This window comes from Schistocerca serialis, chromosome 11 (genome assembly GCF_023864345.2).
Source record: "Schistocerca serialis cubense isolate TAMUIC-IGC-003099 chromosome 11, iqSchSeri2.2, whole genome shotgun sequence".
In the NCBI taxonomy this organism is placed as follows: Eukaryota; Metazoa; Arthropoda; class Insecta; order Orthoptera; family Acrididae; genus Schistocerca; species Schistocerca serialis.
In genome coordinates this window covers 20741742-20885920 of record NC_064648.1, presented here as the reverse complement: position 1 = coordinate 20885920, position 144179 = coordinate 20741742, and positions in this window count along the sequence as shown.

Genomic DNA, 144179 nt, shown 5'->3' with positions numbered 1-144179 from the left:
TTCAAAAGGACACAATGCCGACTTCAGTACAAGAGGACTGACACTCTAACTTTCTATGATTTGAACCTCTCCCGTGAGGTCAGATTGAGATTCCGATCCTTCACTTCAGGTTTACTGTATCCCTTGGACCTTCTTATAGACGATAAAACACAGAAATTGCATCCGAATTTAATACAAATGGCACAATGCCGACTTAAGTGCAAGAGGACTGACACTATGACTTTCTATGATTTGAATCTCTCTATGAGTCCAGTTTTAGATTCCGATGCTTCACTTCAGGTTAACTGTAAGCCTTGGACCTTCTTATAGACGATAAAACACAGAAATTGCATCCGAATTTAATACAAATGGCACAATGCCGACTTAAGTACAAGAGGACTGACATTCTAACTTTCTATGATTTGAATCTCTCCTGTGAGTCCAGTTTTAGATTCCGATGCTTCACTTCAGGTTTACTGTATCCCTTGGATGTTCTTATTGGCGATGAAACACAGACATTGCATCGGAATTAAATTCAAAAGGCACAATGCCGACTAAGTAGAAGAGGACTAACACTCTCACTTTCTATGATTTGAACCTCTTCTGTGAGTCCAGTTTTAGATTCCGATGCTTCACTTCCGGTTTACTGTATACCTTGCACCTTCTTATAGACGATGAAACACAGAAATTGCATCGGAATTAAATTCAAAAGGCACAATGCAGACCTAAGTACAAGAGGACTGACACTCTCACTTTCTATGATTTGAACCTCTCCTGTGGGTCCAGTTTTAGAATCCGATGCTTCACTTCAGGTTTACTGTATCCCTTGGACCTTCCAATTGACGATGAAACACAGAGTTTGTATCCGAATTTAATACAAAAGGTACAATGCTGACTTAAGTACAAGAGGACTGACACTCTAACTTTCTATGATTTGAACCTCTCCTGTGAGTCCAGGTTTAGATTCCGCTGCTTCACTTTACGTTTACTGTATCCCTTGGACCTTCTTATTGACGATGAAACTCAGATATTGCATCCGAATTTAATACAAAAATCACAATGGCGATTTAAGTACAAGAGGACTGACACTCTCATTGTCTATGATATGAACCTCTCCTGTGAGTCCAGTTTTAGATTCCGATGCTTCACTTCAGGTTTACTGTATCCCTTGGACTTTCTTGTTGACGATGAACCACCGAAATTGCATCGGAATTAAATTCAAAAGGCACAATGCCGACTTCAGTACAAGAGGACTGACACTCTAACTTTCTATGATTTGAACCTCTCCTGTGAGGTCAGATTTAGATTCCGATGCTTCACTTCAGGTTTACTGTATCTTTTGGGTCTTCTTATAGACGATAAAACACAGAAATTGCATCCTAATTTAATACAAATGGCACAATGCCGACTTAAGTACAAGAGGACTGACACTCTCACTTTCTATGATTTGAACCTCTCCTGTGAGTCCAGTTTTAGATTCCGATGCTTCACTTCAGGTTGACTGTATCCCTTGGACCTTCTTATTGACGATGAAACACAGAAAATGCATCCGAATTTAATACAAACGGCACAATGCCGACTTAAGTACAAGAGGGCTGACACTCTCACTTTCTATGATTCGAACCTCTCCTGTGAAGTCAGTTTTAGATTCCGATGCTTCACTTCAGGTTTACCGTATCCATTGGACCTTCTTATTGACGATAAAACACAGTAATCGCATCGGAAATAAATTCAAAATGTACAATGCCGACCTAAGTAGAAGAGGACTTACACTCTCACTTTCTATGATTTGAACCTCTCCTGTGAGTCCAGTTTTAGATTCCGATGCTTCACTTCAGGTTTACTGTATCCCTTGGACCTTCTTATTGACGATGAAACACAGAGTTTGCATCCGAATTTAATACAAAAATCACAATGCCGACTCAAGTACAAGAGGACTGACACTCTAACCTTCTATGATTTGAACCTCTCCTGTGAGTCCAGTTTTAGATTCCGATACTTTACTTCAGGTATACTGTGTCCCTTGGACCTTCTTATTAACGATGAAACACAGAAATTGCATCCGAATTTAATGCAAATGGCACAATGCCGACTTTAGTACAAGAGGACTGATACTCTAACTTTCTATGATTTGAACCTCTCCTGTGAGTCCAGCTTTAGATTCCGATGCTTCACTTACGGTTTCCTGTATACATTGCACCTTCTTATTGACGATGAAACACAGAAATTGTATCCGAATATAATACAAAAGGCACAATGCCGACTTAAGTACAAGAGGACTGACATTCTCACTTTCTATGATTTGAACCTCTCCTGAGAGTCCAGTTTTAGATTCTGATGCTTCACTTCTGGTTTACTGTATCCCTTGGACTTTCTTATTGTCGAAGAAACACAGAAATTGCATCCGAGTTTAATACAAATGGCACAATACCGACTTAAGTACAAGAGGAGTGACACTCTAACATTCTATGATTTGAACCTCTCCTGTGAGTCCAGTTTTAGATTCCGATGCTTCACTTCAGGTTTACTGTATATCTTGGACCTTCTTACTGACGATGAAACCCAGAAATTGCATCCGAATTTAATACAAATGGCACAATGCCGACTTAAGTACAAGAGGACTGTCAGTCTCACTTTCTTTGATTTGAATCCCTCCTGTGTGTCCAGTTTTAGATTCAGATGCTTCACTTCGGGTTTATTGTATACCTTGCAACTTCTGATTGACGATGAAACACAGAAATTGCATCGGAATTTAATACAAAAGGCACAATGCCGACTTAAGTAAAAGAGGACCGACCCTCTTACTTTCTATGATTTTTGCCTCTCCTGTGAGTCCAGTTTTAGATTCTGATGCTTCACTTCAGGTTTACTGTATCCCTTCGACCTTCTTATTGACGATGAAACACAGAAATTGCATCCGAATTTAATACAATAGGCACAATACCGACTTAAGTACAAGAAGAGTCACACTCTAACTTTCTATGATTTGAATCTCTTCTGTGAGTCCAGTTTTAGATTCCGATGCTTCACTTCAGGTTTACTTTATCCCTTGGACGTTCTTATTGGCGATGAAAGACAGACATTGCATCGGAATTAAATTCAAAAGGCACAATGCCGACTAAGTAGAAGAGGACTAAAACTCTCACTTTCTATGATATGAACCTCTTCTGTGAGTCCAGTTTTAGATTCCGATGCATCACTTCAGGTTTACTGTATACCTCGCACCTTCTTATAGACGATGAAACACAGAAATTGCATCGGAATTAAATTCAAAAGGCACAATGCCGACTTAAGTACAGGAGGACTGACACTCTAACTTTCTATGATTTGAACCTCTCCTTTGAGGTCAGAATTAGATTCCGATGCTTCACTTCAGGTTGACTGTATCCCTTGGACCTTCTTATTGACGATGAAACACAGAAAATGCATCCGAATTTAATACAAACGGCACAATGCCGACTTAAGTACAAGAGGGCTGACACTCTCACTTTCTATGATTCGAACCTCTCCTGTAAGGTCAGTTTTAGATTCAGATGCTTCACTTCAGGTTTACTGCATCCTTTGGACCTTCTTATTGACGATAAAACACAGTAATCGCATCGGAATTAAATTCAAAATGTACAATGCCGATCTAAGTAGAAGAGGACTGACACTCTCTCTTCCTATGATTTGAATCTCTCCTGTGAGTCCAGTTTCAGATTCCGATGCTTCACTTCAGGGTTACTGTATCCCTTGGACCTCCTTATTGACGATGAAACACTGAGTTTGCATCCGAATTTAATACAAAAATGACAATGCCGACTTAAGTACAAGAGGACCGAGACTATATCTTTCTATGATTTGAATCTATCCTGTGAGTCCAGTTTTAGATTCCGATGCTTCACTTCAGGTTTACTGTATCCCTTGGACCTTCTTATAGACGATAAAACACAGAAATTGCATCCAAATTTAATACAAATGGCACAATGCCGACTTAAGTACAAGAGGACTGACATTCTAACTTTCTATGATTTGAACCTCTTTTGAGAGTCCAGTTTTAGATTCCGATGCTTCACTTCAATTTTACTGTATCCCTTGGACTTTCTTGTTGACGATGAACCACCGAAATTGCATCGGAATTAAATTCAAATGGCACAATGCCGACTTAAGTACAAGAGGACTGCCACTCTCACTTTCTATGATTTTACCCTCTCCTGTGAGTCGAGTTTTAAATTCCGATGCTTCACTTCAGGTTTACTGTATCCCTTGGACCTTCTTATTGACGATGAAACACCGAAATTTTCATCCGAATTTAATACAAATGGCACAATGCCGTCTAAAGTAAAAGAGGACTGCCACTCTAACATTCTATCATTTGAACCTCTCCTGCGAGTCCAGTTTTAGATTCCGATGCTTCACTTAAGGTTTACTGTATCCCTTGGACCTTCTTATTGACGATGAAACATAGAAATTGCATCCGAATTTAATCCATAATTCACAATACCGACTTAAGTACAAGAGGAGTGACACTCTAACTTTCTATGATTTGAATCTCTCCTGTGGGTCCAGTTTTAGATTCCGATGCTTTACTTCAGGTTTACTGTATCCCTTGGACGTTCTTATTGACGATGAAACACGTAAATTGCATCGGAATTAAATTAAAAAGGCACAATGCCGACCTAAGTAGAAGAGGACTAACACTCTCACTTTCTATGATTTGAACCTCTCCTGTAAGTCCAGTTTTAGATTCCGATGCTACACTTCAGGTTTACTGTATACCTCGCACCTTCTTATTGACGATGAAACACAGAAAATGCATCCGAAATTAATACAAACGGCACAATGCCGACTTAAGTACAATAGGGCTGACACTCTGACTTTCTATGATTCGAACCTCTCCTGTGAGGTCAGTTTTAGATTCCGATGCTTCACTTCAGGTTTACCGTATCCCTTGGACCTTCTTATTGACGATAAAACACAGTAATCGCATCGGAATTAAATTCAAAATGTACAATGCCGATCTAAGTAGAAGAGGACTGACACTCTCACTCTCTATGATTTAAACCTCTCCTGTGAGTACAGTTTTAGATTCCGATGCTTCGCTTCAGGTTTAATGTATCCCTTTGACCTTCATATTGACGATGAAACACAGAGTTTGCATCTGAATATAATACAAAAATCACTATGCCGACTTAAGTACAAGAGGACTGACACTATAACTTTGTATGATTTGAATCTCTCCTGTGAGTCCAGTTTTAGATTCCGATGCCTCACTTCAGTTTTACTGTATCCCTTGGGCCTTGTTATTGAAGATGAAACACGTCAATTGCATCGGAATGAAATTCAAAGGGCACAATTCCGACCTAAGTAGATGAGGACTGACACTCTCACTTTCTATGATTTGAACCCCTCCTGTGAGTCCAGTTTTAGATTCCGATGCTTCACTTCAGGTTTACTGTATACCTTGGACCTTCTTATTTACGATGAGACACAGAAATTGCATCCGTATTTAATACAAATGGCACAATACCGACTTAAGTACAAGAGGACTGACACTCTCACTTTCTATGATTCGAAGCACTCCTGTGACGTCAGTTTTAGATTCTGATGCTTCACTTCAGGTTAACTGTATCCATTGGACCTTCTTATTGACGAGAAAACGCAGAAATTGCATCCGAATTTAATACAAAAGGCACAATACCGACTTAAGTACAAGAGGAGTGACACTCTAACTTTCTATGATTTGAACCTCTCCTGTGAGTCCAGTTTTAGTTTCCGATGTTTCACTTCAGGTTTAGTGTATCCCTTGGACCTTCTTATTGATTATGAGACACAGGAATTGCATCCGAATTTAATACAAATGGCACAATGCTGACTTAAGTACAAGAGGACTGACACTCTCACTTTCTATGATTTGAACCTCTCCTGTGAGTCCACTTTTAGATTCCGATGCTTCACTTCAGGTTTACTGTATCATTTGGACCTTCTTATTGACGATAAAACACAGAAATTGCATCCGAATTTAATACAAAAGCCACAATACCGACTTAAGTACAAGAGGAGTGACACTCTAACTTTCTATGATTTGAACCTCTCCTGTGAGTCCAGTTTTAGATTCCGATGTTTCACTTCAGGTTTAGTGTATCCCTTGGACCTTTTTATTGATTATGAGACACAGGAATTGCCTCGGAATTTAATACAAATGGCATAATGCCGACTTAAGTACAAGAGGACTGACACTCTCACTTTCTATGATTTGAACCTCTCCTGTGAGTCCAGTTTAAGATTCCAATGCTCCACTTCGGGTTTACTGTATACCTTGCACCTTCTGATTGACGATGATACACGGAAATTGCATCGGAATTTAATACAAAAGGCACAATGCCGACTTAAGTAAAAGAGGACAGACAGTCTAACTTCCTATGATTTGAACCTCTCCTGTGAGTCCAGTTTTAGATTCTTATGCTTCACTTCAGGTTTACTGTATCCCTTAGACCTTCTTATTGACGATGAAACACAGAAATTTGCATCCGAATTTAATACAAATGGCACAATGCCGTCTTAAGTAAAAGAGGACTGCCACTCTAACATTCTATGATTTGAATCTCTCCTGTGAGTCCAGTTTGCGATTCCGATGCTTCACTTCAGGTTTACTGTATCCCTTGGACCTTCTTATTGACGATGAAACACAGAAATAGCATCCGAATGTAATACAAATGGCACAATGTCGACTTAAGTACAAGAGGACTGACATTCTCAATTTCTATGGTTTGAACCTCTCCTGTGAGTCCAGTTTTAGATTCCGATGCTTCACTTCAGGTTTACTGTATCCCTTGGACCTTCTTATTGACGATGAAACACAGAAATTGCATCGGAATTAAATTCAAAACGCAATATCCCGACATAAGTAAAAGAGGACTGACACTCTCACTTTCTATGATTTGAATCTCTCCTGTGAGTCCAGTTTTAAATTCCGATGCTTCACTTCATGTTTACTGTATCCCTTGGACCTTCTTATTGACGATGAAACACAGAAATTGCATCCGAATTTAATACAAATGACACAATGCCGACTTAAGTACAATAGGACTGACACTCTCACTTTCTATGATTTGAACCTCTCCTGTAAAGTCAGTTTTAGATTCCGATGCTTCACTTCAGGTTTACTGTATCCCTTGGACCTTCTTATTGACGATAAAATACAAAACTGCATCGGAATTTAATACAAAACGCACAATACCGACTTGAGTACAAGAGGAGTGACACTCTATCTTTCTATGATTTGAACCTCTCCTGTAAGTCCAGTTTTAGATTCCGATGCTTCACTTCAGGTTTACTGTATACCTTGGACCTTCTTATTGACGATGAAACACAGAAATTGCATCCGAATTTAATACAAAACTCACAATAACGACTTAAGTACAAGAGGAGTGTCACTCTAACTTTCTATGGTTTGAACCTCTCCTGTGAGTCCAGTTTTAGATTCCGATGCTTCACTTCAGGTTTACCGTATCCCTTGGACCTTCTTATTGACAATAAAACACAGTAATCGCATCGGAATTAAATTCAAAATGTACAATGCCGATCTAAGTAGAAGAGGACTGACACTCTCACTCTCTATTATTTGAACCTCTCCTGTGAGTACAGTTTTAGATTCCGATGCCTCACTTCAGGTTTACTGCATACCTTGCACCTTCTTATTGACGATGAAACATAGAAATTGCCTCGGAATTTAATACAAATGGCACAATGCCGACTTAAGTACAAGAGGACTGACATTCTAACTTTCTATGATTTGAACCTCTTTTGAGAGTCCAGTTTTAGATTCCGATGCTTCACTTCAATTTTACTGTATCCCTTGGACTTTCTTGTTGACGATGAACCACCGAAATTGCATCGGAATTTAATACAAAAGGCACAATGCCGACTTAAGTAAAAGAGGACAGACAGTCTAACTTCCTATGATTTGAACCTCTCCTGTGAGTCCAGTTTTAGATTCTGATGCTTCACTTCAGGTTTATTGTATCCCTTGGACCTTCTTATTGACGATGAAACACAGAAATTTGCATCCGAATTTAATACAAATGGCACAATGCCGTCTTAAGTAAAAGAGGACTGCCACTCTAACATTCTATGATTTGAATCTCTCCTGTGAGTCCAGTTTGCGATTCCGATGCCTCACTTCAGGTTTACTGTATCCCTTGGGCCTTCTTATTGAAGATGAAACACAGAAATTGCATCGGAATGAAATTCAAAGGGCACAATTCCGACCTAAGTAGAAGAGGACTGACACTCTCACTTTCTATGATTTGAACCCCTCCTGTGAGTCCAGTTTTAGATTCCGATGCTTCACTTCAGGTTTACTGTATACCTTGGACCTTCTTATTTACGAAGAGACACAGAAATTGCATCGGTATTTAATACAAATGGCACAATACCGACTTAAGTACAAGAGGACTGACACTCTCACTTTCTATGATTCGAACCACTCCTGTGACGTCAGTTTTAGATTCCGATGCTCCACTTCAGGTTAACTGTATCCATTGGACCTTCTTATTGACGATAAAACACAGAAATTGCATCCGAATTTAATACAAAAGGCACAATACCGACTCAAGTACAAGAGGAGTGACACTCTAACTTTCTATGATTTGAACCTCTCCTGTGAGTCCAGTTTTAGTTTCCGATGTTTCACTTCAGGTTTAGTGTATCCCTTGGACCTTCTTATTGATTATGAGACACAGGAATTGCATCCGAATTTAATACAAATGGCACAATGCCGACTTAAGTACAAGAGGACTGACACTCTCACTTTCTATGATTCGACCACTCCTGTGACGTCAGTTTTAGATTCCGATGCTCCACTTCAGGTTAACTGTATCCATTGGACCTTCTTATTGACGATAAAACACAGGAATTGCATCCGACATTTAATACAAATGGCACAATGCCGACTTAAGTACAAGAGGACTGACACTCTCACTTTCTATGATTTGAACCTCTACGGTGAGTCCAGTTTTAAATTCCGATGCTTCACTTCAGGTTTACTGCATACCTTGCACCTTCTTATTGACGATGAAACATAGAAATTGCCTCGGAATTTAATACAAATGGCACAATGCCGACTTAAGTACAAGAGGACTGACACTCTCACTTTCTATGATTTGAACCTCTCCTGTGAGTCCAGTTTTAGATTCCAATCCTCCACATTCGGGTTTACTGTATACCTTGCACCTTCTGATTGACGATGAAACACGGAAATTGCATCGGAATTTAATACAAAAGGCACAATGCCGACTTAAGTAAAAGAGGACAGACAGTCTAACTTCCTATGATTTGAACCTCTCCTGTGAGTCCAGTTTTAGATTCTGATGCTTCACTTCAGGTTTATTGTATCCCTTGGACCTTCTTATTGACGATGAAACACAGAAATTTGCATCCGAATTTAATACAAATGGCACAATGCCGTCTTAAGTAAAAGAGGACTGCCACTCTAACATTCTATGATTTGAATCTCTCCTGTGAGTCCAGTTTGCGATTCCGATGCTTCACTTCAGGTTTACTGTATCCCTTGGACCTTCTTATTGACCATGAAACACAGAAATAGCATCCGAATTTAATACAAATGGCACAATGTCGACTTAAGTACAAGAGGACTGACATTCTCACTTTCTATGGTTTGAACCTCTCCTGTGAGTCCAGTTTTAGATTCCGATGCTTTACTTCAGGTTTACTGTATCCCTTGGACGTTCTTATTGACGATGAAACACGTAAATTGCATCGGAATTAAATTAGAAAGGCACAATGCCGATCTAAGTAGAAGAGGACTAACACTCTCACTTTCTATGATTTGAACCTCTCCTGTAAGTCCAGTTTTAGATTCCGATGCTACACTTCAGGTTTACTGTATACCTTGCACCTTCTTATTGACGATAAAACACAGAAAATGCATCCGTATTTAATACAAACGGCACAATGCCGACTTAAGTACAATAGGGCTGACACTCTGACTTTCTATGATTCGAACCTCTCCTGTGAGGTCAGTTTTAGATTCCGATGCTTCACTTCAGGTTTACCGTATCCCTTGGACCTTCTTATTGACGATAAAACACAGTGATCGCATCGGAATTAAATTCAAAATGTACAATGCCGATCTAAGTAGAAGAGGACTGACACTCTCACTCTCTATGATTTGAACATCTCCTGTGAGTACAGTTTTAGATTCCGATGCTTCGCTTCAGGTTTAATGTATCCCTTTGACCTTCATATTGACGATGAAACACAGAGTTTGCATCCGAATTTAATACAAAAATCACTATGCCGACTTAAGTACAAGAGGACTCACACTATAACTTTCTATGATTTGAATCTCTCCTGTGAGTCCAGTTTTAGATTCCGATGCCTCACTTCAGGTTTACCGTATCCCTTGGGCCTTCTTATTGAAGATGAAACACAGAAATTACATCGGAATGAAATTCAAAGGGCACAATTCCGACCTAAGTAGAAGAGGACTGACACTCTCACTTTCTATGATTTGAACCCCTCCTGTGAGTCCAGTTTTAGATTCCGATGCTTCACTTCAGGTTTACTGTATACCTTGGACCTTCTTATTTACGATGAGACACAGAAATTGCATCCGTATTTAATACAAATGGCACAACACCGACTTAAGTACAAGAGGACTGACACTCTCACTTTCTATGATTCGAACCACTCCTGTGACGTCAGTTTTAGATTCCGATGCTTCACTTCAGGTTAACTGTATCCATTGGACCTTCTTATTGACGATAAAACACAGAAATTGCATCCGAATTTAATACAAAAGGTACAATACCGACTTAAGTACAAGAGGAGTGACACTCTAACTTTCTATGATTTGAACCTCTCCTGTGAGTCCAGTTTTAGTTTCCGATGTTTCACTTCAGGTTTAGTGTATCCCTTGGACCTTCTTATTGATTATGAGACACAGGAATTGCATCCGAATTTAATACAAATGGCACAATGCCGACTTAAGTACAAGAGGACTGACACTCTCACTTTCTATGATTTGAACCTCTCCTGTGAGTCCTCTTTTAGATTCCGATGCTTCACTTCAGGTTTACTGTATCATTTGGACCTTCTTATTGACGATAAAACACTTAAATTGCATCCGAATTTAATACAAAAGGCACAATACCGACTTAAGTACAAGAGGAGTGACACTCTAACTTTCTATGATTTGAACCTCTCCTGTGAGTCCAGTTTTAGATTCCGATGTTTCACTTCAGGTTTAGTGTATCTCTTGGACCTTCTTATTGATTATGAGACACAGGAATTGCATCCGACAATTAATACAAATGGCACAATGCCGACTTAAGTACAAGAGGACTGACACTCTCACTTTCTATGATTTGAACCTCTCCGGTGAGTCCAGTTTTAAATTCCGATGCTTCACTTCAGGTTTACTGCATACCTTGCACTTTCTTATTGACGATGAAACATAGAAATTGCCTCGGAATTTAATACAAATGGCACAATGCCGACTTAAGTACAATAGGACTGACACTCTCACTTTCTATGATTTGAACCTCTCCTGTGAGTCCAGTTTTAGATTCCAATGCTCCACTTCGGGTTTACTGTATACCTTGCACCTTCTGATTGACGATGAAACACGGAAATTGCATCGGAATTTAATACAAAAGGCACAATGCCGACTTAAGTAAAAGAGGACAGACAGTCTAACTTCCTATGATTTGAACCTCTCCTGTGAGTCCAGTTTTAGATTCTGATGCTTCACTTCAGGTTTACTGTATCCCTTGGACCTTCTTATTGACGATGAAACACAGAAATTTGCATCCGAATTTAATACAAATGGCACAATGCCGTCTTAAGTAAAAGAGGACTGCCACTCTAACATTCTATGATTTGAATCTCTCCTGTGAGTCCAGTTTGCGATTCCGATGCTTCACTTCAGGTTTACTGTATCCCTTGGACCTTCTTATTGACGATGAAACACAGAAATAGCATCCGAATGTAATACAAATGGCACAATGTCGACTTAAGTACAAGAGGACTGACATTCTCAATTTCTATGGTTTGAACCTCTCCTGTGAGTCCAGTTTTAGATTCCGATGCTTCACTTCAGGTTTACTGTATCCCTTGGACCTTCTTATTGACGATGAAACACAGAAATTGCATCGGAATTAAATTCAAAACGCAATATCCCGACATAAGTAAAAGAGGACTGACACTCTCACTTTCTATGATTAGAATCTCTCCTATGAGTCCAGTTTTAAATTCCGATGCTTCACTTCAGGTTTACTGTATCCCTTGGACCTTCTTATTGACGATGAAACACAGAAATTGCATCCGAATTTAATACAAATGGCACAATGCCGACTTAAGTACAATAGGACTGACACTCTCACTTTCTATGATTTGAACCTCTCCTGTAAAGTCAGTTTTAGATTCCGATGCTTCACTTCAGGTTTACTGTATCCCTTGGACCTTCTTATTGACGATAAAATACAAAACTGCATCGGAATTTAATACAAAACGCACAATACCGACTTGAGTACAAGAGGAGTGACACTCTATCTTTCTATGATTTGAACCTCTCCTGTGAGTCCAGTTTTAGATTCCGATGCTTCTCTTCAGGTTTACTGTATACCTTGGACCTTCGTATTGACGATGAAACACAGAAATTGCATCCGAATTTAATACAAAACTCACAATACCGACTTAAGTACAAGAGGAGTGTCACTCTAACTTTCTATGGTTTGAACCTCTCCTGTGAGTCCAGTTTTAGATTCCGATGCTTCACTTCAGATTTACTGTATCCCTTGGACCTTCTTATTGACGATGAAACACGTCAATTGCATCGGAATTAAATTAAAAAGGCACAATGCCGACCTAAGTAGAAGAGGACTATCACTCTCACTTTCTATGATTTGAACCTCTCCTGTAAGTCCAGTTTTAGATTCCGATGCTACACTTCAGGTTTACTGTATACCTTGCACCTTCTTATTGACGATGAAACACAGAAAATGCATCCGAATTTAATACAAACGGCACAATGCCGACTTAAGTACTATAGGTCTGACACTCTGACTTTCTATGATTCGAACCTCTCTTGTGAGGTCAGTTTTAGATTCCGATGCTTCACTTCAGGTTTACCGTATCCCTTGGACCTTCTTATTGACGATAAAACACAGTAATCGCATCGGAATTAAATTCAAAATGTACAATGCCGATCTAAGTAGAAGAGGACTGACACTCTCACTCTCTATTATTTGAACCTCTCCTGTGAGTACAGTTTTAGATTCCGATGCTTCGCTTCAGGTTTAATGTATCCCTTTGACCTTCATATTGACGATGAAACACAGAGTTTGCATCCGAATTTAATACAAAAATCACTATGCCGACTTAAGTACAAGAGGACTGACACTATAACTTTCTATGATTTGAATCTCTCCTGTGAGTCCAGTTTTAGATTCCGATGCCTCACTTCAGGTTTACTGTATCCCTTGGGCCTTCTTATTGAAGATGAAACACAGAAATTGCATCGGAATTAAATTCAAAGGGCACAATTCCGACCTAAGTAGAAGAGGACTGACACTCTCACTTTCTATGATTTGAACCCCTCCTGTGAGTCCAGTTTTAGATTCCGATGCTTCACTTCAGGTTTACTGTATACCTTGGACCTTCTTATTTACGAAGAGACACAGAAATTGCATCGGTATTTTATACAAATGGCACAATACCGACTTAAGTACAAGAGGACTGACACTCTCACTTTCTATGATTCGAACCACTCCTGTGACGTCAGTTTTAGATTCCGATGCTCCACTTCAGGTTAACTGTATCCATTGGACCTTCTTATTGACGATAAAACACAGAAATTGCATCCGAATTTAATACAATAGGCACAATACCGACTTAAGTACAAGAGGAGTGACACTCTAACTTTCTATGATTTGAACCTCTCCTGTGAGTCCAGTTTTAGTTTCCGATGTTTCACTTCAGGTTTAGTGTATCCCTTGGACCTTCTTATTGATTATGAGACACAGGAATTGCATCCGAATTTAATACAAATGGCACAATGCCGACTTAAGTACAAGAGGACTGACACTCTCACTTTCTATGATTTGAACCTCTCCTGTGAGTCCACTTTTACATTCCGATGCTTCACTTCAGGTTTACTGTATCATTTGGACCTTCTTATTGACGATAAAACACAGAAATTGCATCCGAATTTAATACAAAAGGCACAATACCGACTTAAGTCCAAGAGGAGTGACACTCTAACTTTCTATGATTTGAACCTCTCCTGTGAGTCCAGTTTTAGATTCCGATGTTTCACTTCAGGTTTAGTGTATCCCTTGGACCTTCTTATTGATTATGAGACACAGGAATTGCATCCGACATTTAATACAAATGGCACAATGCCGACTTAAGTACAAGAGGACTGACACTCTCACTTTCTATGATTTGAACCTCTACGGTGAGTCCAGTTTTAAATTCCGATGCTTCACTTCAGGTTTACTGCATACCTTGCACCTTCTTATTGACGATGAAACATAGAAATTGCCTCGGAATTTAATACAAATGGCACAATGCCGACTTAAGTACAAGAGGACTGACACTCTCACTTTCTATGATTTGAACCTCTCCTGTGAGTCCAGTTTTAGATTCCAATCCTCCACATTCGGGTTTACTGTATACCTTGCACCTTCTGATTGACGATGAAACACGGAAATTGCATCGGAATTTAATACAAAAGGCACAATGCCGACTTAAGTAAAAGAGGACAGACAGTCTAACTTCCTATGATTTGAACCTCTCCTGTGAGTCCAGTTTTAGATTCTGATGCTTCACTTCAGGTTTATTGTATCCCTTGGACCTTCTTATTGACGATGAAACACAGAAATTTGCATCCGAATTTAATACAAATGGCACAATGCCGTCTTAAGTAAAAGAGGACTGCCACTCTAACATTCTATGATTTGAATCTCTCCTGTGAGTCCAGTTTGCGATTCCGATGCTTCACTTCAGGTTTACTGTATCCCTTGGACCTTCTTATTGACCATGAAACACAGAAATAGCATCCGAATTTAATACAAATGGCACAATGTCGACTTAAGTACAAGAGGACTGACATTCTCACTTTCTATGGTTTGAACCTCTCCTGTGAGTCCAGTTTGAGATTCCGATGCTTTACTTCAGGTTTACTGTATCCCTTGGACGTTCTTATTGACGATGAAACACGTAAATTGCATCGGAATTAAATTAGAAAGGCACAATGCCGACCTAAGTAGAAGAGGACTAACACTCTCACTTTCTATGATTTGAACCTCTCCTGTAAGTCCAGTTTTAGATTCCGATGCTACACTTCAGGTTTACTGTATACCTTGCACCTTCTTATTGACGATAAAACACAGAAAATGCATCCGTATTTAATACAAACGGCACAATGCCGACTTAAGTACAATAGGGCTGACACTCTGACTTTCTATGATTCGAACCTCTCCTGTGAGGTCAGTTTTAGATTCCGATGCTTCACTTCAGGTTTACCGTATCCCTTGGACCTTCTTATTGACGATAAAACACAGTAATCGCATCGGAATTATATTCAAAATGTACAATGCCGATCTAAGTAGAAGAGGACTGACACTCTCACTCTCTATGATTTGAACATCTCCTGTGAGTACAGTTTTAGATTCCGATGCTTCGCTTCAGGTTTAATGTATCCCTTTGACCTTCATATTGACGATGAAACACAGAGTTTGCATCCGAATTTAATACAAAAATCACTATGCCGACTTAAGTACAAGAGGACTCACACTATAACTTTCTATGATTTGAATCTCTCCTGTGAGTCCAGTTTTAGATTACGATGCCTCACTTCAGGTTTACCGTATCCCTTGGGCCTTCTTATTGAAGATGAAACACAGAAATTACATCGGAATGAAATTCAAAGGGCACAATTCCGACCTAAGTAGAAGAGGACTGACACTCTCACTTTCTATGATTTGAACCCCTCCTGTGAGTCCAGTTTTAGATTCCGATGCTTCACTTCAGGTTTACTGTATACCTTGGACCTTCTTATTTACGATGAGACACAGAAATTGCATCCGTATTTAATACAAATGGCACAACACCGACTTAAGTACAAGAGGACTGACACTCTCACTTTCTATGATTCGAACCACTCCTGTGACGTCAGTTTTAGATTCCGATGCTTCACTTCAGGTTAACTGTATCCATTGGACCTTCTTATTGACGATAAAACACAGAAATTGCATCCGAATTTAATACAAAAGGCACAATACCGACTTAAGTACAAGAGGAGTGACACTCTAACTTTCTATGATTTGAACCTCTCCTGTGAGTCCAGTTTTAGTTTCCGATGTTTCACTTCAGGTTTAGTGTATCCCTTGGACCTTCTTATTGATTATGAGACACAGGAATTGCATCCGAATTTAATACAAATGGCACAATGCCGACTTAAGTACAAGAGGACTGACACTCTCACTTTCTATGATTTGAACCTCTCCTGTGAGTCCTCTTTTAGATTCCGATGCTTCACTTCAGGTTTACTGTATCATTTGGACCTTCTTATTGACGATAAAACACTGAAATTGCATCCGAATTTAATACAAAAGGCACAATACCGAATTAAGTACAAGAGGAGTGACACTCTATCTTTCTATGATTTGAACCTCTCCTGTGAGTCCAGTTTTAGATTCCGATGTTTCACTTCAGGTTTAGTGTATCTCTTGGACCTTCTTATTGATTATGAGACACAGGAATTGCATCCGACATTTAATACAAAAGGCACAATGCCGACTTAAGTACAAGAGGACTGACACTCTCACTTTCTATGATTTGAACCTCTCCGGTGAGTCCAGTTTTAAATTCCGATGCTTCACTTCAGGTATACTGCATACCTTGCACTTTCTTATTGACGATGAAACATAGAAATTGCCTCGGAATTTAATACAAATGGCACAATGCCGACTTAAGTACAAGAGGACTGACACTCTCACTTTCTATGATTTGAACCTCTCCTGTGAGTCCAGTTTTAGATTCCAATGCTCCACTTCGGGTTTACTGTATACCTTGCACCTTCTGATTGACGATGAAACACGGAAATTGCATCGGAATTTAATACAAAAGGCACAATGCCGACTTAAGTAAAAGAGGACAGACAGTCTAACTTCCTATGATTTGAACCTCTCCTGTGAGTCCAGTTTTAGATTCTGATGCTTCACTTCAGGTTTACTGTATCCCTTGGACCTTCTTATTGACGATGAAACACAGAAATTTGCATCCGAATTTAATACAAATGGCACAATGCCGTCTTAAGTAAAAGAGTACTGCCACTCTAACATTCTATGATTTGAATCTCTCCTGTGAGTCCAGTTTGCGATTCCGATGCTTCACTTCAGGTTTACTGTATCCCTTGGACCTTCTTATTGACGATGAAACACAGAAATAGCATCCGAATTTAATACAAATGGTACAATGTCGACTTAAGTACAAGAGGACTGACATTCTCACTTTCTATGGTTTGAACCTCTCCTGTGAGTCCAGTTTTAGATTCCGATGCTTCACTTCAGGTTTACTGTATCCCTTGGACCTTCTTATTGACGATGAAACACAGAAATTGCATCGGAATTAAATTCAAAACGCAATATCCCGACATAAGTAAAAGAGGACTGACACTCTAACTTTCTATGATTTGAACCTCTCCTGTGAGTCCAGTTTTAAATTCCGATGCTTCACTTCAGGTTTATTGTATCCCTTGGACCTTCTTATTGACGATGAAACACAGAAATTTGCATCCGAATTTAATACAAATGGCACAATGCCGTCTTAAGTAAAAGAGGACTGCCACTCTAACATTCTATGATTTGAATCTCTCCTGTGAGTCCAGTTTGCGATTCCGATGCTTCACTTCAGGTTTACTGTATCCCTTGGACCTTCTTATTGACCATGAAACACAGAAATAGCATCCGAATTTAATACAAATGGCACAATGTCGACTTAAGTACAAGAGGACTGACATTCTCACTTTCTATGGTTTGAACCTCTCCTGTGAGTCCAGTTTTAGATTCCGATGCTTTACTTCAGGTTTACTGTATCCCTTGGACGTTCTTATTGACGATGAAACACGTAAATTGCATCGGAATTAAATTAGAAAGGCACAATGCCGACCTAAGTAGAAGAGGACTAACACTCTCACTTTCTATGATTTGAACCTCTCCTGTAAGTCCAGTTTTAGATTCCGATGCTACACTTCAGGTTTACTGTATACCTTGCACCTTCTTATTGACGATAAAACACAGAAAATGCATCCGTATTTAATACAAACGGCACAATGCCGACTTAAGTACAATAGGGCTGACACTCTCACTTTCTATGATTCGAACCTCTCCTGTGAGGTCAGTTTTAGATTCCGATGCTTCACTTCAGGTTTACCGTATCCCTTGGACCTTCTTATTGACGATAAAACACAGTAATCGCATCGGAATTAAATTCAAAATGTACAATGCCGATCTAAGTAGAAGAGGACTGACACTCTCACTCTCTATGATTTGAACATCTCCTGTGGGTACAGTTTTAGATTCCGATGCTTCGCTTCAGGTTTAATGTATCCCTTTGACCTTCATATTGACGATGAAACACAGAGTTTGCATCCGAATTTCATACAAAAATCACTATGCCGACTTAAGTACAAGAGGACTCACACTATAACTTTCTATGATTTGAATCTCTCCTGTGAGTCCAGTTTTAGATTCCGATGCCTCACTTCAGGTTTACTGTATCCCTTGGGCCTTCTTATTGAAGATGAAACACAGAAATTACATCGGAATGAAATTCAAAGGGTACAATTCCGACCTAAGTAGAAGAGGACTGACACTCTCACTTTCTATGATTTGAACCCCTCCTGTGAGTCCAGTTTTAGATTCCGATGCTTCACTTCAGGTTTACTGTATACCTTGGACCTTCTTATTTACGATGAGACACAGAAATTGCATCCGTATTTAATACAAATGGCACAACACCGACTTAAGTACAAGAGGACTGACACTCTCACTTTCTATGATTCGAACCACTCCTGTGACGTCAGTTTTAGATTCCGATGCTTCACTTCAGGTTAACTGTATCCATTGGACCTTCTTATTGACGATAAAACACAGAAATTGCATCCGAATTTAATACAAAAGGCACAATACCGACTTAAGTACAAGAGGAGTGACACTCTAACTTTCCATGATTTGAACCTCTCCTGTGAGTCCAGTTTTAGATTCCGATGTTTCACTTCAGGTTTAGTGTATCTCTTGGACCTTCTTATTGATTATGAGACACAGGCATTGCATCCGACATTTAATACAAATGGCACAATGCCGACTTAAGTACAAGAGGACTGACACTCTCACTTTCTATGATTTGAACCTCTCCGGTGAGTCCAGTTTTAAATTCCGATGCTTCACTTCAGGTTTACTGCATACCTTGCAATTTCTTATTGACAATGAAACATAGAAATTGCCTCGGAATTTAATACAAATGGCACAATGCCGACTTAAGTACAAGAGGACTGACACTCTCACTTTCTATGATTTGAACCTCTCCTGTGAGTCCAGTTTTAGATTCCAATGCTCCACTTCGGGTTTACTGTATACCTTGCACCTTCTGATTGACGATGAAACACGGAAATTGCATCGGAATTTAATACAAAAGGCACAATGCCGACTTAAGTAAAAGAGGACAGACAGTCTAACTTCCTATGATTTGAACCTCTCCTGTGAGTCCAGTTTTAGATTCTGATGCTTCACTTCAGGTTTACTGTATCCCTTGGACCTTCTTATTGACGATGAAACACAGAAATTTGCATCCGAATTTAATACAAATGGCACAATGCCGTCTTAAGTAAAAGAGGACTGCCACTCTAACATTCTATGATTTGAATCTCTCCTGTGAGTCCAGTTTGCGATTCCGATGCTTCACTTCAGGTTTACTGTATCCCTTGGACCTTCTTATTGACGATGAAACACAGAAATAGCATCCGAATTTAATACAAATGGCACAATGTCGACTTAAGTACAAGAGGACTGACATTCTCACTTTCTATGGTTTGAACCTCTCCTGTGAGTCCAGTTTTAGATTCCGATGCTTCACTTCAGGTTTACTGTATCCCTTGGACCTTCTTATTGACGATGAAACACAGAAATTGCATCGGAATTAAATTCAAAACGCAATATCCCGACATAAGTAAAAGAGGACTGACACTCTCACTTTCTATGATTTGAACCTCTCCTGTGAGTCCAGTTTTAAATTCCGATGCTTCACTTCAGGTTTACTGTATCCCTTGGTCCTTCTTATTGACGATGAAACACAGAAATTGCATCCGAATTTAATACAAATGGCACACTGCCGACTTAAGTACAATCGGACTGACACTCTCACTTTCTATGATTTGAACCTCTCCTGTAAAGTCAGTTTTAGATTCCGATGCTTCACTTCAGGTTTACTGTATCCCTTGGACATTCTTATTGACGATAAAATACAAAACTGCATCGGAATTTAATACAAAACGCACAATACCGACTTGAGTACAAGAGGTGTGACACTCTATCTTTCTATGATTTGAACCTCTCCTGTGAGTCCAGTTTTAGATTCCGATGCTTCACCTCAGGTTTACTGTATACCTTGGGCCTTCTTATTGACGATGAAATACAGAAATTGCCTCCGAATTTAATACAAAACTCACAATACCGACTTAAGTACAAGAGGAGTGTCACTCTAACTTTCTATGGTTTGAACCTCTCCTGTGAGTCCAGTTTTAGATTCCGATGCTTCACTTCAGATTTACTGTATCACTTGGACCTTCTTATTGACGATGAAACACAGAAATTGCATCGGAATTAAATTCAAAACGCAATATCCCGACATAAGTAAAAGAGGACTGACACTCTCAATTTCTATGATTTGAACCTCTCCTGTGAGTCCAGTTTTAAATTCCGATGCTTCACTTCAGGTTTACTGTATCTCTTGGACCGTCTTATTGACGATGAAACACAGAAATTGCATCCGAATTTAATACAAATGGCACAATGTCGACTTAAGTACAAGAGGACTGACATTCTCACTTTCTATGGTTTGAACCTCTCCTGTGAGTCCAGTTTTAGATTCCGATGCTTCACTTCAGGTTTACTGTATCCCTTGGACCTTCTAATTGACGATGAAACACAGATTTTGCATCCGAATTTAATACAAAAGGTACAATGCCGACTTAAGTGCAAGAGGACTGACACTCTAACATCCTATGGTTTGAACCTCTCCTGTGAGTCCAGTTTTAGATTCCTTTGCTTCACTTCAGGTTACTGTATACCTTGGACCATCTTATTGACGATGAAACACAGAAATTACATCCGAATTTAATACAAAAATATCAATGGAGCCTTAAGTACAAGAGGACTGACACTCTCACTTTCTATGATTTGAACATCTCCTGTGAGTCCAGGTTTAGATTCCGATGCTTCACTTCAGGTTTACTGTATCCCTTGGACCTTCTTATTGACGATGACACACTGAAATTGCATCGGAATTAAATTCAAAAAACACAATGCCGACTTAAGTGAAAGAGGACTGACACTCTCACTTTCTTTGTTTTGAACCTCTCCTGTGAGTCCAGTTTTAGATTCCGATGCTTCACTTCTGGTTTACTGTTTCCCTTGGACCTTCTTATTGACGATGCAACACAGAAATTGCATCGTAATTAAATTCAAAACGCACAATGCCGACTTAAGTACAAGAGGACTGACACTCTAACTTTCTATGAATGGAACCTCTCCAGTGAGTCCAGTTTTAGATTCCGATGCTTCACTTCAGGTTTACTGTTTGCGTTGGACCTTCTTATTGACGATGAAACACAGAAATTGCATCCGAATTTAATACAAATGGCACAATGCCGACTTAAGTACAATGGGACTGACACTCTCACTTTCTATGATTTGAACCTCTCCTGTGAGGTCAGATTTAGATTCCGATGCTTCACTTCAGGTTTACTGTATACCTTGAACGTTCTTATTAACGATGAAAAACAGAAATTGCATCGGAATTAAATTCAAAAGGCACAATTCCGACTTAAGTACAAGAGGACTGACACTCTCACTTTCTATGATTTGAACCTCTCCTGTGAGTCCAGTTTTAGATTCCGATGCTTCACTTCAGGATTACTGTATCCCTTGGACCTTCGTATTGACAATGAAACACAGAAATTGCAGCCGAATTTAATACAAAAATCACAATGGCGCCTTAAGTACAAGAGGACTGACACTCTCACTTTCTATGATTCGAACCTCTCCTGTGAGGTCAGATTTAGATTCCGATGCTTCACTTCAGGTTTACTGTATCCCTTGGACCTTCTTGTTGACGATAAAACACTGAAATCGCATTAGAAATTAATACAAATAGCACAATGTTGTCTTAAGTAAATGAGGACTGACGCTCTAACATTCTGTGATTGAACCTCTCCTGCGAGTCCAGTTTTAGATTCCGATGCTTCACTTAAGGTTTACTGAATCCCTTGGACCTTCTTATTGACGATGAAAGACAGAAATTGCATCCGAATTTAATACAAATGGCACAATACCGACTTAAGTATAAGAGGACTGACACTCTCACTTTCTATGATTAGAACCACTCCTGGGACGTCAGTTTTAGATTCCGATGCTTCACTTCAGGGTTACTGTATCCCTTGGACCTTCTTATTGACGATAAAACACAGAAATTGCATCCGAATTTAATTCAAAAGGCACAATACCGACTTAAGTACAAGAGGAGTGACACTCTAACGTTCGTTGATTTGAACCTCTCCTGTGAGTCCAGTTTTAGATTCCGATGTTTCACTTCAGGTTTAGTGTATCCCTTGGACCTTCTTATTGATTATGAGACACAGGAATTGCATCCGAATTTAGTACACATGGCACAATGCCGACTTAAGTACAAGAGGACTGACACTCTCATTTTCTATGATTTTAACCTCTCCTGTGAGTCCAGTTTTAAATTCCGATGCTTCACTTCAGGTTTACTGTATCCCTTGGACCTTCTTATTGACGATGATACACAGAAATTTGCATCCGAATTTAATACAAATGGCACAATGCCGTCTTAAGTAAAAGAGGACTGCCACTCTAACATTCTATGATTTGAACCTCTCCTGCGAGTCCAGTTTTAGATTCCGATGCTTCACTTAAGGTTTACTGTATCCCTTGGACCTTCTTATTGACGATGAAACACAGAAATTGCATCCGAATTTAATCCAAAATTCACAATACCGACTTAAGTACAAGAGGAGTGACACTCTAACTTTCTATGATTTGAATCTCTCCTGTGGGTCCAGTTTTAGATTCCGATGCTTTACTTCAGGTTTACTGTATCCCTTGGGCGTTCTTATTGACGATGAAACACGTAAATTGCATCGGAATTAAATTAAAAAGTTACAATGCCGACCTAAGCAGAAGAGGACTAACACTCTCACTTTCTATGATTTGAACCTCTCCTGTAAGTCCAGTTTTAGATTCCGATGCTACACTTCAGGTTTACTGTATACCTTGCACCTTCTTATTGACGATGAAACACAGAAATTGCATCCGAATTTAATACAAACGTCACAATGCCGACTTAAGTACAATAGGGCTGACACTCTCACTTTCTATGATTCGAACCTCTCCTGTGAGGTCAGTTTTAGATTCCGATGCTTCACTTCAGGTTTACCGTATCCCTTGGACCTTCTTATTGACGATAAAACACAGTAATCGCATCGGAATTAAATTCAAAATGTACAATGCCGATCTAAGTAGAAGAGGACTGACACTCTCACTCTCTATGATTTGAACCTCTCCTGTGAGTACAGTTTTAGATTCCGATGCTTCGCTTCAGGTTTAATGTATCCCTTGGACCTTCTTATTGACGATAAAACACAGAGTTTGCATCCCAATTTAATACAAAAATCACTATGCTGACTTAAGTACAAGAGGACTGACACTCTCACTTTCTATGATTCGAACCTCTCCTGTGAGGTCAGTTTTAGATTCCGATGCTTCACTTCAGGTTTACCGTATCCCTTGGACCTTCTTATTGACGATAAAACACAGAAATTGCATCCGAATTTAATACAAAAGGCACAATACCGACTTAAGTACAAGCGGAGTGACACTCTAACTTTCTATGATTTGAACCTCTCCTGTGAGTCCAGTATTAGATTCCGATGTTTCACTTCAGGTTTAGTGTATCCCTTGGACCTTCTTATTGATTATGAGACACAGGAATTGCATCCGAATTTAATACAAATGGCACAATGCCGACTTAAGTACAAGAGGACTGACAATCTCACTTTCTATGATTTGAACCTCTCCTGTGAGTTCACTTTTAGATTCCGATGCTTCACTTCAGGTTTACTGTATCATTTGGACCTTCTTATTGACGATAAAACACTGAAATTGCATCCGAATTTAATACAAAAGGCACAATACCGACTTAAGTACAAGAGGAGTGACACTCTAACTTTCTATGATTTGAACCTCTCCTGTGAGTCCAGTTTTAGATTCCGATGTTTCACTTCAGGTTTAGTGTATCCCTTGGGCCTTCTTATTAACTATGAAACACAGGAATTGCACCTGAATTTAATACAAATGGCACAATGCCGACTTAAGTACAAGAGGACTGACACTCTAACATTCTATGATTTGAATCTTTCCGGTGAGTCCAGTTTTAAATTCCGTTGCTTCACTTCAGGTTTACTGTATACCTTGCACCTTCTTATTGACGATGAAACATAGAAATTGCCTCGGAATTTAATACAAATGGCACAATGCCGACTTAAGTACAAGAGGACTGACACTCTCACTTTCTATGATTTGAACCTCTCCTGTGAGTTCAGTTTTAGATTCCAATGCTCCACTTCAGGTTTACTGTATACCTTGCACCTTCTGATTGACGATGAAACACGGAAATTGCATCGGAATTTAATACAAAAGGCACAATGCCGACTTAAGTAAAAGAGGACAGACAGTCTAACTATCTATGATTTGAACCTCTCCTGTGAGTCCAGTTTTAGATTCTGATGCTTCACTTCAGGTTTACTGTATCCCTTGGACCTTCTTATTGACGATGAAACACAGAAATTTGCATCCGAATTTAATACAAATGGCACAATGCCGTCTTAAGTAAAAGAGGACTGCCACTCTAACATTCTATGATTTGAATCTCTCCTGTGAGTCCAGTTTGCGATTCCGATGCTTCACTTCAGGTTTACTGTATCCCTTGGACCTTCTTATTGACGATGATACACAGAAATTGCATCCGAATTTAATACAAATGCACAATGCCGACTTAAGTACAATAGGACTGACACTCTCACTTTCTATGATTTGAACCTCACCTGTAAAGTCAGTTTTAGATTCCGATGCTTCACTTCAGGCTTACTGTATCCCTTGGACCTTCTTATTGACGATAAAATACAAAACTGCATCGGAATTTAATACAAAACGCATAATACCGACTTAAGTACAAGAGGAGTTACACTCTTACTTTCTATGATTTGAACCTCTCCTGTGAGTCCAGTTTTAGATTCCGATGTTTCACTTCAGGTTTAGTGTATCCCTTGGGCCTTCTTATTAACTATGAAACACAGGAATTGCACCTGAATTTAATACAAATGGCACAATGCCGACTTAAGTACAAGAGGACTGACACTCTCACTTTCTATGATTTGAACCTCTCCTGTGAGTCCAGTTTAGGATTCCGCTGCTTCACTTCAGGTTTACTGTATCCCTTGGACCTTCTTATTGACGATGAAACACAGAAATAGCATCCGAATTTAATACAAATGGCACAATGTCGACTTAAGTACAAGAGGAGTGACACTCTGACTTTCTATGATTTGAACCTCACCTGTGAGTCCAGTTTTAGATTCCGATGCTTCACTTCAGGTTTACTGTATACCTTGGACCTTCTTATTGACGATGAAACACAGAAATTGCATCCGAATTTAATACAAAACTCACAATACCGACTTAAGTACAAGAGGAGTGTCACTCTAACTTTCTATGATTTGAATCCCTCCTGTGAGTCCAGTTTTAGATTCCGAAGCTTCACTTCAGGTTTACTGTATCCCTTGGACGTTCTTATTGACGATGAAACACGGAAATTGCATCGGAATTAAATTCAAAAGTCACAATGCAGACCTAAGTAGAAGAGGACTAACACTCTCACTTTCTATGATTTGAACCTCTCCTGTGAGTCCAGTTTTAGATTCCGATGCTTCACTTCAGGTTTACTGTATCCCTTGGACCTTCTAATTGACGATGAAACACAGAGTTTGCATCCGAATATAATACAAAAGGTACAATGCCGACTTAAGTGCAAGAGGACTGAAACTCTAACATTCTATGATTTGAACCTCTCCTGTGAGTCCAGTTTTAGATTCCTTTGCTTCACTTCAGGTTACTGTATACCTTGGACCATTTATTGACGATGAAACACAGAAATTACATCCGAATTTAATACAAAAATCACAATGGAGCCTTAAGTACAAGAGGACTGACACTCTCACTTTCTATGATTTGAACATCTCCTGTGAGTCCAGTTTTAGATTCCGATGCTTCACTTCAGGTTTACTGTATCCCTTGGACCTTCTTATTGACGATGAAACACTGAAATTGCATCGGAATTAAATTCAAAAAACACAATGCCGACTTAAGTGAAAGAGGACTGACACTCTCACTTTCTGTGTTTTGAACCTCTCCTGTGAGTCCAGTTTTAGATTCCGATGCTGCACTTCTGGTTTACTGTATCCCTTTGACCTTCTTATTGACGATGAAACACAGATATTGCATCGTAATTAAATTCAAAATGCACAATGCCGACTTAAGTACAAGAGGACTGACACTCTAACTTTCTATGATTTGAACCTCTCGAGTGAGTCCAGTTTTAGATTCCGATGCTTCACTTCAGGTTTACTGTTTCCGTTGGACCTTCTTATTGACGATGAAACACAGAAATTGCATCCGAATTTAATACAAATGGCACAATGCCGACTTAAGTACAATAGGACTGACACTCTCACTTTCTATGATTTGAACCTCTCCTGTGAGGTCAGATTTAGATTCCGATGCTTCACTTCAGGTTTACTGTATACCTTGAACCTTCTTATTGACGATGAAAAACAGAAATTGCATCGGAATTAAATTCAAAAGGCACAATTCCGACCTAAGTACAAGAGGACTGACACTCTCACTTTCTATGATTTGACCCTCTCCTGTGAGTCCAGTTTTAGATTCCGATGCTTCACTAGAGGTTTACTGTATCCCTTGGACCTTCGTATTGACGATGAAACACAGATATTGCATCGGAATTTAATACAAAAATCACAATGGCGACTTAAGTACAAGAGGACTGACACTCTCACTTTCTATGATTCGAACCTCTCCTGTGAGGTCAGATTCAGATTCCGATGCTTACTTCAGGTTTACTGTATCGCTTGGACCTTCTTGTTGACGATAAAACACTGAAATCGCATGAGAAATTAATACAAATAGCACAATGCCGTCTTAAGTAAAAGAGGACTGACGCTCTAACATTCTGTGATTGAACCTCTCCTGCGAGTCCAGTTTTAGATTCCGATGCTTCACTTAAGGTATACTGAATCCCTTGGACCTTCTTATTGACGATGAAAGACAGAAATTGCATCCGAATTTAATACAAAAGGCACAATGCCGACTTAATTACAAGAGGACTTACATTCTAACTTTCTATGATTTGAACCTCTCCTGTGAGTCCAGTTTTAGATTCCGATGCTTCACTTCAGGTTTACAGTACCCCTTGGACTTTCTTATTGACGATGAAACACAGAAATTGCATCCGAATTTAATACAAAACTCACAATACCGACTTAAGTACAAGAGGAGTGACACTCTAACTTTCTATGATTATAATCACTCCTGTGACTCCAGTTTTAGATTACGATGCTTCACTTCAGGTTTACTGTATCCCTTGGACGTTCTTATAGATGATGAAACACAGAAATTGCATCGGAAATAAATTCAAAAGGCACAATGACGACCTAAGTAGAAGAGGACTAACACTCTCACTTCCTATGATTTGAACCTCTCCTGTAAGTCCAGTCTTAGATTCCGATGCTTCACTTCAGGTTTACAGTACACCTTGCACCTTCTTATTGACGATGAAACACAGAAATTGCATCGGAATTAAATTCAAACGGCTCAATGCCGACTTAAGTACTAGAGGACTGACACTCTCACTTTCTATGATTTGAACCTCTCCTGTGAGTCCAGATTTAGATTCTGATGCTTCACTTCAGGTTTACTGTATCCCTTGGACCTTCTAATTGACGATGAAACACAGAGTTTGCATCCGAATTTAATACAAATGGTACAATGCCGACTTAAGTGCAAGTGGACTGACACTCTAACTTTCTATGATTTGAACCTCTCCTCTGAGTCCAGTTTTAGATTCCTTTGCTTCACTTCAGGTTACTGTATACCTTGGACCTTCTTATTGACGATGAAACACAGAAATTACATCCGAATTTTATACAAAAATCACAATGGCGACTTAAGTACAAGAGGACTGACACTCTCACTTTCAATGATTTGAACATCTCCTGTGAGTCCAGTTTTAGATTCCGATGCTTCACTTCAGGTTTACTGTATCTCTTGGACCTTCTTATTGACGATGAAACACAGAAATTGCATCGGAATTAAATTCAAAACACACAATGCCGACTTAAGTAAAAGAGGACTGACACTCTCACTTTCTTTGTTTTGAACCTCTCCTGTGAGTCCAGTTTTAGATTCCGATGTTTCACTTCATGTTTAATGTATCCCTTGGACCTTCTTATTGACGATGAAAAACAGAAATTGCATCGGAATTAAATTCAAAAGGCACCATTCCGACTTAAGTACAAGAGGACTGACACTCTCAGTTTCTATGATTTGAACCTCTCCTGTGAGTCCAGTTTTAGATTCCGATGCTTCACTTCAGGTTTACTGTATCCCTTGGACCTTCTAATTGACGATGAAACACAGAGTTTGCATCCGAATTTAATACAAAAGGTTCAATGCCGACTTAAGTACAAGAGGACTGACACTCTAACTTTCTATGATTTGAACCTCTCCTGTGAGTCCAGTTTTAGATTCCGATGTTTCACTTCAGGTTTAGTGTATCCCTAGGACCTTCTTATTGATTATGAGACACAGGAATTGGATCCGAATTTAATACAAATGGCACAATGCCGACTTAAGTACAAGAGGACTGACACTCTCACTTTCTATGATTTGAACCTCTCCTGTGAGCCCAGTTTTAGATTCCAATGCTCCACTTCAGGTTTACTGTATACCTTGCACTTTCTGATTGACGATGAAACACGGAAATTGCATCGGAATTTAATACAAAAGGCACAATGCCGACTTAAGTAAAAGAGGACAGACAGTCTAACTTTCTATGATTTGAACCTCTCCTGTAAGTCCAGTTTTTGATTCCTATGCTTCACTTCAGGTTTACAGTATACCTTGCACCTTCTTATTGACGATGAAACACAGAAATTGCATCGGAATTAAATTCAAAAGGCTCAATGCCGACTTAAGTACTAGAGGACTGACACTCTCACTATCTATGATTTGAACCTCTCCTGTGAGTCCAGTTTTAGATTCTGATGCTTCACTTCAGGTTTACTGTATCCCTTGGACCTTCTAATTGACGATGAAACACAGAGTTTGCATCCGAATTTAATACAAAAGGTACAATGCCGACTTAAGTGCAAGAGGACTGACACTCTAACTTTCTATGATTTGAACCTCTCCTCTGAGTCCAGTTTTAGATTCCTTTGCTTCACTTCAGGTTACTGTATACCTTGGACCTTCTTATTGACGATGAAACACAGAAATTACATCCGAATTTTATACAAAAATCACAATACCGACTTAAGTCAAGAGGAGTTACACTCTTACTTTCTATGATTTGAACCTCTCCTGTGAGTCCAGTTTTAGATTCCGATGTTTCACTTCAGGTTTAGTGTATCCCTTGGACCTTCTTATTGACTATGAAACACAGGAATTGCATCCGAATTTAATACAAATGGCACAATGCCGACTTAAGTACAAGAGGACTGACACTCTCACTTTCTATGATTTGAACCTCTCCTGTGAGTCCAGTTTAGGATTCCGCTGCTTCACTTCAGGTTTACTGTATCCCTTGGACCTTCTTATTGACGATGAAACACAGAAATAGCATCCGAATTTAATACAAATGGCACAATGGCGACTTAAGTACAAGAGGAGTGACACTCTGACTTTCTATGATTTGAACCTCACCTGTGAGTCCAGTTTTAGATTCCGATGCTTCACTTCAGGTTTACTGTATACCTTGGACCTTCTTATTGACGATGAAACACAGAAATTGCATCCGAATTTAATACAAAACTCACAATACCGACTTAAGTACAAGAGGAGTGTCACTCTAACTTTCTATGATTTGAATCCCTCCTGTGAGTCCAGTTTTAGATTCCGATGCTTCACTTCAGGTTTACTGTATCCCTTGGACGTTCTTATTGACGATGAAACACAGAAATTGCATCGGAATTAAATTCAAAAGTCAAAATGCAGACCTAAGTAGAAGAGGACTAACACTCTCACTTTCTATGATTTGAACCTCTCCTGTGAGTCCAGTTTTAGATTCCGATGCTTCACTTCAGGTTTACTGTATCCCTTGGACCTTCTAATTGACGATGAAACACAGAGTTTGCATCCGAATTTAATACAAAAGGTACAATGCCGACTTAAGTGCAAGAGGACTGAAACTCTAACATTCTATGATTTGAACCTCTCCTGTGAGTCCAGTTTTAGATTCCTTTGCTTCACTTCAGGTTACTGTATACCTTGGACCATTTATTGACGATGAAACACAGAAATTACATCCGAATTTAATACAAAAATCATAATGGAGCCTTAAGTACAAGAGGACTGACACTCTCACTTTCTATGATTTGAACATCTCCTGTGAGTCCAGTTTTAGATTCCGATGCTTCACTTCAGGTTTACTGTATCCCTTGGACCTTCTTATTGACGATGAAACACTGAAATTGCATCGGAATTAAATTCAAAAAACACAATGCCGACTTAAGTGAAAGAGGACTGACACTCTCACTTTCTGTGTTTTGAACCTCTCCTGTGAGTCCAGTTTTAGATTCCGATGCTGCACTTCTGGTTTACTGTATCCCTTGGACCTTCTTATTGACGATGAAACACAGATATTGCATCGTAATTAAATTCAAAATGCACAATGCCGACTTAAGTACAAGAGGACTGACACTCTAACTTTCTATGATTTGAACCTCTCGAGTGAGTCCAGTTTTAGATTCCGATGCTTCACTTAAGGTTTACTGAATCCCTTGGACCTTCTTATTGACGATGAAAGACAGAAATTGCATCCGAATTTAATACAAATGGCACAATACCGACTTAAGTATAAGAGGACTGACACTCTCACTTTCTATGATTAGAACCACTCCTGTGACGTCAGTTTTAGATTCCGATGCTTCACTTCAGGGTTACTGTATCCCTTGGACCTTCTTATTGACGATAAAACACAGAAATTGCATCCGAATTTAATTCAAAAGGCACAATACCGACTTAAGTACAAGAGGAGTGACACTCTAACGTTCGTTGATTTGAACCTCTCCTGTGAGTCCAGTTTTAGATTCCGATGTTTCACTTCAGGTTTAGTGTATCCCTTGGACCTTCTTATTGATTATGAGACACAGGAATTGCATCCGAATTTAGTACACATGGCACAATGCCGACTTAAGTACAAGAGGACTGACACTCTCATTTTCTATGATTTTAACCTCTCCTGTGAGTCCAGTTTTAAATTCCGATGCTTCACTTCAGGTTTACTGTATCCCTTGGACCTTCTTATTGACGATGATACACAGAAATTTGCATCCGAATTTAATACAAATGGCACAATGCCGTCTTAAGTAAAAGAGGACTGCCACTCTAACATTCTATGATTTGAACCTCTCCTGCGAGTCCAGTTTTAGATTCCGATGCTTCACTTAAGGTTTACTGTATCCCTTGGACCTTCTTATTGACGATGAAACACAGAAATTGCATCCGAATTTAATCCAAAATTCACAATACCGACTTAAGTACAAGAGGAGTGACACTCTAACTTTCTATGATTTGAATCTCTCCTGTGGGTCCAGTTTTAGATTCCGATGCTTTACTTCAGGTTTACTGTATCCCTTGGGCGTTCTTATTGACGATGAAACACGTAAATTGCATCGGAATTAAATTAAAAAGTTACAATGCCGACCTAAGCAGAAGAGGACTAACACTCTCACTTTCTATGATTTGAACCTCTCCTGTAAGTCCAGTTTTAGATTCCGATGCTACACTTCAGGTTTACTGTATACCTTGCACCTTCTTATTGACGATGAAACACAGAAATTGCATCCGAATTTAATACAAACGTCACAATGCCGACTTAAGTACAATAGGGCTGACACTCTCACTTTCTATGATTCGAACCTCTCCTGTGAGGTCAGTTTTAGATTCCGATGCTTCACTTCAGGTTTACCGTATCCCTTGGACCTTCTTATTGACGATAAAACACAGTAATCGCATCGGAATTAAATTCAAAATGTACAATGCCGATCTAAGTAGAAGAGGACTGACACTCTCACTCTCTATGATTTGAACCTCTCCTGTGAGTACAGTTTTAGATTCCGATGCTTCGCTTCAGGTTTAATGTATCCCTTGGACCTTCTTATTGACGATAAAACACAGAGTTTGCATCCCAATTTAATACAAAAATCACTATGCCGACTTAAGTACAAGAGGACTGACACTCTCACTTTCTATGATTCGAACCTCTCCTGTGAGGTCAGTTTTAGATTCCGATGCTTCACTTCAGGTTTACCGTATCCCTTGGACCTTCTTATTGACGATAAAACACAGAAATTGCATCCGAATTTAATACAAAAGGCACAATACCGACTTAAGTACAAGCGGAGTGACACTCTAACTTTCTATGATTTGAACCTCTCCTGTGAGTCCAGTATTAGATTCCGATGTTTCACTTCAGGTTTAGTGTATCCCTTGGACCTTCTTATTGATTATGAGACACAGGAATTGCATCCGAATTTAATACAAATGGCACAATGCCGACTTAAGTACAAGAGGACTGACAATCTCACTTTCTATGATTTGAACCTCTCCTGTGAGTTCACATTTAGATTCCGATGCTTCACTTCAGGTTTACTGTCTCATTTGGACCTTCTTATTGACGATAAAACACTGAAATTGCATCCGAATTTAATACAAAAGGCACAATACCGACTTAAGTACAAGAGGAGTGACACTCTAACTTTCTATGATTTGAACCTCTCCTGTGAGTCCAGTTTTAGATTCCTTTGCTTCACTTCAGGTTACTGTATACCTTGGACCATTTATTGACGATGAAACACAGAAATTACATCCGAATTTAATACAAAAATCACAATGGAGCCTTAAGTACAAGAGGACTGACACTCTCACTTTCTATGATTTGAACATCTCCTGTGAGTCCAGTTTTAGATTCCGATGCTTCACTTCAGGTTTACTGTATCCCTTGGACCTTCTTATTGACGATGAAACACTGAAATTGCATCGGAATTAAATTCAAAAAACACAATGCCGACTTAAGTGAAAGAGGACTGACACTCTCACTTTCTGTGTTTTGAACCTCTCCTGTGAGTCCAGTTTTAGATTCCGATGCTGCACTTCTGGTTTACTGTATCCCTTTGACCTTCTTATTGACGATGAAACACAGATATTGCATCGTAATTAAATTCAAAATGCACAATGCCGACTTAAGTACAAGAGGACTGACACTCTAACTTTCTATGATTTGAACCTCTCGAGTGAGTCCAGTTTTAGATTCCGATGCTTCACTTCAGGTTTACTGTTTCCGTTGGACCTTCTTATTGACGATGAAACACAGAAATTGCATCCGAATTTAATACAAATGGCACAATGCCGACTTAAGTACAATAGGACTGACACTCTCACTTTCTATGATTTGAACCTCTCCTGTGAGGTCAGATTTAGATTCCGATGCTTCACTTCAGGTTTACTGTATACCTTGAACCTTCTTATTGACGATGAAAAACAGAAATTGCATCGGAATTAAATTCAAAAGGCACAATTCCGACCTAAGTACAAGAGGACTGACACTCTCACTTTCTATGATTCGAACCTCTCCTGTGAGGTCAGATTCAGATTCCGATGCTTACTTCAGGTTTACTGTATCGCTTGGACCTTCTTGTTGACGATAAAACACTGAAATCGCATGAGAAATTAATACAAATAGCACAATGCCGTCTTAAGTAAAAGAGGACTGACGCTCTAACATTCTGTGATTGAACCTCTCCTGCGAGTCCAGTTTTAGATTCCGATGCTTCACTTAAGGTATACTGAATCCCTTGGACCTTCTTATTGACGATGAATGACAGAAATTGCATCCGAATTTAATTCAAAAGGCACAATGCCGACTTAATTACAAGAGGACTTACATTCTAACTTTCTATGATTTGAACCTCTCCTGTGAGTCCAGTTTTAGATTCCGATGCTTCACTTCAGGTTTACAGTACCCCTTGGACTTTCTTATTGACGATGAAACACAGAAATTGCATCCGAATTTAATACAAAACTCACAATACCGACTTAAGTACAAGAGGAGTGACACTCTAACTTTCTATGATTATAATCACTCCTGTGACTCCAGTTTTAGATTACGATGCTTCACTTCAGGTTTACTGTATCCCTTGGACGTTCTTATAGATGATGAAACACAGAAATTGCATCGGAAATAAATTCAAAAGGCACAATGACGACCTAAGTAGAAGAGGACTAACACTCTCACTTCCTATGATTTGAACCTCTCCTGTAAGTCCAGTCTTAGATTCCGATGCTTCACTTCAGGTTTACAGTACACCTTGCACCTTCTTATTGACGATGAAACACAGAAATTGCATCGGAATTAAATTCAAAAGGCTCAATGCCGACTTAAGTACTAGAGGACTGACACTCTCACTTTCTATGATTTGAACCTCTCCTGTGAGTCCAGATTTAGATTCTGATGCTTCACTTCAGGTTTACTGTATCCCTTGGACCTTCTAATTGACGATGAAACACAGAGTTTGCATCCGAATTTAATACAAATGGTACAATGCCGACTTAAGTGCAAGTGGACTGACACTCTAACTTTCTATGATTTGAACCTCTCCTCTGAGTCCAGTTTTAGATTCCTTTGCTTCACTTCAGGTTACTGTATACCTTGGACCTTCTTATTGACGATGAAACACAGAAATTACATCCGAATTTTATACAAAAATCACAATGGCGACTTAAGTACAAGAGGACTGACACTCTCACTTTCAATGATTTGAACATCTCCTGTGAGTCCAGTTTTAGATTCCGATGCTTCACTTCAAGTTTACTGTATCTCTTGGACCTTCTTATTGACGATGAAACACAGAAATTGCATCGGAATTAAATTCAAAACACACAATGCCGACTTAAGTAAAAGAGGACTGACACTCACACTTTCTTTGTTTTGAACCTCTCCTGTGAGTCCAGTTTTAGATTCCGATGTTTCACTTCATGTTTAATGTATCCCTTGGACCTTCTTATTGACGATGAAAAACAGAAATTGCATCGGAATTAAATTCAAAAGGCACCATTCCGACTTAAGTACAAGAGGACTGACACTCTCAGTTTCTATGATTTGAACCTCTCCTGTGAGTCCAGTTTTAGATTCCGATGCTTCACTTCAGGTTTACTGTATCCCTTGGACCTTCTAATTGACGATGAAACACAGAGTTTGCATCCGAATTTAATACAAAAGGTTCAATGCCGACTTAAGTACAAGAGGACTGACACTCTAACATTCTATGATTTGAACCTCTCCTGTGAGTCCAGTTTTAGATTCCGATGTTTCACTTCAGGTTTAGTGTATCCCTAGGACCTTCTTATTGATTATGAGACACAGGAATTGGATCCGAATTTAATACAAATGGCACAATGCCGACTTAAGTACAAGAGGACTGACACTCTCACTTTCTATGATTTGAACCTCTCCTGTGAGCCCAGTTTTAGATTCCAATGCTCCACTTCAGGTTTACTGTATACCTTGCACTTTCTGATTGACGATGAAACACGGAAATTGCATCGGAATTTAATACAAAAGGCACAATGCCGACTTAAGTAAAAGAGGACAGACAGTCTAACTTTCTATGATTTGAACCTCTCCTGTAAGTCCAGTTTTAGATTCCTATGCTTCACTTCAGGTTTACAGTATACCTTGCACCTTCTTATTGACGATGAAACACAGAAATTGCATCGGAATTAAATTCAAAAGGCTCAATGCCGACTTAAGTACTAGAGGACTGACACTCTCACTATCTATGATTTGAACCTCTCCTGTGAGTCCAGTTTTAGATTCTGATGCTTCACTTCAGGTTTACTGTATCCCTTGGACCTTCTAATTGACGATGAAACACAGAGTTTGCATCCGAATTTAATACAAAAGGTACAATGCCGACTTAAGTGCAAGAGGACTGACACTCTAACTTTCTATGATTTGAACCTCTCCTCTGAGTCCAGTTTTAGATTCCTTTGCTTCACTTCAGGTTACTGTATACCTTGGACCTTCTTATTGACGATGAAACACAGAAATTACATCCGAATTTTATACAAAAATCACAATACCGACTTAAGTCAAGAGGAGTTACACTCTTACTTTCTATGATTTGAACCTCTCCTGTGAGTCCAGTTTTAGATTCCGATGTTTCACTTCAGGTTTAGTGTATCCCTTGGACCTTCTTATTGACTATGAAACACAGGAATTGCATCCGAATTTAATACAAATGGCACAATGCCGACTTAAGTACAAGAGGACTGACACTCTCACTTTCTATGATTTGAACCTCTCCTGTGAGTCCAGTTTAGGATTCCGCTGCTTCACTTCAGGTTTACTGTATCCCTTGGACCTTCTTATTGACGATGAAACACAGAAATAGCATCCGAATTTAATACAAATGGCACAATGGCGACTTAAGTACAAGAGGAGTGACACTCTGACTTTCTATGATTTGAACCTCACCTGTGAGTCCAGTTTTAGATTCCGATGCTTCACTTCAGGTTTACTGTATACCTTGGACCTTCTTATTGACGATGAAACACAGAAATTGCATCCGAATTTAATACAAAACTCACAATACCGACTTAAGTACAAGAGGAGTGTCACTCTAACTTTCTATGATTTGAATCCCTCCTGTGAGTCCAGTTTTAGATTCCGATGCTTCACTTCAGGTTTACTGTATCCCTTGGACGTTCTTATTGACGATGAAACACAGAAATTGCATCGGAATTAAATTCAAAAGTCAAAATGCAGACCTAAGTAGAAGAGGACTAACACTCTCACTTTCTATGATTTGAACCTCTCCTGTGAGTCCAGTTTTAGATTCCGATGCTTCACTTCAGGTTTACTGTATCCCTTGGACCTTCTAATTGACGATGAAACACAGAGTTTGCATCCGAATTTAATACAAAAGGTACAATGCCGACTTAAGTGCAAGAGGACTGAAACTCTAACATTCTATGATTTGAACCTCTCCTGTGAGTCCAGTTTTAGATTCCTTTGCTTCACTTCAGGTTACTGTATACCTTGGACCATTTATTGACGATGAAACACAGAAATTACATCCGAATTTAATACAAAAATCATAATGGAGCCTTAAGTACAAGAGGACTGACACTCTCACTTTCTATGATTTGAACATCTCCTGTGAGTCCAGTTTTAGATTCCGATGCTTCACTTCAGGTTTACTGTATCCCTTGGACCTTCTTATTGACGATGAAACACTGAAATTGCATCGGAATTAAATTCAAAAAACACAATGCCGACTTAAGTGAAAGAGGACTGACACTCTCACTTTCTGTGTTTTGAACCTCTCCTGTGAGTCCAGTTTTAGATTCCGATGCTGCACTTCTGGTTTACTGTATCCCTTGGACCTTCTTATTGACGATGAAACACAGATATTGCATCGTAATTAAATTCAAAATGCACAATGCCGACTTAAGTACAAGAGGACTGACACTCTAACTTTCTATGATTTGAACCTCTCGAGTGAGTCCAGTTTTAGATTCCGATGCTTCACTTCAGGTTTACTGTTTCCGTTGGACCTTCTTATTGACGATGAAACACAGAAATTGCATCCGAATTTAATACAAATGGCACAATGCCGACTTAAGTACAATAGGACTGACACTCTCACTTTCTATGATTTGAACCTCTCCTGTGAGGTCAGATTTAGATTCCGATGCTTCACTTCAGGTTTACTGTATACCTTGAACCTTCTTATTGACGATGAAAAACAGAAATTGCATCGGAATTAAATTCAAAAGGCACAATTCCGACCTAAGTACAAGAGGACTGACACTCTCACTTTCTATGATTTGAACCTCTCCTGTGAGTCCAGTTTTAGATTCCGATGCTTCACTAGAGGTTTACTGTATCCCTTGGACCTTCGTATTGACGATGAAACACAGATATTGCATCCGAATTTAATACAAAAATCACAATGGCGACTTAAGTACAAGAGGACTGACACTCTCACTTTCTATGATTCGAACCTCTCCTGTGAGGTCAGATTCAGATTCCGATGCTTACGTCAGGTTTACTGTATCGCTTGGACCTTCTTGTTTACGATAAAACACTGAAATCGCATGAGAAATTAATACAAATAGCTCAATGCCGTCTTAAGTAAAAGAGGACTGACGCTCTAACATTCGGTGATTGAACCTCTCCTGCGAGTCCAGTTTTAGATTCCGATGCTTCACTTAAGGTATACTGAATCCCTTGGACCTTCTTATTGACGATGAAAGACAGAAATTGCATCCGAATTTAATACAAAAGGCACAATGCCGACTTAATTACAAGAGGACTTACATTCTAACTTTCTATGATTTGAACCTCTCCTGTGAGTCCTGTTTTAGATTCCGATGCTTCACTTCAGGTTTACAGTACCCCTTGGACTTTGTTATTGACGATGAAACACAGAAATTGCATCCGAATTTAATACAAAACTCACAATACCGACTTAAGTACAAGAGGAGTGACACTCTAACTTTCTATGATTATAATCACTCCTGTGACTCCAGTTTTAGATTACGATGCTTCACTTCAGGTTTACTGTATCACTTGGACGTTCTTATAGATGATGAAACACAGAAATTGCATCGGAAATAAATTCAAAAGGCACAATGACGACCTAAGTAGAAGAGGACTAACACTCTCACTTCCTATGATTTGAACCTCTCCTGTAAGTCCAGTTTTAGATTCCGATGCTTCACTTCAGGTTTACAGTATACCTTGCACCTTCTTATTGACGATGAAACACAGAAATTGCATCGGAATTAAATTCAAAAGGCTCAATGCCGACTTAAGTACTAGAGGACTGACACTCTCACTTTCTATGATTTGAACCTCTCCTGTGAGTCCAGATTTAGATTCTGATGCTTCACTTCAGGTTTACTGTATCCCTTGGACCTTCTAATTGACGATGAAACACAGAGTTTGCATCCGAATTTAATACAAATGGTACAATGCCGACTTAAGTGCAAGAGGACTGACACTCTTACTTTCTATGATTTGAACCTCTCCTCTGAGTCCAGTTTTAGATTCCTTTGCTTCACTTCAGGTTACTGTATACCTTGGACCTTCTTATTGACGATGAAACACAGAAATTACATCCGAATTTTATACAAAAATCACAATGGCGACTTAAGTACAAGAGGACTGACACTCTCACTTTCAATGATTTGAACATCTCCTGTGAGTCCAGTTTTAGATTCCGATGCTTCACTTCAGGTTTACTGTATCTCTTGGACCTTCTTATTGACGATGAAACACAGAAATTGCATCGGAATTAAATTCAAAACACACAATGCCGACTTAAGTAAAAGAGGACTGACACTCTCACTTTCTTTGTTTTGAACCTCTCCTGTGAGTCCAGTTTTAGATTCCGATGTTTCACTTCATGTTTACTGTATCCCTTGGACCTTCTTATTGACGATGAAAAACAGAAATTGCATCGGAATTAAATTGAAAAGGCACCATTCCGACTTAAGTACAAGAGGACTGACACTCTCAGTTTCTATGATTTGAACCTCTCCTGTGAGTCCAGTTTTAGATTCCGATGCTTCACTTCAGGTTTACTGTATCCCTTGGACCTTCTAATTGACGATGAAACACAGAGTTTGCATCCGAATTTAATACAAAAGGTACAATGCCGACTTAAGTACAAGAGGACTGACACTAACTTTCTATGATTTGAACCTCTCCTGTGAGTCCAGTTTTAGATTCCGATGTTTCACTTCAGGTTTAGTGTATCCCTAGGACCTTCTTATTGATTATGAGACACAGGAATTGGATCCGAATTTAATACAAATGGCACAATGCCGACTTAAGTACAAGAGGACTGACACTCTCACTTTCTATGATTTGAACCTCTCCTGTGAGTCCAGTTTTAGATTCCAATGCTCCACTTCAGGTTTACTGTATACCTTGCACTTTCTGATTGACGATGAAACACGGAAATTGCATCGGAATTTAATACAAAAGGCACAATGCCGACTTAAGTAAAAGAGGACAGACAGTCTAACTTTCTATGATTTGAACCTCTCCTGTAAGTCCAGTTTTAGATTCCGATGCTTCACTTCAGGTTTACAGTATACCTTGCACCTTCTTATTGACGATGAAACACAGAAATTGCATCGGAATTAAAATCAAAAGGCTCAATGCCGACTTAAGTACTAGAGGACTGACACTCTCACTTTCTATGATTTGAACCTCTCCTGTGAGTCCAGTTTTAGATCCTGATGCTTCACTTCAGGTTTACTGTATCCCTTGGACCTTCTAATTGACGATGAAACACAGAGTTTGCATCCGAATTTAATACAAAAGGTACAATGCCGACTTAAGTGCAAGAGGACTGACACTCTAACTTTCTATGATTTGAACCTCTCCTCTGAGTCCAGTTTTAGATTCCTTTGCTTCACTTCAGGTTACTGTATACCTTGGACCTTCTTATTGACGATGAAACACAGAAATTACATCCGAATTTTATACAAAAATCACAATGGCGACTTAAGTACAAGAGGACTGACACTCTCACTTTCAATGATTTGAACATCTCCTGTGAGTCCAGTTTTAGATTCCGATGCTTCACTTCAGGTTTACTGTATCTCTTGGACCTTCTTATTGACGACGAAACACAGAAATTGCATCGGAATTAAATTCAAAAGGCACCATTCCGACTTAAGTACAAGAGGACTGACACTCTCAGTTTCTATGATTTGAACCTCTCCTGTGAGTCCAGTTTTAGATTCCGATGCTTCACTTCAGGTTTACTGTCTCCCTTGGACCTTCTTATATACGATGAAAAATAGAAATTGCATCGGAATTAAATTCAAACCGCACAATAAAGACTTAAGTAAAAGAGGACTGACAATCTCACTTTCAATGATTTGAACCTCTCCTGTGAGTCCAGTTTTAGATTCCGATGTTTCACTTCAGGTTTAGTGTATCCCTTGGACCTTCTTATTGATTATGAGACACAGGAATTGGATCCGAATTTAATACAAATGGCACAATGCCGACTTAAGTACAAGAGGACTGACACTCTCACTTTCTATGATTTGAACCTCTCCTGTGAGTCCAGTTTTAGATTCCAATGCTCCACTTCAGGTTTACTGTATACCTTGCACTTTCTGATTGACGATGAAACACGAAATTGCATCGGAATTTAATACAAAAGGCACAATGCCGACTTAAGTAAAAGAGGACAGACAGTCTAACTTTCTATGATTTGAACCTCTCCTGTGAGTCCAGTTTTAGATTCTGATGCTTCACTTCAGGTTTACTGTATCCCTTGGACCTTCTTATTGACGATGAAACACAGAATTTTGCATCCGAATTCAATACAAATGGCACAATGCCGTCTTAAGTAAAAGAGGACTAACACTCTAACATTCTATGATTTGAATCTCTCCTGTGAGTCCAGTTTGCGATTCCGATGCTTCACTTCAGGTTTACTGTATCCCTTGGACCTTCTTATTGACGATGATACACAGAAATTGCATCCGAATTTAATACAAATGCACAATGCCGACTTAAGTACAATAGGACTGACACTCTCACTTTCTATGATTTGAACCTCTCCTGTAAAGTCAGTTTTAGATTCCGATGCTTCACTTCAGGTTTACTGTATCCCTTGGACCTTCTTATTGACGATAAAATACAAAACTGCATCGGAATTTAATACAAAACGCACAATACCGACTTAAGTACAAGAGGAGTTACACTCTTACTTTCTATGATTTGAACCTCTCCTGTGAGTCCAGTTTTAGATTCCGATGTTTCACTTCAGGTTTAGTGAATCCCTTGGACCTTCTTATTGACTATGAAACACAGGAATTGCATCCGAATTTAATACAAATGGTACAATGCCGACTTAAGTGCAAGAGGACTGACACTCTTACTTTCTATGATTTGAACCTCTCCTCTGAGTCCAGTTTTAGATTCCTTTGCTTCACTTCAGGTTACTGTATACCTTGGACCTTCTTATTGACGATGAAACACAGAAATTACATCCGAATTTTATACAAAAATCACAATGGCGACTTAAGTACAAGAGGACTGACACTCTCACTTTCAATGATTTGAACATCTCCTGTGAGTCCAGTTTTAGATTCCGATGCTTCACTTCAGGTTTACTGTATCTCTTGGACCTTCTTATTGACGATGAAACACAGAAATTGCATCGGAATTAAATTCAAAACACACAATGCCGACTTAAGTAAAAGAGGACTGACACTCTCACTTTCTTTGTTTTGAACCTCTCCTGTGAGTCCAGTTTTAGATTCCGATGTTTCACTTCATGTTTACTGTATCCCTTGGACCTTCTTATTGACGATGAAAAACAGAAATTGCATCGGAATTAAATTGAAAAGGCACCATTCCGACTTAAGTACAAGAGGACTGACACTCTCAGTTTCTATGATTTGAACCTCTCCTGTGAGTCCAGTTTTAGATTCCGATGCTTCACTTCAGGTTTACTGTATCCCTTGGACCTTCTAATTGACGATGAAACACAGAGTTTGCATCCGAATTTAATACAAAAGGTACAATGCCGACTTAAGTACAAGAGGACTGACACTAACTTTCTATGATTTGAACCTCTCCTGTGAGTCCAGTTTTAGATTCCGATGTTTCACTTCAGGTTTAGTGTATCCCTAGGACCTTCTTATTGATTATGAGACACAGGAATTGGATCCGAATTTAATACAAATGGCACAATGCCGACTTAAGTACAAGAGGACTGACACTCACACTTTCTATGATTTGAACCTCTCCTGTGAGTCCAGTTTTAGATTCCAATGCTCCACTTCAGGTTTACTGTATACCTTGCACTTTCTGATTGACGATGAAACACGGAAATTGCATCGGAATTTAATACAAAAGGCACAATGCCGACTTAAGTAAAAGAGGACAGACAGTCTAACTTTCTATGATTTGAACCTCTCCTGTAAGTCCAGTTTTAGATTCCGATGCTTCACTTCAGGTTTACAGTATACCTTGCACCTTCTTATTGACGATGAAACACAGAAATTGCATCGGAATTAAAATCAAAAGGCTCAATGCCGACTTAAGTACTAGAGGACTGACACTCTCACTTTCTATGATTTGAACCTCTCCTGTGAGTCCAGTTTTAGATCCTGATGCTTCACTTCAGGTTTACTGTATCCCTTGGACCTTCTAATTGACGATGAAACACAGAGTTTGCATCCGAATTTAATACAAAAGGTACAATGCCGACTTAAGTGCAAGAGGACTGACACTCTAACTTTCTATGATTTGAACCTCTCCTCTGAGTCCAGTTTTAGATTCCTTTGCTTCACTTCAGGTTACTGTATACCTTGGACCTTCTTATTGACGATGAAACACAGAAATTACATCCGAATTTTATACAAAAATCACAATGGCGACTTAAGTACAAGAGGACTGACACTCTCACTTTCAATGATTTGAACATCTCCTGTGAGTCCAGTTTTAGATTCCGATGCTTCACTTCAGGTTTACTGTATCTCTTGGACCTTCTTATTGACGACGAAACACAGAAATTGCATCGGAATTAAATTCAAAAGGCACCATTCCGACTTAAGTACAAGAGGACTGACACTCTCAGTTTCTATGATTTGAACCTCTCCTGTGAGTCCAGTTTTAGATTCCGATGCTTCACTTCAGGTTTACTGTCTCCCTTGGACCTTCTTATATACGATGAAAAATAGAAATTGCATCGGAATTAAATTCAAACCGCACAATAAAGACTTAAGTAAAAGAGGACTGACAATCTCACTTTCAATGATTTGAACCTCTCCTGTGAGTCCAGTTTTAGATTCCGATGTTTCACTTCAGGTTTAGTGTATCCCTTGGACCTTCTTATTGATTATGAGACACAGGAATTGGATCCGAATTTAATACAAATGGCACAATGCCGACTTAAGTACAAGAGGACTGACACTCTCACTTTCTATGATTTGAACCTCTCCTGTGAGTCCAGTTTTAGATTCCAATGCTCCACTTCAGGTTTACTGTATACCTTGCACTTTCTGATTGACGATGAAACACGAAATTGCATCGGAATTTAATACAAAAGGCACAATGCCGACTTAAGTAAAAGAGGACAGACAGTCTAACTTTCTATGATTTGAACCTCTCCTGTGAGTCCAGTTTTAGATTCTGATGCTTCACTTCAGGTTTACTGTATCCCTTGGACCTTCTTATTGACGATGAAACACAGAATTTTGCATCCGAATTCAATACAAATGGCACAATGCCGTCTTAAGTAAAAGAGGACTAACACTCTAACATTCTATGATTTGAATCTCTCCTGTGAGTCCAGTTTGCGATTCCGATGCTTCACTTCAGGTTTACTGTATCCCTTGGACCTTCTTATTGACGATGATACACAGAAATTGCATCCGAATTTAATACAAATGCACAATGCCGACTTAAGTACAATAGGACTGACACTCTCACTTTCTATGATTTGAACCTCTCCTGTAAAGTCAGTTTTAGATTCCGATGCTTCACTTCAGGTTTACTGTATCCCTTGGACCTTCTTATTGACGATAAAATACAAAACTGCATCGGAATTTAATACAAAACGCACAATACCGACTTAAGTACAAGAGGAGTTACACTCTTACTTTCTATGATTTGAACCTCTCCTGTGAGTCCAGTTTTAGATTCCGATGTTTCACTTCAGGTTTAGTGAATCCCTTGGACCTTCTTATTGACTATGAAACACAGGAATTGCATCCGAATTTAATACAAATGGCACAATGCCGACTTAAGTACAAGAGGACTGACATTCTCACTTTCTATGATTTGAACCTCTCCTGTGAGTCCAGTTTAGGATTCCGCTGCTTCACTTCAGGTTTACTGTATCCCTTGGACCTTCTTATTGACGATGAAACACAGAAATTGCATCCGAATTTAATACAAAACTCACAATACCGACTTAAGTACAAGAGGAGTGTCACTCTAACTTTCTATGATTTGAATCGCTCCTGTGAGTCCAGTTTTAGATTCCGATGCTTCACTTCAGGTTTACTGTATCCCTTGGACGTTCTTATTGACGATGAAATACAGAAATTGCATCGGAATGAAATTCAAAAGGCACAATGCCGACCTAAGTAGAAGAGGACTAACACTCTCACTTTCTATGATTTGAACCTCTCCTGTGAGTCCAGTTTTAGATTCCGATGCTTCACTTCAGGTCTACTGTATTTCTTGGACCTTCTTATTGACGATGAAACACAGAAATTGCATCGGAATTAAATTCAAAACGCAATATCCCGACATAAGTAAAAGAGGACTGACACTCTCACTTTCTATGATTTGAACCTCTCCTGTGAGTCCAGTTTCAAATTCCGATGCTTCACTTCAGGTTTACTGTATCCCTTGGACCTTCTTATTGACGATGAAACACAGAAATTGCATCCGAATTTAATACAAATGGCACAATGCCGACTTAAGTACAATAGGACTGACACTCTCACTTTCTATGATTTGAACCTCTCCTGTGAAGTCAGTTTTAGATTCCGATGCTTCACTTCAGGTTTACTGTATCCCTTGGAATTTCTTATTGACGATAAAATACAAAACTGCATCGGAATTTAATACAAAACGCACAATACCGACTTGAGTACAAGAGGAGTGACACTCTATCTTTCTATGATTTGAACCTCTCCTGTGAGTCCCGTTTTAGATTCCGATGCTTCACTTCAGGTTTACTGTATACCTTGGACCTTCTTATTGACGATGAAACACAGAAATTGCATCCGAATTTAATACAAAACTCACAATACCGACTTAAGTACAAGAGGAGTGTCACTCTAACTTTCTATGATTTGAATCTCTCCTGTGAGTCCAGTTTTAGATTCCGATGCTTCACTTCAGGTTTACTGTATCCCTTGTACGTTCTTATTGACGATGAAACACAGAAATTACATCGGAATTAAATTCAAAAGGCACAATGCCGACCTAAGTAGAAGAGGACTAACACTCTCACTTTCTATGATTTGAACCCCTCCTGTGAGTCCAGTTTTAGATTCCGATGCTTCACTTCAGGTTTACTGTATCCCTTGGACCTTCTAATTGACGATGAAACACAGAGTTTGCATCCGAATTTAATACAAAAGGTACAATGCCGACTTAAGTGCAAGAGGACTGACACTCTAACATTCTATGATTTGAACCTCTCCTGTGAGTCCAGTTTTAGATTCCTTTGCTTCACTTCAGGTTACTGTATACCTTGGACCATCTTATTGACGATGAAACACAGAAATTACATCCGAATTTAATACAAAAATCACAATGGAGCCTTAAGTACAAGAGGACTGACACTCTCACTTTCTATGATTTGAACATCTCCTGTGAGTCCAGTTTTAGATTCCGATGCTTCACTTCAGGTTTACTGTATCCCTTGGACCTTCTTATTGACGATGAAACACTGAAATTGCATCGAAATTAAATTCAAAAAACACAATGCCGACTTAAGTGAAAGAGGACTGACACTCTCACTTTCTTTGTTTTGAACCTCTCCTGTGAGTCCAGTTTTAGATTCCGATGCTTCACTTCAGGTTTACTGTATCCCTTGTACGTTCTTATTGACGAAGAAACACAGAAATTGCATCGGAATTAAATTCAAAAGGCACAATGCCGACCTAAGTAGAAGAGGACTAACACTCTCACTTTCTATGATTTGAACCTCTCCTGTGAGTCCAGTTTTAGATTCCGATGCTTCACTTCAGGTTTACTGTATCCCTTGGATCTTCTAATTGACGATGAAACACAGAGTTTGCATCCGAATTTAATACAAAAGGTACAATGCCGACTTAAGTGCAAGAGGACTGACACTCTAACAGTCTATGATTTGAACCTCTCCTGTGAGTCCAGTTTTAGATTCCTTCGCTTCACTTCAGGTTACTGTATACCTTGGACCATCTTATTGACGATGAAACACAGAAATTACATCCGAATTTAATACAAAAATCACAATGGAGCCTTAAGTACAAGAGGACTGACACTCTAACTTTCTATGATTTGAACCTCTCCTGTGAGTCCAGTTTTAGATTCCGATGTTTCACTTCAGGTTTAGTGTATCCCTAGGACCTTCAAATTGATTATGAGACACAGGAATTGGATCCGAATTTAATTCAAATGGCACAATGCCGACTTAAGTACAAGAGGACTGACACTCTCACTTTCTATGATTTGAACCTCTCCTGTGAGTCCAGTTTTAGATTCCAATGCCCCACTTCAGGTTTACTGTATACCTTGCACTTTCTGATTGACGATGAAACACGGAAATTGCATCGGAATTTAATACAAAAGGCACAATGCCGACTTAAGTAAAAGAGGACAGACAGTCTAACTTTGTATGATTTGAACCTCTCCTGTAAGTCCAGTTTTAGATTCCGATGCTTCACTTCAGGTTTACAGTATACCTTGCACCTTCTTATTGACGATGAAACACAGAAATTGCATCGGAATTAAATTCAAAAGGCTCAATGCCGACTTAAGTACTAGAGGACTGACACTCTCACTTTCTATGATTTGAACCTCTCCTGTGAGTCCAGTTTTAGATTCTGATGCTTCACTTCAGGTTTACTGTATCCCTTGGACCTTCTAATTGACGATGAAACACAGAGTTTGCATCCGAATTTAATACAAAAGGTACAATGCCGACTTAAGTGCAAGAGGACTGACACTCTAACTTTCTATGATTTGAACCTCTCCTCTGAGTCCAGTTTTAGATTCCTTTGCTTCACGTCAGGTTACTGTATACCTTGGACCTTCTTATTGACGATGAAACACAGAAATTACATCCGAATTTTATACAAAAATCACAATGGCGACTGAAGTACAAGAGGACTGACACTCTCACTTTCTATGATTTGAACCTCTCCTGTGAGTCCAGTTTTAGATTCCGATGCTTCACTTCAGGTTTACTGTATCCCTTGGATCTTCTAATTGACGATGAAACACAGAGTTTGCATCCGAATTTAATACAAAAGGTACAATGCCGACTTAAGTGCAAGAGGACTGACACTCTAACAGTCTATGATTTGAACCTCTCCTGTGAGTCCAGTTTTAGATTCCTTCGCTTCACTTCAGGTTACTGTATACCTTGGACCATCTTATTGACGATGAAACACAGAAATTACATCCGAATTTAATACAAAAATCACAATGGAGCCTTAAGTACAAGAGGACTGACACTCTAACTTTCTATGATTTGAACCTCTCCTGTGAGTCCAGTTTTAGATTCCGATGTTTCACTTCAGGTTTAGTGTATCCCTAGGACCTTCAAATTGATTATGAGACACAGGAATTGGATCCGAATTTAATTCAAATGGCACAATGCCGACTTAAGTACAAGAGGACTGACACTCTCACTTTCTATGATTTGAACCTCTCCTGTGAGTCCAGTTTTAGATTCCGATGTTTCACTTCAGGTTTAGTGTATCCCTTGGACCTTCTTATTGATTATGAGACACAGGAATTGGATCCGAATTTAATACAAATGGCACAATGCCGACTTAAGTACAAGAGGACTGACACTCTCACTTTCTATGATTTGAACCTCTCCTGTGAGTCCAGTTTTAGATTCCAATGCTCCACTTCAGGTTTACTGTATACCTTGCACTTTCTGATTGACGATGAAACACGAAATTGCATCGGAATTTAATACAAAAGGCACAATGCCGACTTAAGTAAAGGAGGACAGACAGTCTAACTTTCTATGATTTGAACCTCTCCTGTGAGTCCAGTTTTAGATTCTGATGCTTCACTTCAGGTTTACTGTATCCCTTGGACCTTCTTATTGACGATGAAACACAGAAATTTGCATCCGAATTTAATACAAATGGCACAATGCCGTCTTAAGTAAAAGAGGACTGCCACTCTAACATTCTATGATTTGAATCTCTCCTGTGAGTCCAGTTTGCGATTCCGATGCTTCACTTCAGGTTTACTGTATCCCTTGGACCTTCTTATTGACGATGATACACAGAAATTGCATCCGAATTTAATACAAATGCACAATGCCGACTTAAGTACAATAGGACTGACACTCTCACTTTCTATGATTTGCACCTCTCCTGTAAAGTCAGTTTTAGATTCCGATGCTTCACTTCAGGTTTACTGTATCCCTTGGACCTTCTTATTGACGATAAAATACAAAACTGCATCGGAATTTAATACAAAACGCACAATACCGACTTAAGTACAAGAGGAGTTACACTCTTACTTGCTATGATTTGAACCTCTCCTGTGAGTCCAGTTTTAGATTCCGATGTTTCACTTCAGGTTTAGTGAATCCCTTGGACCTTCTTATTGACTATGAAACACAGGAATTGCATCCGAATTTAATACAAATGGCACAATGCCGACTTAAGTACAAGAGGACTGACATTCTCACTTTCTATGATTTGAACCTCTCCTGTGAGTCCAGTTTAGGATTCCGCTGCTTCACTTCAGGTTTACTGTATCCCTTGGACCTTCTTATTGACGATGAAACACAGAAATAGCATCCGAATTTAATACAAATGGCACAATGTCGACTTAAGTACAAGAGGAGTGATACTCTAACTTTCTATGATTTGAACCTCACCTGTGAGTCCAGTTTTAGATTCAGATGCTTCACTTCAGGTTTACTGTATACCTTGGACCTTCTTATTGACGATGAAATACAGAAATTGCATCCGAATTTAATACAAAACTCACAATACCGACTTAAGTACAAGAGGAGTGTCACTCTAACTTTCTATGATTTGAATCGCTCCTGTGAGTCCAGTTTTAGATTCCGATGCTTCACTTCAGGTTTACTGTATCCCTTGGACGTTCTTATTGACGATGAAATACAGAAATTGCATCGGAATGAAATTCAAAAGGCACAATGCCGACCTAAGTAGAAGAGGAGTAAGACTCTCAGTTTCTATGATTTGAACCTCTCCTGTGAGTCCAGTTTTAGATTCCGATGCTTCACTTCAGGTCTACTGTATTTCTTGGACCTTCTTATTGACGATGAAACACAGAAATTGCATCGGAATTAAATTCAAAACGCAATATCCCGACATAAGTATAAGAGGACTGACACTCTCACTTTCTATGATTTGAACCTCTTCTGTGAGTCCAGTTTCAAATTCCGATGCTTCACTTCAGGTTTACTGTATCCCTTGGACCTTCTTATTGACGATGAAACACAGAAATTGCATCCGAATTTAATACAAATGGCACAATGCCGACTTAAGTACAATAGGACTGACACTCTAACTTTCTATGATTTGAATCTCTCCTGTGAGTCCAGTTTTAGATTCCGATGCTTCACTTCAGGTTTACTGTATCCCTTGTACGTTCTTATTGACGATGAAACACAGAAATTGCATCGGAATTAAATTCAAAAGGCACAATGCCGACCTAAGTAGAAGAGGACTAACACTCTCACTTTCTATGATTTGAACCTCTCCTGTGAGTCCAGTTTTAGATTCCGATGCTTCACTTCAGGTTTACTGTATCCCTTGGACCTTCTAATTGACGATGAAACACAGAGTTTGCATCCGAATTTAATACAAAAGGTACAATGCCGACGTAAGTGCAAGAGGACTGACACTCTAACATTCTATGATTTGAACCTCTCCTGTGAGTCCAGTTTTAGATTCCTTTGCTTCACTTCAGGTTACTGTATACCTTGGACCATCTTATTGACGATGAAACACAGAAATTACATCCGAATTTAATACAAAAATCACAATGGAGCCTTAAGTACAAGAGGACTGACACTCTCACTTTCTATGATTTGAACATCTGCTGTGAGTCCAGTTTTAGATTCCGATGCTTCACTTCAGCTTTACTGTATCCCTTGGACCTTCTTATTGACGATGAAACACTGAAATTGCATCGGAATTAAATTCAAAAAACACAATGCCGACTTAAGTGAAAGAGGACTGACACTCTCACTTTCTTTGTTTTGAACCTCTCCTGTGAGTCCAGTTTTAGATTCCGATGCTTCACTTCTGGTTTACTGTATCCCTTGGACCTTCTTATTGACGATGAAACACAGAAATTGCATCGTAATTAAATTCAAAACGCACAATGCCGACTTAAGTACAAGAGGACTGACACTCTAACTTTCTATGATTTGAACCTCTCGAGTGAGTCCAGTTTTAGATTCCGATGCTTCACTTCAGGTTTACTGTTTCCGTTGGACCTTCTTATTGACGATGAAACACAGAAATTGCATCCGAATTTAATACAAATGTCACAATGCCGACTTAAGTACAATAGGACTGACACTCTCACTTTCTATGATTTGAACCTCTCCTGTGAGGTTAGATTTAGATTCCGATGCTTCACTTCAGGTTTACTGTATACCTTGAACCTTCTTATTGACGATGAAAAACAGAAATTGCATCGGAATTAAATTCAAAAGCTACAATTCCGACCTAAGTACAAGAGGACTGAAACTCTCACTTTCTATGATTTGAACCTCTCCTGTGAGTCCAGTTTTAGATTCCGATGCTTCACTTGAGGTTTACTGTATCCCTTGGACCTTCGTATTGACGATGGAACACAGAAATTGCATCCGAATTTAATACAAAAATCACAATGGCGACTTAAGTACAAGAGGACTGGCACTCTCACTTTCTATGATTCGAACCTCTCCTGTGAGGTCAGATTCAGATTCCGATGCTTCACTTCAGGTTTACTGTATCGCTTGGACCTTCTTGTTGACGATAAAACACTGAAATCGCATTAGAAATTAATACAAATAGCACAATGCCGTCTTAAGTAAAAGAGGACTGACGCTCTAACATTCTGTGATTGAACCTCTCCTGCGAGTCCAGTTTTAGATTCCGATGCTTCACTTCAGGTTTACTGTATCTCTTGGACCTTCTTATTGACGATGAAACATAGAAATTGCATCGGAATTAAATTCAAAACGCACAATGCCGACTTAAGTAAAAGAGGACTGACACTCTCACTTTCTTTGATTTGAACCTCTCCTGTGAGTTCAGTTTTAGATTCCGATGTTTCACTTCAGGTTTACTGTATCCCTTGGACATTCTTATTGACGATGAATAACAGAAATTGCATCGGAATTAAATTCAAAAGGCACCATTCCGACTTAAGTACAAGAGGGCTGACACTCTCAGTTTCTATGATTTGAACCTCTCCTGTGAGTCCAGTTTTAGATTCCGATGCTTCACTTCAGGTTTACTGTATCCCTTGGACCTTCTAATTGACGATGAAACACAGAGTTTGCATCCGAATTTAATACAAAAGGTACAATGGCGACTTAAGTACAAGAGGACTGACACTCTAACTTTCTATGATTTGAACCTCTCCTGTGAGTCTAGTTTTAGATTCCGATGCTTCACTTCAGGTTTACTCTATCCCTTGGACCTTCGTATTGACGATGAACCATAGAAATTGCATCCGAATTTAATACAAAAATCACAATGGCGACTTAAGTACAAGAGGACTGACACTCTCACTTTCTATGATTTGGACATCTCCCGTGAGTCCAGTTTTAGATTCCGATGCTTCACTTCAGGTTTACTGTATCCTTTGGACCTTCTTATTGACGATGAAACACAGAAATTGCATCCGAAATTAATACAAAAGTCACAATGGTGACTTAATTACAAGAGGACTGACACTCTCACTTTTTATGATTTGAACCTCTGCTGTGAGTCCAGTTTAGATTCCGATGCTTCACCTCAGGTTTACTGTATCTGTTGGACTTTCTTATTGACGATGAAACACAGAAATTGCATCCGAATTTAATACAAATGGCACAATGCCGACTTAAGTACAAGAGGACTGACACTCTCACTCTCTATGATTCGATCCTCTCCAGTGAGTTCAGTTTTAGATTCCGATGCTTCACTTCAGGTTTACTGTTTCCGTTGGACCTTCTTATTGACGATGAAACACAGAAATTGCATCCGAATTTAATACAAATGGCACAATGCCGACATAAGTACAATAGGACAGACACTCTCACATTCTATGTTTTGAACCTCTCCTGTGAAGTCAGTTTTAGATTCCGATGCTTCACTTCAGGTTTACTGTATCCCTTGGACCTTCTTATTGACGATGAAACACAGAGTTTGCATCCGAATTTAATACAAAATGCACAATGCCGACTTAAGTACAAGAGGACTGACACTCTAACTGTCTATGATTTGAGCCTATCCAGTGAGTCTACTTTTAGATTCCGATGCTTCACCTCAGATTTACTGAATCCCTTGGACCTTCTTATTGACGATGAAACACAGAAATTGCATCCGAATTTAATACAAATGGCACAATGCCGACTTAAGTACAAGAGGACTGACACTCTCACTTTCTATGATTTGAACATCTCCTGTGAGTCCAGTTTTAGATTCCGATGCTTCACTTCAGGTTTACTGTATCCCTTGGACCTTCTTATTGACGATGAAACACTGAAATTGCATCGGAATTAAATTCAAAAAACACAATGCCGACTTAAGTGAAAGAGGACTGACACTCTCACATTCTTTGTTTTGAACCTCTCCTGTGAGTCCAGTTTTAGATTCCGATGCTTCACTTCTGGTTTACTGTATCCCTTGGACCTTCTTAGTGACGATGAAACACAGAAATTGCATCGTAATTAAATTCAAAACGCACAATGCCGACTTAAGTACAAGAGGACTGACACTCTAACTTTCTATGATTTGAACCTCTCGAGTGAGTCCACTTTTAGATTCCGATGCTTCACTTCAGGTTTACTGTTTCCGTTGGACCTTCTTATTGACGATGAAACACAGAAAATGCATCCGAATTTAATACAAATGGCACAATGCCGACTTAAGTACAATAGGACTGACACTCTCACTTTCTATGATTTGAACCTCTCCTGTGAGGTTAGATTTAGATTCCGATGCTTCACTTCAGGTTTACTGTATACCTTGAACCTTCTTATTGACGATGAAAAACAGAAATTGCATCGGAATTAAATTCAAAAGGCACAATTCCGACCTAAGTACAAGAGGACTGACACTCTCACTTTCTATGATTTGAACCTCTCCTGTGAGTCCAGTTTTAGATTCCAATGCTTCACTTGAGGTTTACTGTATCCCTTGGACCTTCGTATTGACGATGGAACACAGAAATTGCATCCGAATTTAATACAAAAATCACAATGGCGACTTAAGTACAAGAGGACTGACACTCTCACTTTCTATGATTCGAACCTCTCCTGTGAGGTCAGATTAAGATTCCGATGCTTCACTTCAGGTTTACTATATCGCTTGGACCTTCTTGTTGACGATAAAACACTGAAATCGCATTAGAAATTAATACAAATAGCACAATGCCGTCTTAAGTAAAAGAGGACTGACGCTCTAACATTCTGTGATTGAACCTCTCCTGCGAGTCCAGTTTTAGATTCCGATGCTTCACTTCAGGTTTACTGTATCTCTTGGACCTTCTTATTGACGATGAAAGATAGAAATTGCATCGGAATTAAATTCAAAACACACAATGCCGACTTAAGTAAAAGAGGACTGACACTCTCACTTTCTTTGATTTGAACCTCTCCTGTGAGTCCAGTTTTAGACCCGATGTTTCACTTCAGGTTTACTGTATCCCTTGGACATTCTTATTGAAGATGAAAAACAGAAATTACATCGGAATTAAATTCAAAAGGCACCATACCGACTTAAGTACAAGAGGGCTGACACTCTCAGTTTCTATGATTTGAACCTCTCCTGTGAGTCCAGTTTTAGATTCCGATGCTTCACTTCAGGTTTACTGTATCCCTTGGACCTTCTAATTGACGATGAAACACAGAGTTTGCATCCGAATTTAATACAAAAGGTACAATGGCGACTTAAGTAGAAGAGGACTGACACTCTAACTTTCTATGATTTGAACCTCTCCTGTGAGTCTAGTTTTAGATTCCGATGCTTCACTTCAGGTTTACTCTATCCCTTGGACCTTCGTATTGACGATGAACCACAGAAATTGCATCCGAATTTAATACAAAAATCACAATGGCGACTTAAGTACAAGAGGACTGACACTCTCACTTCCTATGATTTGAACCTCTGCTGTGAGTCCAGTTTAGATTCCGATGCTTCACCTCAGGTTTACTGTATCTGTTGGACTTTCTTATTGACGATGAAACACAGAAATTGCATCCGAATTTAATACAAATGGCACAATGCCGACTTAAGTACAAGAGGACTGACACTCTCACTCTCTATGATTCGATCCTCTCCAGTGAGTTCAGTTTTAGATTCCGATGCTTCACTTCAGGTTTACTGTTTCCGTTGGACCTTCTTATTGACGATGAAACACAGAAATTGCATCCGAATTTAATACAAATGGCACAATGCCGACATAAGTACAATACGACAGACACTCTCACATTCTATGATTTGAACCTCTGCTGTGAAGTCAGTTTTAGATTCCGATGCTTCACTTCAGGTTTACTGTATCCCTTGGACCTTCTTATTGACGATGAAACACAGAGTTTGCATCCGAATTTAATACAAAATGCACAATGCCGACTTAAGTACAAGAGGACTGACACTCTAACTGTCTATGATTTGAGCCTATCCAGTGAGTCTAGTTTTAGATTCCGATGCTTCACCTCAGATTTACTGTATCCCTTGGACCTTCTTATTGACGATGAAACACTGAAATTGCATCCGAATTTAATACAAAAGGCACAATGGCGACTTAAGTACAAGGGGACTGACACTCTCACTTTCTATGATTTGAACCTAACCTGTGAGTCCAGTTTTAGATTCCAATGCTTCACTTCAGGTTTACTGTATCCCTTGGACCTTCTTATTGACGATGATTCACAGAAATTACATCCGAATTTAATACAAATGGCACAATGCCGACTTAAGTACAAGAGCACTGATACTCTCACTTTCCATGATTCGAACTTCTCCTGTGAGGTCAGATTTAGATTCCGATGCTTCACTTCAGGTTTACTGTATACCTTGAACCTTCTTATTGACGATGAAAAACAGAAATTGCATCGGAATTAAATTCAAAAGGCACATTTCCGACTTAAGTACATGAGGACTGACACTCTCACTTTCTATGATTTGAACCTCTCCTGTGAGTCAAGTTTTAGATTCCGATGCTTCACTTCAGGTTTACTGTATCCCTTGGACCTTCTAATTGACGATGAAACACAGAGTTTGCATCCGCATTTAATACAAAAGGTACAATGCCGACTTAAGTACAAGAGGCCTGACACTCTAACTTTCTATGATTTTCACCTTTCCTGTGAGTCCAGTTTTAGATTCCGATGCTTCACTTCAGGTTTACTGTATCCGTTCGACCCTCTTATTGACGATGAAACACAGAAATTGCATCCGAAATTAATACAAAAGTCACAATGGTGACTTAAGTACAAGAGGACTGACACTCTAACTTTCTATGATTTGAACCTCTCCTGTGAGTCCAGTTTTAGATTCCGATGCTTCACTTCAAGTTTACTGTATCCCTTGGACCTTCGTATTGACGATGAAACACAGAAATTGCATCCGAATTCAATACAAAAGTCACAATGGCGACTTAAGTACAAGAGGACTGACACTCTCACTTTCTATGATTCGAACCTCTCCTGTGAGGTCAGATTTAGATTCCGATGCTTCACTTCAGGTTTACTGTATCCCTTGGACCTTCATGTTGACAATAAAACACTGAAATCGCATTAGAAATTAATACAAATAGCACAATGCCGTCTTAAGTAAAAGAGGACTGACGCTCTAACATTCTGTGATTGAACCTCTCTTGCGAGTCCAGTTTTAGATTCCGATGCTTCACTTAAGGTTTACTGTATCCCTTGGACCTTTATATTGACGATGAAAACAGAAATTGCTTCGGAATTAAATTCAAAAGGCACAGTGCCGACCTAAGTAGAAGACGACTTACACTCGCACATTCTATGATTTGAACCTCTCCTGTGAGTCCAGTTTTAAATTCCGATGCTTCACTTTAGGGTTACAGTATACCTTGCACCTTCTTATTGACGATTAAACACAGAAATTGCATGGGAATTAAATTCAAAAGGCACAATGCCGACTTAAGTACAAGAGGACTGACACTCTCACTTTCTATGATTTGAACCTCTCCTGTGAGTCCAGTTTTACATTCCGTTGCTTCACTTCAGGTTTACTGTATCCCTTGGACCTTCTTATTGACGATGAAACACAGATATTGCATCCGAATTTAATACAAAAGGTACAATGCCGACTTAAGTACAAGAGGCCTGACACTCTAACTTTCTATGATTTTCACCTTTCCTGTGAGTCCAGTTTTAGATTCCGATGCTTCACTTCAGGTTTACTGTATCCGTTCGACCCTCTTATTGACGATGAAACACAGAAATTGCATCCGAAATTAATACAAAAGTCACAATGGTGACTTAAGTACAAGAGGACTAACACTCTCACTATCTATGATTTGAACCTCTCCTGTGAGTCCAGTTTTAGATTCCGATGCTTCACCTCAGGTTTACTGTATCCCTTGGACATTCTTATTGACGATGAAACACAGAAATTGCATCCGAATTTAATACAAATGGCACAATGCCGACTTAAGTACAAGAGGACTGACACTCTCACTTTCTATGATTCGAACCTCTCCTGTGAGTCTAGTTTTAGATTCCGATGCTTCACTTCAGGTTTACTGTATATCTTGGACGTTCTTATTGACGATGAAACACAGAAATTGCATCGGAATTAAATTCAAAAGGCACAGTGCCGACCTAAGTAGAAGAGGACTAACACTCTCACTTTCTATGATTTGAACCTCTCCTGTGAGTCCAGTTTTAGATTCCGATGCTTCACTTCAGATTTACTGTATACCTTGCAGCCTCTTATTGACGATGAAACACAGAAATTGAATTGGAATTAAATTCAAAAGGCACAATGCCGACTTAAGTACAAGAGGACTGACACTCTCACTTTCTATGATTTGAACCTCTCCTGTGAGTCCAGTTTACATTCCGATGCTTCACTTCAGGTTTACTGTATCACTTGGACTTTCTAATTGACGATGAAACACAGAGTTTGCATCCGAATTTAATACTAAACGTACAATGCCGACTCAAGTACAAGAGGACTGACACTCTAACATTCTATGATTTGCACCTCTCCTGTGAGTCCAGATTTAGATTCCGATGCTTCACTTCAGGTTTACTGTATCCCTTGGAACTTCTTATTGACGATGAAACACAGAAATTGCATCCGAATTTAATACAAAAATCACAATGGCGGATTAAGTACAAGAGGACTGACACTCTCACTTACTATGATTTGAACATCTCCTGTGAGTCCACTTCGAGATTCCGATGCTTCACTTCAGGTTTAGTTTATCCCTTGGACCTTCTTATTGACGATGAAACACAGATATTGCATCGGAATTAAATTTAAAACGCACAATGCCGACTTAAGTAAAAGATGACTGACACTCTCACTTTCTATGATTTGAATCTCTCCCGTGAGTCCAGTTTTAGATTCCGATGCTTCACTTTAGGTTTACTGTATCCCTTGGACCTTCTTATTGACAATGAAACACAGAAATAGCATCGGAATTGAATTCAAAAAGCACAATGCCGACTAAGTACAAGAGGACTGACACTCTCACTTTCTATGATTTGAACCTCTCCTGTGAGACCAGTTTAAGATTCCGATGCTTCACTTCAGGTTTACTGTATCCCTTGGACCTTTATATTGACGATGAAAACAGAAATTGCATCCGAATTTAATACAAAAGGCACAATGGTGACTTAAGTACAAGAGGACTGACACTCTCAGTTTCTATGATTTGAACCTCCCCTGTGAGTTCAGTTTTAGATTCCGACGCTTCATTTAGGTTTACTGTATCCCTTGGACCTTCTTATTGACGACGAAACACAGAAATTGCATCCGAATTTAATACAAATGGCACAATGCCGACTTAAATACAAGAGGGCTGACACTCTCACTTTCTATGATTTGAACCTCTCCTGTGAGTCCAGTTTTACATTCCGATGCTTCACTTCAGGTTTACTGTATCCCTTCGACCTTCTAATTGACGATGAAACACAGAGTTTGCATCCGAATTTAATACAAAAGGTACAATGCCGACTTAAGTACAAGAGGACTGACACTCTAACTTTCTATGATTTGCACCTCTCCTGTGAGTCCAGTTTTAGATTCCGATGCTTCACTTCAGGTTTACTGTATCCCTTGGACCTTCTTATTGACGATGAAACACAGAGTTTGCATCCGGATTTAATACAAAAGGCAAAATGGCGCCTTAAGTACAAGAGGACTGACTCTCTAACTTTCAATGATTTGAACCTCTCCTGTGAGTCCAGTTTTAGATTCCGATGCTTTACTTCAGGTTTACTGAATCCCTTGGACATTCTTATTGACGATGATAACAGAAATTGCATCCGAATTCAATACAAAAGGCACAATGGCAACTTAAGTACAAGAGGACTGACACTCCCACTTTCTATGATCTGAACCTCTCCTGTGAGTTCAGTTTTAGTTTTCGATGCTTCACTTCAGGTTTACTATATCCCTTGGACCTTCTTATTGACGACGAAACACAGAAATTGCATCCGAATATAATACAAAAGGCACAATGGCGACTTAAGTACAAGAGGACTGACACTCTCACTTTCAATGATTTGAACCTCCCCTGTGAGTTCAGTTTTAGATTCCGATGCTTCACTTCAGGTTTACTGTATACCTTGCAGCTTCTTATTGACGATGAAACACAGAAATTGAATCGGAATTAAATTCAAAATGCACAATGCCGTCTTAAGTACAAGAGGACTGACACTCTCACTTTCTATGATTTGAACCTCTCCTGTGAGTCCAGTTTTACATTCCGATGCTTCACTTAAGGTTTACTGTATACCTTGGACCTTCTAATTGACGATGAAACACAGAGTTTGCATCCGAATTTAATACAAAAGGTACAATGCCGACTTAAGTACAAGAGGACTGACACTCTAACTTTCTATGATTTGCACCTCTCCTGTGAGTCCAGTTTTAGATTCCGATGATTCACTTCAGGTTTACTGTATCCCTTGGACCTTCTTATTGACGATGAAACACAGAAACTGCATCCGAATTTAATACAAAAATCACAATGGCGGCCTAAGTACAAGAGGACTGACACTCTCACTTTCTATGATTTGAACATCTCCTGTGAGTCCAGTACTAGATTCCGATGCTTCACTTAAGGTTTACTTTATCCCTTGGACCATCTTATTGACGATGGAACACAGGTATTGCATCGGAATTTAATTTAAAACGCACAATGCCGACTTAAGTAAAAGAGGGCTGACACTCTCACTTTCTATGACTTGAACCTCTCCTGTGAGTCCAGTTTTAGATTCCGATGCTTTACTTCAGGTTTACTGTATCCCTTGGACCTTCTTATTGACGATGAAAACAGAAATTGCATCCGAATTTAATACAAAAGGCACAATGGCGACTTAAGTACAAGAGGACTGACACTCTCACTTTCTATGATTTGAACCTCCCCTGTGAGTTCCGTTTTAGATTCCGATGCTTCAGTTCAGGTTTACTATATCCCTTGGACCTTCTTATTGACGACGAAACACAGAAATTGCATCCGAATTTAATACAAATGGCACAATGCCGACTTAAGTACAAGAGGACTGACACTCTCACTTTCTATGAGTTGAACCTCTGCTGTGAGTCCAGTTTTAGATTCCGATGCTTCACTTCAGGTTTACTGTATACTTTGCAGCTTCTTATTGACGATGAAACACAGAAATTGAATCGGAATTAAATTCAAAAGGCACAATGCCGTCTTAAGTACAAGAGGACTGACACCCTCACTTTCTATGATTTGAACCTCTCCTGTGAGTCCAGTTTTACATTCCGATGCTTCACTTCAGGTTTACTGTATCCCTTGGACCTTCTAATTGACGATGAAACACAGAGTTTGCATCCGAATTTAATACAAAAGGTACAATGCCGACTTAAGTACCAGAGGACTGACACTCTAACTTTCTATGATTTGCACCTCTCCTGTGAGTCCAGTTTTAGATTCTGATGCTTCACTTCAGGTTTACTGTATCCCTTGGACCTTCTTATTGACGATGAAACACAGAAACTGCATCCGAATTTAATTCAAAAATCACAATGGCGGCCTAAGTACAAGAGGACTGATACTCTCACTTTCTATGATTTGAACATCTCCTGTGAGCCCAGTTCTAGATTCCGATGCTTCACTTCAGGTTTACTTTATCCCTTGGACCTTCTTATTGACGATGAAACACAGATATTGCATCGGAATTAAATTTAAAACGCACAATGCCGACTTAAGTAAAAGAGGACTGACACTCTCACTTTCTATGATTTGAATCCCTCCTGTGAGTCCAGTTTTAGATTCCGATGCTTCACTTCAGGTTTACTGTATCTCTTGGACCTTCTTATTGACGATGAAACACAGAGTTTGCATCCGGATTTAATAGAAAAGGCACAATGCCGACTTAAGTACAAGAGGACTGACACTCTAACTTTCTATGATTTGAACCTCTCCTGTGAGTCCAGTTTTAGATTCCGATGCTTTACGTCAGGTTTACTGTATCCCTTGGACCTTCTTATTGACGATGAAAACAGAAATTGCATCCGAATTTAATACAAAAAACACAATGGCGACTTAAGTACAAGAGGACTGACACTCTAACTTTCTATGATTTGAACCTCTCCTGTGAGTCAAGTTTCAGATTCCGATGCTTCACTTCAGGTTTACTGTATCCCTTGGACCTCCTTATTGACGATGAAACACAGAAATTGCATCAGAATTTAATACAAAAGGCACAATGGCGACTTAAATGCAAGGGGACTGACACTCTCACTTTCTATGATTTGAACCTATCCTGTTAGTCCAGTTTTAGATTCCAATGCTTCACTTCAGGTTTACTGTATCCCTTGGACCTTCTTATTGACGATGAAACACAGATATTGCATCCGAATTTAATACAAATTGCACAATGCCGACTTAAGTACAAGGGCACTGACACTCTCACTTTCCATGATTCGGACTTCTCCTGAGAGGTCTGATTTAGATTCAGATGCTTCACTTCAGGTTTACTCTATACCTTGCACCTTCTTATTGACGATGAAACACAGAAATTCCATCGGAATTAAATTCAAAAAGCACAATGCCGTCTTAAGTACAAGAATACTGACACTCTAACTTTCTATGATTTGCACCTCTCCTGTGAGTCCAGTTTTAGATTCCGATGTTTCACTTCAGGTTTACTGTATCCCTTGGACCTTCTTATTGACGATGAAACACAGAAATTGCATCCGAATTTAATACAAAAATCACAATGGCGGCCTACGTACAAGAGGACTGACACTCTCACTTTCTATGATTTGAACATCTCCTGTGAGTCCAGTTCTAGATTCCGATGCTTCACTTCAGGTTTACTTTATTCCTTGGACCTTCCTATTGACGATGAAACACAGATATTGCATCGGAATTAAATTTAAAACGCACAATGCCGACTTAAGTAAAAGAGGACTGACACTCTCACTTTCTATGATTTGAATCTCTCCTGTGAGTCCAGTTTTAGATTCCGATGCTTCACTTCAGGTTTACTGTATCCCTTGGACCTTCTTATTGACAATGAAACACAGAAATAGCATCGTAATTAAATTCAAAAGGCACAATGCCGTCTTATGCACAAGAGGACTGACACTCTCACTTTCTATGATTTGAACCTCTCCTGTGAGTCCAGTTTTACATTCCGATGCTTCACTTCAGGTTTACTGTATCCCTTGGACCTTCTAATTGACGATGAAACACAGAGTTTGCATCCGAATTTAATACAAAAGGTACAATGCCGACTTAAGTACAAGAGGACTGACACTCTAACTTTCTATGATTTGCACCTCTCCTGTGAGTCCAGTTTTAGATTCCGATGCTTCACTTCAGGTTTACTGTATCCCTTGGACCTTCTTATTGACCATGAAACACAGAAACTGCATCCGAATTTAATACAAAAGTCACAATGGCGGCCTAAGTACAAGTGGACTGACACTCTCACTTTCTATGATTTGAACACCTCCTGTGAGTTCAGTTCTAGATTCCGATGCTTCACTTCAGGTTTACTGTACCCTTCGACCTTCTTATTGACGATGAAACACAAATATTGCATCGGAATTAAATTTAAAACGCACAATGCCGACTTAAGTAAAAGAGGACTGACACTCTCACTTTCTATGATTTGAATCCCTCCTGTGAGTCCAGTCTTAGATTCCGATGCTTCACTTCAGGTTTACTGTATCCCTTGGACCTTCTTATTGACAATGAAACACAGAAATAGCATCGTAATTAAATTCAAAAGGCACAATGCCGACTTAAGTACAAGAGGACTGACACTCTCACTTTCTATGATTTGAATCCCTCCTGTGAGTCCAGTTTTAGATTCCGATACTTCACTTCAGGTTTACTGTATCCCTTGGACCTTCTTATTGACAATGAAACACAGAAATAGCATCGTAATTAAATTCAAAAGGCACAATAGCGACTTCAGTACAAGAGGACTGACACTCAAACTTTTAATGATTTGAACCACTCCTGTGAGTCCAGTTATAGATTCCGATGCTTCACTTCAGGTTTACTATATCTCTTGGACCTTCTCATTGACGATGAAAACAGAAATTGCATCCGAATTTAATACAAAAAGCACAATGGCGACTTAAGTACAAGAGGACTGACACTCTAACTTTCTATGATTTGAACCTCTCCTGTGAGTCCAGTTTTAGATTCCGATGCTTCACTTTAGGTTTACTGTATCCCTTGGACCTTCTTATTGACAATGAAACACAGAAATAGCATCGGAATTGAATTCAAAAAGCACAATGCCGACTAAGTACAAGAGGACTGACACTCTCACTTTCTATGATTTGAACCTCTCCTGTGAGACCAGTTTTAGATTCCGATGCTTCACTTCAGGTTTACTGTATCCCTTGGACCTTTATATTGACGATGAAAACAGAAATTGCATCCGAATTTAATACAAAAGGCACAATGGTGACTTAAGTACAAGAGGACTGACACTCTCAGTTTCTATGATTTGAACCTCCCCTGTGAGTTCAGTTTTAGATTCCGACGCTTCATTTAGGTTTACTGTATCCCTTGGACCTTCTTATTGACGACGAAACACAGAAATTGCATCCGAATTTAATACAAATGGCACAATGCCGACTTAAATACAAGAGGGCTGACACTCTCACTTTCTATGATTTGAACCTCTCCTGTGAGTCCAGTTTTACATTCCGATGCTTCACTTCAGGTTTACTGTATCCCTTGGACCTTCTAATTGACGATGAAACACAGAGTTTGCATCCGAATTTAATACAAAAGGTACAATGCCGACTTAAGTACAAGAAGACTGACACTCTATCTTTCTATGATTTGCACCTCTCCTGTGAGTCCAGTTTTAGATTCCGATGCTTCACTTCAGGTTTACTGTATCCCTTGGACCTTCTTATTGACGATGAAACACAGAGTTTGCATCCGGATTTAATACAAAAGGCACAATGGCGCCTTAAGTACAAGAGGACTGACTCTCTAACTTTCAATGATTTGAACCTCTCCTGTGAGTCCAGTTTTAGATTCCGATGCTTTACTTCAGGTTTACTGAATCCCTTGGACATTCTTATTGACGATGATAACAGAAATTGCATCCGAATTCAATACAAAAGGCACAATGGCAACTTAAGTACAAGAGGACTGACACTCCCACTTTCTATGATCTGAACCTCTCCTGTGAGTTCAGTTTTAGTTTTCGATGCTTCACTTCAGGTTTACTATATCCCTTGGACCTTCTTATTGACGACGAAACACAGAAATTGCATCCGAATATAATACAAAAGAAACAATGGCGACTTAAGTACAAGAGGACTGACACTCTCACTTTCAATGATTTGAACCTCCCCTGTGAGTTCAGTTTTAGATTCCGATGCTTCACTTCAGGTTTACTGTATACCTTGCAGCTTCTTATTGACGATGAAACACAGAAATTGAATCGGAATTAAATTCAAAATGCACAATGCCGTCTTAAGTACAAGAGGACTGACACTCTCACTTTCTATGATTTGAACCTCTCCTGTGAGTCCAGTTTTACATTCCGATGCTTCACTTAAGGTTTACTGTATACCTTGGACCTTCTAATTGACGATGAAACACAGAGTTTGCATCCGAATTTAATACAAAAGGTACAATGCCGACTTAAGTACAAGAGGACTGACACTCTAACTTTCTATGATTTGCACCTCTCCTGTGAGTCCAGTTTTAGATTCCGATGATTCACTTCAGGTTTACTGTATCCCTTGGACCTTCTTATTGACGATGAAACACAGAAACTGCATCCGAATTTAATACAAAAATCACAATGGCGGCCTAAGTACAAGAGGACTGACACTCTCACTTTCTATGATTTGAACATCTCCTGTGAGTCCAGTACTAGATTCCGATGCTTCACTTAAGGTTTACTTTATCCCTTGGACCTTCTTATTGACGATGGAACACAGGTATTGCATCGGAATTTAATTTAAAACGCACAATGCCGACTTAAGTAAAAGAGGGCTGACACTCTCACTTTCTATGATTTGAATCCCTCCTGTGAGTCCAGTTTTAGATTCCGATGCTTCACTTCAGGTTTACTGTATCCCTTGGACCTTCTTATTGACAATGAAACACAGAAATAGCATCGTAATTAAATTCAAAGGGCACAATGCAGACCTAAGTACAAGAGGACTGACACTCTAACTTTTAATGATTTGAACCACTCCTGTGAGTCCAGTTATAGATTCCGATGCTTCACTTCAGGTTTACTGTATCTCTTGGACCTTCTTATTGACGATGAAACACAGAGTTTGCATCCGGATTTAATAGAAAAGGCACAATGCCGACTTAAGTACAAGAGGACTGACACTCTAACTTTCTATGATTTGAACCTCTCCTGTGAGTTCAGTTTTAGATTCCGATGCTTTACGTCAGGTTTACTGTATCCCTTGGACCTTCTTATTGACGATGAAAACAGAAATTGCATCCGAATTTAATACAAAAAACACAATGGCGACTTAAGTACAAGAGGACTGACACTCTAACTTTCTATGATTTGAACCTCTCCTGTGAGTCAAGTTTCAGATTCCGATGCTTCACTTCAGGTTTACTGTATCCCTTGGACCTCCTTATTGACGATGAAACACAGAAATTGCATCAGAATTTAATACAAAAGGCACAATGGCGACTTAAATGCAAGGGGACTGACACTCTCACTTTCTATGATTTGAACCTATCCTGTGAGTCCAGTTTTAGATTCCAATGCTTCACTTCAGGTTTACTGTATCCCTTGGACCTTCTTATTGACGATGAAACACAGATATTGCATCCGAATTTAATACAAATTGCACAATGCCGACTTAAGTACAAGGGCACTGACACTCTCACTTTCCATGATTCGGACTTCTCCTGAGAGGTCTGATTTAGATTCAGATGCTTCACTTCAGGTTTACTCTATACCTTGCACCTTCTTATTGACGATGAAACACAGAAATTCCATCGGAATTAAATTCTAAAAGCACAATGCCGTCTTAAGTACAAGAATACTGACACTCTAACTTTCTATGATTTGCACCTCTCCTGTGAGTCCAGTTTTAGATTCCGATGTTTCACTTCAGGTTTACTGTATCCATTGGACCTTCTTATTGACGATGAAACACAGAAATTGCATCCGAATTTAATACAAAAATCACAATGGCGGCCTAAGTACAAGAGGACTGACACTCTCACTTTCTATGATTTGAACATCTCCTGTGAGTCCAGTTCTAGATTCCGATGCTTCACTTCAGGTTTACTTTATCCCTTGGACCTTCCTATTGACGATGAAACACAGATATTGCATCGGAATTAAATTTAAAACGCACAATGCCGACTTAAGTAAAAGAGGACTGACACTCTCACTTTCTATGATTTGAATCTCTCCTGTGAGTCCAGTTTTAGATTCCGATGCTTCACTTCAGGTTTACTGTATCCCTTGGACCTTCTTATTGACAATGAAACACAGAAATAGCATCGTAATTAAATTCAAAAGGCACAATGCCGTCTTATGCACAAGAGGACTGACACTCTCACTTTCTATGATTTGAACCTCTCCTGTGAGTCCAGTTTTACATTCCGATGCTTCACTTCAGGTTTACTGTATCCCTTGGACCTTCTAATTGACGATGAAACACAGAGTTTGCATCCGAATTTAATACAAAAGGTACAATGCCGACTTAAGTACAAGAGGACTGACACTCTAACTTTCTATGATTTGCACCTCTCCTGTGAGTCCAGTTTTAGATTCCGATGCTTCACTTCAGGTTTACTGTATCCCTTGGACCTTCTTATTGACGATGAAACACAGAAACTGCATCCGAATTTAATACAAAAGTCACAATGGCGGCCTAAGTACAAGTGGACTGACACTCTCACTTTCTATGATTTGAACACCTCCTGTGAGTCCAGTTCTAGATTCCGATGCTTCACTTCTGGTTTACTGTATCCCTTCGACCTTCTTATTGACGATGAAACACAAATATTGCATCGGAATTAAATTTAAAACGCACAATGCCGACTTAAGTAAAAGAGGACTGACACTCTCACTTTCTATGATTTGAATCCCTCCTGTGAGTCCAGTCTTAGATTCCGATGCTTCACTTCAGGTTTACTGTATCCCTTGGACCTTCTTATTGACAATGAAACACAGAAATAGCATCGTCATTAAATTCAAAAGGCACAATGCCGACTTAAGTACAAGAGGACTGACACTCTCACTTTCTATGATTTGAATCCCTCCTGTGAGTCCAGTTTTAGATTCCGATACTTCACTTCAGGTTTACTGTATCCCTTGGACCTTCTTATTGACAATGAAACACAGAAATAGCATCGTAATTAAATTCAAAAGGCACAATAGCGACTTCAGTACAAGAGGACTGACACTCAAACTTTTAATGATTTGAACCACTCCTGTGAGTCCAGTTATAGATTCCGATGCTTCACTTCAGGTTTACTATGTCTCTTGGACCTTCTCATTGACGATGAAAACAGAAATTGCATCCGAATTTAATACAAAAAGCAGAATGGCGACTTAAGTACAAGAGGACTGACACTCTAACTTTCTATGATTTGAACCTCTCCTGTGAGTCCAGTTTTAGATTCCGATGCTTCACTTCAGGTTTACTGTATACCTTGCAGCTTCTTATTGATGATGAAACACAGAAATTGAATCGGAATTAAATTCAAAAGTCACAATGCCGTCTTAAGTACAAGAGGACTGACACTCTAACTTTCTATGATTTGCACCTCTCCTGTGAGTCCAGTTTTAGATTCCGATGCTTCACTTCAGGTTTACTGTATCCCTTGGACCTTCTTATTGACGATGAAACACAGAAACTGCATCCGAATTTAATACAAAAGTCACAATGGCGGCCTAAGTACACGAGGACTGACACTCTCACTATCTATGATTTGAACATCTCCTGTGAGTCCAGTTCTAGATTCCGATGCTTCTCTTCAGGTTTACTTTATCCTTTCGACCTTCTTATTGACAATGAAACACAGATATTGCATCGGAATTAAATTTAAAACGCACAATGCCGACTTAAGTACAAGAGGACTGACACTCTCACTTTCTATGATTTGAATCCCTCCTGTGAGTCCAGTCTTAGTTTCCGATGCTTCACTTCAGGTTTACTGTATCCCTTGGACCTTCTTATTGACAATGAAACACAGAAATAGCATAGTAATTAAATTCAAAAGGCACAATGCCGACTTAAGTACAAGAGGACTGACACTCTAACTTTTTATGATTTGAACCACTCCTGTGAGTCCAGTTATAGATTCCGATGCTTCACTTCAGGTTTACTGTATCCCTTGGACCTTCTTATTGATGATGAAACACAGAGTTTGCATCCGGATTTAATACAAAAGGCACAATGCCGACTTAAGTACAACAGGACTGACACTCTAACTTTCTATGATTTGAACCTCTCCTGTGAGTCCAGTTTTAGATTCCGATGCTTTACTTCAGGTTTACTGTATCCCTTGGACCTTCTTATTGACGATGAAAACAGAAATTGCATCCGAATTTAATACAAAAGGCACAATGGCGACTTAAGTACAAGAGGACTGACACTCTCACTTTCTATGATTTGAACCTCCCCTCTGAGTTCAGTTTTAGATTCCGATGCTTCACTTCAGGTTTACTATATCCCTTGGACCTTCTTATTGACGACGAAACACAGAAATTGCATCCGAATTTAATACAAATGGCACAATGCCGACTTAAGTACAAGAGGACTGACACTCTCACTTTCTATGATTTGAACCTCTCCTGTGAGTTCAGTTTTAGATTCCGATGCTTCACTTCAGGTTTACTGTATACCTTGCGGCTTCTTATTGACGATGAAACACAGAAATTGAATCGGAATTAAATTCAAAAGGCACAATGCCGTCTTAAGTACAAGAGGACTGGCACTCTCACTATCTATGATTTGAACCTCTCCTGTGAGTCCAGTTTTACATTCCGATGCTTCACTTCAGGTTTACTGTATCCCTTGGACCTTCTAATTGACGATGAAACACAGAGTTTGCATCCGTATTTAATACAAAAGGTACAATGCCCACTTAAGTACAAGAGGACTGACACTCTAATTTTCTATGATATGCACCTCTCCTGTGAGTCCAGTTTTAGATTATGATGCTTCACTTCAGGTTTACTGTATCCCTTGGACCTTGTTATTGACGATGAAACACAGAAACTGCATCCGAATTTAATACAAAAATCACAATGGCGGCCTAAGTACAAGAGGACTGACACTCTCACTTTCTATGATTTGAACAACTCCTGTGAGTCCAATTCTAGATTCCGATGCTTCACTTCAGGTTTACTTTATCCCTTGGACCTTCTTATTGACGATGAAACACAGATATTGCATCGGAATTAAATTTAAAACGCACAATGCCGACTTAAGTAAAAGAGGACTGACACTCTCACTTTCTATGATTTGAATCCCTCCTGTGAGTCCAGTTTTAGATTCCGATGCTTCACTTCAGGTTTACTGTATCCCTTGGACCTTCTTATTGACAATGAAACACAGAAATAGCATCGTAATTAAATTCAAAAGGCACAATGCCGACTTAAGTACAAGAGGACTAACACTCTAACTTTTTATGATTTGAACCACTCCTGTGAGTCCAGTTATAGATTCCGATGCTTCACTTCAGGTTTACTGTATCCCTTGGACCTTCTTATTGACGATGAAACACAGAGTTTGCATCCGGATTTAATACAAAAGGCACAATGCCGACTTAAGTACAAGAGGACTGACACTCTCACTTTCTATGATTTGAATCCCTCCTGTGAGTCCAATTCTAGATTCCGATGCTTCACTTCAGGTTTACTTTATCCCTTGGACCTTCTTATTGACGATGAAACACAGATATTGCATCGGAATTAAATTTAAAACGCACAATGCCGACTTAAGTAAAAGAGGACTGACACTCTCACTTTCTATGATTTGAATCCCTCCTGTGAGTCCAGTTTTAGATTCCGATGCTTTACTTCAGGTTTACTGTATCCCTTGGACCTTCTTATTGACGATGAAAACAGAAATTGCATCCGAATTTAATACAAAAGGCACAATGGCGACTTAAGTTCAAGAGGACAGACACTCTCACTTTCTATGATTTGAACCTCCCCTGTGAGTTCAGTTTTAGATTCCGATGTTTCACTTCAGGTTTACTATATCCCTTGGACCTTCTTATTGACGACGAAACACAGAAATTGCATCCGAATTTAATACAAAAGGCACAATGGCGACTTAAGTACAAGAGGACTGACACTCTAACTGTCTATGATTTGAACCTCTCCTTTGAGTCAAATTTTAGATTCCGATGCTTCACTTCAGGTTTACTGTATCCCTTGGACCTCCTTATTGACGATGAAACACAGAAATTGCATCCGAATTTAATACAAATGGCACAATGGCGACTTAAATGCAAGGGGACTGACACTCTCACTTTCCATGATTCGAACTTCTCCTGTGAGGTCAGATTTAGATTCCGATGCTTCACTTCAGGTTTACTGTATACCTTGCACCTTCTTATTGACGATGAAACACAGAAATTCCCTCGGAATTAAATTCAAAAAGCACAATGCCGTCTTAAGTACAAGAATACTGACACTCTAACTTTCTATGATTTGCACCTCTCCTGTGAGTCCAGTTTTAGATTCCGATGTTTCACTTCTGGTTTACTGTATCCCTTGGACCTTCTTATTGACGATGAAACACAGAAATAGCATCCAAATTTAATACAAAAATCAAAATGGCGGCTTAAGTACAAGAGGACTGACCCTCTTACTTTCAATGATTTGAACATCTCCTGTGAGTCCAGTTTTAGATTCCGATGCTTCACTTCAGGTTTACTTTATCCCTTGGACTTCTTATTGACGATGAAACACAGATATTGCATCGGAATTAAATTTAAAACGCACAATGCCGACTTAAGTAAAAGAGGACTGACACTCTCACTTTCTATGATTTGAACCTCCCCTGTGAGTCCAGTTTTAGATTCCGATGCTTCACTTCAGGTTTATTGTATCCCTTGGACGTTCTTATTGACGACGAAACACAGAAATTGCATCCGAATTTAATACAAATGGCACAATGCCGACTTAAGTACAAGAGGACTGACACTCTCACTTTCTATGATTCGAACCTCTCCTGTGAGGTCAGAATTAGATTCCGATGCTTCACTTCAGGTTTACTGTATACCTTGCACCATCTTATTGACGATGAAACACAGAAATTCCATCGGAATTAAATTAAAAAAGCACAATGCCGTCTTAAGTACAAGAATACTGACACTCTAACTTTCTATGATTTGCACCTCTCCTGTGAGTCCAGTTTTAAATTCCGATGTTTCACTTCAGGTTTACTGTATCCCTTGGACCTTCTTATTGACGATGAAACACAGAAATAGCATCCGAATTTAATACAAAAATCACAATGCCGACTTAAGTACAAGAGGACTGACACTCTAACTTCCTATGATTGGAACCTCTCCTGTGAGTCCAGTTTTAGATTCCGATGCTTTACTTCAGGTTTACTGTATCCTTTGGACCATCTTATTGACGATGAAAACAGAAATTGCATCCGAATTTAATACAAAAGGCACAATGGCGACTTAAGTACAAGAGGTCTGACACTCTCACTTTCTATGATTTGAACCTCCCCTGTGAGTCCAGTTTTAGATTCCGATGCTTCACTTCAGGTTTATTGTATCCCTTGGACGTTCTTATTGACGACGAAACACAGAAATTGCATCCGAATTTAATACAAATGGCACAATGCCGACTTAAGTACAAGAGGACTGACACTCTCACTTTCTATGATTCGAACCTCTCCTGTGAGGTCAGAATTAGATTCCGATGCTTCACTTCAGGTTTACTGTATACCTTGCACCATCTTATTGACGATGAAACACAGAAATTCCATCGGAATTAAATTAAAAAAGCACAATGCCGTCTTAAGTACAAGAATACTGACACTCTAACTTTCTATGATTTGCACCTCTCCTGTGAGTCCAGTTTTAAATTCCGATGTTTCACTTCAGGTTTACTGTATCCCTTGGACCTTCTTATTGACGATGAAACACAGAAATAGCATCCGAATTTAATACAAAAATCACAATGGCGGCTTAAGTACAAGAGGACTGACCCTCTCACTTTCTATGATTTGAACATCTCCTGTGAGTCCAGTTTTAGATTCCGATGCTTCACTTCAGGTTTACTTTATCCCTTGGACCTTCTTATTGACGATGAAACACAGATATTGCATCGGAATTAAATTTAAAACGCACAATGCCGACTTAAGTAAAAGAGGACTGACACTCTCACTTTCTATGATTTGAATCTCTCCTGTGAGTCCAGTTTAAGATTCCGATGCTTCACTTCTGGTTTACTGTATCCCTTGGACCTTCTTCTTGACAATGGAACACAGAAATAGCATCGGAATTAATTTCAAAAGGCACAATGCCGACTTAAGTACAAGAGGACTGACACTCTAACTTTTTATGATTTGAACCTCACCTGTGAGTCCAGTTTTAGATTCCGATGCTTCACCTCAGGGTTACTGTATCCCTTGGACCTTCTTATTGACGATGAAACACAGAGTTTGCATCTGGATTTAATACAAAAGGCACAATGCCGACTTAAGTACAAGAGAACTGACACTCTAACTTCCTATGATTGGAACCTCTCCTGTGAGTCCAGTTTTAGATTCCGATGCTTTACTTAAGGTTTACTGTATCCCTTGGACCTTCTTATTGACGATGAAAACAGAAATTGCATCCGAATTTTATACAAAAGGCACAATGGCGACTTAAGTACAAGAGGACTGACACTCTCACTTTCTATGATTTCAACCTCCCCTGTGAGTCCAGTTTTAGATTCCGATGCTTCACTTCAGGTTTATTGTATCCCTTGGACCTTCTTATTGACGACGAAACACAGAAATTGCATCCGAATTTAATACAAATGGCACAATGCCGACTTAAGTACAAGAGGACTTACACTCTCACTTTCTATGATTCGAACCCCTCCTGTGAGGTCAGATTTAGATTCCGATGCTTCACTTCAGGTTTAATGTATACATTGCACCTTCTTATTGACGATGAAACACAGAAATTGCATCGGAATTAAATTCAAAAGTCACAATGCCGTCTTAAGTACAGTAATACTGACACTCTAACTTTCTATGATTTGCACCTCTCCTGTGAGTCCAGTTTTAGATTCCGATGCTTCACTTCAGGTTTACTGTATCCCTTGGACCTTCTTATTGACGATGAAACACAGAAATTGCATCGGAATTAAATTCAAAACGCACAATGCCGACTTCAGCAAAAGAGGACTGACACTCTCACTTTCTTTGCTTTGAACCTCTCCTGTGAGATCAGTTTTAGATTCCGATGCTTCACTTCAGGTTTACTGTATCCCTTGGACCTTCTTATTGACGATGAAACACAGAAATTGCATCAGAATTATATTCAAAAGGCACAATGCCGACTTAAGTACAAGAAGACTGACACTCTAAGTTTCTATGAATTGAACTTCTAAAGTGAGTCCAGTTTTAGATTCCGATGCTTCACTTCAGGTTTACTGTATCCCTTGGACCTTCTTATTGACGACGAAACACAGAAATTGCATCCGAATTTAATACAAATGGCACAATGCCGACTTAAGTACAAGAGGACTGACACTCTCACGTTCTATGATATGAACCGCTCCTGTGAGTCCAGTTTTAGATTCCGATGTTTCACTTCAGGTTTACTGTATACCTTGCAGCTTCTTATTGATGATGAAACACAGAAATTGAATCGGAATTAAATTCAAAAGGCACAATGCCGTCTTAAGTACAAGAGGACTGACACTCTCACTTTCTATGATTTGAACCTCTCCTGTGAGTCCAGTTTTACATTCCGATGCTTCACTTCAGGTTTACTGTATTCCTTGGACCTTCTAATTGACGATGAAACACAGAGTTAGTTTCCGAATTTAATACAAAAGGTACAATGCCGACTTAAGTGCAAGAGGACTGACACTCTAACTTTCTATGATTTGAACATCTCCTGTGAGTCCAGTTCTAGATTCCGATGCTTCACTTCAGGTTTACTTTATCCCTTGGACCTTCTTATTGATGATGAAACACAGATATTGCATCGGAATTAAATTTAAAACGCACAATGCCAACTTAAGTAAAAGAGGATTGACACTCTCACTTTCTATGATTTGAATCTCTCCTGTGAGTCCAGTTTTAGATTCCGATGCTTCACTTCAGGTTTACTGTATCCCTTGGACCTTCTTATTGACAATGGAACACAGAAATAGCATCGGAATTAATTTCAAAAGGCACAATGCCGACTTAAGTACAAGAGGACTGACACTCTAACTTTTTATGATTTGAACCTCTCCTGTGAGTCCAGTTTTAGATTCCGATGCTTCACTTCAGGTTTGCTGTATTCCTTGGACCTTCTTATTGACGATGAAACACAGAGTTTGCATCTGGATTTAATACAAAAGGCACAATGCCGACTTAAGTACAAGAGGACTGACACTCTAACTTTCTATGATTGGAACCTCTCCTGTGAGTCCAGTTTTAGATTCCGATGCTTTACTTCAGATTTACTGTATCCCTTGGACCTTCTTATTGTCGATGAAAACAGAAATTGCATCCGAATTTAATACAAAAGTCACAATGGCGACTTAAGTACAAGAGGACTGACACTCTCACTTTCTATGATTTGAACCTCCCCTGTGAGTCCAGTTTTAGATTCCGATGCTTCACTTCAGGTTTATTGTATCCCTTGGACCTTCTTATTGACGACGAAACACAGAAATTGCATCCGAATTTAATACAAATGGCACAATGCCGACTTAAGTACAAGAGGACTGACACTCTCACTTTCTATGACTCGAACCTCTCCTGTGAGGTCAGATTTAGATTCCGATGCTTCACTTCAGGTTTACTGTATACATTGCACCTTCTTATTGACGATGAAACACAGAAATTGCATCGGAATTAAATTCAAAAGGCACAATGCCGTCTTAAGTACAAGAATACTGACACTCTAACTTTCTATGATTTGTACCTCTCCTGTGAGTCCAGTTTTAGATTCCGATGCTTCACTTTAGGTTTACTGTATCCCTTGGACCATCTTATTACCGATGAAACACAGAAATTGCATCGGAATTAAATTCAAAACGCACAATGTCGACTTAAGCAAAACAGGACTGACACTCTCACTTTCTTTGCTTTGAACCTCTCCTGTGAGTTCAGTTTTAGATTCCAATGCTTCACTTCAGGTTTACTGTATCCCTTGGACCTTCTTATTGACGATGAAACACAGAAATTGCATCAAAATTAAATTCAAAAGGCACAATGCCGACTTAAGTACAAGAAGACTGACACTCTAACTTTCTATGATTTGAACTTATCCAGTGAGTCCAGTTTTAGATTCCGATGCTTCACTTCAGTTTTACTGTTTCCCTTGGACCTTCTTATTGACAATGAAACACAGAGTTTGCATCCGAATTTAATACAAAAGGCACAATTCCGACTTAAGTACAAGAGAACTGACACTCTCACTTTCTATGATTTGAACCTCTCCTGTGAGTCCAGTTTTAGATTCCGATGCTTCACCTCAGGTTTACTGTATCTGTTGGACCTTCTTATTGACGATGAAACACAGAAATTGCATCCGAATTTAATACAAAAGGCACAATGCTGACTTAATTACAAGAGGACTGACACTCTAACTTTCTATGATTTGAACCTCTCCTGTGAGTCCAGTTTTAGATTCCGATGCTTCACTTCAGGTTTACTGTATCCCTTGGACCTTCATATTGACGATGAAACACAGAAATTGCATCCGAAATCAATACAAAAGTCACAATGGTGACTTAAGTACAAGTGGACTGACACTCTAACTTTCTATGATTTGAACCTCTCCTGTGAGTCCAGTTTTAGATTCCGATGCTTCACTTCAGGATTACTGTATCCCTTGGACCTTCATATTGACGATGAAACACAGAAATTGAATCCGAAATTAATACAAAAGTCACAATGGTGACTTAAGTACAAGAGTACTGACACTCTCACTTTCGAACATTTGAATCTCTCCTGTGAGTCCAGTTTTAGATTCCGATGCTTCACCTCAGGTTTACTGTATCTGTTGGACCTTCTTATTGACGATGAAACACAGAAATTGCATCCGAATTTAATACAAATGGCACAATGCCGACTTTAGTACAAGAGGACTGACACTCTCACTTTCGATGATTCGAACCTCTCCTGTGAGGTCAGATTTAGATTCCGACACTTCACTTCAGGTTTACTGTATCCCTTGGACCATCTTGTTGACGATAAAACACAGAAATCGCATCCGAAATTAATACAAATAGCACAATGCCGTCTTAAGTAAAAGAGGACTGACGCTCTAACATTCTGTGATTTGAACCTCTCCTGCGAGTCCAGTTTTGGATTCCGTTGCGTCACTTAAGGTTTACTGTATCCCTTGGATGTTCTTATTGACGATGAAACCCAGAAATTGCTTCGGAATTAAATTCAAAAGGCACAGAGCTTACCTAAGTAGAAGACGACTAACACTCTTACTTTCTATGATTTGAACCTCTCCTGTGAGTCCAGTTTTAGATTCCGATTCTTCACTTCAGGGTTACTGTATACCTTGCACCTTCTTATTGACGATTAAACATAGAAATTGCATCGGAATTAAATTCAAAAGGCACAATGCCGACCTAAGTACAAAAGGCCTGACACTCTCACTTTCTATGATTTGAACCTCTCCTGTGAGTCCAGTTTTACATTCCGATGCTTCACTTCAGGTTTACTGTATCCCTTGGCCCTTCTTATTGACGATGAAACACAGAAATTGCATCCGAATTTAATACAAAAGGTACAATGCCGACTTCAGTACGAGAGGACCGGCAATCTCACTTTCTATGATTTGAACATCTCCTGTGAGTCCAGTTTTAGATTCCGATGCTTCACTTCAGGTTTACTGTATCCCTTGTACCTTCTTATAGACGATGAAACACAGATATTGCATCGGAATTAAATTGAAAACGCACAATGCCGACTTAAGTAAAAGAGGACTGACACTCTCACTTTGTATGATTTGAACCTCTCCTGTGAGTCCCGTTTTAGATTCCGATGCTTCACTTCAGGTTTACTGTATCCCTTGGACCTTCTTATTGACAATGAACCACAGAAATAGCACCGGAATTAAATTCAAAAGGCACAATGCCGACATAAGTACAAGAGGACTGACACTCTAACTTTCTATGATTTGTACCTCTCCTGTGAGTCCAGTTTTAGATTCCGATGCTTTACTTCAGGTTTACTGTATCCCTTGGACCTTCTTATTGACGATGAAACACAGAAATTGCATCCGAAATTAATACAAAAGTCACAATGGTGACTTAAGTACAAGAGGACTGTCACTCTCACTTTCTATGATTTGAACCTCTCCTGTGAGTCCAGTTTTAGATTCCGATGCTTCAACTCAGGTTTACTGCATCCCTTGGACCTTCTTATTGATGATGGAACACAGTAATTGCATCCGAATTTAATACAAATGGCACAATGCCGACTTAAGTACAAGAGGACTGACACTCTCACTTTCTATGATTCGAACCTCTCCTGTGAGTCCACTTTTAGATTCCGATGCTTCACTTCAGGTTTACTGTATCCCTTGGACGTTCTTATTGACGATGAAACACAGAAATTGCATCGGAATTAAATTCAAAAGGCACAATGCCGACCTAAGTAGAAGAGGACTAACACTCTCACTTTCTATGATTTGAACCTCTCCTGTGAGTCCAGTTTTAGATTCCGATGCTTCACCTCAGGTTTACTGTATCCCTTGGACCATCTTATTGACGACGAAACACAGAAATTGCATCCGAATTTAATACAAATGGCACAATGCCGACTTAAGTACAAGAGGACTGACACTCTCACTTTCTATGATTCGAACCTCTCCAGTGAGGTCAGATTTAGATTCCGATGCTTCACTTCAGGTTTACAGTATACATTGCACCTTCTTATTGACGCTGAAACACAGAAATTGCATCGGAATTAAATTCAAAATTCACAATGCCGTCTTAAGTACAAGAATACTGACACTCTAACTTTCTATGATTTGCACCTCTCCTGTGAGTCCAGTTTTAGATTCCGATGCTTCACTTCAGGTTTAATGTATCTGTTGGACCTTCTTATTGACGATGAAACACAGAAATTGCATCGGAATTATATTCAAAACGCACAATGTCGACTTAAGCAAAAGAGGACTGACACTCTCACTTTCTTTGCTTTGAACCTCTCCTGTGAGTTCAGTTTTAGATTCCAATGCTTCACTTCAGGTTTACTGTATCCCTTGGACCTTCTTATTGACGATGAAACACAGAAATTGCATCAGAATTAAATTCAAAAGGCACAATGCCGACTTAAGTACAAGAAGACTGACACTCTAACTTTCTATGATTTGAACTTCTCCAGTGAGTCTAGTTTTAGATTCCGATGCTTCACTTCAGTTTTACTGTTTCCCTTGGACCTTCTTATTGACAATGAAACACAGAGTTTGCATCCGAATTTAATACAAAAGGCACAATTCCGACTTAAGTACAAGAGAACTGACACTCTCACTTTCTATGATTTGAACCTCTCCTGTGAGTCCAGTTTTAGATTCCGATGCTTCACCTCAGGTTTACTGTATCTGTTGGACCTTCTTATTGACGATGAAACACAGAAATTGCATCCAAATTTAATACAAAAGGCACAATGCTGACTTAATTACAAGAGGACTGACACTCTAACTTTCTATGATTTGAACCTCTCCTGTGAGTCCAGTTTTAGATTCTGATGCTTCACTTCAGGTTTACTGTATCCCTTGGACCTTCATATTGACGATGAAACACAGAAATTGCATCCGAAATTAATACAAAAGTCACAATGGTGACTTAAGTACAAGAGGACTGACACTCTAACATTCTATGATTTGAACCTCTCCTGTGACTCCAGTTTTAGATTCCGATGCTTCACTTCAGGATTACTGTATCCCTTGGACCTTCATATTGACGATGAAACACAGAAATTGCATCCGAAATTAATACAAACGTCACAATGGTGACTTAAGTACAAGAGAACTGACACTCTCACTTTCGAACATTTGAATCTCTCCTGTGAGTCCAGTTTTAGATTTCGATGCTTCACCTCAGGTTTAATGTATCTGTTGGACCTTCTTATTGACGATGAAACACAGAAATTGCATCCGAATTTAATACAAATGGCACAATGCCGACTTAAGTACAAGAGGACTGACACTCTCACTTTCTATGATTCGAACCTCTCCTGTGAGGTCAGATTTAGATTCCGACGCTTCACTTCAGGTTTACTGTATCCCTTGGACCATCTTGTTGACGATAAAACACAGAAATCGCATCCGAAATTAATACAAATAGCACAATGCCGTCTTAAGTAAAAGAGGACTGACGCTCTAACATTCTGTGATTTGAACCTCTCCTGCGAGTCCAGTTTTGGATTCCGATGCTTCACTTAAGGTTTACTGTATCCCTTGGACCTTCTTATTGACGATGGAACACAGAAATTGCATCCGAATTTAATACAAATGGCACAATGCCGACTTAAGTACAAGAGGACTGACACTCTCACTTTCTATGATTCGACCCTCTCCTGTGAGTCCACTTTTAGATTCCGATGCTTCACTTCAGGTTTACTGTATCCCTTGGACGTTCTTATTGACGATGACACAGAAATTGCATCGGAATTAAATTCAAAAGGCACAATGCCGACCTAAGTAGAAGAGGACTAACACTCTCACCTTCTATGATTTGAACCTCTCCTGTGAGTCCAGTTTTAGATTCCGAAGCTTCACTTCAGGGTTACTGTATACCTTGCACCTTCTTATTGACGATTAAACACAGAAATTGCATCGGAATGAAATTCAAAAGGCACAATGCCGACTTAAGTACAAGAGGACTGACACTCTCACTTTTTATGATTTGAACCTCTCCTGTGAGTCCAGTTTTACATTCCGATGCTTCACTTCAGGTTTACTGTATCCCTTGGACCTTCTTATTGACGATGAAACACAGAAATTGCATCCGAAATTAATACAAAAGGTACAATGCCGACTTAAGTACAAGAGGACTGACACTCTAACTTTCTATGATTTGCACCCCTCCTGTGAGTCCAGTTTTAGATTCCGATGCTTCACTTCAGGTTTACTGTATCCCTTGGACCTTCTTATTGACGATGAAACACAGAAATTGCATCCGAATTTAATACAAAAATCACAATGGCGACTTTAGTACAAGAGGACCGACAATCTCACTTTCTATGATTTGAACATCTCCTGTGAGTCCAGTTTTAGATTCCGATGCTTCACTTCAGGTTTACTGTATCCCTTGGACGTTCGTATTGACGATGAAACACAGAAATTGCATCAGAAATAAATTCGAAATTCACAATGCCGACTTAAGTACAAGAGGACTGACACTCTAACTTTCTATGATTTGAACTACTCCAGTGAGTCCAGTTTTAGATTCCGATGCTTCACTTCAGGTTTACTGTTTCCCTTGGACCTTCTTATTGACGAAGAAACATAGAGTTTGCATCCGAATTTAATACCAAAGGCACAATGCCGACCTAATTACAAGAGGACTGACACTCTAACTTTCTATGATTTGAACCACTCCTGTGAGTTCAGTTTTAGATTCCGATGCTTCACTTCAGGTTTACTGTATCCCTTGGACCTTCTTATTGACGATGAAACACAGAAATTGCATCCGAATTTAATACAAAAGGCACAATGGCGACTTAAGTACAAGGGGACTGACACTCTCACTTTCTATGATTTGAACCTATCCTGTGAGTCCAGTTTTAGATTCCGATGCTTCACTTCAGGTTTACTGTATCCCTTGGACCTTCTTATTGTCGATGAAACACAGAAATTGAATCCGAATTTAATATAAATGGCACAATGCCGACTTAAGTACAAGGGCACTGACACTCTCACTTTCCATGATTCGAACTTCTCCTGTGAGGTTAGATTTAGATTCTGACGCTTCACTTCAGTTTTACTGTATACCTTGCACCTTCTTATTGACGATGAAACACAGAAATTGCATCCGAATTTAATACAAAAGGTACAATGCCGACTTAAGTACAAGTGGACTGACACTGTAACTTTCTATGATTTGAACCTCTCCTCTGAGTCCAGTTTTAGATTCTGATGCTTCACTTCAGGTTTACTGTATCCCTTGGACCTTCTTGTTGACGATGAAACACAGAAATTGCATCCGAATTTAATACAAAAATCACAATGGCGACTTAAGTGCAAGAGGACTGACACTCTCACTTTCTATGATTTGAACCTCTCCTGTGAGTCCAGTTTTAGATTCCGATGCTTCACCTCAGGTTTACTGTATCTCTTGGACCTTCTTATTGACGATGAAACACAGAAATTGCATCCGAATTTAATACAAATGGCACAATGCCATCTTAAGTAAAAGAGGAGCGACACTCTAACTTTCTATGATTTGAATCTCTCCTGTGAGTCCAGTTTTAGATACCGATGCTTCACTTCAGGTTTACTGTATCCCTTGGACGTTCTTATTGACGATGAAACACAGAAATTGCATCGGAATTAAATTCAAAACCCACAGTGCCGACCTAAGTAGAAGACGACTAACACTCTCACTTTCTATGATTTGAACCTGTCCTGTGAGTCCAGTTTTAGGTTCCGATGCTTCACTTCAGGTTTACTGTATCCCTTGGCCCTTCTTATTGACGATGAAACACAGAAATTGCATCGGATTTAAATTCAAAAGGCACAATGCCGTCTTAAGTACAAGAATACTGTTATTCTAAATTTCTATGATTTGCACCTCTCCTGTGAGTCCAGTTTTAGATTCCGATGCTTCACTTCAGGTTTACTGTATCCCTTGGACCTTCCTATTGACGATGAAACACAGAAATTGCATCTGAATTTAATACCAAAATCACAATGGCGACTTAAGTACAAGAGGAGTGACCCTCTCACTTTCTATGATTTGAACATCTCCTGTGAGTCCAGTTTTAGATTCTGATGCTTCACTTCAGGTTTACTGTATCCCTTGGACCTTCTTATTGACGATGAAACACAGAAATTGCATCGGAATTAAATTCAAAACGCACAATGCCGACTTAAGCAAAAGAGGACTTACACTCTCACTTTCCAGGATTTGAACCTCTCCTGTGAGTCCAGTTTTAGATTCCGATGCTTCACTTCAGGTTTACTGTATCCCTTGCACCTTCTTATTGACGATGAAACACAGAAATTGCATCCGAATTTAATACAAAAGGCACAATGGCGACTTAAGTACAAGGGGACTGACACTCTCACATTCTATGATTTGAACCTATCCTGTGAGTCCAGTTTTAGATTCCGATGCTTCACTTCAGGTTTACTGTATCCCTTGGACCTTCTTATTGACGATGAAACACAGAAATGGAATCCGAATTTAATATAAATGGCACAATGCCGACTTAAGTACAAGCGCACTGACACTCTCACTTTCCATGTTTCGAACTTCTCCTGTGAGGTTAGATTTAGATTCTGATGCTTTACTTCAGTTTTACTGTATACCTTGCACCTTCTTATTGACGATGAAACACAGATATTGCATCCGAATTTAATACAAAAGGTACAATGCCGATTTAAGTACAAGAGGACTGACACTCTAACTATCTATGATTTGAACCTCTTCTCTTAGTCCAGTTTTAGATTCTGATGCTTCACTTCAGGTTTACTGTATTCCTTGGACCTTCTTATTGACGATGAAACACAGAAATTGCATCCGAATTTAATACAAAAATCACAATGGCGACTTAAGTGCAAGAGGACTGACACCTTCACTTTCTATGATTTGAACCTCTCCTGTGAGTCCAGTTTTAGATACCGATGCTTCACTTCAGTTTTACTGTATCCCTTGGACGTTCTTATTGACGATGAAACACAGAAATTGCATCGGAATTAAATTCAAAACCCACAGTGCCGACCTAAGTAGAAGACGACTAACACTCTCACTTTCTATGATTTGAACCTGTCCTGTGAGTCCAGTTTTAGATTCCGATGCTTCACTTCAGGTTTACTGTATCCCTTGGACCTTCTTATTGACGGTGAAACACAGAAATTGCATCCGAATTTAATACAAAAATCACAATAGCCACTTTAGTACAAAAGGACAGACAATCTCACTTTCTATGATTTGAACATCTCCTGTGAGTCCAGTTTTAGATTCCGATGCTTCACTTCAGGTTTACTGTATACCTTAGACCTTCTTATTGACGATGAAACACAGAGTTTGCATCCGAATTCAATACAAAAGGCACAATGCTGACTTAAGTACAAGAGGACTGACACTCTCACTTTCAATGATTTGAACCTCTCCTGTGAGTCTAGTTTTAGATTCCGTTGCTTTACTTCAGGTTTACTGTATACCTTGCACCTTCTTATTGTCGATGAAACACAGAAATTGCATCGGATTTAAATTCAAAAGGCACAATGCCGTCTTAAGTACAAGAATACTGTTATTCTAACTTTCCATGATTTGCACCTCTCCTGTGAGTCCAGTTTTAGATTCCGATGCTTCACTTCAGGTTTACTGTATCCCTTGGACCTTCTTATTGACGATGAAACACAGAAATTGCATCTGAATTTAATACCAAAATCACAATGGCGACTTAAGTACAAGAGGAGTGACCCTCTCACTTTCTATGATTTGAACATCGCCTGTGAGTCCAGGTTTAGATTCTGATGCTTCACTTCAGGTTTACTGTATCCCTTGGACCTTCTTATTGACGATGAAATACAGAAATTGCATCGGAATTAAATTCAAAACGCACAATGCCGACTTAAGCAAAAGAGGACTTACACTCTCACTTTCCAGGATTTGAACCTCTCCTGTGAGTCCAGTTTTAGATTCCGATGCTTCACTTCAGGTTTACTGTATCCCTTGGACCTTCTTATTGACGATGAAACACAGAAATTGCATCGGAATTAAATTCAAATGGCACAATGCCGACTTAAGTACAAGAGGACTGACACTCTAACTTTCTATGATTTGAACCTCTCCTGTGAGTCCAGTTTTAGATTCCGATGCTTCACTTCAGGTTTACTGTATCCCTTGGACCTTCTTATTGACGATGAAACACAGATATTGCATCCGAATTTAATACAAAAGACACAATGGCGACTTAAGTACAAGAGGGCTGACACTCTCACTTTCTATGATTTGAACCTCTCCTGTGAGTCCAGTTTTAGATTCCGATGCTTCACTTCAGGTTTACTGTATCCCTTGGACCTTCATATTGACGATGAAACACAGAAATTGCATCCGAATTTAATACAAATGGCACAATGTCGACTTAAGTACAATAGGACTGACACTCTCACTTTCTATGATTTGAACCTCTCCTGTGAGTCCAGTTTTAGATTCCGATGCTTCACTTCAGGTTTACTGTATCCCTTGGACCTTCTTATTGACGATGAAACACAGAAATTGCATCGGATTTAAATTCAAAAGGCACAATGCCGTCTTAAGTACAAGAATACTGTTATTCTAACTTTCTATGATTTGCACCTCTCCTGTGAGTCCAGTTTTAGATTCCGATGCTTCACTTCAGGTTTACTGTATCCCTTGGACCTTCTTATTGACGATGAAACACAGAAATTGCATCTGAATTTAATACCAAAATCACAATGGCGACTTAAGTACAAGAGGAGTGACCCTCTCACTTTCTATGATTTGAACATCTCCTGTGAGTCCAGTTTTAGATTCTGATGCTTCACTTCAGGTTTACTGTATCCCTTGGACCTTCTTATTGACGATGAAACACAGAAATTGCATCGGAATTAAATTCAAAACGCACAATGCCGACTTAAGCAAAAGAGGACTTACACTCTCACTTTCCAGGATTTGAACCTCTCCTGTGAGTCCAGTTTTAGATTCCGATGCTTCACTTCAGGTTTACTGTATCCCTTGGACCCTCTTATTGACGATGAAACACAGAAATTGCATCCGAATTTAATACAAAAGGCACAATGGCGACTTAAGTACAAGGGGACTGACACTCTCACTTTCTATGATTTGAACCTATCCTGTGAGTCCAGTTTTAGATTCCGATGCTTCACTTCAGGTTTACTGTATCCCTTGGACCCTCTTATTGACGATGAAACACAGAAATTGCATCCGAATTTAATACAAAAGGTACAATGCCGATTTAAGTACAAGAGGACTGACACTCTAACTTTCTATGATTTGAACCTCTCCTCTGAGTCCAGTTTTAGATTCTGATGCTTCACTTCAGGTTTACTGTATTCCTTGGACCTTCTTATTGACGATGAAACACAGAAATTGCATCCGAATTTAATACAAAAATCACAATGGCGACTTAAGTGCAAGAGGACTGACACTCTCACTTTCTATGATTTGAACCTCTCCTGTGAGTCCAGTTTTAGATACCGATGCTTCACTTCAGGTTTACTGTATCCCTTGGACGTTCTTATTGACGATGAAACACAGAAATTGCATCGGAATTAAATTCAAAACCCACAGTGCCGACCTAAGTAGAAGACGACTAACACTCTCACTTTCTATGATTTGAACCTGTCCTGTGACTCCAGTTTTAGATTCCGATGCTTCACTTCAGGTTTACTGTATCCCTTGGACCTTCTTATTGACGATGAAACACAGAAATTGCATCCGAATTTAATACAAAAATCACAATAGCGACTTTAGTACAAAAGGACAGACAATCTCACTTTCTATGATTTGAACATCTCCTGTGAGTCCAGTTTTAGATTCCGATGCTTCACTTCAGGTTTACTGTATCCCTTGGACCTTCTTATTGACGATGAAACACAGAGTTTGCATCCGAATTTAATACAAAAGGCACAATGCTGACTTAAGTACAAGAGGACTGACACTCTCACTTTCAATGATTTGAACCTCTCCTGTGAGTCCAGTTTTAGATTCCGTTGCTTTAATTCAGGTTTACTGTATACCTTGCACCTTCTTATTGTCGATGAAACACAGAAATTGAATCGGATTTAAATTCAAAAGGCACAATGCCGTCTTAAGTACAAGAATACTGTTATTCTAACTTTCTATGATTTGCACCTCTCCTGTGAGTCCAGTTTTAGATTCCGATGCTTCACTTCAGGTTTACTGTATCCCTTGGACCTTCTTATTGACGATGAAACACAGAAATTGCATCTGAATTTAATACCAAAGTCACAATGGCGACTTAAGTACAAGAGGAGTGACCCTCTCACTTTCTATGATTTGAACATCTCCTGTGAGTCCAGTTTTAGATTCTGATGCTTCACTTCAGGTTTACTGTATCCCTTGGACCTTCTTATTGACGATGAAATACAGAAATTGCATCGGAATTAAATTCAAAACGCACAATGCCGACTTAAGCAAAAGAGGACTTACACTATCACTTTCCAGGATTTGAACCTCTCCTGTGAGTCCTGTTTTAGATTCCGATGCTTCACTTCAGGTTTACTGTATCCCTTGGACCTTCATATTGACGATGAAACACAGAAATTGCATCCGAATTTAATACAAATGGCACAATGTCGACTTAAGTACAATAGGACTGACACTCTCACTTTCTATGATTTGAACCTCTCCTGTGAGTCCAGTTTTAGATTCCGATGCTTCACTTCAGGTTTACTGTATACCTTGCACCTTCTTATTGACGATGAAACACAGAAATTGCATCCGAATTTAATACTCAAGGCACAATGCCGACTGAAGTACAAGAGGACTGACATTCTAACTTTCTATGATTTGAACCTCTCCTGTGAGTCCAGTTTTAGATTCCGATGCTTCACTTCAGGTTTACTGTATCCTTTGGACCTTCTTATTGACAATTAAACACAGAAAAAGCATCGGAATTTAATTCAAAATTCACAATGCCGACTTAAGTACAAGAGAACTGACACTCTAACTTTCTATGATTTGAACCTCTCCTGTGAGTCTAGTTTTAGATTCCGATGCTTCACTTCAGGTTTACTGTATCCCTTGGACTTTCTTATTGACGATGAAACACAGATAATGCATCCGAATTTAATACAAATGGCACAATGCCGACTTAAGTACAAGAGCACTGACACTCTCACTTTCAATGATTCGAACTTCTCCTGTGAGGTCAGATTTAGATTCCGATGCTTCACTTCAGGTTTACTGTATACCTTGCACCTTCTTATTGACGATGAAACACACTAATTGCATCGGAATTAAATGCAAAAGGCACAATTCCGACATAAGTACAAGATGACTGACACCCTCACTTTCTCTGATTTGAACCTCTCCGGTGAGTCCAATTTTAGATTCCGATGCTTCACTTCAGGTTTACTGTATCCCTTGGATCTTCTAATTGACGATGAAACACAGAGTTTGCATCCGAATTTAATACAAAAGGTACAATGCCGACTTATGTAAAAGAGGACTGACACTCTAAATTTCTATGATTTTAACCTCTCCAGTTAGTCCAGTTTTAGATTCCGATTCCTCACTTCAGGTTTACTGTATCCCTTGGACCTTCTAATTGACGATGAAACACAGAGATTGCATCTGAATTTAATACAAAAGGTACAATGCCGATTTAAGTAAAAGAGGACTGACACTCTAACTTTCTATGATTTGAACCTCTCCAGTTAGTCCAGTTTTAGATTCCGATGCTTCACTTCAGGTTTACTGTATCCCTTGGACCTTCTTATTGACAATGAAACACAGAAATAGCATCGGAATTAAATTCAAAAGGCACAATGCCGACTTAAGTACAAGAGGACTGACACTCTAACTTTCTATGATTTGAACCTCTCCTGTGAGTCCAGTTTTAGATTCCGATGCTTCACTTCAGGTTTAGTGTATCCCATGGACCTTCTTTTTGACGATGAAACACAGAGTTTGCATCCGAATTTAATACAAAAGGCACAATGGCGACTTAAGTACAAGAGGACTGACACTCTAAATTTCTATGATTTGAACCTCTCCTGTGAGTCCAGTTTTAGAATCCGATGCTTCACCTCAGGTTTTCTGTATCCCTTGGACCTTCTTATTGACGATGAAACACAGAATTTGCATCCGAAGATAATACAAATGGCACAGTGCCGACTTAAGTACAAGAGGTCTGACACTCTCACTTTCTATGATTTGAACCTCTCCTGTGAGTCCAGTTTTAGATTCCGATGCTTCACTTCAGGTTTACTGTATACCTTTGACGTTCTAATTGACGATGAAACACAGAAATTGCATCGGAACTAAATTCAATAGGCACAGTGCCGACCTAAGTAGAAGAGGACTAACACTCTCACTTTCTATGATTTGAACCTCTCCTGTGAGTCCAGTTTTAGATTCCGATGCTTCACTTCAGGTTTACTGTATACCTTGCAGCTTCTAATTGACGATGAAACACAGAAATTGCATCGGTATTAAATTCAAAAGGCACAATTCCGACTTAAGTACAAGAGGACTGACACTCTCACTTTCTATGATTTGAACCTCTCCTGTGAGTCCAGTTTTACATTGCGATGCTTCACTTCAGGTTTACTGTATCCCTTGGACCTTCTAATTGACGATGAAACACAGAGTTTGCATCCGAATTTAATACAAAAGGTACAATGCCGACTTAAGTACAAGAGGACTGACACTCTAACTTTCTATGATTTGAACCTCTCCTGTGAGTCCAGTTTTAGATTCCGATGCTTTACTTCAGGTTTACTGTATCCCTTGGACCTTCTTATTGACGATGACACACAGAAATTGCATCCGAATTTAATACAAAAGGCACAATGGCGACTTAAGTACAAGAGGACAGGCACTCTCACTTTCTATGATTTGAACCTCTTCTGTGAGTCCAGTTTTAGATTCCGATGCTTCACTTCAGGTTTACTGTATCCCTTGGACGTTCTTATTGACGATGAAACACAGAAATTGCATCCGAAATTAATACAAAAGTCACATTGGTGACTTAAGTACAAGAGGAGTGACACTCTCACTTTCTATGATTTGAACCTCTCCTGTGAGTCCAGTTTTAGATTCCGATGCTTCACCTCAGGTTTACTGTATCCCTTGGACCTTCTTATTGACGATGAAACACAGAATTTGCATCCGAGGATAATACAAATGGCACAGTGCCGACTTAAGTAAAAGAGGACTGACACTCTCACTTTCTATGATTTGAACCTCTCCTGTGAGGTCAGATTTAGATTCCGATGCTTCACTTCAGGTTTACTGTATCCCTTGGACCTTCTTATTGACAATGAAACACAGAAATAGCATCGGAATTAAATTCAAAAGGCACAATGCCCACTGAAGTACAAGAGGACTTACACTCTAACATTCTATGATTTGAACCTCTCCTGTGAGTCCAGTTTTAGATTCCGATGCTTCACTTCAGGTTTACTGTATCCCTTGGACCTTCATATTGACGATGAGACACAGAGTTTGCATCCGAATTTAATACAAAAGGCACAATGCCGACTTAAGTACAAGAGGACTGACACTCTAACATTCTATGATTTGAACCTCTCCTGTGAGTCCAGTTTTAGATTCCGATGCTTTACTTCAGGTTTACTGTATCCCTTGGACCTTCTTATTGACGATGACACACAGAAATTGCATCCGAAATTAATACGAATCGCACAATGGCGACTTAAGTACAAGAGGAGTGACACTCTCACTTTCTATGATTTGAACCTCTCCTGTGAGTCCAGTTTTATATTCCGATGCTTCACTTCATGTTTACTGTATCCCTTGGACCTTCTTATTGAGATGAAACACAGAAATTGCATCCGAAATTAATACAAAAGTCACAATGGTGACTTATGTACAAGAGGACTGACACTCTCACTTTATATGATTTGAACCTCTCCTCAGAGTCCAGATTTAGATTCCGATGCTTCACCTCAGGTTTACTGTGTCCCTTGGACCTTCTTATTGACGATGAAACACAGAAATTGCATCCGAATTTAATACAAACGGCGCAATGCCGACTTAAGTACAAGAGGACTGACAGTCTCACTTTCTATGATTCGAACCTCTCCTGTGAGTCTAGCTTTAGATTCCGATGCTTCACTTCAGGTTTACTGTATTCCTTAGACCTTCTAATTGACGATGAAACACAGAGTTTGCATCCGAACTTAATACAAAAGGTAAAATGCCGACTTAAGCACAAGAGGGATGGCACTCCAACTTTCTATGATTTGCACCTCTCCTGTGCGTCCAGTTTTAGTTTCCGATGCTTCACTTCAGGTTTTCAGTATCCCTTGGACCTTCTTAGTGACGATGAAACACAGAGTTTGCATCAGAATTTAATACAAAAGGCACAATGCCGGCTTAAGTACAAGAGGACTGACACTCTAACTTTCTATGATTTGAACCTCTCCTGTGAGTCCAGTTTTAGATTCCGATGCTTTACTTCAGCTTTACTGTACCCCTTGGACCTTCTTATTGACGATGACACACAGAAATTGCATCCGAATTTAATACAAAAGGCTCAATAGCGACTTAAGTACAAGAGGACTGACACTCTCACTTTCTATGATTTGAACCTCTCCTGTGAGTCCAGTGTTAGATTCCGATGCTTCACTTCAGGTTTACTGTATCCCTTGGACTTTCTTATTGACGATGAAACACAGAAATTGCATCCGAATTTAATACAAATGGCACAATGCCGACTTAAGTACAAGAGGACTGACACTCTCACTTTCTATGATTCGAACCTCTCCTGTGAGGTCAGATTTAGATTCCGATGCTTCACTTCAGGTTTACTGTATCCATTGGACCTTCTTATTGATGATGAAACACAGAAATTGCATCCGAATTTAATACAAATTGCGCAATGCCGACTTAAGTACACGAGGACTGACACTCTCACTTTCTATGATCGAACCTCTCCTGTCAGTCCAGTTTTAGATTCCGATGCTTCACTTCAGGTTTACTGTCTCCCTTGGACGTTCTTATTGACGATGAAACATAGAAATAGCATCGGAATTAAATTCAAAAGGCACAGTGCCGACCAAAGTAGAAGAGGACTAACACTCTCACTTTCTATGATTTGAACCTCTCCTGTGAGTCCAGTTTTGGATTCCGAAGCTTTACTTCAGATTTACTGTATACCTTGCAGCTTCTTATTGACGATGAAACACAGAAATAGCATCGGAATTAAATTCAAAAGGCACAATGCCGACTTAAGTACAAGAGGACTGACACTCTCACTTTCTATGATTTGAACCCCTCCTGTGAGTCCAGTTTTACATTCCGATACTTCACTTCAGGTTTACTGTATCCCTTGGACCTTCTAATTGACGATGAAACACAGAGTTTGCATCCGAATTTAGTACAAAAGTACAATGCCGACTTAAGTACAAGAGGACTGACACTCTAACTTTCTATGATTTGAACCTCTCCTGTGAGGCCAGTTTTAGATTCCGATGCTTTACTTCAGGTATACTGTATCCCTTGGACCTTCTTATTGACGATGACACACAGAAATTGCATCCGAATTTAATACAAAAGGCTCAATAGCGACTTAAGTACAAGAGGACTGACACTCTCACTTTCTATGATTTGAACCTCTCCTGTGAGTCCAGTGTTAGATTCCGATGCTTCACTTCAGGTTTACTGTATCCCTTGGACTTTCTTATTGACGATGAAACACAGAAATTGCATCCGAATTTAATACAAATGGCACAATGCCGACTTAAGTACAAGAGGACTGACACTCTCACTTTCTATGATTCGAACCTCTCCTGTGAGGTCAGATTTAGATTCCGATGCTTCACTTCAGGTTTACTGTATCCCTTGGACCTTCTTATTGACGATGAAACACAGAAATTGCATCCGAATTTAATACAAATTGCGCAATGCCGACTTAAGTACACGAGGACTGACTCTCTCACTTTCTATGATCGAACCTCTCCTGTCAGTCCAGTTTTAGATTCCGATGCTTCACTTCAGGTTTACTGTCTCCCTTGGACGTTCTTATTGACGATGAAACATAGAAATAGCATCGGAATTAAATTCAAAAGGCACAGTGCCGACCAAAGTAGAAGAGGACTAACACTCTCACTTTCTATGATTTGAACCTCTCCTGTGAGTCCAGTTTTGGATTCCGAAGCTTTACTTCAGATTTACTGTATACCTTGCAGCTTCTTATTGACGATGAAACACAGAAATAGCATCGGAATTAAATTCAAAAGGCACAATGCCGACTTAAGTACAAGAGGACTGACACTCTCACTTTCTATGATTTGAACCTCTCCTGTGAGTCCAGTGTTACATTCCGATACTTCACTTCAGGTTTACTGTATCCCTTGGACCTTCTAATTGACGATGAAACACAGAGTTTGCATCCGAATTTAGTACAAAAGTACAATGCCGACTTAAGTACAAGAGGACTGACACTCTAACTTTCTATGATTTGCACCTGTCCTGTTAGTCCAGTTTTAGATTCCGATGTCTCACTTCAGGTTTACTGTATCCCTTGGACGTTCTTATTGACGATGAAACACAGAAATTGCATCCGAATCTAATGCAAAAATCACAATAGCGACTTAAGTACAAAACGACTGACACTCTCAATTTCTATGATTTGAAAATCTCCTGTGAGTCCAGTTTTAGATTCCGATGCTTCACTTCAGGTTTACTGTATCCCTTGGACCTTCTTATTCACGATGAAACACAGAAATTGCATCGGAATTAAATTCAAAACGCACAATGCCGACTTAAGCAACATAGGACTGACACTCTCACTTTCTATGATTTGAACCTCTCCTGTGAGTCCAGTTTTACATTCCGATGCTTCACTTCAGTTTTACTGTATCCCTTGGACCTTCTTATTGACGATGAAACACAGAAATTGCATCGGAATTAAATTCAAAAGGCACAATGCCGACTTAAGTACAAGAGGACTGACACTCTAATTTTCTATGATTTGAACCTCTCCTGTGAGTCCAGTTTTAGATTCCGATGCTTCACTTCAGGTTTACTGTATCCCTTGGACCTTCTTATTGACGATGAAACACAGATAATGCATCGTAATTAAATTTAAAACGCACAATGCCGACTTAAGTAAAAGAGGACTGACACTCTCACTATCTATGATTTGAATGTCTCCTGTGAGCCCAGTCTTAGATTCCGATGCTTCACTTCAGGTTTACTGTATCCCTTGCAGCTTCTTATTGACGATGAAACACAGAAATTGCATCGGAATTAAATTCAAAAGGCACAATGCCGACTTAAGTACAAGAGGACTGACACTCTCACTTTCAATGATTTGAACCTCTCCTGTGAGTCCAGTTTTACATTCCGATGCTTCACTTCAGGTTTACTGCATCCCTTGGACCTTCTAATTGACGATGAAACACAGAGTTTGCATCCGAATTTAATACAAAAGTACAATGCCGACTTAAGTACAAGAGGACTGACACTCTAACTTTCTATGATTTGCACCTCTCCTGTTAGTCCAGTTTTAGAATCCGATGCTTCACTTCAGGTTTACTGTATCCCTTGGACCTTCTTATTGACGATGAAACACAGAAATTGCATCCGAATCTAATGCAAAAATCACAATAGCGACTTAAGTACAAAAGGACTGACACTCTCAATTTCTATGATTTGAACATCTCCTGTGAGTCCAGTTTTAGATTCCGATGCTTCACTTCAGGTTTACTGTATCCCTTGGACCTTCTTATTGACGATGAAACACAGAAATTGCATCGGAATTAAATTCAAATTGCACAATGCCGACTTAAGCAAAATAGGACTGACACTCTCACTTTCTATGATTTGAACCTCTCCTGTGAGTCCAGTTTTAGATTCCGATGCTTCACTTCAGGTGTACTGTATCCTTTGGACCTTCTTATTGACGATGAAACACAGAGTTTGCATCCGAATTTAATACAAAAGGCACAATACCGACTTAAGTACAAGAGGACTGACACTCTAATTTTCTATTATTTGAACCTCACCTGTGAGTCCAGTTTTGGATTCCGATGCTTCACTTCAGGTTTACTGTATCCCTTTGACCTTCTTATTGACGATGAAACACAGAAATTGCATCCGAATTTAATACAAAAGGCACAATGGCGACCTAAGTACAAGAGGACTGACACTCTCACTTTCTATGATTTGAACCTCTCCTGTGAGTCCAGTTTTAGATTCCGATGCTTCACTTCAGGTTTACTGTATCCCTTGGACCTTCTTATTGACGATGAAACACAGAAATTGCATCCGAATTTAATACAAATGGCACAATGTCGACTTAAGTACAAGAGGACTGACACTCTCACTTTCTATGATTTGAACCTCTCCTGTGAGTCCAGTTTTAGATTCAGATGCTTCACTTCATGATTGCTGTATACCTTGCACCTTCTTATTGACGATGAAACACAGAAATTGCATCCGAATTTAATGCAAAAGGCACAATGCCGACTTAAGTAAAAGAGTACTGACATTCTAACTTTCTATGATTTGAACCTCTCCTGTGAGTCCAGTTTTAGATTCCGATGCTTCACTTCAGGTTTACTGTATCGCTTGGACCTTACTATTGACAATGAAATACAGAATAAGCATCTGAATTAAATTCAAAAGGCACAATGCCGACTTAAGTACAAGAGGACTGACATTCTAACTTTCTATGATTTGAACCTCTCCTAAGAGTCCAGTTTTAAATTCTGATCCTTCACTTAAGGTTTACTGTATCCCTTGGACCTTCTTATTGACGATGAAACACAGAGCTTGCATGCGAATTTAATACAAAGGGCACAATGCCGACTTAAGTACAAGAGGACTGACACTCTAACTTTCTATGATTTGAACATCTCCTGTGAGTCCAGTTTTAGATTCCGATGCTTCACTTCAGGTTTACTGTATCCCTTGGACCTTCTTATTGACGATGAAACACAGAAATTGCATCCGAATTTAATACAAAACGTACAATGGCGGCTTAAGTACAAGAGGACTGACACTTTCACTTTCTATGATTTGAACCTCTCCTGTGACTCCAGTTTTAGATTCCGATGCTTCACTTCAGGTTTACTGTATCCCTTGGACCTTCTTATTGACGATGAAACACAGATAATGCATCGTAATTAAATTTAAAACGCACAATGCCGACTTAAGTAAAAGAGGACTGACACTCTCACTATCTATGATTTGAATCTCTCCTGTGAGCCCAGTTTTAGATTCCGATGCTTCACTTCAGGTTTACTGTATCCCTTGGACCTCCTTGTTGACGATAAAACACAGAAATCGCATCCGAATTTAATACAAATGGCACAATGCCGTCTTAAGTAAAAGAGGACTGACACTCTAACATTCTATGATTTGAACCTCTCCGGCGAATCCCGTTTTAGATTCCGATGCTTCATTTCAGGTTTACTGTATACCTTGCACCTTCTTATTGACGATGAAACACAGAAATTGCATCGGAATTAAATTTAAAACGCACAATGCCGACTTAAGTAAAAGAGGACTGACACTCTCGCTTTCTATGATTTGAACCTCTCCTGTGAGGTCAAATTTAGATTCCGATGCTTCACTTCAGGTTTACTGTATCCCTTGGACCTTCTTATTGACAATGAAACACAGAAATAGCAACGGAATTAAATTCAAAAGGCACAATGCCGACTTAAGTACAAGAGGACTGACACTCTAACTTTCTATGATTTGAACCTCTCCTGTGAGTCCAGTTTTAGATTCCGATGCTTCTCTTCAGGTTTACTGTATCCCTTGGACCTTCTTATTGACGATGAAACACAGAAATTGCATCCGAAATTAATACAAAAGTCACAATGGTGATTTAAGTACAAGAGGACTGACACTCTCACTTTATATGATTTGAACCTCTCCTCTGGGTCCAGTTTTAGATTCCGATGCTTCACCTCAGGTTTACTGTATCCCTTGGACCTTCTTATTGACGATGAAACACAGAAATTGCATCCGAATTTAATACAAATGGCGCAATGCTGACTTAAGTACAAGAGGACTGACACTCTCACTTTCTATGATCGAACCTCTCCTGTGAGTCCACTATTAGATTCAGATGCTTCACTTCAGGTTTACTGTTTCCCTTGGACGTTCTTATTGACGATGAAACACAGAAATTGCATCGGAATTAAATTCAAAAGGCATAGTGCCGACCAAAGTAGAAGAGGACTGACACTCTCACTTTCTATGATTTGACCCTCTCCTGTGAGTCCAGTTTTGGATTCCGAAGCTTTACTTCAGATTTACTGTATCCCTTGGACCTTCTTATTGACGATGAAACACAGAAATTGCATCCGAATCTAATGCAAAAATCACAATAGCGACTTAAGTACAAAAGGACTGACACTCTCAATTTCTATGATTTGAACATCTCCTGTGAGTCCAGTTTTAGATTCCGATGCTTCACTTCAGGTTTACTGTATCCATTGGACCTTCTTATTGACTTTGAAACACAGAAATTGCATCGGAATTAAATTCTAAATGCACAATGCCGACTTAAGCAAAATAGGACTGACACTCTCACTGTCTATGATTTGAACCTCTCCTGTGAGTCCAGTTTTAGATTCCGATGCATCACTTCAGGTTTACTTTATCCCTTGGACCTTCTTATTGACGATGAAACACAGAAATTGCATCCGAATTTAATACAAAAGGCACAATGGCGGCTTATGTACAAGAGGACTGACACTTTCACTTTCTATGATTTGAACCTCTCCTGTGACTCCAGTTTTAGATTCCGATGCTTCACTTCAGGTTTACTGTATCCCTTGGACCTTCTTATTGACGATGAAACACAGAAATTGCATCCGAATTTAAAACAAATGGCACAATGCCGACTTAAGTACAAGAGGACTGACACTCCCACTCTCTATGATTCGAACCTCTCCTGTGAGGTTAGATTTAGATTCCGATGCTTCACTTCAGGTTTACTGTATACCTTGCACCTTCTTATTGACGATGAAACACAGAAATTGCATCGGAATGAAATTCAAAAGGCACAATGCCGTTTTAAGTACAAGAGGACTGACACTCTCACTTTCTATGATTTGAACCTCTCCTGTGAGTCCAGTTTTTGATTCCGATGCTTCACTTCAGGTTTACTGTATACCTTGCACCTTCTTATTGACGATGAAACATAGAAATTGCATCGGAATTTAATACAAAAGGCACAATGCCGACTTAACTAAAAGAGGACTGACACTCTAACTTTCTATGATTTGAAACCCTCCTGAGAGTCCAGTTTTAGATTCCGATGCTTCACTTCAGGTTTGCTGTAAACCTTGCTCCTTCTTATTTACGTTGAAACACAGAAATTCCAACCGAATTTAATACAAAAGGCACAATGCCGACTTAAGTACAAGAGGACTGACAGTCTAACTTTCTATGATTTGAACCTCTCCTGTGAGTCCAGTTTTAGATTCCGATGCTTCACGTCAGGTTTACTGTATACCTTTGACCTTCTTAATGACGATGAAGCACAGAAATTTCATCCGATTTTAATACAAATGGCACAATGCCGACTTAAGCACAAGTGGACTGACACACTCACTTTCTATGATTTGAACCTCTCCTGTGAGTCCAATTTTAGATTCCGATGCTTCACTTCAGGTCTACTGTATACCTTGCACTTTCTGATTGACGATGAAACACAGAAATTGCATCGGAATTTAATACAAAAGGTACAATGCCGACTTAAGTAAAAGAGAACTGACACTCTAACTTTCTATGATTTGAACCCCTCCTGTGAGTCCAGTTTTAGATTCTGATGCTTCACTTGAGGTTTACTGTATCCCTTGGACCTTCTTATTGACGATGAAACACAGAAATTGCATCGGAATTTAATACAAAAGGCAAAATGCCGACTTAAGTAAAAGAGGACTGACACTCTGACATTATATGATTTGAACCTCTCCTGCGAGTCCAGTTTTAGATTCCGATGCTTCACTTAATGTTTACCGTATACCTTGGACCTTCTTATTGGTGACGAAACACAGAAATTGCATCCGAATTTAATACAAAAGGCACAATACCGACTTAAGTACAAGAGGAGTGACACTCTAACTTTCTATGATTTGAATCTCTCCTGTGAGTCCAGTTTTTGATTCCGATGCTTCACTTCAGGTTTACTGTATACCTTGGACCTTCTTATTGACGATGAAACACAGAAATTGGATCCGAATTTAATACAAAAATCACAATGGCGACTAAAGTACAAGAGGACTGACACTCTCACTCTCTATGATTTGAACCTCTCCTGTGAGTCCAGTTTTTGATTCCGATGCTTCATTTCAGGTTTACTGTAACCCTTGGACCTTCTAATTGCCGATGAAACACAGAAATTGCATCCGAATTTAATACAAATGCCACAATGACGACTTAAGTACAAGAGGACTGACACTCTCACTTTCTAAGATTTGAACCTCTCCAGTGAGTCCAGTTTTAGATTCCGATGCTTCACTTCAGGTTTACTGTATCCCTTGGACCTTCTTATTGACGATGAAACACAGAAATTGCATCCGAATTTAATACAAAAGCCACAATGCCGACTTAAGTACAAGAGGACTGACACTCTCACTTTCTATTATTTGAACCTCTCCTGCGAGTCCAGTTTTAGATTCCGATGCTTCACTTAATGTGTACTGTATACCTTGGACCTTCTTATTGGTGATGAAACACAGAAATTGCATCCGAATTTAATACAAAAGGCACAATACCGACTTAAGTACAAGAGGAGAGACACTCTAACCTTCTATGATTTGAATCTCTCCTGTGAGTCCAGTTTTTGATTCCGATGCTTAACTTCAGGTTTACTGTATCCCTAGGACCTTCTTATTGACGATGAAACACAGAGATTGGATCCGAATTTAATACAAAAATCACAATGGCGACTAAAGTACAAGAGGACTGACACTCTCACTCTCTATGATTTGAACCTCTCCTGTGAGTCCAGTTTTTGATTCCGATGCTTCACTTCAGATTTACTGTAACCCTTGGACCTTCTTATTGACAATGAAACACAGAACTTGCATCCGAATTTAATACAAATGCCACAATGCCGACTTAAGTTCAAGAGGACTGACACTCTCACTTTCTATGATTTGAACCTCTCCAGTGAGTCCAGTATTAGAGTCCGATGCTTCTCTTCAGGTTTACTGTATACCTTGCACCTTCTCATTGACGATGGAACACAGAAATTGGATCCGAATTCAACACAAAAGGCACAATGCCGACTTATGTACAAGAGGACTGACATTCTAACTTTCTATGATTTGAACCTCTCTTGTGTGTCCAGTTTTAGATTCCGATGCTTCACTTCAGGTTTACTGTATCCCTTGGACCTTCTTATTGACGATGAAACACAGAAATTGCATCCGAATTTAATACAAATGGCACAATGTCGACTTAAGTACTAGAGGACTGACACTCTCACTTTCTATGATTTGAAACTCTCCTGTGAGTCCAGTTTTAGATTCCGATGATTTACTTAAGGTTTACTGTATCCCTTGGACCTTCTTATTGACGATGAAACACAGAAATTGCATCCGAATTTAATACAAAAGGCACAATAACGAATTAGGTGCAAGAGGAGAGACACTCTAACTTTCTATGATTTGAATCTCTCCTGTGAGTCCAATTTTAGATTCCGATGCTTCACTTCAGTTTTACTGTATCCTTTTGTACCTTCTTATTGACGATGAAACACAGAAATTGCATCGGAATTAAATTCAAAAGGCACAATGCTGACCTAAGTAGAAGAGAACTGACACTCTCACTTTCTATGATTTGAACCTCTCCTGTGAGTCCAGTTTTAGATTCCGATGCTTCACTTCAGGTTTACTGTATCCCTTGGACCTTCTTAATGACAATGAAACACAGAAATAGCATCGGAATTAAATTCAAAAGGCACAATGCCGACTTAAGTAAAAGAGGACTGACACTCTAACTTTCTATGATTTGAAACTCTCCTGTGAGTCCAGTTTTAGATTCTGATGATTCACTTCAGGTTTACTGTATCCCTTGGAGCTTCTTTTTGACGATGAAACACAGAAATTGCATCCGAATTTAATACAAATGGCACAATGTCGACTTAAGTACAAGAGGACTGACACTCTCACTTTCTATGATTTGAACCTCTCCTGTGAGTCCAGTTTTAGATTCCGATGCTTCACTTCAGGTTTACTGTATACCTTGCACCTTCTTATTGACGATGAAATACAGAGTTTGCATCCGAATTTAATACAAAAGGCACAATGCCGACTTAAATACAAGAGGACTAACACACTAACTTTCTATGATTTGAACCTCTCCTGTGAGTCCAGTTTTGGCTTCCGATGCTTCGCTTCAGGTTTACTGTATCCCTTGGACCTTCTTATTGACGATGTAACACAGAAATTGCATCCGAATTTAATACAAATGCCACAATGGCGACTTAAGTACAAGAGGATTGACACTCTCACTTTCTATGATTTGAACCTCTCCAGTGAGTCCAGTTTTAGATTCCGATGCTTCTCTTCAGGTTTACTGTATACCTTGCACCTTCTCATTGACGATGAAACACAGAAATTGCATCCGAATTTAATACAAATGGCACAATGTCGACTTAAGTACAAGAGGACTGACACTCTCACTTTCTATGATTTGAACCTCTCCTGTGAGTCCAGTTTTAGATTCCGATGCTTCACTCCAGGTTTACTGTATACCTTGCACCTTCTTATAGACGATGAAACACAGAGTTGGCATCCGAATTTAATACAAAAGGCACAATGCCGACTTAAATACAAGAGGACTAACACTCTAACTTTCTATGATTTGAACCTTTCCTGTGAGTCCAGTTTTGGATTCCGATGCTTCACTTCAGGTTTCCTGTAATCCTTGGACCTTCTTATTGACGATGTAACACAGAATATTGCATCCCAATTTAATACAAAAGCCACAATGCCGACTTAAGTACAAGAGGACTGACACTCTCACTTTCTATGATTTGAACCTCTCCTGCGAGTCCAGTTTTAGATTCCGATGCTTCACTTAATGTGTACTGTATACCTTGGACCTTCTTATTGGTGATGAAACACAGAAATTGCATCCGAATTTAATACAAAAGGCTCAATACCGACTTAAGTACAAGAGGAGTGACACTCTAACTTTCCATGATTTGAATCTCTCCTGTGAGTCCAGTTTTTGATTCCGATGCTTCACTTCAGGTTTACTGTATCCCTTGGACCTTCTTATTGACGATGAAACACAGAAATTGGATCCGAATTTAATACAAAAATCACAATGGCGACTAAAGTACAAGAGGACTGACACTCTCACTCTCTATGATTTGAACCTCTCCTGTGAGTCCAGTTTTTGATTCCGATGCTTCACTTCAGATTTACTGTGACCCTTGGACCTTCTTATTGACGATGAAACACAGAAATTGCATCCGAATTTAATACAAATGCCACAATGCCGACTTAAGTACAAGAGGACTGCCACTCTCACTTTCTAAGATTTGAACCTCTCCAGTGAGTCCAGTTTTAGATTCCGATGCTTCTCTTCAGGTTTACTGTATTCCTTGTACCTTCTCATTGACGATGGAACACAGAAATTGGATCCGAATTAAACACAAAAGGCACAATGCCGACTTAAGTACAAGAGGACTGACACTCTCACTTTCATTGATTTGAACCTCTCCTGTGAGTCCAGTTATAGATTCCGATGCTTCACTTCAGGTTTACTGTATACCTTGCACCTTCTTATAGACGATGAAACACAGAGTTGGCATCCGAATTTAATACAAAAGGCACAATGCCGACTTAAATACAAGAGGACTAACACTCTAACTTTCTATGATTTGAACCTCTCCTGTGAGTCCAGTTTTGGATTCCGATGCTTCACTTCAGGTTTCCTGTAATCCTTGGACCTTCTTATTGACGATGTAACACAGAATATTGCATCCGAATTTAATACAAAAGCCACAATGCCGACTTAAGTACAAGAGGACTGACACTCTCACTTACTATGATTGGAACCTCTCCAGCGAGTCCAGTTTTAGATTCCGATGCTTCACTTAATGTGTACTGTATACCTTGGACCTTCTTATTGGTGATGAAACACAGAAATTGCATCCAGATTTAATACAAAAGGCACAATACCGACTTAAGTACAAGAGGAGTGACACTCTAACTTTCTATGATTTGAATCTCTCCTGTGAGTCCAGTTTTTGATTCCGATGCTTCACTTCAGGTTTACTGTATCCCTTGGACCATCTTATTGACGATGAAACACAGAAATTGGATCCGAATTTAATACAAAAATCACAATGGCGACTAAAGTACAAGAGGACTGATACTCTCACTCACTATGATTTGAACCTCTCCTGTGAGTCCAGTTTTTGATTCCGATGCTTCACTTCAGATTTAGTGTAACCCTTGGACCTTCTTATTGACGATGAAACACAGAAATTGCATCCGAATTTAATACAAATGCCACAATGCCGACTTAAGTACAAGAGGACTGACACTCTCACTTTCTAAGATTTGAACCTCTCCAGTGAGTCCAGTTTTACATTCCCATGCTTCTCTTCAGGTTTACTGTATTCCTTGTACCTTCTCATTGACGATGGAACACAGAAATTGGATCCGAATTAAACACAAAAGGCACAATGCCGACTTAAGTACAAGAGGACTGACATTCTAACTTTCTATGATTTGAACCTCTCCTGTGAGTCCACTTTTAGATTCCGTGCTTCACTTCAGGTTTACTGTATCCCTTGGACCTTTTTATTGACGATGAAACACAGAAATTGCTTCCGAATTTAATACAAATGGCACAATGTCGACTTAAGTACAAGAGGACTGACACTCTAACTTTCTATGATTTGAAACTCTCCTGTGAGTCCAGTTTTAGATTCTGATGATTTACTTAAGGTTTACTGTATCCCTTGGACCTTCTTATTGACGATGAAACACAGAAATTGCATCCGAATTTAATACAAAAGGCACAATACCGAATTAGGTACAAGAGGAGGGATACTCTAACTTTCTATGATTTGAATCTCTCCTGTGAGTCCAGTTTTAGATTCCGATGCTTCACTTCAGTTTTACTGTATCCTTTGGACCTTATTATTGACGATGAAACACAGAAATTGCATCGGAATTAAATTCAAAATTCACAGTGATGACTTAAGTACAAGAGGACTGACACTCTAACTTCCTATGATTTGAACTTCTTCTGTGAGTCCAGTTTTAGATTCCGATGCTTCACTTCAGGTTTACTGTATCCCTTGGACCTTTTTATTGAGATGAAACACAGAGTTTGCATCCTAAATTAATACAAAAGGCACAATGCCGACTTAAGTACAAGAGGACTTACACTCTAACTTTCTATGATTTGAAACTCCCCTGTGAGTCCAGTGTTAGATTCCGATTATTTACTTAAGGTTTACTGTATACCTTGCACCTTCTTATAGACGATGAAACACAGAGTTGGCATCCGAATGTAATACAAAAGGCACAATGCCGACTTAAATACAAGAGGACTAACACTCTAACTTTCTATGATTTGAACCTCTCCTGTGAGTCCAGTTTCGGATTCCGATGCTTCACTTCAGGTTTCCTGTAATCCTTGGACCTTCTTATTGACGAAGTTACACAGAATATTGAATCCGAATTTAATACAAAAGCCACAATGCCGACTTAAGTACAAGAGGACTGACACTCTCACTTTCTATGATTTGAACCTCTCCTGCGAGTCCAGTTTTAGATTCCGATGCTTCACTTAATGTGTACTGTATACCTTGGACCTTCTTATTGGTGATGAAACACAGAAATTGCATCCGAATTTAATACAAAAGGCACAATACCGACTTAAGTACAAGAGGAGTGACACTCTAACTTTCTATGATTTGAATCTCTCCTGTGAGTCCAGTTTTTGATTCCGATGCTTCACTTCAGGTTTACTGTATCCCTTGGACCTTCTTATTGACGATGAAACACAGAAATTGGATCCGAATTTAATACAAAAATCACAATGGCGACTAAAGTACAAGAGGACTGACACTCTCACTCTCTATGATTTGAACCTCACCTGTGAGTCCAGTTTTTGATTCCGATGCTTCACTTCAGATTTACTGTAACCCTTCGACCTTCTTATTGACGATGAAACACATAATTTGCATCCGAATTTAATACAAATGCCACAATGCCGACTTAAGTACAAGAGGACTGACACTCTCACTTTCTAAGATTTGAACCTCTCCAGTGAGTCCAGTTTTAGATTCCGATGCTTCTCTTCAGGTTTACTGTATTCCTTGTACCTTCTCATTGACGATGTAACACAGGAATTGGATCCGAATTAAACACAAAAGGCACAATGCCGACTTAAGTACAAGAGGACTGACATTCTAACTTTCTATGATTTGAACCTCTCCTGTGAGTCCACTTTTAGATTTCGATGCTTCACTTCAGGTTTACTGTATCCCTTGGACCTTCTTATTGACGATGAAACACAGAAATTGCATCCGAATTTAATACAAATGGCACAATGTCGACTTAAGTACAAGAGGACTGACACTCTAACTTTCTATGATTTGAAACTCTCATGTGAGTCCAGTTTTAGATTCCGATGATTTACTTAAGGTTTACTGTATCCCTAGGTCCTTCTTATTGACGATGAAACACAGAAATTGCATCCGAATTTAATACAAAAGGCACAATACCGAATTAGGTACAAGAGGAGAGATACTCTAACTTTCTATGATTTCAATCTCTCCTGTGAGTCCAGTTTTAGATTCCGATGGTTCACTTCAGTTTTACTGTATCCTTTGGACCTTCTAATTGACGATGAAACACAGAAATTGCATCGGAATTAAATTCAAAAGGCACATTGCCGACCTAAGTAGAAGAGAACTGACGCTCTCACTTTCTATGATTTGAACCTCTCCTGTGAGTCCACTTTTAGATTCCGATGCTTCACTTCAGGTTTACTGTATCCCCTGGACCTTCTTATTGACAATGAAACACAGAAATAGCATAGGAATTACATTCAAAAGGCACAATGCCGACTTAAGTAAAAGAAGACTGACACTCTAACTTTCTATGATTTGAAACTCTCCTGTGAGTCCAGTTTTAGATTCCGATGCTTCACTTCAGGTTTACTGTATACCTTGCACCTTCTTATTGACGATGAAATACCGAGTTTGCATCCGAATTTAATACAAAAGGCACAATGCCGACTTAAATACAAGAGGACTAACACTCTAAGTTACTATGATTTGAACCTCTCCTGTGAGTCCAGTTTTGGCTTCCGATGCTTCACTTCAGGTTTACTGTATCCCTTGGACCTTCTTATTGACGATGTAACACAGAAATTGCATCCGAATTTAATACAAATGCCACAATGCCGACTTAAGTACAAGAGGACTGACACTCTCACTTTCTATGATTTGAACCTCTCCAGTGAGTCCAGTTTTAGATTCCGATGCTTCTCTTCAGGTTTACTGTATACCTTGCACCTTCTTATTGACGATGAAACCCAGAAATTGCATCCGAATTCAATACAAAAGGCACAATGCCGACTTAAGTACAAGAGGACTGACATTCTAACTTTCTATGATTTGAACCTCTCCTGTGATTCCAGTTTTCGAGTCGGATGCTTCACTTCAGGTTTACTGTATCCCTTGGACCTTCTTATTGACGATGACACACAGAAATTGCACCCGAATTTAATACAAAAGGCACAATACCGAATCAAGTACAAGAGGAGTGACACTCTAACTTTCTATGATTTGAACCTCTCCTGTGAGTCCAGTTTTAAATTCCGATGCTTCACTTCAGGTTTATTGTATCCCTTGGACCTTCTTATTGACGATGAAACACAGAGTTTGCATCCGAAATTAATACAAAAGGCACAATGCCGACTTAAGTACAAGAGGACTGACACTCTAACTTTCTATGATTTGAACCGCTCCTGTGAGTCCAGTTTTAGATTCCGATGATTTACTTAAAGTTTACTGTATCCCTTGGACCTTCTTATTGACGATGAAACACAGAAATTGCATCCGAATTTAATACAAAAGGCACAATACCGAATTAGGTACAAGAGGAGAGCCACTCTAACTTTCTATGATTTGAATCTCTCCTGTGAGTCCAGTTTTAGATTCCGATGCTTCACTTCAGTTTTACTGTATCCTTTGGACCTTCTTATTGACGATGAAACACAGAAATTGCATCGGAATTAAATTCAAAAGGCACAATGCCGACCTATGTAGAAGAGAACTGACACTCTCACTTTCTATGATTTGTACCTCTGCTGTGAGGCCGGTTTTAGATTCCGATGCTTCGCTTCAGGTTTACTGTATCCCTTGGACCTTCTTATTGACGATGAAACACAGATATTGCATCCGAAATTAATACAAATATCACAATGTCGACTTAAGTACAAGAGGACTGACACTCTCACTTTCTATGATTTGAACCTCTCCTGTGAGTCCAGTTTTAGATTCCGATGCTTCACTTCAGGTTTACTGTATACCTTGCACCTTCTTATTGACGATGAAACACAGAGTTTGCATCCGAATTTAATACAAAAGGCACAATGCCGACTTAAATACAAGAGGACTGACACTCTAACTTTCTATGATTTGAACATCTCCTGTGAGTCCAGTTTTGGATTCCGATGCTTCACTTCAGGTTTCCTGTATCCCTTGGACCTTCTTATTGACGATGTAACACAGAAATTGCATCCGAATTTAATACAAAAGCCACAATGCCGACTTAAGTACAAGAGGACTGACACTCTCACTTTCTATGATTTGAACCTCTCCTGCGAGTCCAGTTTTAGATTCCAATGCTTCACTTAATGTGTACTGTATACCTTGGACCTTCTTAATGGTAATGAAACACAGAAATTGCATCCGAATTTAATACAAAAGGCACAATACCGACTTAAGTACAAGAGGAGTGACACTCTAACTTTCTATGATTTGAATCTCTCCTGTGAGTCCAGTTTTTGATTCCGATACTTCACTTCAGGTTTACTGTTTCCCTTTGGACCTTCTTATTGACGATGAAACACAGAAATTGCATCCGAATTTAATACAAATGCCACAATGCCGACTTAAGTACAAGAGGACTGACACTCTCACTTTCTATGATTTGAACCTCTCCTGTGAGTCCAGTTTTAGATTCCGATGCTTAACTTCAGGTTTACTGTATCCCTTGGACCTTCTTATTGACGATGAAACACAGAAATTGCATCGGAATTAAATTCAAAACGCACAATGCCGACTTAAGTAAAAGAGGACTGACACTCTCACTTTCTATGATTTGAACCTCTCCTGTGAGTCCAGTCTTAGATTACGATGCTTCACTCCAGGTTTACTGTATACCTTGGACCTTCTTATTGACGATGAAACACAGAAATTGCAACTGAATTAAATTCAAAAATCACAATGTCGACTTAAGTACAAGATGACTGACACTCTAACTTTCTATGATTTGAACTTCTTCTGTGAGTCCAGTTTTAGATTCCGATGTTTCACTTCAGGTATACTGTATCCCTTGCACCTTCTTATTGACGATGAAACACAGAGTTTGCATCCGAAATTAATACAAAAGGCACAATGCCGACTTAAGTACAAGAGGACTAACACTCTAACTTTCTTTGATTTGAACCGCTCCTGTGAGTCCAGTTTTAGATTCCGATGATTTACTTAAAGTTTACTGTATCCCTCGGACTTTCTTATTGACGATGAAACACAGAAATTGCATCCGAATTTAATACAAAAGGCACATTACCGAATTAGGTACAAGAGGAGAGACACTCTAACCTTCTATGATTTGAATCTCTCCTGTGAGTCCTGTTTTAGATTCCGATGCTTCACTTCAGGTTTACTGTATCCCTTGGACCTTCTTATTGACAATGAAACAAAGAAATAGCATCGGAATTAAATTCAAAAGTCACAATGCCGACTTAAGTAAAAGTGGACTGACACTCTAACTTTCTATGATTTGAACCTCTGCTGTGAGGCCAGTTTTAGAGTCCGATGCTTCACTTCAGGTTTACTGTATCCCTTGGACCTTCTTATTGACGATGAAACACAGACATTGCATCCGAATTTAATACAAATGGCACAATGTCGACTTAAGTACAAGAGGACTGACACTCTCACTTTCTATGATTTGAACCTCTCCTGTGAGTCCAGTTTTAGATTCCGATGCTTCACTTCAGGTTTACTGTATACCTTGCTCCTTCTTATTGACGATGAAACACAGAGTTTGCATCCGAATTTAATACAAAATGCACAATGCCGACTTAAATACAAGAGGACTGACACTCTAACGTTCTATGATTTGAACATCTCCTGTGAGTCCACTTTTGGATTCCGATGCTTCACTTCAGGTTTCCTGTATCCCTTGGACCTTCTTATTGCGATGTAACACAGAAATTGCATCCGAATTTAATACAAAAGCCACAATGCCGACTTAAGTACAAGAGGACTGACACTCTCACATTCTATGATTTGAACCTCTCCTGCGAGTCCAGTTTTAGATTCCGATGCTTCACTTAATGTGTACTGTATACCTTGGACCTTCTTATTGGTGATGAAACACAGAAATTGCATCCGAATTTAATACAAAAGGCACAATACCGACTTAAGTACAAGAGGAGTGACACTCTAACTTTCTATGATTTGAATCTCTCCTGTGAGTCCAGTTTTTGATTCCGATTCTTCACTTCAGGTTTACTGTATCCCTTGGACCTTCTTATTGACGATGAAACACAGAAATTGGATCCGAATTTAATACAAAAATTACAATGGCGACTAAAGTACAAGAGGACTGACACTCTCACTCACTATGATTTGAACCTCTCCTGTGAGTCCAGTTTTTGATTCCGATGCTTCATTTCAGATTTACTGTAACCCTTGGACCTTCTTATTGACGATGAAACACAGAAATTACATCCGAATTTAATACAAATGCCACAATGCCGACTTAAATACAAGAGGACTGACACTCTCACTTTCTATGATTTGAACCTCTCCAGTGAGTCCAGTTTTACATTCCGATGCTTCTCTTCAGGTTTACTGTATACTTTGCACCTTCTCATTGACGATGAAACACAGAAATAGGATCCGAATTCAACACAAAAGGCACAATGCCGACTTAAGTACAAGAGGAATGACATTCTAACTTTCTATGATTTGAACCTCTCCTATGAGTCCAGTTTTAGATTCCGATGCTTCACTTCAGGTTTACTGTATCCCTTGGACCTTCTTATTGACGATGAAACACAGAAATTGCATCCGAATTTAATACAAAAGGCACAATACCGAATTAGGTAAAAGAGGAGAGACCCTCTAACTTTCTATGATTTGAATCTCTCCTGTGAGTCCAGTTTTAGATTCCGATGCTTCACTTCAGTTTTACTGTATCCTTTGGACCTTCTTATTGAAGATGAAACACAGAAATTGCATCGGAATTAAATTCAAAAGGCACAATGCCGACCTAAGTAGAAGGGAACTGACACTCTCACTTTCTATGATTTGAACCTCTCCTGTGAGTCCAGTTTTTGATTCCGATGCTTCACATCAGGTTTACTGTATCCCTTGGACCTTCTTATTGACAATGAAACACAGAAATAGCATCGGAATTAAATTCAAAAGGCACAATGCCGACATAAGTAAAAGAGGACTGACACTCTAACTTTCTATGAATTGAAACTCTCCTGAGAGTCCAGTTTTAGATTCCGATGATTCACTTCAGGTTTACTGTATCCCTTGGACCTTCTTATTGACGATGAAACACAGAAATTGCATCCGAATTTAATACAAATGGCACAATGTCGACTTATGTACAAGAGGACTGACACTCTCACTTTCTATGATTTGAACCTCTCCTGTGAATCCAGTTTTAGATTCCGATGCTTCACTTCAGGTCTACTGTATACCTTGCACCTTCTTATTGACGATGAAATACAGAGTTTGCATCCGAATTTAATACAAAAGGCACAATGCCGACTTAAATACAAGAGGACTAACACTCTAACTTTCTATGATTTGAACCTCTCCTGTGAGTCCAGTTTTGGCTTACGATGCTTCACTTCAGGTTTACTGAATCCCTTGGACCTTCTTATTGACGATGTAACACAGAAATTGCAGCCGAATTTAATACAAATGCCACAATGCCGACTTAAGTACAAGAGGACTGACACTCTCACTTTCTATGATTTGAACCTCTCCAGTGAGTCCAGTTTTAGATTCCGATGATTGTCTTCAGGTTTACTGTATACCTTGCACCTTCTTATTGACGAAGAAACACAGAAATTGCATCCGAATTCAATCCAAAAGGCACAATGCCGACTTAAGTACAAGAGGACTGACATTCTAACTTTCTATGATTTGAACCTCTCCTATGAGTCCAGTTTTAGAGTCCGATGCTTCACTTCAGGTTTACTGTATCCCTTGGACCTTCCTATTGACGATGACACACAGAAATTGCACCCGAATTTAATACAAAAGGCACAATACCGAATCAAGTACAAGAGGAGTGACACTCTAACTTTCTATGATTTGAACCTCTCCTGTGAGTCCAGTTTTAAATTCCGATGCTTCACTTCAGGTTATTGTATCCCTTGGACCTTCTTATTGACGATGAAACACATAAATTGCATCCAAATTTAATACAAATGCCACAATGCCGACTTAAGTACAACAGGACTGACACTCTCACTTTCTATGATTTGAACCTTTCCTGTGAGTCAAGTTTTTGATTCCGATGCTTCACTTCAGGTTTACTGTACCCCTTGGACCTTCTTATTGACGATGAAACCCAGAAATTGCACCCGAATTTAATACAAAAGGCACAATGCCAACTTAAGTACAAGAGGACTGACACTCTCACTTTCTATGATTTGAACCTCTCCTGTGAGTCCAGTTTTAGATTCCGATGCTTCACTTCAGGTTTACTGTATCCCTTGGACCTTCTTATTGACGATGAAACACAGAAATTGCATCGGAATTAAATTCAAAACGCACAATGCCGACTTAAGTAAAAGAGGACTGACGCTATCACTTTCTATGATTTGAACCTCTCCTGTGAGTCCAGTCTTAGATTACGATGCTTCACTCCAGGTTTACTGTATACCTTGGACCTTCTTATTGACGATGAAACACAGAAATTGTATCTGAATTAAATTAAAAAATCACAATGTCGACTTAAGTACAAGATGACTGACATTCTAACTTTCTATGATTTGAACTTCTTCTGTGAGTCCAGTTTTAGATTCCGATGCTTCACCTCAGGTTTACTGTATCTCTTGCACCTTCTTATTGACGATGAAACACAGAGTTTGCATCCGAAATTAATACAAAAGGCACAATGCCGACTTAAGTACAAGAGGACTGACACTCTAACTTTCTATGATTTGAACCGCTCCTGTGAGTCCAGTTTTAGATTCCGATGATTTACTTAAAGTTTACTGTATCATTTGGACTTTCTTATTGACGATGAAACACAGAAATTGCATCCGAATTTAATACAAAAGGCACAATACCGAATTACGTACAAGAGGAGAGACACTCTAACTTTCCATGATTTGAATCTCTCCTGTGAGTCCAGTTTAGATTCCGATGCTTCACTTCAGTTTTACTGTATCCTTTGGACCTTCTTATTGACGATGAAACACAGAAATTGCATCCGAATTTAATACAAATGGCACAATGTCGAATAAAGTACAAGAGGACTGACACTCTCACTTTCTATGATTTGAACCTCTCCTGTGAGTCCAGTTTTAGATTCCGATGCTTCACTTCAGGTTTACTGTATCTCTTGGACCTTCTTATTGACAATGAAACAGAGAAATAGCATCGGAATTAAATTCAAAAGGCACAATGCCGACTTAAGTAAAAGTGGACTGACACTCTAACTTTCTATGATTTGAACCTCTGCTGTGAGGCCAGTTTTAGATTCCGATGCTTCACTTCAGGTTTACTGTATCCCTTGGACCTTCTTATTGACGATGTAACACAGAAATTGCATCCGAATTTAATACAAAAGCCACAATGCCGACTTAAGTACAAGAGGACTGACACTCTCACTTTCTATGATTTGAACCTCTCCTGCGAGTCCAGTGTTAGATTCCGATGCTTCACTTAATGTGTACTGTATACCTTGGACCTTCTTATTGGTGATGAAACACAGAAATTGCATCCGAATTTAATACAAAAGCCACAATACCGACTTAAGTACAAGAGGAGTGACACTCTAACTTTCTATGATTTGAATCTCTCCTGTGAGTCCAGATTTTGATTCCGATGCTTCACTTCAGGTTTACTGTATCCCTTGGACCTTCTTATTGACGATGAAACACAGAAATTGCATCCGAATTTAATACAAATGCCACAATGCCGACTTAAGTACAAGAGGACTGACACTCTCACTTTCTATGATTTGAACCTCTCCTGTGAGTCCAGTTTTAGATTCCGATGCTTCACTTAATGTGTACTGTATACCTTGGACCTTCTCATTGACGATGAAACACAGAAATTGGATCCGAATTCAACACAAAAGGCACAATGCCGACTTAAGATCAAGAGGACTGACATTCTAACTTTCTATGATTTGAACCTCTCCTGTGAGTCCAGTTTTAGATTCCGATGCTTCACTTCAGGTTTACTGTATTCCTTGGACCTTCTTATTGACGATGAAACACAGAAATTGCATCCGAATTTAATACAAATGGCACAATGTCGACTTAAGTACAAGAGGACTGACACTCTAAGTTTCTATGATTTGAAACTCTCCTGTGAGTCCAGTTTTAGATTCCGATGATTTACTTAAGGTTTACTGTATCCCTTGGACCTTCTTATTGACGATGAAACACAGAAATTGCATCCGAATTTAATACAAAAGGCACAATACCGAATTAGGTACAAGAGGAGAGACACTCTAACTTTCTATGATTTGAATCTCTCCTGTGAGTCCAGTTTTAGATTCCGATGCTTCACTTCAGTTTTACTGTATCATTTGGTCCTTCTTATTGAAGATGAAACACAGAAATTGCATCGGAATTAAATTCAAAAGGCACAATGCCGACCTAAGTAGAAGAGAACTGACACTCTCACTTTCTATGATTTGAACCTTTCCTGTGAGTCCAGTTTTAGATTCCGATGCTTCACTTCACGTTTACTGTATCCCTTGGACCTTCTTATTGACAATGAAACACAGAAATAGCATCGGAATTAAATTCAAAAGGCACAATGCCGACTTAAGTAAAAGAGGACTGACACTCTAACTTTCTATGATTTGAAACTCTCCTGAGAGTCCAGTTTTAGATTCCGATGATTCACTTCAGGTTTACTGTATCCCTTGGACCTTCTTATTGACGATGAAACACAGAAATTGCATCCGAATTTAATGCAAATGGCACAATGTCGACTTAAGTACAAGAGGACTGACACTCTCACTTTCTATGATTTGAACCTCTCCTGTGAGTCCAGTTTTAGATTCCGATGCTTCACTTCAGGTTTACTGTATACCTTGCACCTTCTTATTGACGATGAAATACAGAGTTTGCATCCGAATTTAATACAAAAGGCACAATGCCGACTTAAATACAAGAGGACTAACACTCTAACTTTCTATGATTTGAACCTCTCCTGTGAGTCCAGTTTTGGCTTACGATGCTTCACTTCAGGTTTACTGTATCCCATGGACCTTCTTATTGACGATGTAACAGAGAAATTGCAGCCGTATTTAATACAAATGCCACAATGCCGACTTAGGTACAAGAGGACTGACACTCTCACTTTCTATGATTTGAACCTCTCCAGTGAGTCCAGTTTTAGATTCCGATGCTTCTCTTCAGGTTTACTGTATACCTTGCACCTTCTTATTGACGATGAAACACAGAAATTGCATCCGAATTCAATCCAAAAGGCACAATGCCGACTTAAGTTCAAGAGGACTGACATTCTAACTTTCTATGATTTGAACCTCTCCTATGAGTCCAGTTTTAGAGTTCGATGCTTCACTTCAGGTTTACTGTATCCCTTGGACCTACTTATTGACGATGACACACAGAAATTGCACCCGAATTTAATACAAAAGGCACAATACCGAATCAAGTACAAGAGGAGTGACACTCTAACTTTCTATGATTTGAACCTCTCCTGTGAGTCCAGTTTTAAATTCCGATGCTTCACTTCAGGTTTATTGTATCCCTTGGACCTTCTTATTGACGATGAAACACATAAATTGCATCCAAATTTAATACAAATGCCACAATGCCGACCTAAGTACAAGACGACTGACACTCTCACTTTCTATGATTTGAACCTTTCCTGTGAGTCAAGTTTTTGATACCGATGCTTCACTTCAGGTTCACTGTACTCCTTGGACCTTCTTATTGACGATGAAACCCAGAAATTGCACCCGAATTTAATACAAATGGCACAATGCCGACTTAAGTACAAGAGGACTGACACTCTCACTTTCTATGATTTGAACCTCTCCTGTGAGTCCAGTTTTAGATTCTGATGCTTCACTTCAGGTTTACTGTATCCCTTGGATCTTCTTATTGACAATGAAACACAGAAATTGCATCGGAATTAAATTCAAAACGCACAATGCCGACTTAAGTAAAAGAGGACTGACACTCTCACTTTCTATGATTTGAACCTCTCCTGTGAGTCCAGTCTTAGATTACGATGCTTCACTCCAGGTTTACTGTATACCTTGGACCTTCTTATTGACGATGAAACACAGAAATTTCATCTGAATTAAATTCAAAAATCACAATGTCGACTTAAGTACAAGATGACTGACACTCTAACTTTCTATGATTTGAACCGCTCCTGTGAGTCCAGTTTTAGATTCCGATGATTTACTTAAAGATTACTGTATACCTTGGACTTACTTATTGACGATGATAAACAGAAATTGCATCCGAATTTAATAGAAAAGGCACAATACCGAATTAGGTACAAGAGGAGAGACACTTTAACTTTCTATGATATGAATCTCTCCTGTGAGTCCAGTTTTAGATTCTGATGCTTCACTTCAGTTTTACTGTATCCTTTGGACCTTCTTATTGACGATGAAACACAGAAATTGCATCGCAATTAAATTCAAAAGGCACAATGCCTACCTATGTAGAAGAGAACTGACTCTCTCACTTTCTATGATTTGAACCTCTCCAGTGAGTCCAGTTTTAGATTCCGATGCTTCACTTCAGGTTTACTGTATCCCTTGGACCATCTTATTGACAATGAAACAGAGAAATAGCATCGGAATTAAATTCAAAAGGCACAATGCCGACTTAAATACAAGAGGACTGACACTCTAACTTTCTATGATTAGAACCTCTCCTGTGACGCCTGTTTTAGATTCCGATGCATCACTTCAGGTTTACTGTATCCCTTGGACCATCTTATTGACAATGAAATAGAGAAATAGCATCGGAATTAAATTCAAAAGGCACAATACCGACTTAAGTACAAGTGGAGTGACACTCTAACTTTCTATGATTTGAATCTCTCCTGTGAGTCCAGTTTTTGATTCCGATGCTTCACTTCAGGTTTACTGTATCCCTTGGACCTTCTTATTGACGATGAAACACAGAAATTGCATCCGAATTTAATACAAATGCCACAATGCCGACTTAAGTACAAGAGGACTGACACTCTCTCTTTCTATGATTTGAACCTCTCCTGTGAGTCCAGTTTTAGATTCCGATGCTTCACTTCACGTTTACTGTATCCCTTGGACCATCTTATTGACAATGAAACAGAGAAATAGCATCGGAATTAAATTCAAAAGGCACAATACCGACTTAAGTACAAGAGGACTGACACTCTAACTTTCTATGATTTGAAACTCTCCTGTGAGTCCAGTTTTAGATTCCGATGATTTACTTAAGGTTTACTGTATCCCTTGGACCTTCTTATTGACGATGAAACACAGAAATTGCATCCGAATTTAATACAAAAGGCACAATACCGAAATAGGTGCAAGAGGAGAGACACTCTAACTTTCTATGATTTGAATCTCTCCTGTGAGTCCAGTTTTAGATTCCGATGCTTCACTTCAGTTTTACTGTATCATTTGGTCCTTCTTATTGAAGATGAAACACAGAAATTGCATCGGAATTAAATTCAAAAGGCACAATGCCGACCTAAGTAGAAGAGAACTGACACTCTCACTTTCTATGATTTGAACCTCTCCTGTGAGTCCAGTTTTAGATTCCGATGCTTCACTTCACGTTTACTGTATCCCTTGGACCTTCTTATTGACAATGAAACACAGAAATAGCATCGGAATTAAATTCAAAAGGCACAATGCCGACTTAAGTAAAAGAGGACTGACACTCTAACTTTCTATGATTTGAAACTCTCCTGAGAGTCCAGTATTAGATTCCGATGATTCACTTCAGGTTTACTGTATCCCTTGGACCTTCTTATTGACGATGAAACACAGAAATTGCATCCGAATTTAATACAAATGGCACAATGTCGACTTAAGTACAAGAGGACTGACACTCTCACTTTCTATGATTTGAACCTCTCCTGTGAGTCCAGTTTTAGATTCCGATGCTTCACTTCAGGTTTACTGTATACCTTGCACCTTCTTATTGACGATGAAATACAGAGTTTGCATCCGAATTTAATACAAAAGGCACAATGCCGACTTAAATACAAGAGGACTAACACTCTAACTTTCTATGATTTGAACCTCTTATGTGAGTCCAGTTTTGGCTTACGATGCTTCACTTCAGGTTTACTGTATCCCATGGACCTTCTTATTGACGATGTAACAGAGAAATTGCAGTCGAATTTAATACAAATGCCACAATGCCGACTTAAGTACAAGAGGACTGACACTCTCACTTTCTATGATTTGAACCTCTCCAGTGAGTCCAGTTTTAGATTCCGATGCTTCTCTTCAGGTTTACTGTATACCTTGCACCTTCTTATTGACGATGAAACACAGAAATTGCATCCGAATTCAATCCAAAAGGCACAATGCCGACTTAAGTTCAAGAGGACTGACATTCTAACTTTCTATGATTTGAACCTCTCCTATGAGTCCAGTTTTAGAGTCCGATGCTTCACTTCAGGTTTACTGTATCCCTTGGACCTTCTTATTGACGATGACACACAGAAATTGCACCCGAATTTAATACAAAAGGCACAATACCGAATCAAGTACAAGAGGAGTGACACTCTAACTTTCTATGATTTGAACCTCTCCTGTGAGTCCAGTTTTAAATTCCGATGCTTCACTTCAGGTTTATTGTATCCCTTGGACCTTCTTATTGACGATGAAACACATAAATTGCATCCAAATTTAATACAAATGCCACAATGCCGACTTAAGTACAAGAGGACTGACACTCTCACTTTCTATGATTTGACCCTTTCCTGTGAGTCAAGTTTTTGATACCGATGCTTCACTTCAGGTTTACTGTACTCCTTGGACCTTCTTATTGACAATGAAACCCAGAAATTGCACCCGAATTTAATACAAATGGCACAATGCCGACTTAAGTACAAGAGGACTGACACTCTCACTTTCTATGATTTGAACCTCTCCTGTGAGTCCAGTTTTAGATTCCGATGCTTCACTTCAGGTTTACTGTATCCCTTGGACCTTCTTATTGACAATGAAACACAGAAATTGCATCGGAATTAAATTCAAAACGCACAATGCCGACTTAAGTAAAAGAGGACTGACACTCTCACTTTCTATGATTTGAACCTCTCCTGTGAGTCCAGTCTTAGATTACGATGCTTCACTCCAGGTTTACTGTATACCTTGGACCTTCTTATTGACGATGAAACACAGAGTTTGCATCCGAAATTAATACAAAAGGCACAATGCCGACTTAAGTACAAGAGGACTGACACTCTAACTTTCTATGATTTGAACCGCTCCTGTGAGTCTAGTTTTAGATTCCGATGATTTACTTAAAGATTACTGTATACCTTGGACTTACTTATTGACGATGAAAAACAGAAATTGCATCCGAATTTAATAGAAAGGGCACAATACCGAATTAGGTACAAGAGGAGAGACACTTTAACTTTCTATGATATGAATCTCTCCTGTGAGTCCAGTTTTAGATTCTGATGCTTCACTTCAGTTTTACTGTATCCTTTGGACCTTCTTATTGACGATGAAACACAGAAATTGCATCGCAATTAAATTCAAAAGGCACAATGCCTACCTATGTAGAAGAGAACTGACACTCTCACTTTCTATGATTTGAACCTCTCCAGTGAGTCCAGTTTTAGATTCCGATGCTTCACTTCAGGTTTACTGTATACCTTGCACCTTCTTATTGACGATGAAACACAGAGTTTGCATCCGAATTTAATACAAAAGGCACAATGCCGACTTAAATACAAGAGGACTGACACTCTAACTTTCTATGATTAGAACCTCTCCTGTGAGTCCTGTTTTAGATTCCGATGCATCACTTCAGGTTTACTGTATCCCTTGGACCATCCTATTGACAATGAAACAGAGAAATAGCATCGGAATTAAATTCAAAAGGCACAATGCCGACTTAAGTAAAAGTGGACTGACACTCTAACTTTCTATGATTTGAACCTCTGCTGTGAGGCCAGTTTTAGATTCCGATGCTTCACTTCAGGTTTACTGTATCCCTTAGACCTTCTTATTGACGATGAAACACAGAAATTGCATCCGAATTTAATACAAATGGCACAATGTCGACTTAAGTACATGAGGACTGACACTCTCACTTTCTATGATTTGAACCTCTCCTGTGAGTCCAGTTTTGGATTCCGATCCTTCACTTCAGGTTTACTGTATACCTTGCACCTTCTTATTGACGATGTAACACAGAAATTGCATCCGAATTTAATACAAAAGCCACAATGCCGACTTAAGTACAAGAGGACTGACACTCTCACTTTCTATGATTTGAACCTCTCCTGCGAGTCCAGTTTTAGATTCCGATGCTTCACTTAATGTGTACTGTATACCTTGAACCTTCTTATTGGTGATGAAACACAGAAATTGCATCCGAATTTAATACAAAAGGCACAATACCGACTTAAGTACAAGAGGAGTGACACTCTAACTTTCTATGATTTGAATCTCTCCTGTGAGTCCAGTTTTTGATTCCGATGCTTCACTTCTGGTTTACTGTATCCCTGGGACCTTCTTATTGACGATGAAACACAGAAATTGCATCCGAATATAATACAAATGCCACAATGCCGACTTAAGTACAAGAGGACTGACACTCTCACTTTCTATGATTTGAACCTCTCCTGTGAGTCCAGTCTTAGATTACGATGCTTCACTCCAGGTTTACCGTATACCTTGGACCTTCTTATTGACGATGAAACACAGAAATTGCATCTGAATTAAATTCAAAAATCACAATACCGACTTAAGTACAAGATGACTGACACTCTAACTTTCTATGATTTGAACTTCTTCTGTGAGTCCAGTTTTAGATTCTGATGCTTCACTTCAGGTAAACTGTATCCCTTGCACCTTCTTATTGACGATGAAACACAGAGTTTGCATCCGAAATTAATACAAAAGGCAAAATGCCGACTTAAGTACAAGAGGACTGACACTCTAACATTCTATGATTTGAACCGCTCCTGTGAGTCCAGTTTTAGATTCCGATGATTTACTTAAAGTTTACTGTATCCCTTGGACTTTTTTATTGACGATGAAACACAGAAATTGCATCCGAATTTAATACAAAAGGCACAATACCGAATTAGGTACAAGAGGAGAGACACTCTAAATTTCTATGATTTGAATCTCTCCTGTGAGTCCAGTTTTAGATTCCGATGCTTCACTTCAGTTTTACTGTATCCTTTGGACCTTCTTATTGACGATGAAACACAGAAATTGCATCGGAATTAAATTCAAAAGGCACAATGCCGACCTATGTGGAAGAGAACTGACACTCTCACTTTCTATGATTTGAACCTCTCCAGTGAGTCCACTTTTAGATTCCGAGTCTTCACTTCAGGTTTACTGTATACCTTGCACCTTCTTATTGACGATGAAACACAGAGTTTGCATCCGAATTTAATACATAAGGCACAATGCCGACTTAAATACAAGAGGACTGACACTCTAACTTTCTATTATTAGACCTCTCCTGTGAGTCCTGTTTTAGATTCCGATGCTTCACTTCAGGTTTACTGTATCCCTTGGACCTTCTTATTGACAATGAAACACAGAAATAGCATCGGAATGAAATTCAAAAGTCACAATGCCGACTTAAGTAAAAGTGGACTGACACTCTCACTTTATATGATTTGAACCTCTCCTGTGAGTCCAGTTTTCGATTCCGATGCTTCACTTCAGGTTTACTGTATACCTTGGACCTTCTTATTGACGATGAAACACAGAGTTTGCATCCGAATTTAATACAAAAGGCACAATGCCGACTTAAATACAAGAGGACTGACACTCTAACTTTCTATGATTTGAACATCTCCTGTGAGTCCAGTTTTGGATTCCGATGCTTCACTTCAGGTTTCCTGTATTCCTTGGACCTTCTTATTGACGATGTAACACAGAAATAGCATCCGAATTTAATACAAAAGCCAGAATGCCGACCTAAGTACAAGAGGACTGACACTCTCACTTTCTATGATTTGAACCTCTTCTGCGAGTGCAGTTTTAGATTCCGATGCTTCACTTAATGTGTAGTGTATACCTTGGACCTTCTTATTGGTGATGAAACACAGAAATTGCATCCGAATTTAATACAAAAGGCACAATACCGACTTAAGTACAAGAGGAGTGACACTCTAACTTTCTATGATTTGAATCTCTCCTGTGAGTCCTGTTTTTGATTCCGATGCCTCACTTCAGGTTTACTGTATCCCTTGGACCTTCTTGTTGACGATGAAACACAGAAATTTGGTTCGAATTTAATACAAAAATCACAATGGCGACTAAAGTACAAGTGGACTGACACTCTCACTCTCTATGATTTGAACCTCTCCTGTGGGTCCAGTTTTTGATTCCGATGCTTCATTTCAGATTTACTGTAACCCTTGGACCTTCTTATTGACGATGAAACACAGAAATTGCATCCGAATTTAATACAAAAGGCACAATACCGAATTAGGTACAAGAGGAGAGACACTCTAACTTTCTGTGATTTGAATCTCTCCTTTGAGTCCAGTTTTAGATTCCGATGCTTCACTTCAGTTTTACTGTATCCTTTGGACCTTCTTATTGAAGATGAAACACAGAAATTGCATCTGAATTAAATTCAAAAGGCACAATGCCGACTTAAGTAAAAGCGGACTGACACTCTAACTTTCTATGATTTGAAACTCTCCTGTGAGTCCAGTTTTAGATTCCGATGATTCACTTCAGGTTTACTATATCCCTTGGACCTTCTTATTGACGACGAAACACAGAAATTGCATCCGAGTTTAATACAAATGGCACAATGTCGACTTAAGTACAAGAGGACAGACACTCACACTTTCTATGATTTGAACCTCTCCTGTGAGTCCAGTTTTAGATTCCGATGCTTCACTTCAGGTTTACTGTATACCTTGCACCTTCTTATTGACGATGAAATACAGAGTTTCCATCCGAATTTAATACAAAAGGCACCATGCCGACTTAAATACAAGAGGACTAACACTCTAACTTTCTATGATTTGAACCTCTCCTGTGAGTCAAGTTTTGGCTTCCGATGCTTCACTTCAGGTTTACTGTATCCTTTGGACCTTCTTATTGAAGATGAAACACAGAAATTGCATCGGAATTAAATTCAAAAGGCACAATGTCGACTTGGGTACAAGAGGACTGACACTCTAACTTTCTATGATTTGAACCTTTCCTGTGAGTCCAGTTTTAGGTTCCGATGCTTCACTTCAGGTTTACTGTATCCCTTGGACCTTCTTATTGACGATGAAACACAGAAATTGCATCCGAATTTAATACAAAAGGCACAATGGCGACTTAAGTACAAGAGGACTGACACTCTCACTTTCTATCATTTGAACCTCTCCTGTGAGTCCAGTTTTAGACTCCGATGCTTCACTTCAGGTTTGCAGTATCCCTTGGACCTTCATATTGACGATGAAACACAGAAATTGCATCCGAATTTAATACAAATGGCACAATGCCAACTTAAGTACAAGAGGACAGACACTCTCACTTTCAATGATTCGAACCTCTCCTGTGAGGTCAGATTTAGATTCCGATGGTTCACTCCGGGTTTACTGTACACCTTGCACCTTCTTATTGATGATGAAACACAGAATTTGCATCGGAATTAAATTCAAAAGGCACAATGCCGTCTTAAGTACAAGAGGACTGACACTCTCACTTTCTATGATTTGACCCTCTCCTGTGAGTCCAGTTTTAGATTCCGATGCTTCACTTCAGGTTTACTGTATCCCTGGGACCTTCTAATTGACGATGAAACACAGAGTTTGCATCCGAATTTAACACAAAAAGTACAATACCGACTTAAGTACAAGAGGACAGACACTCTCACTTTCTATGATTCGAACCTCTCCTGTGAGGCCAGATTTAGATTCCGATGCTTCACTTCAGGTTTACTGTATACCTTGCGCCTTCTTATTGACGATGAAACACAGAAATTGCCTCCGAATTTAATACAAAAGGCACAATGCCGACTTAAGTACAAGAGGACTGACATTCTAACTTTCTATGATTTGAACCTCTCCTGTGAGCCCAGTTTTAGATTCCGATGCGTCACTTCAGGTTTACTGTATCCCTTGGACCCTCTTATTGACAATGAAACACAGAAATAGCATCGGAATTAAATTCAAAAGGCCAATGCCGACTTGGGTACAAGAGGACTGACACTCTAACTTTCTATGATTTGAACCTCTCCTGTGAGTCCGGTTTTAGGTTCCGATGCTTCACTTCAGGTTTACTGTATCCCTTGGACCTTCTTATTGACGATGAAACACAGAAATTGCATCCGAATTTAATACAAAAGGCACAATGGCGACATAAGTACAAGAGGACTGACACTCTCACTTTCTATCATTTGAACCTCTCCTGTGAGTCCAGTTTTAGATTCCGATGCTTCACTTCAGGTTTACAGTATCCTTTGGACCTTCATATTGACGATGAAACACAGAAATTGCATCCGAATTTAATACAAATGGCACAATGCCAACTTAAGTACAAGAGGACAGACACTCTCACTTTCTATGATTCGGGCCTCTCCTGTGAGGTCAGATTTAGATTCCGATGCTTCACTCCAGGTTTACTGTACACCTTGCACCTTCTTATTGTAGATGAAACACAGAATTTGCATCGGAATTAAATTCAAAAGGCACAATGCCGTCTTAAGTACAAGAGGACTGACACTCTAACTTTCTATGATTTGAACCTCTCCTGTGAGTCAAGTTTTGGCTTCCGATGCTTCACTTCAGGTTTACTGTATCCTTTGGACCTTCTTATTGAAGATGAAACACAGAAATTGCATCGGAATTAAATTCAAAAGGCACAATGTCGACTTGGGTACAAGAGGACTGACACTCTAACTTTCTATGATTTGAACCTTTCCTGTGAGTCCAGTTTTAGGTTCCGATGCTTCACTTCAGGTTTACTGTATCCCTTGGACCTTCTTATTGACGATGAAACACAGAAATTGCATCCGAATTTAATACAAAAGGCACAATGGCGACTTAAGTACAAGAGGACTGACACTCTCACTTTCTATCATTTGAACCTCTCCTGTGAGTCCAGTTTTAGACTCCGATGCTTCACTTCAGGTTTGCAGTATCCCTTGGACCTTCATATTGACGATGAAACACAGAAATTGCATCCGAATTTAATACAAATGGCACAATGCCAACTTAAGTACAAGAGGACAGACACTCTCACTTTCAATGATTCGAACCTCTCCTGTGAGGTCAGATTTAGATTCCGATGGTTCACTCCGGGTTTACTGTACACCTTGCACCTTCTTATTGATGATGAAACACAGAATTTGCATCGGAATTAAATTCAAAAGGCACAATGCCGTCTTAAGTACAAGAGGACTGACACTCTCACTTTCTATGATTTGACCCTCTCCTGTGAGTCCAGTTTTAGATTCCGATGCTTCACTTCAGGTTTACTGTATCCCTGGGACCTTCTAATTGACGATGAAACACAGAGTTTGCATCCGAATTTAACACAAAAAGTACAATACCGACTTAAGTACAAGAGGACAGACACTCTCACTTTCTATGATTCGAACCTCTCCTGTGAGGCCAGATTTACATTCCGATGCTTCACTTCAGGTTTACTGTATACCTTGCGCCTTCTTATTGACGATGAAACACAGAAATTGCCTCCGAATTTAATACAAAAGGCACAATGCCGACTTAAGTACAAGAGGACTGACATTCTAACTTTCTATGATTTGAACCTCTCCTGTGAGCCCAGTTTTAGATTCCGATGCGTCACTTCAGGTTTACTGTATCCCTTGGACCCTCTTATTGACAATGAAACACAGAAATAGCATCGGAATTAAATTCAAAAGGCCAATGCCGACTTGGGTACAAGAGGACTGACACTCTAACTTTCTATGATTTGAACCTCTCCTGTGAGTCCGGTTTTAGGTTCCGATGCTTCACTTCAGGTTTACTGTATCCCTTGGACCTTCTTATTGACGATGAAACACAGAAATTGCATCCGAATTTAATACAAAAGGCACAATGGCGACATAAGTACAAGAGGACTGACACTCTCACTTTCTATCATTTGAACCTCTCCTGTGAGTCCAGTTTTAGATTCCGATGCTTCACTTCAGGTTTACAGTATCCTTTGGACCTTCATATTGACGATGAAACACAGAAATTGCATCCGAATTTAATACAAATGGCACAATGCCAACTTAAGTACAAGAGGACAGACACTCTCACTTTCTATGATTCGGGCCTCTCCTGTGAGGTCAGATTTAGATTCCGATGCTTCACTCCAGGTTTACTGTACACCTTGCACCTTCTTATTGTAGATGAAACACAGAATTTGCATCGGAATTAAATTCAAAAGGCACAATGCCGTCTTAAGTACAAGAGGACTGACACTCTCACTTTCTATGATTTGACCCTCTCCTGTGAGTCATGTTTTAGATTCCGATGCTTCACTTCAGGTTTACTGTATCCCTTGGACCATCTAATTGACGATGAAACACAAAGTTTGCATCCGAATTTAACACCAAATGTACAATAACGACTTAAGTACAAGAGGACAGACACTCGCACTTTCTATGATTCGAACCTCTCCTGTGAGGCCAGATTTAGATTCCGATGCTTCACTCCAGGTTTACTGTACACCTTGCACCTTCTTATTGACGTTGAAACACAGAAATTGCATCGGATTTAAATTCAAAACGCACAATGCCGACTTAAGTAGAAGAGGACTGACACTCTCACTTTCTATGATTTGAACCTCTCGTGTGAGTCCAGTTTTAGATTCCGATACTTCACTTCAGGTTTACTGTATCCCTTGGACCTTCTTATTGACGATGAAACACAGAAATTGCATCGGAATTAAATTCAAAAGGCACAATGCCGGCTTAAGTACAAGAGGACTGACAATCTAACTTTCTATGATTTGAACCTCTCCTGTGAGTCCGGTTTTAGATTCCGATGCATCACTTCAGGTTTACTGTATCCCTTGGACCTTCTTATTGACGATGAAACACAGAGTTTGCATCCGATTTTAATACAAAAGGCACAATGCCGACTTAAGTACAAGAGGACAGACACTCTAACTTTCTATGATTTGAACCAGTCCTGTGAGTCCAGTTTTGGATTCCGATGCTTCACTTCAGGTTTACTGTATCACTTGGACCTTCTTATTGACGATGAAACACAGAAATTGCATCCGAATTTAATACAAAAGGCACAATGGCGACTTAAGTACAACAGGACTGACACTCTCACTTTCTATGATTTGAACCTCTCCTGTGAGTCCAGTTTTAGATTCCGATGCTTCCCCTCAGGTTTACTGCATCCCTTGGACTTTCTTATTGACGATGAAACACAGAAATTGCATCCGAATTTAATACAAATGGCGCAATGCCGACTTAAGTACAAGAGGGCTGACACTCTCACTTTCTATGATTCGAACCTCTCCTGTGAGGTCAGATTTAGATTCCGATGCTTCACTTCAGGTTTACTGTATCCCTTGGACCTTCTTATTGACGATGAAACACAGATATTGCATCGGAATTAAATTCAAAAGGCACAATCCCGACCTAAGTAGAAGAGAACTGACACTCTAACTTTCTATGATTTGAACCTCTTCTGTGAGTCCAGTTTTCGATTCCGATGCTACACTTCAGGTTTACAGTATCCCTTGGACCTTCTTATTGACGATGAAACACAGAAATGTCATCCGAATTTAATACAAATGGCACAATGCCGACTTAAGTACACGAGGACAGACAATCTCACTTTCTATGATTCGAACCTCTCCTGTGAGGTCAGACTTAGATTCCGATGCTTCACTCCAGGTTCACTGTACACCTTGCACCTTGTCATTGATGATGAAACACAGAAATTGCATCGGATTTAAATTCAAAACGCACATAGCCGACTTAAGTAGAAGAGGACTGACACTCTCACTTTCTATGATTTGAACCTCTCCTGTGAGTCCAGTTTTAGATTCCGATGCTTCACTTCAGGATTGCTTCATCCTTGGACCTTCTTATTGACGATGAAACACAGAAATTGCATCGGAATTAAATTCAAAAGGGACAATGCCGGCCTAAGTACAAGAAGACTGACAATCTAACTTTCTATGATTTGAACCTCACCTGTGAGTCCAGTTTTAGATTCCGATGCTTCCCCTCAGGTTTACTGCTTCCCTTGGACCTTCTTATTGACGATGAAACACAGTAATTGCATCCGAATTTAATACAAATGGCACAATGCCGGCTTAAGTACAAGAGGACAGACACTCTCACTTTCTATGATTCGAACCTCTCCTGTGAGGTCAGATTTAGATTCCGATGCTTCATTCCAGGTTTACTGTACACCTTGCACCTTCTTATTGATGATGAAACACAGAAATTGCATCGGAATTAAATTCAAAAGGCACAATGCCGTCTTAAGTACAAGAGGACTGACACTCTCACTTTCTATGATTTAACCCTCTCCTGTGAGTCCAGTTTTAGATTCCGATGCTTCACTTCAGGTTTACTGTATCCCTTGGACCTTCTAATTGACGATGAAACACAGAGTTTGCATCCGAATTTAACACAAAAGGTACAATACCGACTTAAGTACAAGAGAACAGACACTCTCACTTTCTATGATTCGAACCTCTCCTGTGAGGTCAGATTTAGTTTCCGATGCTTCACTCCAGGTTTACTGTACACCTTGCACCTTCTTATTGACGATGAAACACAGAAATTTCATCGGATTTAAATTCAAAACAAACAATGCCGACTTAAGTAGAAGAGAACTGACACTCTAACTTTCTATGATTTGAACCTCTCCTGTGAGTCCAGTTTTAGATTCCGATGCTTCACTTCACGTTTCCTGTATCCCTTGGACCTTCTTATTGACGATGAAACACAGAAATTGCATCGGAATTAATTTCAAAAGGCACAATGCCGGTCTAAGTACAAGAGGACTCACACTCTCACTTTCTATGATTTGAACCTCTACTGTGAGTCCAGTTTTAGATTCCGATGCATCACATCAGGTTTACTGTATCCCTTGGACCTTCTTATTGACGATGAAACACAGAGTTTGCATCCGAATTTAATACAAAAGGCACAATGCCGACTTAAGTACAACAGGACAGACACTCAAACTTTCTATGATTTGATCCTGTCCTGTGAGTCCAGTTTTGGATTCCGTTGCTTCACTTCAGGTTTACTGTATCCCTAGGACCTTCTTATTGACGATGAAACACAGAAATTGCATCCGAATTTAATACAAAAGGCACAATGCCGACTTAAGTACAAGAGGACTGACACTCTCACTTTCTATGATTTGAACCCCTCCTGTGAGTCCAGTTTTAGATTCCGATGCTTCCCCTCAGGTTTACTGCATCCCTTGGACCTTCTTATTGACGATGAAACACATAAATTGCATCCGAATGTAATACAAATGGCGCAATGCCGACTTAAGTACAAGAGGGCTGACACTCACACTTTCTATGATTCGAACCTCTCCTGTGAGGTCAGATTTAGATTCCGATGCTTCACTTCACGTTTACTGTATCCCTTGGACCTTCTTATTGACGATGAAACACAGAAATTGCATCGGAATTAAATTCAAAAGGCACAATGCCGACTTAAGTAGAAGAGGACTGACACTCTCACTTTCTATGATTTGAACCTCTCCTGTGAGTCCAGTTTTAGATTCCGATACTTCACTTCAGGTTTACTGTATCCCTTGGACCTTCTTATTGACGATGAAACACAGAAATTTCATCGGAATTAAATTCAAAAGGCACAATGCCGGCTTAAGTACAAGAGGACTGACAATCTAACTTTCTATGATTTGAACCTCTCCTGTGAGTCCGGTTTTAGATTCCGATGCATCACTTCAGGTTTACTGTATCCCTTGGACCTTCTTATTGACGATGAAACACAGAGTTTGCATCCGAATTTAATACAAAAGGCACAATGCCGACTTAAGTACAAGAGGACAGACACTCTAACTTTCTATGATTTGAACCAGTCCTGTGAGTCCAGTTTTGGATTCCGATGCTTCACTTCAGGTTTACTGTATCCCTTGGACCTTCTTATTGACGATGAAACACAGAAATTGCATCCGAATTTAATACAAAAGGCACAATGGCGACTTAAGTACAAGAGGACTGACACTCTCACTTTCTATGATTTGAACCTCTCCTGTGAGTCCAGTTTTAGATTCCGATGCTTCCCCTCAGGTTTACTGCATCCCTTGGACTTTCTTATTGATGATGAAACACAGAAATTGCATCCGAATTTAATACAAATGGCGCAATGCCGACTTAAGTACAAGAGGGCTGACACTCTCACTATCTATGATTCGAACCTCTCCTGTGAGGTCAGATTTAGATTCCGATGCTTCACTTCAGGTTTACTGTATCCCTTGGACCTTCTTGTTGACGATGATACACAGAAATTGCATCGGAATTAAATTCAAAAGGCACAATGCCGACCTAAGTAGAAGAGGACTGATACTCTCACTTTCTATGATTTGAACCTCTCCTGTGAGTCCAGTTTTAGATTCCGATGATTTACTTAAAGTTTACTGTATCCCTAGGACTTTCTTATTGACGATGAAACACAGAAATTGCATCCGAAATTAATACTAATGGCACAATGTAGACTTAAGTACAAGAGGTCTGACACTCTCACTTTCTATGATTTGAACCTCTTCTGTGAGTCCAGTTTTAGATTCCGATGCTTCACTTCAGGTTTACAGTATCCCTTGGACCTTCTTATTGACGATGAAACACAGAAATTGCATCCGAATTTAATACAAATGGCATAATGCCGACTTAAGTACAAGAGGACAGACACTCTCACTTACTATGATTCGAACCTCTCCTGTGAGGTCAGACTTAGATTTCGATGCTTCACTCCAGGTTTACTGTACACCTTGCACCTTCTCATTGATGATGAAACACAGAAATTGCATCGGATTTAAATTCAAAACGCACAATGCCGACTTAAGTAGAAGAGGACTGACACTCTCACTTTCTATGATTTGAACCTCTCCTGTGAGTCCAGTTTTAGATTCCGATGATTTACTTAAAGTTTACTGTATCCCTAGGACTTTCTTATTGACGATGAAACACAGAAATTGCATCCGAAATTAATACAAATGGCACAATGTAGACTTAAGTACAAGAGGTCTGACACTCTCACTTTCTATGATTTGAACCTCTCTGGAGAGACCAGTTTTAGATTCCGACGCTTCACTTCAGGTTTACTGTATACCTTGCACCTTCTTATTGACGATGAAACACAGAAATTGTATCCGAATGTAATACAAAAGGCACAATGCCGACTTAAGTACAAGAGGAATGACATTCTAACTTTCTATGATTAGAAACACTCCTATGAGTCCACTTTTAGATTCCGATGCCTCACTTCAGGTTTACTGTATCGCTTGGACCTTCTTATTGACAATGAAACACAGATATAGCATCGGAATGAAATTCAAAAGGCACAATGCCGACTTAAGTAAAAGAGGACTGACACTCTCACTTTCTATGATTTGAACCTCTCCTGTGAGTCCAGTTTTAGATTCCGATGCTTCACTTCAGGTTTACTGTATCCCTTGGACCTTCTTATTGACGATGAAACACAGATATTGGATCCGAATTTAATACAAATGGCACAATGTCGACTTAAGTACAAGAGGACTGACACTCTCACTTTCTATGATTTGAACCTCTCCTGTGAGTCCAGTTTTAGATTCCGATGCTTCCCCTCAGGTTTACTGCATCCCTTGGACTTTCTTATTGATGATGAAACACAGAAATTGCATCCGAATTTAATACAAATGGCGCAATGCCGACTTAAGTACAAGAGGGCTGACACTCTCACTATCTATGATTCGAACCTCTCCTGTGAGGTCAGATTTAGATTCCGATGCTTCACTTCAGGTTTACTGTATCCCTTGGACCTTCTTGTTGACGATGATACACAGAAATTGCATCGGAATTAAATTCAAAAGGCACAATGCCGACCTAAGTAGAAGAGGACTGATACTCTCACTTTCTATGATTTGAACCTCTCCTGTGAGTCCAGTTTTAGATTCCGATGATTTACTTAAAGTTTACTGTATCCCTAGGACTTTCTTATTGACGATGAAACACAGAAATTGCATCCGAAATTAATACTAATGGCACAATGTAGACTTAAGTACAAGAGGTCTGACACTCTCACTTTCTATGATTTGAACCTCTTCTGTGAGTCCAGTTTTAGATTCCGATGCTTCACTTCAGGTTTACAGTATCCCTTGGACCTTCTTATTGACGATGAAACACAGAAATTGCATCCGAATTTAATACAAAAGGCACAATGCCGACTTAAGTACAAGAGGACAGACACTCTAACTTTCTATGATTTGAACCTGTCCTGTGAGTGCAGTTTTGGATTCCGATGCTTCACTTCAGGTTTACAGTATCCCTTAGACCTTCTTATTGACGATGAAACACAGAAATTGCATCCGAATTTAATACAAATGGCGCAATGCCGACTTAAGTACAAGAGGGCTGACACTCTCACTTTCTATGATTCGAACCTCTCCTGTGAGGTCAGATTTAGATTCCGATGCTTCACTTCAGGTTTACTGTATCCCTCGGAACTTCTTATTGACGATGAAACACAGAAATTGCATCGGAATTAAATTCAAAAGACACAATGCCGACCTAAGTAGAAGAGAACCGACACTCTCACTTTCTATGATTTGAACCTCTCCTGTGAGTCCAGTTTTAGATTCCGATGCTTCACTTCAGGTTTACAGTATCCCTTGCACCTTCTTATTGACGATGAAACACAGAAATTGCATCCGAATTTAATACAAATGGCACAATGCCGACTTAAGTACAAGAGGACAGACACTCTCACTTTCTATGATTCGAACCTCTCCTGTGAGGTCAGATTTAGAGTCCGTTACTTCACTCCAGGTTTACTGTACACCTTGCACCTTTTTATTGATGATGAAACACAGATATTGCATCGGAATTAAATTCAAAAGGCACAATGCCGTCTTAAGTACAAGAGGACTGACTCTCTCACTTTCTATGATTTGACCCTCTCCTGTGAGTCCAGTTTTAGATTCCGATGCTTCACTTCAGGTTTACTGTATCCCTTGGACCTTCTAATTGACGATGAAACACAGAGTTTGCATCCGAATTTAACACAAAAGGTACAATACCGACTTACGTACAAGAGGACAGACACTCTCACTTTCTATGATTCGAACCTCTCCTGTGAGGTCAGATTTAGATTCCGATGCTTCACTCTAGGTTTACTGTACACCTTGCACCTTCTTGTTGACGATGATACACAGAAATTGCATCGGATTTAAATTCAAAACGCACAATGCCGACTTAAGTAGAAGAGGACTGACACTCTCACTTTCTATGATTTGAACCTCTCCTGTGAGTCCAGTTTTAGATTCCGATGCTTCACTTCAGGTTTACTGTATCCCTTGGACCTTCTTATTGACGATGAAACACAGAGTTTGCATCCGAATTTAATACAAAAGGCACAATGCCGACTTAAGTACAAGAGGAATGACATTCTAACTTTCTATGATTAGAACCTCTCCTATGAGTCCACTTTTAGATTCCGATGCCTCACTTCAGGTTTACTGTATCCCTTGGACCTTCTTATTGACAATGAAACACAGATATAGCATCGGAATTAAATTCAAAAGGCACAATGCCGACTTAAGTAAAAGAGGACTGACACTCTCACTTTCTATGATTTGAACCTCTCCTGTGAGTCCAGTTTTAGATTCCGATGCTTCACTTCAGGTTTACTGTATCCCTTGGACCTTCTTATTGACGATGAAACACAGATATTGGATCCGAATTTAATACAAATGGCACAATGTCGACTTAAGTACAAGAGGACTGACACTCTCACTTTCTATGATTTGAACCTCTCCTGTGAGTACAGTTTTAGATTCCGATGCCTCACATCAGGTTTACTGTATACCTTGCGCCTTCTTATTGACGATGAAACACAGAAATTGCATCCGAATTTAATACAAAAGCACAATGCCGACATAAGTACAAGAGGACTGACATTCTAACTTTCTATGATTTGAACCTCTCCTGTGAGCCCAGTTTTAGATTCCGATGCGTCACTTCAGGTTTACTGTATCCCTTGGACCTTCTTATTGACAATGAAACACAGAAATAGCATCGGATTTAAATTCAAAAGGCACAATGCCGACTTGGGTACAAGAGGACTGACACTCTAACTTTCTATGATTTGAACCTCTCCTGTGAGTCCAGTTTTAGATTCCGATGATTTACTTAAAGTTTACTGTATCCCTAGGACTTTCTTATTGACGATGAAACACAGAAATTGCATCCGAAATTAATACAAATGGCACAATGTAGACTTAAGTACAAGAGGTCTGACACTCTCACTTTCTATGATGTGAACCTCTCCGGAGAGACCAGTTTTAGATTCCGACGCTTCACTTCAGGTTTACTGTATACCTTGCACCTTCTTATTGACGATGAAACACAGAAATTGTATCCGAATGTAATACAAAAGGCACAATGCCGACTTAAGTACAAGAGGTATGACATTCTAACTTTCTATGATTAGAACCACTCCTATGAGTCCACTTTTAGATTCCGATGCCTCACTTCAGGTTTACTGTATCCTTTGGACCTTCTTATTGACAATGAAACACAGATATAGCATCGGAATTAAATTCAAAAGGCACAATGCCGACTAAAGTAAAAGAGGACTGACACTCTCACTTTCTATGATTTGAACCTCTCCTGTGAGTCCAGTTTTAGATTCCGATGCTTCACTTCAGGTTTACTGTATCCCTTGGACCTTCTTATTGACGATGAAACACAGATATTGGATCCGAATTTAATACAAATGGCACAATGTCGACTTAAGTACAAGAGGACTGACACTCTCACTTTCTATGATTTGAACCTCTCCTGTGAGTCCAGTTTTAGATTCCGATGCCTCACTTCAGGTATACTGTATACCTTGCGCCTTCTTATTGACGATGAAACACAGAAATTGCATCCGAATTTAATACAAAAGCACAATGCCGACTTAAGTACAAGAGGACTGACATTCTAACTTTCTATGATTTGAACCTCTCCTGTGAGCCCAGTTTTAGATTCCGATGCGTCACTTCAGGTTTACTGTATCCCTTGGACCTTCTTATTGACAATGAAACACAGAAATAGCATCGGATTTAAATTCAAAAGGCACAATGCCGACTTGGGTACAAGAGGACTGACACTCTAACTTTCTATGATTTGAACCTCTCCTGTGAATCCAGTTTTAGATTCCGATGCTTCACTTCAGGTTTACTGTATCCCTTGGACCTTGTTATTGACGATGAAACACAGAAATTGCATCCGAATTTAATACAAAAGGCACAATGGCGACTTAAGTACAAGAGGACTGACACTCTCACTTTCTATCATTTGAACCTCTCCTGTGAGTCCAGTTTTAGATTCCGATGCTTCACTTCAGGTTTACAGTATCCCTTGGACCTTCTTATTGACGATGAAACACAGAAATTGCATCCGAATTTAATACAAAAGGCACAATGCCGACTTAAGTACAAGAGGACAGACACTCTAACTTTCTATGATTTGAACCTGTCCTGTGAGTGCAGTTTTGGATTCCGATGCTTCACTTCAGGTTTACTGTATCCCTTGGACCTTCTTATTGACGATGAAACACAGAAATTGCATCCGAATTTAATACAAAAGGCAAAATGGCGACTTAAGTACAAGAGGACTGACACTCTCACTTTCTATGATTTGAACCTCTCCTGTGAGTCCAGTTTTAGATTCCGATGCTTCCCCTCAGCTTTACTGCATCCCTTGGACCTTCTTATTGACGATGAAACACAGAAATTGCATCCGAATTTACTACCAATTGCGCAATGCCGACTTAAGTACAAGAGTGCTCACACTCTCACTTTCTATGATTCGAACCTCTCCTGTCAGGTCAGATTTAGATTCCGATGCTTCACTTCTGGTTTACTGTACACCTTGCACCTTCTTATTGACGATGAAACACAGAAATTGCATCGGATTTAAATTCAAAACGCACAATGCCGACTTAAGTAGAAGAGGACTGTCACTCTCACTTTCTATGATTTGAATCTCTCCTGTGAGTCCAGTTTTAGAGTCCGATGCTTCACTTCAGGTTTACTGTATCCCTTGGACCTTCTTATTGACGATGAAACACAGAAATTGCATCGGAATTAAATTCAAAAGGCACAATGCCGGCCTAAGTACAAGAAGACTGACAATCTAACTTTCTATGATTTGAACCTCTCCTGTGAGTCCGGTTTTATATTCCGATGCATCACTTCAGGTTTACTGTATCCCTTGGACCTTCTTATTGACGATGAAACACAGAGTTTGCATCCGAATTTAATACAAAAGGCACAATGCCGACTTAAGTACAACAGGACAGACACTCTAACTTTCTATGATTTGAACCTGTCCTGTGAGTCCAGTTTTGGATTCCGATGCTTCACTTCAGGTTTACTGTATCCCTTGGACCTTCTTATTGACGATGAAACACAGAAATTGCATCCGAATTTAATACAAAAGGCACAATGCCGACTTAAGTACAAGAGGACAGACACTCTTACTTTCTGTGATTTGAACCTGTCCTGTGAGTCCAGTTTTGGATTCCGATGCTTCACTTCAGGTTTACTGTATCCCTTGGACCTTCTTATTGACGATGAAACACAGAAATTGCACCCGAATTTAATACAAAAGGCACAATGACGACTTAAGTACAAGAGGACTGACACTCTCACTTTCTATGATTTGAACCTCTCCTGTGAGTCCAGTTTTAGATTCCGATGCTTCCCCTCAGGTTTACTGCATCCCTTGGACCTTCTTATTGACGATGAAACACAGAAATTGCATCCGAATTTAATACAAATGGCGCAATGCCGACTTAAGTACAAGAGGGCTGACACTCTCACTTTCTATGATTCGAACCTCTCCTGTGAGGTCAGATTTTGATTCCGATGCTTCACTTCAGGTTTACTGTATCCCTCGGAACTTCTTATTGACGATGAAACACAGAAATTGCATCGGAATTAAATTCAAAAGACACAATGCCGACCTAAGTAGAAGAGAACCGACACTCTCACTTTCTATGATTTGAACCTCTCCTGTGAGTCCAGTTTTAGATTCCGATGCTTCACTTCAGGTTTACAGTATCCCTTGCTCCTTCTTATTGACGATGAAACACAGAAATTGCATCCGAATTTAATACAAATGGCACAATGCCGACTTAAGTACAAGAGGACAGACACTCTCACTTTCTATGATTCGAACCTCTCCTGTGAGGTCAGATTTAGATTCCGTTACTTCACTCCAGGTTTACTGTACACCTTGCACCTTTTTATTGATGATGAAACACAGAAATTGCATCGGAATTAAATTCAAAAGGCACAATGCCGTCTTAAGTACAAAAGGACTGACTCTCTCACTTTCTATCATTTGACCCTCTCCTGTGAGTCCAGTTTTAGATTCCGATGCTTCACTTCAGGTTTACTGTATCCCTTGGACCTTCTAATTGACGATGAAACACAGAGTTTGCATCCGAATTTAACTCAAAAGGTACAATACCGACTTACGTACAAGAGGACAGACACTCTCACTTTCTATGATTCGAACCTCTCCTGTGAGGTCAGATTTAGATTCCGATGCTTCACTCTAGGTTTACTGTACACCTTGCACCTTCTTGTTGACGATGAAACACAGAAATTGCATCGGATTTAAATTCAAAACGCACAATGCCGACTTAAGTAGAAGAGGACTGACACTCTCACTTTCTATGATTTGAACCTCTCCTGTGAGTCCAGTTTTAGACTCCGATGCTTCACTTCAGGTTTACTGTATCCCTTGGACCTTGTTATTGACGATGGAACACAGACTTTGCATCCGAATTTAATACAAAAGGCACAATGCCGACTTAAGTACAAGAGGAATGACATTCTAACTTTCTATGATTAGAACCTCTCCTATGAGTCCACTTTTAGATTCCGATGCCTCACTTCAGGTTTACTGTATCCCTTGGACCTTCTTATTGACAATGAAACACAGATATAGCATCGGAATTAAATTCAAAAGGCACAATGCCGACTTAAGTAAAAGAGGACTGACACTCTCACTTTCTATGATTTGAACCTCTCCTGTGAGTCCAGTTTTAGATTCCGATGCTTCACTTCAGGTTTACTGTATCCCTTGGACCTTCTTACTGACGATGAAACACAGATATTGGATCCGAATTTAATACAAATGGCACAATGTCGACTTAAGTACAAGAGGACTGACACTCTCACTTTCTATGATTTGAACCTCTCCTGTGAGTCCAGTTTTAGATTCCGATGCCTCACTTCAGGTTTACTGTATACCTTGCGCCTTCTTATTGACGATGAAACACAGAAATTGCATCCGAATTTAATACAAAAGCACAATGCCGACTTAAGTACAAGAGGACTGACATTCTAACTTTCTATGATTTGAACCTCTCCTGTGAGCCCAGTTTTAGATTCCGATGCGTCACTTCAGGTTTACTGTATCCCTTGGACCTTCTTATTGACAATGAAACACAGAAATAGCATCGGATTTAAATTCAAAAGGCACAATGCCGACTTGGGTACAAGAGGACTGACACTCTAACTTTCTATGATTTGAACCTCTCCTGTGAATCCAGTTTTAGATTCCGATGCTGCACTTCAGGTTTACTGTATCCCTTGGACCTTGTTATTGACGATGAAACACAGAAATTGCATCCGAATTTAATACAAAAGGCACAATGGCGACTTAAGTACAAGAGGACTGACACTCTCACTTTCTATCACTTGAACCTCTCCTGTGAGTCCAGTTTTAGATTCCGATGCTTCACTTCTGGTTTACAGTATCCCTTGGACCTTCTTATTGACGATGAAACACAGAAATTGCATCCGAATTTAATACAAAAGGCACAATGCCGACTTAAGTACAAGAGGACAGACACTCTAACTTTCTATGATTTGCACCTGTCCTGTGAGTGCAGTTTTGGATTCCGATGCTTCACTTCAGGTTTACTGTATCCCTTGGACCTTCTTATTGACGATGAAACACAGAAATTGCATCCGAATTTAATACAAAAGGCAAAATGGCGACTTAAGTACAAGAGGACTGACACTCTCACTTTCTATGATTTGAACCTCTCCTGTGAGTCCAGTTTTAGATTCCGATGCTTCCCCTCAGCTTTACTGCATCCCTTGGACCTTCTTATTGACGATGAAACACAGAAATTGCATCCGAATTTACTACCAATTGCGCAATGCCGACTTAAGTACAAGAGGGCTCACACTCTCAGTTTCTATGATTCGAACCTCTCCTGTCAGGTCAGATTTAGATTCCGATGCTTCACTTCTGGTTTACTGTACACCTTGCACCTTCTTATTGACGATGAAACACAGAAATTGCATCGGATTTAAATTCAAAACGCACAATGCCGACTTAAGTAGAAGAGGACTGTCACTCTCACTTTCTATGATTTGAATCTCTCCTGTGAGTCCAGTTTTAGAGTCCGATGCTTCACTTCAGGTTTACTGTATCCCTTGGACCTTCTTATTGACGATGAAACACAGAAATTGCACCCGAATTTAATACAAAAGGCACAATGACGACTTAAGTACAAGAGGACTGACACTCTCACTTTCTATGATTTGAACCTCTCCTGTGAGTCCAGTTTTAGATTCCGATGCTTCCCCTCAGGTTTACTGCATCCCTTGGACCTTCTTATTGACGATGAAACACAGAAATTGCATCCGAATTTAATACAAATGGCGCAATGCAGACTTAAGTACAAGAGGGCTGACACTCTCACTTTCTATGATTCGAACCTCTCCTGTGAGGTCAGATTTAGATTCCGATGCTTCACTTCAGGTTTACTGTATCCCTCGGAACTTCTTATTGACGATGAAACACAGAAATTGCATCGGAATTAAATTCAAAAGACACAATGCCGACCTAAGTAGAAGAGAACCGACACTCTCACTTTCTATGATTTGAACCTCTCCTGTGAGTCCAGTTTTAGATTCCGATGCTTCACTTCAGGTTTACAGTATCCCTTGCTCCTTCTTATTGACGATGAAACACAGAAATTGCATCCGAATTTAATACAAATGGCACAATGCCGACTTAAGTACAAGAGGACAGACACTCTCACTTTCTATGATTCGAACCTCTCCTGTGAGGTCAGATTTAGATTCCGTTACTTCACTCCAGGTTTACTGTACACCTTGCACCTTTTTATTGATGATGAAACACAGAAATTGCATCGGAATTAAATTCAAAAGGCACAATGCCGTCTTAAGTACAAAAGGACTGACTCTCTCACTTTCTATCATTTGACCCTCTCCTGTGAGTCCAGTTTTAGATTCCGATGCTTCACTTCAGGTTTACTGTATCCCTTGGACCTTCTAATTGACGATGAAACACAGAGTTTGCATCCGAATTTAACACAAAAGGTACAATACCGACTTACGTACAAGAGGACAGACACTCTCACTTTCTATGATTCGAACCTCTCCTGTGAGGTCAGATTTAGATTCCGATGCTTCACTCTAGGTTTACTGTACACCTTGCACCTTCTTGTTGACGATGAAACACAGAAATTGCATCGGATTTAAATTCAAAACGCACAATGCCGACTTAAGTAGAAGAGGACTGACACTCTCACTTTCTATGATTTGAACCTCTCCTGTGAGTCCAGTTTTAGACTCCGATGCTTCACTTCAGGTTTACTGTATCCCTTGGACCTTGTTATTGACGATGGAACACAGACTTTGCATCCGAATTTAATACAAAAGGCACAATGCCGACTTAAGTACAAGAGGAATGACATTCTAACTTTCTATGATTAGAACCTCTCCTATGAGTCCACTTTTAGATTCCGATGCCTCACTTCAGGTTTACTGTATCCCTTGGACCTTCTTATTGACAATGAAACACAGATATAGCATCGGAATTAAATTCAAAAGGCACAATGCCGACTTAAGTAAAAGAGGACTGACACTCTCACTTTCTATGATTTGAACCTCTCCTGTGAGTCCAGTTTTAGATTCCGATGCTTCACTTCAGGTTTACTGTATCCCTTGGACCTTCTTACTGACGATGAAACACAGATATTGGATCCGAATTTAATACAAATGGCACAATGTCGACTTAAGTACAAGAGGACTGACACTCTCACTTTCTATGATTTGAACCTCTCCTGTGAGTCCAGTTTTAGATTCCGATGCCTCACTTCAGGTTTACTGTATACCTTGCGCCTTCTTATTGACGATGAAACACAGAAATTGCATCCGAATTTAATACAAAAGCACAATGCCGACTTAAGTACAAGAGGACTGACATTCTAACTTTCTATGATTTGAACCTCTCCTGTGAGCCCAGTTTTAGATTCCGATGCGTCACTTCAGGTTTACTGTATCCCTTGGACCTTCTTATTGACAATGAAACACAGAAATAGCATCGGATTTAAATTCAAAAGGCACAATGCCGACTTGGGTACAAGAGGACTGACACTCTAACTTTCTATGATTTGAACCTCTCCTGTGAATCCAGTTTTAGATTCCGATGCTGCACTTCAGGTTTACTGTATCCCTTGGACCTTGTTATTGACGATGAAACACAGAAATTGCATCCGAATTTAATACAAAAGGCACAATGGCGACTTAAGTACAAGAGGACTGACACTCTCACTTTCTATCACTTGAACCTCTCCTGTGAGTCCAGTTTTAGATTCCGATGCTTCACTTCTGGTTTACAGTATCCCTTGGACCTTCTTATTGACGATGAAACACAGAAATTGCATCCGAATTTAATACAAAAGGCACAATGCCGACTTAAGTACAAGAGGACAGACACTCTAACTTTCTATGATTTGCACCTGTCCTGTGAGTGCAGTTTTGGATTCCGATGCTTCACTTCAGGTTTACTGTATCCCTTGGACCTTCTTATTGACGATGAAACACAGAAATTGCATCCGAATTTAATACAAAAGGCAAAATGGCGACTTAAGTACAAGAGGACTGACACTCTCACTTTCTATGATTTGAACCTCTCCTGTGAGTCCAGTTTTAGATTCCGATGCTTCCCCTCAGCTTTACTGCATCCCTTGGACCTTCTTATTGACGATGAAACACAGAAATTGCATCCGAATTTACTACCAATTGCGCAATGCCGACTTAAGTACAAGAGGGCTCACACTCTCACTTTCTATGATTCGAACCTCTCCTGTCAGGTCAGATTTAGATTCCGATGCTTCACTTCTGGTTTACTGTACACCTTGCACCTTCTTATTGACGATGAAACACAGAAATTGCATCGGATTTAAATTCAAAACGCACAATGCCGACTTAAGTAGAAGAGGACTGTCACTCTCACTTTCTATGATTTGAATCTCTCCTGTGAGTCCAGTTTTAGAGTCCGATGCTTCACTTCAGGTTTACTGTATCCCTTGGACCTTCTTATTGACGATGAAACACAGAAATTGCATCGGAATTAAATTCAAAAGGCACAATGCCGGCCTAAGTACAAGAAGACTGACAATCTAACTTTCTATGATTTGAACCTCTCCTGTGAGTCCGGTTTTATATTCCGATGCATCACTTCAGGTTTACTGTATCCCTTGGACCTTCTTATTGACGATGAAACACAGAGTTTGCATCCGAATTTAATACAAAAGGCACAATGCCGACTTAAGTACAACAGGACAGACACTCTAACTTTCTATGATTTGAACCTGTCCTGTGAGTCCAGTTTTGGATTCCGATGCTTCACTTCAGGTTTACTGTATCCCTTGGACCTTCTTATTGACGATGAAACACAGAAATTGCATCCGAATTTAATACAAAAGGCACAATGCCGACTTAAGTACAAGAGGACAGACACTCTTACTTTCTGTGATTTGAACCTGTCCTGTGAGTCCAGTTTTGGATTCCGATGCTTCACTTCAGGTTTACTGTATCCCTTGGACCTTCTTATTGACGATGAAACACAGAAATTGCACCCGAATTTAATACAAAAGGCACAATGACGACTTAAGTACAAGAGGACTGACACTCTCACTTTCTATGATTTGAACCTCTTCTGTGAGTCCAGTTTTAGATTCCGATGCTTCCCCTCAGGTTTACTGCATCCCTTGGACCTTCTTATTGACGATGAAACACAGAAATTGCATCCGAATTTAATACAAATGGCGCAATGCCGACTTAAGTACAAGTGGGCTGACACTCTCACTTTCTATGATTCGAACCTCTCCTGTGAGGTCAGATTTAGATTCCGATGCTTCACTTCAGGTTTACTGTATCCCTCGGAACTTCTTATTGACGATGAAACACAGAAATTGCATCGGAATTAAATTCAAAAGACACAATGCCGACCTAAGTAGAAGAGAACTGACACTCTCACTTTCTATGATTTGAACCTCTCCTGTGAGTCCAGTTTTAGATTCCGATGCTTCACTTCAGGTTTACAGTATCCCTTGCACCTTCTTATTGACGATGAAACACAGAAATTGCATCCGAATTTAATACAAATGGCACAATGCCGACTTAAGTACAAGAGGACAGACACTCTCACTTTCTATGATTCGAACCTCTCCTGTGAGGTCAGATTTAGATTCCGTTACTTCACTCCAGGTTTACTGTACACCTTGCAACTTTTTATTGATGATGAAACACAGAAATTGCATCGGAATTAAATTCAAAAGGCACAATGCCGTCTGAAGTACAAGAGGACTGACTCTCTCAATTTCTATGATTTGACCCTCTCCTGTGAGTCCAGTTTTAGATTCCGATGCTTCACTTCAGGTTTACTGTATCCCTTGGACCTTCTAATTGACGATGAAACACAGAGTTTGCATCCGAATTTAACACAAAAGGTACAATACCGACTTACGTACAAGAGGACAGACACTCTCACTTTCTATGATTCGAACCTCTCCTGTGAGGTCAGATTTAGATTCCGATGCTTCA